Raw genomic sequence first — 104,767 nt, forward strand, 5'->3', positions numbered from 1 at the left:
GTGTGGCTTTAAACAATTTCTTTGGAGGAAAGATAGTGTGGCACCACTGCATGGATTATTGCTTTGTTTTCGGTTCGAGGTGCGAAACTGATTTTTCATGACTTGTGACGAAGTTCGACAAAACACTTTCACGATCAGCCTTGTAACAAGCAAGTAACTATGTGCAGACGGTCCTTCGTTGCTCTTTGTGGTCTGCTTTACGGTCAGTTACAGAAACAGAAAGTTCGTCAGTAGCTCCCACCAGGATTGGACGCCTTCGTCTTCCACGCTACATTTTTAAACAACAATGTACACATTTTCCGTAAATACAAACTGCGACCCCTTGCAGTACTAGTGGCCGTTCAGTGCCACGGAAGCTGTTCATCCGGTGGACAAAAGTACAGAATGCTTTAGTCTACTTTACAGTATTGCCCATACAAGACCCAGAATGCGCAGCAACGTTTTGAATTTGTTCTTCGGTTTCTAACACGGATCGGAGTTGATGACGTGTGCCTGGGCATCATTCCATGGAGTGACGAGTCAGTACACAGAACTACCGAATGTGGGGCACTGTTAAATCACGTGTTGTGCACGAAGAAATAAAATGCTGTTCCATGCTATGCTGTGAATATGTGTGGGAGTAGTTTCTTTCGCGTGGTCAGTTTTAACTAAGATAACAATTACACAAATTGTTTCCTCCATATATACTCATCCTCCTCACATGTGAATAATTTTAAACAAAAGTCGTGTAGACGGTTATGTCCCTTTTCGTCTTCTTCATCACTGTTTCAACATAAAACACAAAAGCTATATGTATGGCGTATTACGTTATCATTAGAATGCAAATACCTCTTGCATGAAGGGCCACTGCACTCGCCATATGTGACTGTTTCTTGCGGATTCACAAACATCTTTCTTCTCGGTCCATTCCTTGAAGATAATGTACCCAGAAGGCCGGTCAGGTTTACCGTGACGTCTGCATGTCGTACATATCTTCTTGCACAGCATGTGATTCCTGCTTTGGAGGAGCGCAACTGTGACTCACGTCACTCGCCCAGTGGAACTATGGACGTGTTACGTCCGGAGGTTGTCTAGGTGCATGGTCTGCAAGACCGCCTGATCCGAATCCTTGAAACCTTTGGCTTTGCAGATATCCAAAAACCGCGTTTTTCAGGGACACCTTTGGTCTCTACTCGTCCGAAGACCAGTGTACACGAATACTTTGATCCAATTCCACCGTAACTGCTGCAAGCAACTGTTTGTTCATCACATCGCTTCATGGATGCAGCACATCGTCGACATTTCCAAAGCTCATACTGAGCAAATTGTGTAAGTGATTCTTAATAATAAAATCAACATCATGCCTTTGTCTCCTATTAACGGTTTCTTCGCATTTACAGCTCCAGGTTTACACCACAGGGCAAAAATTGAAAATGAATTTATTTCAGATTAAACAGATTCTGCATTAACATAATAGCATGTATACCAAGTTTCGCTGCCAAACAGTAATTGCAGCCCACACTGGTTCCCTATAAGCAGCTGCACCGAAATTATAGCCACCCAGTGTAACGGCATGCAGACTAATACATACACACAACCTGACTAACCTTAAACTGTAGAACGTATTTCAGCTCTGAATATAAATTGAAATGTTCATACTGACAATACTGCATGCCATACAGGCAGTTCAAAACTACGACTTTCCATCAAACAAGAGTATCACCAGAGCAGCATGCTCTCTCAAATATGATTCTGGAACCAAACACATCTTAAGTTTCAAAGCGGTCTACAGTGAATGTTATGGTTGACTTGCTGAACAATAAAGCACATGGAATTCTCAACCACCAACGCATTCAGTTTCCTGATGACTAAATCTGTTCACCAAAAAGTAATTGCCATGTAGTAGTTCAGCAGTGAGATGGCGAAAATATCTGAGTAGATATTTATGAAGCTGGTTAAGTCTGAATCTCTGAAGGTATTGGATGATAAGCGTTACATATCTTGAAACACGTGAAATAGGTGCTGAAGAAATGTAGAAGCCAAGTAGGATGCACCTTAATCATCTCCCCCTAGATAAATTGGAATGTGCTCTGCAGAAGATCACCAAGGTCACTCCAAACTGCACCATCTGGTAAGATACTGCTAACATAATAATATTATTAAGAAAAAGGCTCTAAGCAATATTGGACTTACATCTGAGGTCATCAGCCCTCTAGACTTAGAGCTATGTAAACCTAACTAACCTAAGGACATCACAATCATCCATGCCCGAGGCAGGATTCGAATCTGCGACCGTAGCAGCCACGTGGTTCTGGACTGAAGTGCTTAGAACCGTTTGGCCACAGTGGCCGGCTATTAAGAAAGACAAGTAAAAGTTAGTTGTAAGAGAAATCACTCTGAGTACACCACATTAATGCCTTAATGCATAGATACTTATTTCTCTTGATTGCCAACTTGTGCTTAAAAGCGACATCATCAGTACAATATCAATAAGTTAAATAAAATTACCATTTATAATCTGTGCTTGAAGAGCATACGAACATCTTAATATCAATAAGCAAATTATTTTACCTCCTCAGATCTAAAAGCTGTATAACCATAGTTAATATTCTAGTTAATATTTAACCACTGACATTATCAGCACATAAGACTACAGGGAATCTGTAAGGTGATGAGAGACCATAGTTGTAAATTGATATTAAAAGACTAAAATTTAGTGTTAAAATAGCATTAATTAAATTCCAGAAAAATAAAAAAATGATAGAATGTAGTGAAAATAGTAGTAGTGAAGTACACAGTAAAAAAAGCAAAAAAAAGGTGGGTGACTCAAAGCAATCGTTAAGGAAGGTGAACTTTAATACCACCAATAAATCGAGTAGTATTAATGGACAGTTTAATCATTACCAAAAATGCTATAGTCTATTTTCTTATTTTAGGACAGAGGAAGAACCGAATAACCTCAAACCATCCAAGTTTAGGTAGAACCACTATGAGCCACGGCAGTTGTTACTCATACTGCACGTGATTATGCTCTTCAGCTGCTCCCCATAAGTGAATTCATGTTCGGTGATTGCGAGGGCGTGCATGACATCTTCCGAACCATGTTGCAGGTGTGCCATAGTCATGGTCCATAGACCTGTTTTGGTGGTAAAGATGGAATATATCGGTGAAGTCCAGGAAAGCAGCATGTGCCAGAGTGCACAACGCCGGCGTGGCGACCATGGGTGTGTGTGGACAGAAGAGAAAGTGAGTGGTTGTACGCAGCAAAGAGCAGTGGGTCATAGCGTGCGACTAAAGGAAGACTGATGTACCAGTTACCACTTTGAACAGCTTCTGTTCAGATAAAAAGAACTGAAGTTATTGAATACATTTCAGAAAGTTAGATGTTTCTGTACATTTGCGATATGGAGCCAGTTTTAATGTACAGTCCAGAATGGTTTAATGTTGCCGTTATTTGCTGGAAAATTAGTACCTATTGGTTTACAGTCCATGTCATATTTTGTGCTTGCTTTGGAGCCGACAGACTTCAAATGAGTTGATTATTTGTTGTTTGTTGGTATATTGTTTCCACCAACTAATCTGTCCTCCTTTCTTGGGCTAAAAGTAAGTGTTATTGGCGTAGGCTTAAATTAGCCAGTCATTCATTTGAGTACCATGGTGTACGGGTAGAAACAGGTTTAGTGGTACAGTAGGCCTGAATTTGCTCTGTGAGTGCATCCAATTTTAAGATTTTTATAAAAAAAGTAGTAGGTGAATATGAACTGGGGAGAAGGAATGAAAGAGGAAGCCGCCTGGTATAATTTTGCACAGAGAATAATTTAATCATAGCTAACACTTGGTTTAAAAACCATTTAGGAAAGTTGTACCTTTATAAGAGACCCAGAGACACCAAAAGGTTTCAGATAATTCTATAATGGTTAGGCAGAGATATAGGAACCACATTTTTAATTGCAAGACATGTCCTGGGGCAGATGTGGACTCTGACCACAACCTATTGGTTATGAACTGCAGATTAAAACTGAAGAAACTTCAAAAAGACAGAAAGGAGATGGAAACTGGATTAACTGAAAGAACGATGGCTGTAGAGGGTTTCAGAGGGAGCATTAAGGAGCGATTGGGAAGAACAGCGGAAAGGAATACAGTAGAAGGAGAATGGGTAGCTTTGAGAGACGAAATAATGAAGGCAGCAGAGGATCAAGTAGGTAAAAGACGGGGGCTAGTAGAAATTCTTGGGTAACATAAGAGATATTGGATTTAACTGATGAAAGCAGAAAATGTATAAATGCAATAAATGAAGCAAGCGAAAGGGATTCAAACGCCTAAAAATGAGGTCGATAGGAAATACAGAATGGCTAAGCAGAATGGATAGTGTACAAATGTGGATGTGGAAGCATATATCACTTGGTACGAGTACAAATGTGGATGTGGAAGCATATATTACTTGGTACAGTATAAATACTGCCAACAGGAAAATTAAAGAAAATTCAGATATGTGGAAGGAATATATAGAGGGTCTATACAAGGGAGAAGTGCTTGAGGGCAATATTGTGGATAAGGAAGAGGACGTAGATGAAGATGAGAAGGAGATATGATACTCCGTGAATAACTTGACAAAGCACTGAGAGACTTCAGTCGAAAGAAGTCCCCCCCCCCCCCCCCCCCCACCCTCCATGGGAGTAGACAACATTCCAATAGAGCTACTGATGGCCTTGGGAGGGCCGTCCATGACAAAACTCTTCCTTCTAGTGAGCAATATGCATGAGACAGGTGAAATACCGTCAGAAATCAAGAAGAATACAATTACCCCGATTCCAAAGCAAGGAGGTGCCTTAGATGCAAAATTTACCACACTATCAGATTCATAAGACACGGCTGCAAGAGATAACACGAATACTTTACAGAAAAATGGAAAAACTTGTAGAAGTCTACCTCAGAGGAGATCAGTTTGGATTCCAGAGAGATCTAGGAACATACGAGGCAATAGTGACCTTACGGGTTGTCACAGGAAATTGGTTAAGGAAAAGAAAATCTACGTTTCTAGCATTTGTAGACTTTGAGAAAGCTTTTGAAAATGTTGATTGGAATACTCTCTTTCAAATTGTAGAGGTGGCAGGGGTAGAATACAGGGATTAAAAGGCTATTTACAATATGTACAGATACGAGATGGGTGTTATGATTCGAGGGCATGAAATGGAAGCAATGGTTGAAAGGTTGTAGCCAATCCCTGATGCTTTTGAATCTGTGTATTGAGCAAGCAGTAAAGGAAATAAAAGAAAAATTTGGAGTAGTAATTCTAGCCCAGGGAGAAGAAATAAAAATTTTGACTTTGTAAGTCAGTGGGGGACAGCTTAGGACTTGGAAAAGCAGTTGAACGGAATAGACAGTATCTTGAAAGTAGGATATAGGACAAACTTCAACAGAAGTAAAACGATAATTAACTATAGTTGGATTAAATAAGGTGATACTGAGGAAATTAGGTTTACGAAATGAGACAAAGTAGTAAATGAGTTTTGGTATTTGAGAAACAAAGTAACTGATGATGGTCTAAGTAGGGATGATGTAAAATGTAGATTGTCCATGACAGGAGAAGCGTTTCTGAAGAAGAGTAATTTGTTTACATCGAGTACACATTTAAGTGTAAGAAAGTCCTTTCTGAAAGTATTTGTATGGATTGTGGCCATGAAAGCAAATGAAACATGGGCGATAAATAGTTTAGACAAGAAGAGAATAGTAGGTTTGGCAATGTGGTGCTACAGAAGAATGCTGAAAATTAGATAGGTGTATTATGTAAGTAATGAGGAGGTGCTGAATAGAAATGGTGTAAATATAAATTTGTGGTACAGCCCGACTAAAAGAAGGGATCGGTTGGCAGGACACATTCTGAGGCACCTACGGATAATCAGTTTAGTACTGGAGGGAAGCGTTGGGGTAAAAAATGGTAGAGGGAGCCCAGAGATGAATTACGTGAGCAGATAAAGAGGGATAGCGGTTGCAGTAGTTACTTGGAGATGCAGAGGTTTTCACAGGATACATTAGAATGGAGGGCTGCATCAAACCAGTTTTTAGACTGAAGTCCACAATAGCAACTTGTTCTAGCCACTGCTGTACCTTTTGCTTCATTCTAATTAATTGGGGTTCTGTCAATCTATCTTTACTTGTAACTTTCAACCTAGCTGTATTAGGCTTGTACTAGATTTTCCAGGAATTGTAGTTCTTGTTCTATTGTTCCAGTGGTGGGAGTGTTGGCGATAGACGCAAACACTTGCTCAAACTTATTTCTGAGGTGTAAATCGTTTACTAGTATTGCAAAGGTTTACTTTAAAAATATTTCTGGGCAAAGGCAATTCAGTGTGTAATCTTGTAAAATGCTTCAGAGATGCCCACTTTGGTGAACTGGTCATTGTGTGTATGTTAAATGTATTCTATTTATTTGTTTTAGAAGTACCAGTGAGTGCATTATTTGGCCAGTGCCCTAAAGAACAGCATGTCGAATACCATGAACTGGCATAAGGATTGATCCTGTCCATATTGAGTTGATTATAAAAGGAAGCTAATTGGACATCTGGTGACATTTATAATTGTATTGTGAACGTTTAGGCAATTGTTTGTACCCTTTTATTTAATGAGCACGTTGCTTGTTCGTTTTAATAAAATTGCTGTTGGGCGAATGGTGTTTATTTGATGGTCTAGTGTAACCACTCCTCAAGCATCTATCTCACTAGCCATTTCTAAGGTAGTAGAGTGTAGTTCTTTGGGAGCTGAGCGAGTTAACTACCTCAAGTAAGTATCATTTGTTACAATGTCATTTTGAACAAAGCACAAAATATTTTTAAAAATCTGCAGGCAGAGTCTGGTTGTTATTTTGTAGCTTTCAGGTGTATCCTTGTGCCCTATGGAAGCAAAAGATGTCTTAGGGATAATGTATGTGAAGAGGGAGGAGTTGAAGTAGGAGCTTCAGATTTTGTGGTAAGTGGGGAGAGGGAGGCATCGCTGACCTGAACATGTGTGATGGTGTGGGATGTCCACTGCAGGTGACTGTGGGCAGTATTGGTAAGGTGAGTGCCACACTGTGAGTGTACCACATCTCTCCCGTGTGTAGGTGTAAATATTCATTTCCTGGAATGTATTTATCCATCCTGTACACAGATATATAGAATACAAGTGCAAATTACCCATTATTACAACCATATTCAGACCTGAAAGTATTTGATGTTCAGATTAATAAACTGCAAAATAGAGTTATGAAATTAAAGATGACGACAAATGTGTTAGTGGGGCACTACTTCATTTGCGATAAGGAAGAGATCGGATTGTCTCATGCGATAAAGATGAGATTAACAGTGGGATGAGATAAGTGTTAGTGAGTGTATAGGGCTGTGGTAAGATAACCAAACCGATTTAGCCAATGTAAGATGGTAATGATTATCTCTCAGTCGATAATGTACAAGATGTAATCAGATTTTTATGGTTTTATGTTATCTTGGAAAAAGAAAATATTCTGAAAATTGGGCATTCAAAATTTTTGTAACGTTATGCACGTTTTCTGATTTGTGCTATCTTGTGTGATTGTAGCACATCGGGGGAATTACAAGAAACGACTGTGAGGGAGAGACTGTCAGTTATGGTTAGAACTGACGTAATTAGTCAGCAATTCTTTCGTGTGCGAGAGCATAGTTAGACTTCGGCAGAGGAAAACCAAAATTGGAATGCACAGTGGGGCTCTGAATGTTCAGGACACGGTAGTCTACGATGTAAACAATTTCTTTGGGAGAGATGCGACTGGATGATTACTCTCGAATATGGTTTCATCAGGAACGTGTAACTTTTGTTGATTTAGATGAGGCAGTCACCAACATGGAAATCATCGGATTTACTGATCAGAAACATGTTGATAGGGATCTCTTGGGTACGGGTCAGAATGTAATGCAATATATGCTTAAACCTAATGAGAATGCTATGTTGGTCAGACGAGAATTTTACCACGGTGGTGGTTCATGGCACTTTGGACGCAGATGACCTTCAATACGCAACAAATTGGAAGGTAGCTGACGTCAGGGGAAAACGTTACCGAAGGATTGTAATAAGGCGAAGGCAGTGAGGAGGTGCAGACATCCCTTCGACTTTCCTGTTTCCCAATGCTAACCACATATGATATACACCAATGTCCATAACTGTTTTACTTGGTTCCCTCAGCACCGATTCTTTACCATTCTTGACCATAACCAAGCTCATCAGTTAATTCCCTTGCCCGTAGATTTAAAGCTGTTACCGTTCTTTACACTAACTGGGACATATATGAGATTAATCGGGTTCACTTTGGTTTATATACAGGAATGGCTGTACTTTCAAAGATATTTGATTATTTTTCATGTAATTTCAAATTTAAATTTATTCAGAACTATCTGGACGACGTTAGATAAGTAATGGCACATTTTCGGAGATTGGCAGGCTTGTCCCAAAAGTACTGGCGTGTTTGTGTAGTGCTTGTATGACAGTAAAACGATCTGGACACTGACGAAATCTCCTTCCTTTGACATTTAGCGTTGGCCAGTAGAATAAAAGAAGCAACATGAAACCATTTCGAAGCTTCGAACGCCTACAGATAAGAACTTTGTAGGAGTGGTGAAGTTTTTTAGGAAGCTCGTACGTAAGTTTGTCCTGATGGCTCCCCTTACAACCAATCACGTAGGAAAGGAGAAGATTTTTCACTGTACTGAAGGCCACCAGACAGCATTTGATATACTGAAGTCCGCCTTAAATAACGCCGCTTCAGATCGTTCCGGTTTTAATCGACCACTCATAGGCCTGATCGATGGTCTGTTTCGGCCGTCACAGCTGATTTGCTGCAGTAACAAAACCGTGAGAGACATGTTACGTATGGCTTCAGGTCCTCCTACTGGGGAAAAATATTCGCTATCTGAATAAAAAGGATCGGTGGTCCTTTATGCACGAGAACAATTCAAATTCTATCTTGAATATCGAGAGGGTTCCGTAAAAGAGGTCGGATTGCCCACTGGATCGTCCGTATTCCAGATTTCCGCTCCTCCGTGATGCATCTGCCTGCAGTCACCAGTTCGTTAGCTCTCTGCACATTGTCTGGAGTGTGTGCAGTACGAGGCCTGCCGCTCCAAGGACAATCCTCAATATTGCGTACCCGTTTTCATCACGTAACCTGCTTGCCCACCGACTAACTGTAATGCGATCGACCTTTTTCAACGTCTAGTGGATGTTTCCCACTGTCTGGCTTTCACAATACAGGAATTATAATACCGCACATTGCTCCTGACGAACGGTAAGTGTATCAGATATCTTGAAGACACGCTGTGACGGCGCTACTCACGGGAACAGGTTGAACTCAGTTTGAAAACAAGCGAGAAGGATGTATCTACACACTGTAAAACTTTTGTCTGGTTATCATAATTCTGTGATTAACATTTCAAGTAAGCGTAAGATAAGCGACCGCAAATGTAACATGATGGTACAATCATAACCGGCGTAACAGCCAGAATATTGAATGCAAGCATTAAAATGTGCCAAGTCAACTTCTCGACACACTGTAGATAGCGGTCTGCTAAAGCAGAGGTATGTGGCGAGCGATATCTTGTTGAAAAACATTCCCTGGAATCCTGTTCGTGAATTGGAGCACAACAGGTCGAATCACCCGACTGACGTACAACTTTGCTGTCAGGGTGTGTAGGATAACGACGAGAACGCTCATGCTGTGACACGAAATGGCACCCCTGACCCAGAACTCCGAGTGTAAGTCGTTTGCGTCTAGGTTGGAGACAGGTTCGTAGCAGGCGCTCAAGTGACCTTCCAATCAACACATGGCCATCACAAGCATCGAGGCAGAACCAGCTTCACCTGAAAATACAACAGATCTCCATGCTAACTATACTCCAGTGAGCACTCGCTTGACACCTGTGAAATCACAAATGATGGTGGTTTGGAGTCAGGGAAACGCACACTACAGATAATCTAGCTTGGAGCTGTCCTTGAAGTGAGCGATTAGTAACAGTTCGTTGTAACACTGTTGAGCCAACTGCTGCCCAAATGTTCTAGAGTCACACGCCGAACACAATGATCTTCTCTCTCTCTGTGGTGTCGCATGGCCGTCCGGAGCACGGTCTTCTCACGACTGTACATTCTCGTGACCACCATTGCCAGCAATCATGGACAGCGGATACATCTCTGCCAAGTCTTTCCTCACTGTCGCAGAAGGAACATCCAGCTTCTCATACCCCTATTACACGATATCATTCAAACTCAATTAGGTGCTGATAATGGCGTCGTCGTCACCTTAAAGGCATTTTGACCAACATAAGTCACCATGTGCAATCTCAAAGGAAGCTAACGGTCAGGTTATAGTGTGTATTTATAACCAACCAAATTTGTATATTTATTCTGGAGCTACTATGCGGCTGGCGAGGAATTTTAATGAATATCGTCTTTCAGAGGCATAACGACTCTCGTTTATGTCACACAACTCCTTCTTGGTGTCGCGATTTTTTTCTGTCAGTGTCTATTTCTCTCCACAGGCAATGTAATGAGTAGTCTGGTGAAATACTGAAGAACCACGCACTTTGCCGAACTGGTTACTGTGCATTCGTTCAAAATATTCTGTTTTAATGTTTTAAGGATATCAGCGACGGCAGTATTTGTCCAGAAACCTGCAGAGCGGGGTGTCCGTCGCTGTGAACTGATGCCGGGTTTGAGTTCTGCTTACATTGAGTTAATTGTAAATCGGAGCTTATCAAACATCAGCTGGCATTTATAACAAACATCGTAAATTTTGGGGTAATAATTTGTATCTCCTTACTTCATGAGCCCAATGCTGGTTAATTTTAATAAAATTGTTATTGAGTGTATGGTGTTTATATGGCCTAGCCTTACCATTACCCGAGCGTCTAGCTCACTGGCCATTTCACTCTCAATTAATAGAAGTCCAAGAAACTTCAATTGATATTTACCTGATACCTATAAACTAACAGTGTCCTCACACTCTTTGAAAACAGCTTGTCCAAAATCTCATTAGCCTTTTTCTCTACTCTCCTCAGCAATGTGGGGCACTTATCTCTTCCTGAAATCTACTGGAATGCTGCTGTCAAAACCTCTAATACACAGAGCATACAGCAAGAATGCTACCTTTCGAAATCGACAACTACTGCCATAATATAAGAATTCCCTGTACTTTCGAAATGAAGGAAGCGGCTCAACCTGTCAGCCACTTTCCCGTGTCTCAATACAAGATAGGACTCTAATACCACAAAGTCGTGGCTACAGCTCATTCATTATTACTGTTCCATTAGTTTCTCATGTAATAATTGTATTAATTTATCTGAAAAACAACACGAACTGAATGTCGTTTCTGTTCTTTAGCAAAACTAACAATGGGTTACTGTAAGAATTCACAGAAGATTCAGTGACCCCTTGCTGCAACAGTTTCTCAATCTTAACCTCAACTCTTCATCCATAAATCAATGGAAGAGGAAATGGCATGGCAACGAGAATCTTTCACATTGATATGATTGTGAAAACCTTTTATTGTACCATCATGTCCGAACAGACTGAGGAATATCGTCACACCACATCAGTTAAATTCACTTATACACCCTCAACAGCAGTCTCAACACATTCAACCCTCATTTCACACCTTTTAAGGTGCGAATAGTAATGGAACTTCATTAACACCATTTTTTAATTCAAAAAAAAGCCTCCACTCAAAGAAAAACGTAAATCTTGTTTGTACACTCCTCCTCATCTGTGTATTCGTCAAAATGTATCTTCAAGATTGTTTGATTACGCTTCAAGAGCACTTTACCACATCCAAAGTCCATCACTGATTGGTGCTTTGACAAAAATGCATTCCTAAAAATCTCATTATTGGATAACTTTGGCACAATGACAATATTCAAAGAAACCGTATGACCTTATCACAGCAATTCAACTCCCTTTTTTTCTTTTGATCTCTACTATTTTTGGCAGCAATTACTACATTCACTTTCGTCCACTGCAAAGGAAGAATAGGACATGTAGCTGCACTATCACGCTACTCAAATGCAACCTCATTCAGCACTCACAAGGCTACCTGAGAAGAAAAGACAAAATTACCTCGTTTCCCTTTGATGCACTGACACATGAAAGAATATGCTCTTTCCTCCCACTAAGCTAAAGTTCACTTGAATTTTCAAAATTTAGCATATTCAGTTCATCATGGCTAGTGGTTGTCATAATGGCAACAGCTGATTCAGCTGCAGTTTGCTTTTGTCAGTCAAATGGTGGTGGGTTTTGCACATGCATATTATGTATTGATGACCTGATTGTACGTCCACAATTATTTACCTTGTATCATTTTGACCTAGTATTGCTCCAGTGACAATCTCTGTCATTTACGCTGCTACTTCTGTAACAGCAAAATCACCTACCATTACAGCCATATATCCACTGTGATCTGGTCTTTCAATCTGACACCTCCACCTACTATTACCACACCTGTCACACTGCATATTGCTCATGATCATAGTTCATACTTCTTGCGGTATCTGATCAGGTTAATCAACCCGATTAGCATTCCTATCATTACATTCTCCTCAGTACTATCATACTCCAATCCTTGCAACAGAGTTTGGAAACCTACCTCACCTTTCACATGATCAAAAAGAACAGGTTGATGTAAACTTACAGTTTCAGGAGACAAATGTGAATCATGTTAGCAGCACCTTAAAGAGTGTGTAAAAATTATGTTTTAACGAATGTAATAAAAACATACAGGACTGCTGACACCAGGGTTGTTCATAAAAATGTATCTCCATTAGATTTTGCCCTGTTCGACTTCTGATCAATCTACCGACAAGAAGGAGTTGCCAAATTCCTCATAAAACTCTCAACATCCAATGAAATTATGCATGTGTACGACATCTCACCTTCCAAGAACGCACACACCAATTCAGTCATCTGGCCAGCAGGTCAAGTTGGTGGAAGTGAAAAATCATTGTTGTATGCAAGCAAGAGAATGTATACTATTTGTTGTGTTTCTAAAGAAATGAACTTTGACAAACAGTAATGATAATGAGAAACAGTCATCATTTCATGACATACATTCTCATGACTGAATTCTCTATGCCACTAATGGGTTTTTGTTTTTTCATAATGACAAACTGGGTCTCATTCATCTTGAGGACCTGAATCAACCTCATCATCTGATACAATTCCACTAGAACATCATTGAACTTTAGCAACACCTTCACCTAATCTGTCCTCATGTTTTTAAAATCTCTTATTTAATTTCCAGTGCTAATTACCTTCTACTCCTTTTAATCACCACAAGACCCTATTTAAATCTTAACAATGATCTCACTTCCTGTGTGTCACCAACATTAGCAGGTACCCTACTACTATAACCATTTTTAGCATTACAATTAGCTCTCCAATAGAGGGACCCAATACATCAACTAATTTAACGGTCTGCTTAATTATTTCTCTACTTTCCAATGTTTTCCTTCCAGAACTTTCATCACCTTAAAAAAATTTCTAACCTTCTATCAATGTAGCCTAACTTGATATCTGTTCACATATCTGAATAACAATTTCTCAATTATGTATTCCCTCAAGCCTCTCTGACAGTTCTCTTAGATCCTGAAATTCAGTCTTCAATTGTATAGCTTTTTCGTTAACTAAGACGTGAAAATGAGTTTGACTCTCCACAACAGTAGCAAATTTACAATGAATATTAGAAATCTTACCATCAGTCTTTGAATGAACATAATCTCTCAGTTGTTTATCCAATTCAGTGAATCTCTATTTAAACTCTTCATATTATTGTTCTAAGCCTTCTATTGTCCTTGAAGTAGAAACTAGCACAAAATCAGTTAAGTTCCTTTCACTGGCGTATGTACTTTCACCCAGTTTCTTATCAAGTACCTTCACTCTAGTTTCTATTTTCTCATTGAGACTTATCTCATCAGTTTCACCATTTTCAACATGGTCATGTATACAAAAAGTGATCCTATACTTTCAAATGTTTTTTATTTCAGTCTTTGATCATAACATGAATTTCTTAGATGATGACCAGTTTCAGTCTTTAATGACCATCCTCAGATCTTTTTTACATGATGTCCTAAGGTGATACAGCCATTAGGGTAAATACAGAAAATGAATGTGTTCTCTGCTGTTCAACCTAAACAGTACTTGCTGTGGAAGAAGTAGAAGGATTTGCTAGTACACCACAACTACTCTGAGAATCATGTGGGTGAATTACATCAGAACCAAGCTATCTCTCTGTCATGAGAACACCACTGGTTTGCTAAATTTCAGGATTGGATTGCTGAATGCTGTTCTCCATTTGTAGACATAATTAATAACTGCATCACTATTAAGTGCACTATTGCCTCTTGGTTACAAGACATATAAATCCGAATGTTTCCTAAATGTACATTCTTTTTCCCTCCACTTACGTTTTCTGAATCAGTCTCCTCTGATTTGTCTCCGAATAACTCTAGAGTTATCCATCAGGCACTGAATAGTAAAACCAACAAAAACCAATCAACAACATTCAAATGACCTCACAAGGCACCAAATTAACTAAGATATTTCAGAAGTCCATAACTGCTTAAAAATGAAAAATTATCCATGAAACTCTGCAATAATCATTCACAAAGCACTTACCTGTCAAGACCATGAAGACTACAGCTCAGAACTTTCTCTCACTAACATATTGAAGCAAAAGAATGCGGAAACCAACAGAAATATATATTCGAACATTTAAGAATTAACATTAACCCATGCCGCAACGTTCTTAAATATCTAAATAAAACTTGTATACAGAAGTCTTGTCTGGTGGAATAAATAACTGAAATAAACCTATGTATATTTCGCAATTACGATGAAATATATTTAAAAGGGAGAAATTTAATTATTACTATGAGTATGTAACAGAACATACAAACTTTAGTTCTAGCACAATTATTATTTCAGTGTCGTTTCTTAGAAAGTGAAATGTGCCTGATCTTGTACACACCGCAAAAGTGTACTTTATGCCCCTTGTCGGCTACTAATCTTATATTAACATCACTCCTCTTTCCGCCTTATCAGCTGTCTCCGTACCATTTTTCGTATCCTCTTCTGCACGAAGGTAGGAAGTGTTTGAATCCCGAAAAAAAAAAGAACGTTACTTAAGACTTCTTAATCTACGCTTAACTTCAACATGTCCAACATCGTGAGTGAAATCTTCACTCCACTGCATAGTAAAAATTTCGTTCTGGAAACATCCCTCAGACGGTGGCTACGCCATCTCTCCGCAATAACATTTCTTCTGGTAGTTCTTCTCACGTCATCACCCCCCCCCCCCCCCCCTTACCCCGATTCCAAGTCTCGGTCCGGTACATACTTTTAATCTGCCAGGAAGTTTCACTGACAGTGTTACATACTTAGAAATACCACCACCGTGAAACTCATTCGAATGTTTAACGATTTAATTACCAAAGCGATGAAACTTCACTTTAAAGAAATTTATAGTTTATCAGAATTGTTAGTCAATGTTGTTATAAGTTCTATATGACACTAGGCAACCAAATTCGCCTGAGGGGAATCGAATGGAACGAACGCATTTGGGTTTGTTGGGCTCTAGTTCTGTGTCCACAAACCACTGCAAATAATGATTCGAGCTAACTGCGTGACTTGTGCCAAAACTTAATTTGACACTTACCGCCTGAAACCTAACGAAGACTTTAGAATGCATGACAAGCAGAACCGTTTCTGTATTAGGTTACGAAGGTGGTCCAGCATGGTATTACAGGTAAGCATCTTAGAAAGTAGTTCGCCTTTGGAAAGGTTCGAACAGCGTTTGGCTATTCGGAATTAGGTATTCCGAAGTTTCCCAGATCCGCTTAAGCGAAATGGCAGGATGGGTTCTTTAGAAAGGAAATTGGTTTCTTCCACCATTCGAGCTTCCCTCTCAAAAGGACTAGTTCTGAGCGGGATGATACACCTCAAGCTACCTTCGTGAATTCCGTACATGCAGACAGTCGCACTTAAACCCCGTATATAAATTACATAGCCGAAGTGCGGTATCACTGATATGACTACAGTTCATAAACTTCCCGAGGCAGGGATGTATCGAGTTGAATACTAAGAACCTTAAGTGGTGGTGTATACCAACGTCAGAAGTCTATTTTCCACACCTAACCAACAACTAGATACCCACGCAGAAATAGAAACCGGACGTGCACTGGAGCTAGATACGTGTGCTGTCGTTTTCATATTTGTAAGACGGAGCTACTTCTTGACACACAGCCACCACCTTAGAGAAGAGATGCAGCTAGCTGCCTAGTAGGGTTAACAGCGTTTCCGCATGTTGAGAACTTAGGAGTCATCTACGTTTCACTTGAGAAATAACTTTCACTTCTCAAGTGAGCTGTACCGTATACTTTACCAAAGAAATCCACGGTGTATGTAACACGTAACGCAAACTAATGTTCATTGTATTGCATAGCTTTTTAAGAATTAAAAAGCCTGAGCTATACGTATGTTGACACACCGAAGTGCAGATGGTGCTTTTTGAACTGTAAATTGTTTTCTTGTCGATGACCCAACTGTAGTGTGTTGTATTCTATCTGCCACTACGTGAGGTACAAAGTCACAAGGGAACATTTTGTAATCTAAACCTTTCGAAGACTCCTGGCTAATAGAACTATCGAAATCAGTTGTAAACAAAACTAGGATTGTATATGTTTCCTCGAAATAGGATACATACGCCTACAAGATTTTCTACGAAAACGTTTGTGTGCTGGAAGGTGCCTCCGGCTTGTAGACTGCAACCTCAGATATCTTATGTACTTTTCTACCATTTGAACTGTGTTACTCGTCTGATATTTTGGCCTGCAGTGAATTCGGAGCTTTGCTATCTGACATCTAACCTTTTGACACTCTAAACATTCATGGTGATGTCTGTCTGTTCTATATCGTGTCTCCCTACCACTTTTGCGCAACGATGCTCTGAGCGTGTTTTTTAGGGAACTGACTAGTTTGAACCTGGGACCTGTTGCTGGTAAGGAGACGCCAGACCACACATGATATGTAGAATTCAGAAGAGTTCAGTGAGACTAGCGATGATAGAACCAAATACTTAATGATCTCATCGTCAGCTCCACTGCACTCCCTGTAAAAGATTCTTAATACTAACTAAATTTAGTGGAAAGGGTTCAAGGCTTCCCTATTTTTAGTTAGCTAGTAAAATAAGGTCGAAAAAGCAGTTAAATTTACCATTGGAAGTTTTATTCTACTCACAAAACATTGATTATAAATTGCACTATTGATAAAAGGGTATTAATACAGGATGGTAAAAACCAACTGCAATCAACAAAAATGTCAACGAATATTCCCTGAATGGGTTTTCAAGTTCTACAATGGATCGAAGGATGACCTATGCCATATCACATCTATAAACTAGGTTTAAATTAAGTTTCACAAAAGAGAAAAACTATCAAAATAGTCTACAGTAACCCTCAATTATCTTTAATAACTTATCTAACTTGTAAATTACAGTGGCTGATGTGGCTTTTCAATAACTATATAACAGAAAAATCATCGCGCTTCAGATTTTTACTTCAAGTGGCAAATGTAAATACCATGAGCTATAATTGACGATCGACACTAGTATTAAGCAAAAAAGGGGATGTAACAGATGTGACTTCTGCAGTTCTGAGTGAAGCTTTATGCGCTGTTGTGCGGCATCGCGTGCGTCCATTACCTTGTTGGTGTTCGTCAGGGGGTGGCGCACAGCACAGCTCCGCTCACCTCGCCGTCTCCGAAGTAACTCTTCTCTAACTTCTCCTTACTACATTTACCGAAGTTGGTTTAAAAAAAACTATCTGGCTGTGCTTTCATCTGACCAATCAGGGTCTCAATGTTAACCTTAAGCTCCGCCAACAAAAATTCTTTCTATCCAATGAGAAACATACTTTTCGTGGTGGGGCAATGTTTTTAAAGTTTGCAACGTAACAGAGACGCGAAACAGTCTCACGCTAAATCCTGCAGCTGGTATGGTCCTTTTAGCGTTATCGTAAGATCTATACTGTTTTTCTGGAGGGCTCTATCTTTTCACATAGGCTGGGGGGGTGGTCCTTGATGTAACAGAGACGCGAAAAAGTCTCACGCTAAAACGTGCGGTTGGTAGTCTTAGAGATAGGTTGGCAACGTGGGTGTCCAGTCTGTCCCATATCGTGGGGCCTCCTAGCTTAACACGGGTCTGCTCTCGGCTTCTGTTCTCGTTTCTCCCCTCAGAACTGCGTCGGTCTCACGGTGGGAATGTACGACATGCATTTCGGCATTCTTGTGTTAGTATGTGGTATTCCATTTTCTCACTCGTTATTCGTATTACTTTGGTTAATTTAATGTCACGATTTATTGGGAGCTATGTGACGTACTACTAGATTTGCTTATGTCAGGGTTTTCATGGAAGGTGTTGGATTTGCCTGACACCTTGCAAAACATCTTACACTATTATTTACCTCCACAAACGACAAGGCCTACAAAATGATGCGTTTCTAAATTTGGTCAGATGCCTGTCAATATTAAACCACTTCGAAGTCAGTATCTGGCTTCTGTCAACTACGCAGTACTACCACCTGTGACTACCTCGTGAGACCCCGAGAACGTATGAACCGCTTTTGGCGTCTGAACGTATCAGGTTCGAACTCTTTCTGAATGGGACTAAAGGTGACCTAAGAATGGCCAGCTCAATTCACAGCGAACAGCGTACTTTTAATGTTAGACACCCACACAGGGCACACGAAATTTACCTCTTTAGAGCCGTCACTAAGCGTCAGCAGTAAAGTTTTACACAATGCGATACACATAGTGCATATAGAAGGCAACCAACAGATTATGCGTCTGGGAATATTTCTCTGATGCTCTTGAAAATAAAATGCCGTGTCATATTACAGAAGCGAAAATATCAGCATGATTTATCATTTGAATCAGGAAGTATTAGAATGTAGTTATTTGTCGTGTGGATTTTCGTTATATGTTGGGAATGATGTAATGGTTAATAACGAGCGTTAGTTTTTGGAGGTGGAATTATTAGTTTCTACGCCTTAGGAAATATTTTTGTTGTGACAAGTTTCGATTATCATATTGGTTTCCTTTTGTCATAGCCTTGCGATTACTTGTTTACCTGTCTCTTCGATGTTGACTTGCACAGCGTCTGAAATATGCTTTAACATCTAGATAAGATGTTTGGAGCATGAGTAAAACCATCTTCAGTGTTTTGTTTGAGAAACGCTAAATAAGTAAACGTTACACATATTTAACACTATTTGTTTGACCAGGTCCTTTGCTTCTACTATAATTGGGATAGTGTTGTACGGAATAAGGCTGTAAAGATGTATCTAAGGCCCGAAAGGGTTTAGGAAACATTGTCAATTAACGCATTTGTTAACATTAAGTACATCGTGGTTTTCCCTTGATCGCCGGCAACCAAGCGAGCCAGCAATGGACTTTCCATGCAGTATCTGCTGACCGTTGCGTGCTCTTTTGTCGGCGCCGGATTTCAGCTGCTCATGCAGCAGCAGCAGCTGCTACGCAAGTGATGTATCCTATTGTGAAGTTCTTACATTAAGAGTACATTTATTCTCGCATCTGAAGAAGAGGTCAGCATGTCACTATTTTGTTTAGAATTATGCTGTTTTGTTAAGAATCTGCAGCGAATCTCATTTCCATCCCTGCCTGCAAAATAATTTTTGTAGGTATACATAATCATGGCTTACATCTGAAATACTGAGCCCCAAACTTGGGGGTCACGCCCAGTCCCACATTATTGTGCGATCCAGTTGTGTGTAGCAGTAAAAGGCGAGGAGGAGGAAAAGAAGGAGATGATGATGAGGAGGAGGAGGAGGAGGAAAAGAAGGAGATGATGATGAGGAGGAGGAGGAGGAAAAGAAGGAGATGATGATGAGGAGGAGGAGGAGGAGGAAAAGAAGGAGATGATGATGAGGAGGAGGAGGAGGAAAAGAAGGAGATGATGATGATGATGATGATGATGAGGAGGAGGAGGAGGAGGAGGAAAAGAAGGAGATGAGGAGGAGGAGGAGGTGGAAAAGAAGGAGATGAGGAGGAGGAGGAGAGGAGGAAAATAGGAGGAGAGTAGCTGTACAGTACGATTTGATATGTTATCAATTCAAAAAAAAAAAGGCTGGCACCAACATATCACCGAATTTGTTTTATGGACGTAAGCGATGTCATCTACTCGTGTGACTCGGCACTTGTAATGGTCTCGATGGTTATTTACTTCGTAAGAGATTACCTACCTTTCTAGAACAGTCCACTAGTTTACTGTGTTACGTATATGCAACCAATATGTAGCTATCTACAGCCAATATTGCTAATGTTGCTCTTGAAAATGGACTCGATAAGCAACCTGAGCTATCAGTAAATGGAATACAACCTGCGTAACACTGTGCATGTTGTATGAGTTTCACTGCCATTTAAGCACCAAACAAGATTACATGAAAAACTTAAAACTACCGTTTGGATAAACTATCTGAGTGCCTATTTGAATAACAACTTTTAAGTGGAGATAAATCTGACTTGTGCAACGAAATTTTTTGGGTTACAGTACACGACATGTTTTTCTGTGTGTCTGCTATGACCTTATGTATTGCGTTCACCTCTTTAGATGGCTGCCTTTTTTCCATGTGGTTTACAGCATTTCGCAGCAGCATGCACACATGGCTGCTTCAGTAGCGGCTGCTGCTGCAGCTCCTAAAGATTGTTACTAAGAATGAATGTAAGGAAAAAGAGTTTGCTTGGGTCCTGTTTACTGGAAGTATTTAAAACTTCAGAATCATCATGACCAAGTATTAATAACGGCGAAATTACTGAAGTTACATTAACATTTCATGACCACAGCAGTTATATATATTAGGTAGGTGTGGCAATAATAATGAAGCTTATTGATCTGACAAGCAGAACATGGGATTATTTCAAGACCATGACTAAATCACGAGCCTATCCCTGGAACTGCTTTTGCACTATGCTTGCGAATTTTACCTTGAATTCCATCTTCAAGAGGTGTTAGGCCATCTACACCTCTCCTGGATATATATAAATGAAATGTGGCCTTGCGTGTAGTAATATCTACCGTCACCAGCATGAGGGCAGCATGACACGTCTGTCTCCAAGCTCTCTACCAACACTACTTCCACTCTCGCAGACAGACCTAGACTCAACAATGCTTAGGATCACGTTCCCATGTTTTGCCCTCAGATCGTTACTATCGATATCTGAGTGCTGAACAATTCAAAGAACAGTGTAAAGTTGGATATATTGTTTTCAATGTAATGGTGAGTTCCCACACTCACTACATAGCCTCTCTGTCGCTTCTTTAAGACTTCGCATGGGACTTAAGTACAAACAGAACAAAAGGAGCAAAAACATCGTAATTATGAAGCGTCCGTGTATATATACACATATAGGTTAAAGTAAAGATTGTTTTCACAAAGGATGTAGTGAAGCATTTCTTGCTTACTAGAACTGTTCAAATATTTAAACAAAATGAATAAAGATGTAGTTTTATTAATTTTAGTTTTATTATTTGTTGAGTTATCTTGTGATCGTTTTGGCAGCCTTTTAAAATAAGTAACTAGGCACATTTTAAAATATAAAAATTTTCCGTGAACTGTCAAAAGTCTATTATAACTGACAATTATTTTAAAACAATGTTACAGTGTCAGATGTTATAGCAGTACAGGTAACTTATCAATAACGGATCTTATTTTGTGGGTGACAGGAGGATGGGTAATTTTTTTAATTTTTGTAATTTTTATTGCTTGAAAATAATCACAGCTTCACATTATTATGACAGAAATTATTGAATCACTAAAATGTACTGGTTAGCAACCTGAAATTATGAATTGTAAATGTTGAAGCCTTGATGTGTTAAAGACACTTAAGAATTTGCCATGTGCACTGCCCCAAAATGAGTTAGGAACCCTTTTTGAAGTTTCCAATTCACTTAAGATTTATCGTTACAACATTGAATATGAAGTAGATGACGGCATGTTAAAATATTAATAGAACAAATCGTTCTAATATACCGGGTATCGACCTGTACTGGAGTGCACATGTACACAGTGCAGCCTTCATGGACAGCGCTCCCGTGGGTCCTATAGATGATTAATACTGTCTTAGGATAGTTTTTGCCAATACTTCTCGACAGTTTTTGCGTAGTTCTGTAACAGGTTTCTGCTGTTATCTACAACGCGTCACTTTTCGTCCCGTCATATCCCTCACGTTCTCGGTTGGAGGCAAGTGCGTAGATTATGCTGGGTATGAAGTTGGTGCACATCTTGCAGAACACGCTGAGTTTCACGGGCATTTTGTGAGCCAATGTTATTCTGTTGGAACAACTCTTCACTTTTCTGCTTCAAGAACGGCAGAACAACGGATCTAACAACATTCTTCAAGTGTTGAGCGCTTTTCAGCGTCCTATCCAGAAACACTTAAGTTGCTTGGTTGGTTTTGGGGTTTGATGGGGGCTAAACATCAAGGTCATCAGTCCCCTGTTCGAAACAGACATACTTGTAAAAGGCCTATACAGTACAAGCGTACCCTCTGCACCCAGAGGGAGGGAACGCCAAGAGGTAAAGAGCTAAAATGAACACCGCAATAACACAAAATGGAGGACACTTAAAAGGAGCATAAATAATTGACCAGAGTACAACAGACTACAGTGGTTGAGCGATCAAGTAAAATGTCAACCACTCGACTACAAACGAAGAACCTCCAGCTGGAAAGCGTTGATAGAGATACCAACAACTTGTTACCGAAAGAGACACTAATTTGGTATCCACGTCACAATTGAAGGTCACTGGAGTGGGAAAAACCCAAGTAGAACGAGAAATGTAGCTTATCGCAACCCAAACCATAAGGCCTTTGGTGGGTCTAGTATGTTTTGGAATGATACGCTCTACGAGACAACGTTCACCAGGTCTACGTCGTTAAGAGCGAAGGGACGTAATTTGCGTTCAGAGTGAATCACCTTTCATAGCTGTCGACCGTGGCGCGCCATTTCCTCTTGCAGGTGAACCGGTGACGGTACCGATAGAGCTGTGCACGTCAGTGTGGCGTGGAAGACGAGCTAAAAGCGTGTGTACATGTAGTCCCACCGGTTCAAATCCGTTTTGACCCAACTGGGCTCACGAGTCCTTATCAGTGCTGTCGTAGCTGTAAGATCTGCCGCTGCTGCCCCTACTGTACAAAGACTCGTACTTGCGTCCGTGCTGCACGGATATCCACAGCATCTACAGGTGCGAAAATTTGACCCCTCTCAAATTAGTTGAGTTGGTTGCAGGAAGCTCAAGTGTGCCTCTGTGGCATAGCTGCCTGCGTGCTTGCTTCACTCTTCCACCACATACCTTCTGACTGCGAGCGTTCCGTATTAAAGGGTAGACACTGATGGCGCCCTGGTTGCTTTACCACTACGCTATTGCTGGCGGATGACTTTGAAACTATTATCAGTACATTATCTATAGCCCAAGTGGCCTATGTCGTCATCGGATCAAAATCGATGCCATCTCCCCATGTTACTAACATTTTCCCAGCAGTGTGTGATACGGAGAAAACACAGAAAGCCCCATCAGGTTGGTCGGATGAAATACACCCGCAGTGTGCCTTAGAAGAACAAGGTCTAAGAAGCCATTCTGGGATTACAAAAACTACGCTGACTGTCAGGTAAATTAATCTCTTATTCCCGTACTCAGAGCTGATGAAGTAGCTTTAGATAAGAGCAGTTTGTCAGCTGTCGCCTTCAGTTCTCGTGGAGCCCAAGATAAAAAAATGATGCCGACCGATACGCTCTATTCTAATGAAAGCCAGTGTTCTCATGCACAACGTTTTCCCATGCTTTTTTCTACTCTGTGCAAATCTCAAAGGTACGCAGTCGACGAAACCACAGCATTCGAAATCTTCATTTGTGTTAACAGTCATTTAATAAGTGCACTGCACGAGGTTCGTGAATTAACGCTACAAACTGCACGAGACTTATGGGGTAGGACTGTCATTTGTGGGTCAGCTGAGTTGCTACAGCCTATTACCCTACAGTCTTATGTCGTCGCACTGCAAAGAAAACTCACATTTGTTTTGTTTTAAATACGTTACTGATGTGAATATAGTAACAAAAATGCAAGACAAAAGTTTTGTATAATTTTTTGCTTTACAATTACGTCTGAATCTTAATAGATGCGTACGTGAAATTTATTTCCGTTGTCCTGTAATTGGACTTGTCAACTGAAGGCACATCCTTGTTTCCTGAATGAATCAATTTTATGGGGGTAAATGGTGTTGCAATTTTTCTCCCTACGCACCTGCTTGTTTGCCGGATGACAGTTGGTACCCAGTCCTTATTTCTTATTCACCGTTATCTGTATCTTCGTGTTCAGCAACGTACATCACGTCCAGAGGCATCATCGCTGCTTCCACAGCCTCTACAGCCGAGCGACTAGCTAACAGAATAGATTCGAAACCATCCGACGGTGTCTCGAGGGGACTTGCTCCATTCTCTGCAGCAGCGCCCTCATCTTGGGACGTCGACGCAACAGCACTTGCAGATCCAGTAGCAGCATCTTCGGTCTTTAGCCACTCCAAATTAATAATGGCGGAATTCCGTTCCAGGAGAGTCAACAAACTTTCGATAAGGGTAGGCCTGTCTGCGATCTCATCGGCGGACGGATACTCCTGTTGAAGAATGGTGAGCAACCTGTCCATTTCCTTAAGGGCCAACGAGAAATTGAAGTGACAACGCAGTGCTCTCTCAGCGTCACACAATGCATTGTGCAGGAGCTCTGACGTCGCAGTAGCAGCGTCGGTGACCAAACCGACGACACCGTTTATGGCAGCGTACTGAGAATGGATCACACGCCCGATGAGTTGATGTACCGCTCTGTAGGCCTCCAGCGCCAGGCTGATTATGTTCAACAGAGACGCGAGGCCGTTTAACAACAGTCTGCAGGTAGCCCTCATTTTATACAGGCGAATAGATGCTAGAGCTATGATATCTGATTCAAATCTACGGAGTAGTAGTCTTTGAGGGGACGTCTCTTCGATTTCACTCTCAGTGGAACACGGCTGCTTAGAGGTCTGTACAACCTCCTCCCCTTGGGTGGTTTTACTGCTACTGGCGTCTGCTTCAAACGACGCAGTGTGTTGCTGCTCCAGTGGCAAATTCCATAGTGAGTATCCTTGGTAAGTTGGATCCTCCACGGCCCCCTCTTGTGCACTCTGAATCGCCGGTTCAGACTGTTCGTCCGAGACTGCCGAAGCAAACAACTGTTCAGCAAGCTCTTCGACTGCTGCTGGTGCCTGCTGTCCTTCGACCACCATCTCCGCAAATGTCTCTTGCGCGGAAAAGTCTGAACAGGTCTCGTACAAATAGATTCTTAAGCTTTGCAACCGACGCTCATGGGTAAAGTTATACGGAGGAACTTGGATTTCTCCAGGCCCCAAATGCGGAATTCCATTAGGCGGTCCTGCTCCATCAGGAACAACTGCAGGACCGAAAATGCCATTAGGCGGTCCTGCTCCATCAGGAACAACTGCAGGACCGAAAATGCCATTAGGCGGTCCTGCTCCATCAGGAACAACTGCAGGACCGAAAATGCCATTAGGCGGTCCTGCTCCTTGATCAGGCGCTATCGGATGACCGAAAATGCCATTCGGCTGTCCTGCTCCATCAGGAGCTACCAGATGACCTAAAATGTCATTAGGTTGTCCTAATTCAACTATTGGGCCACCGAAAATTCCATTAAAAGGTTCTGCTCCATTAACTACGTCATTACCGAAAATTCCATTAGGCAGCCCGGCTCCGTCATCGATTACGAGATCAACGAATATTCCATCAGGCGGTCCATCTCCTTGATCATCTACCTGATCGCCGAAAATTTCTCTGATCGATTGAGTTAGTTGGCCGATCAGGGCAGATGCCATTAACGAAAGGTTGCGAACCACAGTCAAGATGTAGTCTTCCCTGTCCCTCTCCAGTTTAATATCTCGTAAATTGTCCTCGAACACGTCATTTAGGTCGACAGAAGACCTGAAAGATCCTGTGGCGGGTGAATCTGATTCATCGCTACCGTTACCACTAGCCTCATCTTTACTGCGTGAACCTATCAATTCTGTTGAATTGGAGCACTCGCTAGGATTGACTTCTACACTCTGCGTATCTTCCCGGACTCCTGGAAGTTCTTTCTGCTGTACATCATCAGGTGAAGAGTTAATATCCTTCTGGCGTCTGCCCTGATACTTTGACTGAGAGGTAGTACGGGGACTTGTCCCGAAGCGGATACGTTTGCTTGTTTCCTGTATACTGGGAAAGGTCGACAGGTAGCTTGTGCTTGGGCTCAGTGCGCTCAGAAGAGGGGAGACATCGTGACGCCCGTGCCAAACACCCAGCTGAGACCTATGTGGCAGGCCTGTACGCGTTTCTCCTCCTCCGCTAACTGCAGGCTGCTCTGTGGAAACGCTGCCACTAGGCCCTTCTGTATGTGTTTCACTTTCGTCGCCCTTCAGAGCCTGCAGTTCCGACGAGATGCTGCCACTTTGTGCTGCTGTACGTGGTTGACCATCGGCCTCAAGAGGCTGCTGTGTCGGTGACGTGCTACCACCAGGGCCTTTATCTGTTTCTCCTTCGTCGCCCCTCACAGGCTTTCCATTAAGCCCTTCGGTATTAGTTTTGCCTGCGTCACCTGTCTCAGGGTTCGAACAACCCTTGTTCAGTTCCGTGGTCAGTCCACGAAGTGAGTTTTTCCGTGCCTGTCGCTTGCGACGCTTCTTTGCTGAACGGCTGAGTTGCTGCGCGGCACCTGCGTCTCGGGACTGAGATGGTGGTGGAATGTCCTGCGAGCTTTCCAACTGCGACGTACTTCGCCCAAGGTCGATTTGCCGCAGCGCCTGGTTATTCACGTCAGAGGTAGATATGCTGAAGCCAGGTTGGTACGAGTTTGGTGCATGCACGACACTCTGGATGTTCTCACCATGAGTGGTGAACTCGGCATATCCAGCAGAAGGAGAAGACAGTCTTACGCTGGAAGCAGGCGCTTCTGCATACGTAGTCTGTCCTTCCGGCTGCGAGGCCCTCCTCCGTTGCCGACGTCTGCGGCGTCTCTTTTGGCTCTGCACTTCCCCTCCAGAGACCCCAGCGATATGCTCTTCTGCCGCGGGTTGCGGCGCCCGAGCTGCTGCTGCTTCTTCTGCGTCGGACTCCATAGGCAGAACGACGGTGGATGTTCACACCGCCACTGGACACTGGCAGCTATTTGCTCCTGCAATTAAATTTACTGCTTGTAATAACCGTTTTGTATAGCACGTTGTTCAGCACATTTCCTTCAGAATAGTATGTAAGATATGAAGGAAGTTATACTACGCTATTCAAGGAAACTGAAGTGTGAAGTGGAAGCTAGGTAATAAACAAGAGAAATTATAGGGGCTTTACTAAGAATTACTTAACCTCCTTCACAACATCCGTATCCGTAAGGTGTTTTGATAAAACGAGTGTTTAGGATTGGAATTATTATTTAGGTGAAACGATATCAATGATTACATTGTTGGGACATTATTGTCCTCGGCGACTAGGGATGTTTCTTCACTTTTGGGTCTACAGCCTTAACGTAACTTCTAAATGATGGAACCAATTGTTAGTTAAGCAGAAGTCCTTTACTGCACCATATTACGCACTCCATCCATCCATCCCCATCCATCCATTACTTTAATGACATTTTCAGATCTCTATGTACAGCAGTGACGGCTATTTTTGCGTGTGCACGCACGCGCTCCAGTATGCCACAGAGCGACACAGGTTTTCGACGTTCGGTGTGACATCACCAGCGCTAGAAATTTGTAAGTAGTCGAAGGCCGGGAGAGGCCAGTAATGTGAAATATATCGTGCTATAATGGCACTTTGCATAATAAAACCTACAGCCACGGTAGTTTACAAATTTTTTCATCACTCAAAAATGGGGAAGAATTACGGTAACTTGTCCAATGAAGAGAGAATAAACCAAATAAATACCTGTCAGTAACAGAACATATGAGATACCGGTAATCATCAAATTTGGGGACTACATATTGAACTAGGAAGTTATCTGCTCTTTGAAGAAACTGGATGAAGCAAGCATAATAGAAGACTAACAAAGGGAAAGACTTTGCGCGCTGGAGAACTTCCACTAATGTAAAAGAATCAACTGGCAAGAAAAAGAATCGAAAATATACGTCTGGAGCACAGCATTGAACGGGAGCGAATGTAGGACTGCTGTAAAAACGCAAAAAGAATCGAATCGTTTGACATAAGGTTGTACACAAGAGTGCTGATAATTAGATGAGCTGCTAAACGAACGAAGAAATGAGTACATGGTAAACACTGACAAAGGACAATGCTAGAAAGTGTGTTGTAAAATCACGTCTTCAAACCAAGTAACACTCACGGTACTATAGGGAACCGTGTATGCAAAGAAACGAAATTGAGAGAGATGAGTATATGACGAAAATAACCGAGCATGTGGGGTGTACACAGTGCATAGGAATTTCGTTACGACCGCTTGAGTGAAATTTCGACCTTAAATGATACCTCGTCAATAGTTGTAGCCTTACGATCCATGTTTCAGCAACAGCCACGCAGAAGATCTGAGAACTAGCACAGGCGCCTGTCCTCGAATCTGAAGTTGAGTGACTAAGAAATGGTGGAGCAGCGAGGCAATATCAGGTTATATGTAACTTTGTGAGAGAATTGGAAGAATACAACGCAACTAGCGAGAGGTAGGCTCTTGCACGATGCTTAAACCCACCCAGAGACTATCGCGCATTAAGGACGCTCACGTAAATATTACTGAAGTACTACATGCAGTTGAAAAGTACAGTGTTTCTAATCACTTGGAAGTATTTCAGCTGTATACCGAATCCGGGAAGGCTATTTTGAATAAATACAGTTATTTTATGAACATAGCCCATGGCAGTTTTCACAGCCACAGTCCTAACGGAAACGGGTGCAGCAGTGAGGTGGAAAGTTCAGTACAGCAAATTAAGTGTGTGTGGTCCGCATCAGCCACACAATCTTTAGAAAAGGGAGTAACAGCCTTGTGATAATGACGCTGAAAAGTCTTTGACTAATACTCAGTGCCACCCAGACACTGACTCAGCGGCAAGTTAGGTGCAGGACACTGATTTCATTACTGAGAGATCGGATGCTAATCCATCACCAAATTCTTGCAACTACACCTTTGACTTATTTTTCCTAGATAAAAGCATGTATCACAAATGTTGAGTGGTTCACTGTAAGTAAGATTCAGCTGTATTCATTAGAAATTCTTACATTTGTTAGAGTGTGTCCGAGAACTTTTCAAACTACTATTTTGCTAGTCTAGACCGTTCGCCAGTCTTAATGGTTCTTGTGAGTTCTCCGCGCCTTAGCGAGCAAAATTTTTTTCAACGTTCCATAAATGTTACGTTCCATAACTATAAATTTGTGAAGTTCATTAAAAAAATTTGCCCTTACGTTTCTGGCTAACAGTTTGTCGTGCAACTTTTGCTCTCTTGAGCGAGGTGTTATCACTTTACAAACGACGTTTTGCCTCCGCTTTATTATAGGAGCCTCGCGCCTTCAGCGTCCACCATTCCATTCACCAGGACTTCATCCTTAGTGACCAGAAACGTCCAACGTCTAAGTCCGCGGTTCTCAGAAATGAGCATCGAAACCCATCGAAAACGTTGTGGTACCGTAATGAAAGTGTTCGACAGTAAATATTGAACTCAGTTTTCATGTCGCCAAACGTCAGTTACCTGTTCGTTCCTGACTATGGACGAACGACCACTACTCGCACGATGAAAATGCGTTCTTAGTTTCGAAAGACAGCACCGAAGCACAGCGGCTTTATCCATCACGTTCGTCTGCTTCATAGTAAACACTCTGTAATAATTCCACGAAAGAGCTCATATGGTTTTTGTTACTCTAACCCTACAGCACATTCTGTCTCATTTGTTAGGATGTTAAGTTGCTATTATTATTTCTCTTAGTTGTCTTTCCACTGAGTCTGAAGACTGAATTAATGGTAGCCCCCTGCAAGCGCTTCTACCAGGCATAGAGCGGGAGCTTTAGGGACAAAACAGACGTGACTCGGGCGTTTTGTTCGTTTTACTTTAGGGGCAAAATACAATTGCGGTCATACGCGCGTAAGAACTATATAACACGCAAACGGAATTACACAACTATACGTCAGTCCCAACTGACAAAACAGCTGAAAACAGGAACATGGAAAAAGGGCTGAAAAAAGACCATAAAGAAACCCAAGTCCCAATCTAAAAATTAAATGGCCTTCACCATATTTGGTGGATAAATAGCAAAACGCGGTCGACAGACCTCGCGTCATTTGCTAAAACGGCTGATAACTCATACGGTAAACTGAAGCAGGAACGTAAATGGTTAAAAAATTGGCAATCCGTCAGGAAGTGGCGGACAGTTAAAACTCTGGCACAGTGTGTACGAAGTGGTCGGGCCGCGCCACTTATCAAATGACGATGGCTAAAAAGGCAAGGCCCAATAAGCAGCGTAGTTAAGATGACTGCCTTCCGACGGCAGGTTCAATGAAAAAGGGACACCACTACCACCTCCCGAGTGTCGGCAACACAGATCAGAGGGAATATGTATGTACTCGCGGCCAGAGGTACGAGGACTGCAGCCTGGCAGCAGCGTCAACAGCTATCTTTCCTGGCCGATGACATGACCAAGAACCCACAGAAACATGATAGTGGTTCCAGCAAGAGTGAGCTATTCCCAGACCCGTTGTACTAACGGATGGAGGTGTACAGCGCACATGAACTTCGAAGGACACTGAGTGACCGGACGACACAAAAAGCGAGTGTCGCCGAATGTACTCTGTGGCCAGTGGCCTGATAAAGGGCGAAGAGCTCGGCTGCAAATACTGAAGAGAGTGCCGGAAGCCAATTTCTAAGGACAATAGCGCCAATGAGAAAGACACACCCGCCCCCAAACGGTCAGACCGAGAGCCATCAACGTATACAAAGTTATTACAGCGATGTTATGTGCGAAGGTCGTGAAATTGAAGGTGATGATAGAGGCTGTAATAGTGTCCTTAGGAAGCAAATGAAGGCCAAGGTTTCATGTGCCGCTTCACGAAGCCAAGGTGTTGAAGGGTTCACACCCACCGGGAAAGTCGCAGGTAGTGTGAAGTTAAGCCGTGGGATCAAGTGCTGAAGGACGACTCCAGGAGGTAATAGATAAGAGGGACGCTCCCAATACTAGCGATTAAGGTGATCATTGAAAAAGGAGCCGTATGACGGGTTGCCACGCATAGTAGACGAACGTCATGCATACCTGCTGAGGAGAAAGTCACGGTGGTAGGAGAGTGGTAATACAGCAGCTTCAGCATACACACACTAAACTGGGATAGTGTAAAATGCACTAGTAGCGAAACGGATGTCACGACGGTGGATATTGAGACGACATAAGAAGGATGGACATGCAGACATAAAGAAAGCAACCATAGTCGAATTTGAACGGACAAGGATTGAGGACATACAGGACATTAAGGAAGCGCGTACAGTGGGCTGCCATGTTAAGACACGTGAGAAGACAGTTTCCTATCGAGCGTGAGCCATAGGAATTTTGTAGTTGCAAGGAACAGAAGGGCAACAGGCCCAAGATAGAGAGATGGTGGGAGAAACTATTTACACCGCCAGAAATTCATATAGACGGTTTTGTCAGTGGAAAAGCCAAGTCGTTGTCGGGGCTGCAGGAGTAACGAAGATAAAGACAGCGCTGAAGAAGCCGCTCAGTGGGAAATGTCCGTGGAGGACTGCAATTAATGGCGAAATCGTCAACTAAAATTTAGTCTGTGATGGCCAGCGGGAGACAAGCCATTATAGGGTTAATGGCGATTGCAAAGACTACGACATTCAGGACGGAACCCTGACGCACACAATTTTCCTGGATAAAGGTGTCCGACATGGCAGGAGAAACATGCACCTTGGAAACTCCATCTTTTAAAAATGCCCGAAGAAAACAGGGCAGGCGGCCACGGAAGTCACGTGTATAAAGAGTAAGGAGGATACTCTTTCTCCAACAGGTATCATGGGCCTCCTCCAAATCGAAAAACACTGCCACAGTTTTGGATTTCGACAGAAAACCGTTCATGATATGGGTTTACAAATTAACGAGATGGTCAACTCCAGAATGCCGGGCTCGAAGTGCACACTGTGCATTCGTTACTAAATGGGGAGACTAACCACCACACCAGCTGGGCATTAATAGTTTTCCATCACCTTGCAAACGCAGCTGATAAGAGATGGGCCGGTAGCTAGACGGTTTTGACCTTACCGAGCTTTGGTATGGGTATGACTGTGGCTTCACGCCAGCGTCCAAGAAATGTGGCCCGTGCCCAGATGCAATTGTATGTGATAAGCAAAAAGTGCTTGTCTGCAAGAGATAGGTGCTGCGACATCTGAATGTAGATGGCGTCCGGCCCATGCGCGGAGAATCGGGATGAACTGAGAGCATGGTCGAGCTCCATGGTAGTGAAGGCGGCCTTGTGGCAAGATTCAAGGAAGGGAATGGTATCGTCCGAGCCTCCTGCACTTGATTCCGATGAAGGAAAGCAGGGTGGTAGTGGCAAAAGCTCGAAACTTCCACTAGATGTTGGACCAAGGTGTTTGAGATAGTAATATGGTCCACAATGACAGTTAGCTACTGTCAGCCCGGAAATTGGTAAATGAATGTTTGTTCCACAGAGCCGTTGGAGGTTTGCCCACGACACAGGAAGGTGTGAAATTGTTAAAAGAGCTAGTGAATGAAATCCAGTTCTTTTGCTATACCAAAAAACGCGACGACACTTTGCACGCATCTGCTTATAATGAATGCAGTTTGCCTGCGTAGGATGGCGATTAAAAACCAATTTTATTGCAGTATGCCTCAGTCCATCAAGGGACGCAGACATGGCGTGGTAATGAAATGCGAGGAATGGAACGTTTTGCAGCTGTAAGGATAACTGTTTGTGGTATATTCTACTTGGTCATCCCAACTAGGGAAATCTCGTTCTTCGGAAGTCGACAGAGGGGAGTAAAGCTGCCAATGAGCCTTAGGAAGCCACCATTTAGGCGTGCGAACGGATGGGGTTCGAGTCAGCAAGTGGATAGCAAACGAAAAATGGTCGCTCGAGTACGTGCCAAAAAGAACGGCCCTCTCAATTCGAGGACAAGCTGGGTAGTGCACAAGGATACCTTAATGTAAATGATCTGTACACAGCATCCAAGCTCTGACTCCATGCCCAATGGTACCAAGGCCGTTATTACGGCCAGAGGTGGTGGTTCTGGGTGCTGATCTCACGATCTATGAACCCAAATTTCGTGAAAATATAACATGTCAGTTATAGTATAATATATTTACCCAATGAATACCCGTTTATCATCTGTATTTCTTCTAAAGTCAATAGCATGTCAGGAGTGATACTATAATAATAATAATAATTGATAATAATAATAATAATAATAATAATGTGCCACAAGACAAATTGCCTATTGTGACAACCCATGGGAAGATCTTACAAGTACCACATTTTAAGTACCTGGGAGAAATCCAGCCATCAGGGATCAACCTAAAGGCCAATGAGGAAAGAATAAAGAAACTACAGAAAGCATATAAACTCACGTGGAACTATAACAAAAAGTCCATATCCATTAACTCAAAATTGAAACACTACATCACTGTCGTACTTCCGGAGGCACTGTATGCATCTGAACCAACACAAATAGGTGGGCAAACTAAAATCAAAGAAATAAAGAAAGAAGAAAGGAGAAAGGAGAAGGAAAATTCGCAGGAAAATTTTTTGCCCGGTACAAGAGGAAGGAATCTGGAAGAAGAGACCAACATCAGAATTATATAGATACACAGACAAGATTACGGATACAATAAGGAAAAGAATGCAGTTCTACGGACATATCCACAAGGTGAATGAAAACAGACTTTCAAAGCGAATTCTTAAAGTCATCAACTCAGGCAGGGGAAAAACAAAATGGGTAAAAGAAGTTGAAGAGGACCTCAGACAAGCACACAACAGCAAACGATGCAGAAAATAGAACTGAATTCAGGAACACCAACAAAAAAATTGGACACCACAACACAGAAGATACCAGGATGCAAATGGACAGCGGAGCTAAAGAAACAACACAGTGAACACATGAAAATTTGGGATCAGAAAAAACAAACAATAATCATAAAGGAATTCAAGTTCAAACGCTCTCTTAAATGGGAATAATCTAAAATACTACTACTACTACTACTACTACTACTACTACTACTACTACTAATAATAATAATAATAATAATAATTTAAGTTTCAGTTTGGTAACTAAGAATTTTGGAATTTGGACACTTTACGTTAAAATCGGTGCAACAGGAAGGAACTAGAAACTTCGAAATATATATTCGGATTCCTTTTTCCACTTTAATGGAAACAGCATGCTGGATCTCACGAAGTAATATTTTGGTTGAAATTCATGATCTGTTTTAGTGTCCTAAAAGTACGGAAGCGAGAAAGGTTAAGTTAGTGATTAGATAATAGCATAATGTTTAGATTTAGGTGGAATGGAGATACGCTACAACAAAGATTTGAGAAGTCTCCAAAACGTAGCTGTAAAACTATAGCTGTAGCGTCTCTCCAATGGGCAAGTTCAGAACTCACCGATTGCATGCAGTGGAACTACAATAATTCTCTCACCAAAAGTATTTAACCTAGCCGCATCAGAATTTTATTACAGATACTTAAGTGTGTGCTGACAGCACAGTTAAACAGAGCTTCAGTGGACATCAGCGAATGCAGCAATTAATTATTTTGTAACTAAGTGTTCTAACCCCAGCGGCTAGTCAGGAAGGCAAATGATGGCTACGCTTTCGGCAGTCTGCACCGTGGCTGTATAAGGGAGCTGCGAGCAAGCGTCACGTCCCAGTTCCCTTCTACATTCGTATCAGCGCACACACTGTGTTGGAAGCAGCATCGCGTCTGTGCACTTGCAAGGAAGAGCCTCGGATGCCGTATTACTAACTCGGTACGCACGTAACAGTGAGTTTGCATTGGAGTAAAGTGTTAATTGCAGAACGATCTCAGTGATTTATTCTCAGTTTGCGTATGTCGTATTTTCATGTGTCGCCATAGGACAGACCTACCATTACTAGCGTGGTATATGATGAGTGTTAACATCAAATTTTGGCGAACATTCACTTCGAACATTTACATCGATAACGATTATTGAACAGTTTCGTTATCCAAGGATAACAGGATCTGGGCAATAGACTGAACAGCTTTGGTAATACAATAGCTGATAGTAGCATTGCCTGGTTAAATAACTGTCTGGAACTTTACGCTTTATCGTTTTCAGAATATACTGAAGATTGTTGTAGTATACTGCATTTACTATAAATCCGAGACATAAAACTAAATCCTAATCGTAATGAATTTCAATGATCAATAACTATTTCTCCCTCAGAGTAGGCACAGTGAACTTTAATTACAGACCAGTTTTGCTTATCACTATCTGGTTGCAAGCAGTGTAGTTAAAGAGCCTGTGTTGAGAATGGCAATAATGGACAAAATTTTCTACCCGGCGCCCCACAACAGGCTACATCAAGGTGCAGAAGAAAATGTTCAGGGATATCATCTGGGTCGATGTACGCAACACCGTTCAAGAAACATTAGGTGCATCTGTGAAGGACTGGTGTTCAGTACTTCTCGTTTCGAGACAAAATTTCAATTAACTATTAAGGGAGACGAAAATTTGATAGTCTTGGGTGACTGGAATTCGAGTGTAGGAAAAGGGAGAGAAGGAAATATAGTAGGTGAATATGTATTGGGGGTAAGAAATTGAAGAGGAAGCCGTCTGATAGAATTTTGCACAGAGCGTAACAATCATCGCTAACACCTGGTTCAAGAATCACAAAAGAAGGTTGCATACATGGAAGAATCCTGGAGATTCTACAAGGTATTAGATTATATAACGGTAAGACAGATTTAGGAACCAGGTTTTAAGTTTTAAGACATTTCCAGGGGCAGATGTGGACTGACCACGATCTATTAGTTATGAACTTTAGATAATCCTGAAGAAACTGCAAAAAGGTGGGATTTAAGGAGATGGGACCTGGATAAAGTGACAGCACCACAGGTTGTTGATTCTCAGGGAGAGCATAACGGAACAATTGACAGGAATGGGGGAAAGAAATACAGTAAGAGAGGAATGGGTAGCTCTAAGGGATGAAGAAGTGAATTAAGCAGAGGCTGAAGTAGGTAAAAAGACGAGGGCTAGTAGAAATCCTTGGGTAACAGAAAAAAAGATTTAATTTAATTGATGAAATGAGAAAATATAAAAATGCAGTAAAAGACGCAGGTAAAAGGAATACCAATGTCTAAAAAAATTAGATGGACAGGAAATGCAAAATGGCTAAGCAGGCATAGCTTGCACAAATTTAACGATGTACAGGCTTATCACACTACTGTTAAGATAGATACTGCCTACAGGAACACTGAAGAGACCTTTGGAGAAAAGAGCCGTTTGTATGAATATCAAGAGCTCAGATGGAAACGCTGTTCTAAGCAGAGAAGGGAAAGCAGGAAGGTGGAAAGAGTAGATAGAGGGTCTGTACAAGGACGATGCACTTGAGGACAATATTATGGAAATGGAAGAACGTAGATGAAGATCAAATGGGAGATATGACACTGCGTGAAAAGTTTCAGAGCACTGAAAGACCTGAGTCTAAGCAAGGCCCCAGGAGTAGACAACATTTTATTAGAACTATTGACGGCCTTGGGAGAGCCAGTTCTGACAAAACTCTACCACCTAGTGAGCAAAATGTATGAGACAGATGAAACACTCAGACTTCAAGAAGAATATATTAATTCCAATCCCAAAGAAAGCAGGTGTTGACGGATGTGAAAATTACCGAACTACCAGTTTAATAAGTCACAGCTGCAAAATACACTCCTGGAAATTGAAATAAGAACACCGTGAATTCATTGTCCCAGGAAGGGGAAACTTTATTGACACATTCCTGGGGTCAGATACATCACATGATCACACTGACAGAACCACAGGCACATACACACAGGCAACAGAGCATGCACAATGTCGGCACTAGTACAGTGTATATCCACCTTTCGCAGCAATGCAGGCTGCTGTTCTCCCATGGAGACGATCGTAGAGATGCTCGATGTAGTCCTATGGAACGACTTGCCATGCCATTTCCACCTGGCGCCTCAGTTGGACCAGCGTTCGTGCTGGATGTGCAGACCGCGTGAGACGACGCTTCATCCACTCCCAAACATGCTCAATGGGGGACAGATCCGGAGATCTTGCTGGCCAGGGTAGTTGACTTACACCTTCTAGAGCACGTTGGGTGGCACGGGATACATGCGGATGTGCGTTGTCCTGTTGGAACAGCAAGTTCCCTTGCCGGTCTAGGAATGGTAGAACGATGGGTTCGATGTTGGTTTGGATGTACCGTGCACTATTCAGTGTCCCCTCGACGATCACCAGAGGTGTACGGCCAGTGTAGGAGATCGCTCCCCACACCATGATGCCGGGTGTTGGCCCTGTGTGCCTCGGTTGTATGCAGTCCTAATTGTGGTGAGCACCTGCACGGCGCCAAACACGCATACGACCATCATTGGCACCAAGGCAGAAGAGACTCATCGCTGAAGACGACACGTCTCCATTCGTCCCGCCTGTCGCGACAACACTGGAGGCGGGCTGCACGATGTTGGGGCGTGAGAGGAAGACGGCCTAACGGTGTGCGGGACCGTAGCCCAGCTTCATGGAGGGGGTTGCGAATGGTCCTCGCCGATACCCCAGGAGCAACAGTGTCCCTAATTTGCTGGGAAGTGGCGGCGCGGTCCCCTACGGCACTGCGTAGGATCCTAAGGTCTTGGCGTGCATCCGTGCGTCGCTGCGGTCCGGTCCCAGGTCGACGGGCACGTGCACCTTCCGCCGACCACTGGCGACAACATCGATGTACTGTGGAGACCTCACGCCCCACGTGTTGAGCAATTCGGCGGTACGTCCACCCGGCCTCCCGCATGCCCACTATACGCCCTCGCTCAAAGTCCGTCAGCTGCACATACGGTTCACGTCCACGCTGTCGCGGCATGCTACCAGTGTTAAAAGACTGCGATGGAGCTCCGTATGCCAAGGCAAACTGGCTGACACTGACGGCGGCGGTGCACAAATGCTGCGCAGCTAGAGCCATTCGACGGCCAACACCGCGGTTCCTGGTGTGTCCGCTGTGCCGTGCGTGTGATCATTGCTTGTACAGCCCTCTCGCAGTGTCCGGAGCAAGTATGGTGGGTCTGACACACGGCTGTCAATGTGTTCTTTTTTCCATTTCCAGGAGTGTACCAACACCAATTCTTTACAGACCAATAGAAAAACTGGTAGAAGCCGACCTCGGGGAAGATCAGTTTGGATTCCGTAGAAATATTGGAATACCTGAGTCAATACTTACCTTACGACTTATCTTAGAAGAATGATTAAGAACGAGGAAACCTACGTTTCTAGCATTTGTAGACTTAGAGGAAGCTTGACAATGGTGACTGGAATATTCTTTCAAATTCTGAAGATGGCAGGGGTAAAATACAGCGAGCGAAAGGCTATTTACAATTTGTGCACAAACCAGATGGCAGTTACAGGAGTCAAGGGGCATGAAAAGGATGCAATTGGTTGGCTTGGGTTGAATGGACCAAACAGCAAGAATGGGATGCAATGGTTGGGAATGGAGTGAGACAGGATTGTAGCCTCCCTCCAATATTATTCAATCTGTATATTGAGCAAGCAGTAAAGGAAACTAAAGAAAAATTCGTACTTATTAAAGTCCATTGAGAAGAAATAAAACTGAGTTTTACCGATGACATTGTAATTCTGTCAGAGACAGCAAAGGACTTGGAAGAGCAGTTGAGCAGAATGGATGATCAAGAAAAGCAAAGCGAGGATAATGGAATGTAGTCTCATTAAGTCGGGTGATGCTGAGGGAATTAGATTGGGAAATGCGACGAAGTGCACTAGTAACTCCTTCCAAGGTGAGAAATTAGTGACGCAATTATGCAACACGTTTTTCGTACTAAAGCTCATAGAAAGTAACGAACTGATTGTCTTGCCCCTGGAGAAAGTAGCAGCTCACATCGATAGCCGCGAGGAAAAACACTGCACCAACTTGCCCTTCTGCAGTGGTTTGTAGCCATTCACTGCTCAACGCGGTCTCATGGAACTGTAGTTTCAAAGAATGCTTTTAAAGGGGCATATTCACCTTAAACTGCCACTCGTGATGTACAGAATTAGGCAGTTGTGAAAATACTGCAGAAAATGCAACGTGAGTGTAGCCCGACTAACTACGAAATCCTTCGCGTTCAATGCGGACGTTATGAAAGTTTTGCTGTCGTGAAAATATCAAGTATGCCATGCCGACTATCACGCATTTATCATACAGCGTCCCTAACAAAAGGTAACCTATTCATTGGCAAAATCTACATTTGGGGAATTGTCTTTGTAGAGGAAATTGTGTGTTTGTAATTACATTGGCAATTATTTTTCTTCATTGTTGTCTACTTTGTCAGCCTACTGCTTTAAGGGTTAGTAGCTGAACGAGTGAGCTGGTAAGTTTTGTAGAGTTAAGAGTAAACCATTTTCAAAGCAGAGTAATTTTTGTAAGCCTCCCAGCACCTGTATACTGACACGTTCTGTAGTGGTTTCAGCAAATTTTTATCCTATATCTCTAAGGATTACTAATTTTCCCATGACAGTGCTCTGCATTTCGATTCCCATCTGGGGCTTGCACCCTATTCCACCTAAAAACTTTTCTTGTTCTTTTGTCCTCAGGCAAAATGAGTCTCTTAAGCACTTCCTGTAGGGGAAATTAAAATAATAGTGAATGACTACTTTAATGATTGCTTTTAATGCAGGTGAATTGAATGAGACCATAGATATTGTCGACTCCCTCCAGATAAAGTGGATGAGATGTTTGATTATATCGACGAGAATGTGTTTGAAGAGACCCTTCTAGCTAATGTGCCAGGTGTCATGGAAATTCATACCGAAGTAGAGTGAAAAAGGAAGTTCAGGCACTAGCAAGAAGAAAATTATGGCTAACATCACTTCACTAAGAAGCAATTTACAGTGAAATCTACCCCGATTTAAAAAAAAAAATTTGCAGTGCAAATGTCTGAAGTCTGATATTAAAATTTTTGATTAGCGAGTACTCAATCTTATTGTCAGTGAAAGTGTCCGATGTGCTTCACAAAAATGATACAGAGAATAATCACAGATTTCAGTTATCCAATTAATTATTAAGAATCGTCTGCACTGGATACCACGCTCTCCCACACTATCAGTTACACTCAAACGAGTATGAGTACTTCGACAGAACGAACGTGCGACAGAGTATGAGGGGCAACAGATACCATAAAATCAAGCGCCGAATTTCAGTGGTAACATGTGAACTGATTTCCAATCAACGAAAGAGAAACTTCCCTTAACTCAAGCCTTTAAAGGCTTGCTGAATAAGAATTTAGTGAAATTTCAAGTTTTTACTGATGGCTTGAGTGTTGAGCTAATGTTTCGATGTTACAGACATTTCTTCCGAGGGAGACCAGCGAAATTCTGATTCAGTGGGCTATGTCCTATTCCCAAAGCGGTTGCTGTTACACGATTTCAGTATTTACAGGACAATCTAAGAACTCAAGTTATGCTTCATCTTATACTTGGCGAATCAGTTTCACTGAACATTATTTCTTCTGCCATCTCATGCAATTCACAAAATGTCTTGACCACTTTCCCGAGGTCCCGTTTGATAGAGCTCCCAGAAATGTGAGGAAAGGTGATTGTAATCATTCGAATAAACCAACTGGTTAGTTCTTGCTTAGAAAGTGACAAAACTGTGAAAAAGGAACTAAGAGGAACGAGTGACATATTTGACAACCGTGAGTTAACGGTAGTAATGTGGAAGGAAAAAAGTGGTTCAAAATTCTTGTCAAATAACTAAACAATGCCTTCAGTAAGTCCAGTGAAGACAGGAAAGCTAAAACTGAAGTAAAAGTGAATCGAATAATAATGATGGCGCTATTTAAACAGCGTATCAGGGTCGTGAGAAAATGGGACCGCAATGTTGCTATCCATTGTTGGTCAACGCGACAGATAGTAGTAGTATTGGTCTACACTCACGTCATCTAGCGCCTCGAATGAAAATACTGCACTGCACCGCTACAATCCAGAATGATAATGGCAAGAGAATATCTTGCTCAAACATTCATTCACTGCTTTTTGTCGGTAAAGGAGTTCCACCATCCTTTCACATGTTCCACTTGCACTCACGATGTTTAGCAATGAGCATGTGAATGAAAAAATGCCATCGGGGAAACCAAATGTGGAATTTTAAATTAAAAAAAGAGAGCAGTGATGTGTAGTCCATGCTGAATGCGTTGTCTGGCACAAAAGGAAAAAAAACCGTCATGCGCCATGCTCACCATTTGGGGAACTACTAGAAGCGTTTATTTCAGGTTTCCTTTTATTATTTTACATGCTTGGTGCTCGTTTGTGGGGGTTGAAGGGACCAGACTACAAAACCTATTGGTCCCTTTGCTTACGATCATTTAACACCTACAAGTAACGAAAATGAGCAATGAAGATGAAGAGGGATGACGCAGAATAAGGACATAGGCAAAGACCAAAAAAAAGAGGAATTAAAAACAGTGATACAGGATTGGCTGACCATTGAAACAACGAAAGGGAAAAGCCAACCATCAACAGCCACACTAAAATGCCCAATCTAAAGCCGTAGGCCAGACTCGACACCAAAGAAAGAAACCCTCAGATCGAGCGATAAAAGCCCCCTGCTCGAATAAAACTCAAAATTAAGCCTGCCATGGTGGCGTCATACGTTGAAAGTGAAGGGAGCGTATAAGGTAGCGCAAACGTCTGCCTACGTGCAGTTAAAAGTGGACAGTGAAACAAAATGGACCACTGTCAATGATGAACCACAGCGATAGATGGGTCCTCACAGAGCAATAAATAACTGTATCATCCAGGTGTTTTTTTTGGGTGGGGGGGGGGTTAAGGGCGCTCAACTACTGAGGTCATTAGCACCCAGTCACAATTGTAAGAGCACATAGAATCTAGTAAAACTCAAGGGGCGGGGGGAAGGGGGAACACCAGAAAGTTCTTACAAAGCTGGAGATAAAATAAGTGAAAGAGTCAGATGTCTAGGGACACGCCAGTCAAAGTAATAAAACGAAGAACACGAGCAGCAGCTCGAACGTCATCAACTAAAATATCCTGTAAAGTAGATGGCAGAAACAGAACAGGAGATTGACTAAAACGGGGACACGACCATAAAACATGGCGCACTGTCAATGCATGACCACAAGGGCACTGCGGGGCTGGGTCACCGGAGAGCAGGTAGCGGTGGCTAAACCGGCAATGCCCAATCCGCAACCTGGTCGGAAGGACCTCTTCTCGCCGTAATGGTTGGAAGGAGGTTGTCCAAGCAGTTGGGAACGGTTTTACGGCCAGGAGCTTGTTTCCTTGAAGTGATGACCAAGTATCCCACCACAATGACACAAGCCTCTTACAAACAACCCCACTAATGTCAGATGACAGGACACAATGGGAGGTTGGCCGAGGCTGGAGGACTGCAGCCTTGGCTACAGCATCAGTAGCTTCATTCCCAGGCACTCCTACACGGCCAGGAACCCACAGAAAGCTAACATCATCAACAAAACTATGGAGTGACTGCTGGATTTGTTGCACCAAGGGATGGACCGGATATGTAGCTCCAAGGCTCTGAAGAGCACTGAGTGACTCAGAGCAGAGTGCATATGATGAATGGCGATGGTGGCGGGCATACTGAACAGCCTGATCGAGAGCAAAGAGCTCGGCCGTAAAGCTGGAACAATGGTCAAGGAGCCAGTATCTGAAGGTGACGGCCCCGACAACAAAGGCACAGCCGACCCAATCGTCAGTTTTGGAGCCATCAGTTTAAATAAGGGTGTGACTGGCAAGTCACGCACGAAGTTCGACAAACCGTGAGCAATACACTGCAGCCAGAGTACCCTCCTTTGGGAGCGAGCAGAGGTCGATATGAATATGAACTGGAGCCTGGAGCCAAGGTGATGTCGGGCTCTCACCCTCTCTGAAGGTGGTTGGGAGGGTAAAATCCAATATTCGAAGCATGTGAAGAAAGCGGACTCCAGGGGGCAGCAGGGCAGACACGTACAACCCATACTGACGGTCGAGAGAATCGGCGAAGGACTGATAAGAGGGGTGGTCGGGCATTAACAACAGCCGGCAGGCATACCAACAAATCAGTGCGCCGCGCCGATAGGTCAATGGTAATTCGGCAGCTTCAGCATAAAGACTCAATTGGACTGATATAGAATGCTCCGGTTGCAAGACGTACCCTCGATGATGTATGGAGTTGAGAAGGCTTAAGAGGGATGGCCGAGCAGACGAGGCTCCCATAATTCAGCTTTGATCAGACTATGGACTGATATAAGCGAAGCAGGACAGTGCGATCCGCTCCCCAAGATTAATCACTAAGAACACGGAGGACATTAAGGGAACGTCTACAACGGGCAGCCAACTAAGAGACGTGCAGAGACCAACAAAGTTACCTGTCCAGTGTGAGCCATAGAAACTTAGTTGTTTCCACGAATGGGAGAACAATGGGACCGAGATGTAACGATGGCGGAATAAACGCTTTATATCGCCTAAAGTTGATGAGAACCGGAAGCCATTAGCCACACTCCATGAGTATAGGCTGTAAAGCAGCGCTCCAGGTGGCATGTTCTCTGGGCACTGCAGTTGATCGCGAAGTCATCGACAGAAAGACAGCCTGAGACATTAGGTGGAATGCAATCCATAATTGGATTGATCGCTATGGCAAGAAGGGCTACGCTCAAGACGGAGCCCTGAGGCACTCTGTTCTCCTGGAGGAAGACGTCTGACAATACGGAACCCACACGTACCCTAAACTTTCGATCTGTTAAAAAGTAATCAATAAAAAAGGGTAGACGACCGCGTAGACCCCACCTGTGCATAGTGCTGAGGATACCTCCTCTCCAACAGGTATCATAAGCCTTCTCCAAACCGAAGAACACGGCTACCGTTTGGCACTTTCGTAAAAAGTTGGTCATGATGAATGTCGACATGGTCACAAGGTGGTCAACAGTGGAGCGGCGGCGACGATAGCCGCATTGAACATTGGATTCTTTAGTCTCGATGGCTACTTACCAAATTAACCGAGTGTTAACCATGAGCTCCATCACCTTAGACACAGCTTGTAAGGGAAATGGGGCAGTAACTAGAAGGAAGGTGTCTATCCTTAACGGGTTTGGGTACAGGAACAACGACGGCGTCACGCCAACGCATGGGGACTTTACCTCCGGTCCAGAGGCGATTGTAGGTATGAAGAAAGCTTTTGCCTGCCGGAGAAAGGTGTGTCAGCATCTGAACATGAATGGCATCTGGCCCCGGAGCTAAGGACCGGGACAGTGAAAGTGCACGTTCGAGTTCCCGCATAGTAAAGGGGGCATTATAATTTTCTAGATTCAGCGAGTGGAAGGAAGGTCGCTGAGCCTCTTCTTCCTCTTTCCTGGGAAGGAAAGGCAGGGTGGTAATGGGCGGAGCTTGAAACCTCCACGAAAAAGCGGCTGAAGGCATTAGAGACATCCACAGGATCAACATGTACCACATTACATGAAGTCAGGCCAGGTACCGAGGAATGGGCCTTAACGCCCAACAGCCGGCGCAGGCCACCCCAGACGACAGAAGAGGGAGGAAAACTGTTAAAGGAGCTGGTGAAAGAGGCCCAACAAGCTTTCTTGCTGTCTTTGATTACTATGGTATTGCGCTCAGAGTCGTTTGTATCCAACACAATTCGCCAACGGCGTCGAGCACGGATAGCGTCTCTACAAGCCTCATTCCACTAGGGGACGGAAACGCGACTTTAAGAAGAAGTAGTATGAGGAATGGAACGTTCGGCAGCATTGATGATAACAGCCGTGAGGTATTCGACCTGACTGTCCCAACTGAGAAAATCGTGGTTCGGAAAGGTCGCCAGGGAGGAGTAATCCCCAGTCAGCTTTCGGTATGTTCCAGCTCTAAGGACGTGGGGATTGGGTGTGGTGCAGGAGACTAACGACACAGGGGAAATGGTCGCTCGAATAGGTGTCAGAAAGGACATACCACTGGAACCGACAGGCAAGAGTGGTAGAGCAGATCGAGAGGTCCATGTGGGAGTAGGTGTGAATAGAGTCCGAGAGGAAAGTCGGGGCGCCAGTATTGAGGCAGACAAGATTGAGATGGTTGAAGACATCCTCCACGAGGGAGTCTCTCTGACAGGATGCAGGAGAGCCCCAAAGGGGATGATGGGCATTGAAGTCGCAAAACAATAAAAACGGCGGAGGAAGCTGAACAATCAGGTGCATCATGTCAGCCCAACAAACGGCGAATGACGATGGAGTGTAGACAGTACAAGCAAACAGTAAAGGCAGAAAGAGTTATATGGACAGCTATTGCTTGGAGTGGGGTGTTCAATGGGATGGGATGGTAACAGACATCGTCCCAAACGAGTAACGTGACCCACAATGAGCTGGAATACCATCCACAGTGGTGAGGTCAGACCGCTCTGAGGTATAGTGGGTAAAAGCAATACGTTCAGTTGGGCGCAACTAGGTTTCCTGGAGACCAAGGACGAGTGGGCAGTGCAGGCGGAGCAGCAGTTTTAATTCCTCCATATTAGATCGAATACCTCTTATGTTCTAATGTAACAAGGCCATTGCTAGTCAGAAAAAAGTGAGAACGGAATGGGTGAGGAGCTGGTCACCTCGACGGCCACAGATGGCCAGGTTTCGAGGGAACCAAGCTACAACCTGCGGGAGGCAGATCCTGTTCCATCGAGTCGCATTCCTGGGTGGCATAGGAGAAGGCAGCATAATTCACCGACGTCAGGCCAGCTGAGCGCCTGGCAGCAGAGCGTCCGGCGAAACTGAGGACGGCCAGAAGCAGCAACTCACGGATGGAGCGTCAGACGAAACACGCCAGGGTGGAGAGGCGGATGAAGACTACTTCTTGGAAGCCTTGTTGGAAGTCTGATGAGGCACGGGGATGGTGGGCGGGACCCCAAGATGGTCCTCACGAGCGGGGTCCGTTTTGGAACGCCGGACCTCGGAAGCCGGGGTCCGGAACGTTTCCCCGATGGACGCCTGAGAAGAGGATCGCTTCTCAGGCGGCGGAGGAGGAGGAGTGGCCCCTGGGGCAGAGGGGGCAGGGGACACGAGGGAGGAGGATTTGGAAGGGAGGGATTTGGGAAGCAGAGGCATAGACCCCGGATGGGGTGAGGAGGTGGAGGGGACAGGACAGGGGTGAGGATACTATGGAAGGAGTGGACATGACTGAGGCAAACGAAGTTGTCAACGTCACGGAATGGAGGCAGTCATACTTCTTCGTGGCCTCAGAATAAGAGGGACGGTCCAAAGTTTTTACTTCTTTAATCTTCTTCTCCTTCTGATACACAGGGCAGTCAAGATCTAGGCGAGTGTAGGCCAGGATAATTGATGCATCGAGGTGGTGGGGTGCATGTATGTTCCTGACGTAGAGGACGTCCACAATCTCAACAAAGTGGCTCAGCCTCACACCGTGACAACTTGTGCCCAAAGTGCAAACACCGAAAGCAGCGCATAGGAGTCGGGACGGAAGGTCACACATCGCACCAGTAGCACATCACCTATACCTTCTCTGGGTGAATATCCCTCTCAAAGGCGAGGGTAAAGGCCCCAGTGTCGATGCGACGGTATTTGGGGCCGCACTGGACTCGCCGGACGAAATTCACTTCTCGGTGCTCCAGGCTGGCAATGAGCTCATCAGATTGCAGCACGAGGTCTCGATGAGAGATAACCCCCTGCGTCCTATTAAGTGCCACATGTTGGACAATGGACACTGGGATGTCCCCTAGTCGGTTGCACTCCTCGAGCGCCGCCGACTGTGTGGCGGAGGTGGTCATGATAAGAACGCAGCCCGAACGCATTTTACTGAGAACCTCGATTTCCCCGAAGATGTCCTCGATGTGCTCGACAAAGAACATGGGCTTGTAGGTGGCGAACGTCCCCCCATCGGTCCGAGAACAGACTAAATATCGGGGGAAGTATTTCGCCCCAAGCCGGCGGGCTTGTCCTTCCTCCCAGGCAGTGGCCAAGGTGGAAAGGTCAGGAGAACCAGAACCAGAGACAGTACATTTATTTTTAAAAGACTCGGCCGCTGATCGACCTGATACATGTTGACATTTCATCTGCCAAATGTCTGCCCCGATACCACCCACTCCGACCAGGGGCTCTCCCCATGGGCGCCACCCAGCCTCAGCAAGGGCCACCTGTCATGATGACCGTTACTGGGAGTCCTGATGCCCCAAGGAGACGGCCATATACTCCTTGGCCGACGTGAGGAGGGTGCAGCTTAGGTATCGGCAGTACGATCCCTGTGTTGTCAGGGGGCTACAACCTGGAGGGTACATGACGACCCTACCAGAATGGGCTGGCTACCATGCTGGATTTCAGGTGCCATGGAAAGTCCATCATCGTAGGTGCAGATGGGGACGCACAATGGGTGTAACTTGGGCAACACTTCAGGCGTTTAGGCCCAATTTGAGGAATAGTGGGTGTGGTTACAACGCCCTTACAATGCTGAGTGCCAAGGTCTTAGTGCACTGAGGACCAGTGATACACCACTTAAGGCGTCCTTCCCAAAAGGCTCGTACTTCTGTAGAATTTTGAAAGATGGTAGTCAAACCCCCAGGCAGGAATACCTCGGGCCTATTCTTACCCCGGACCCACAGGGGGGGGGGGGGGAAGAATCATCCAGGTGTAGCCGATGTGCAGCCAACAGTACAACAGAGCCCTTGCGAGAGACCCACAAGGAGCGCCACACACTCCACGTCTCCTTGACAATCCGAAGTTTGTTGGGTGAATGCAAGGTACGCCATTCTCCACCCCAGATACCAAGGACCTTCTGCCGCAAACCTGAACGGAGAACACACTCCGAAGGGCTAATTTCCAAAGCCAGTTTACCAGCAGCCTATTTGGCCAGCATGTCAACACATTCATTACCCAGGATACCGACATGACCAGGGTTCCACGTAAATACCATGGAGCGACAACTATGGGCAAGGGTATGGAGGGACTCCTGGATATCAATCACCAGATCACTCAGGGAGTCACTACAGATAACGAAGGACTCACCTGAGCAGGAGTGGATACACTTTAAGGCGTGAGAGATGGCGACCAGATCAGCAGTGAAAACACTGCAGCTAGTTGGCCATTAGCGTCATTCAGAATGATCCTCAAGAGTAAGAGCGTAACCAACAAGACCAGCAACCATCGAACCGCCAGTACAAACCACATCAGAGACGTGAAACGCACCAAGAGTGGAAAAGAAGTGGCCGCAGAGGGCCTCAGGAGGGACAGAGTCCTTTGGGCTCTGTGCCAAATCTTGCCGAAGGCATGGGCGTGTACCCACCATGGGAGTATACGTATATGGGCCAGGAAAAGAGGTGGGAGAGGGAAAACTCAAGCCCAGAGAGAAAAGTCCGGATGCGAACCGCGATCGTACACACTGACGGGGCTGCCATTCTTCAAGATGGACAACCGAATTGGGGATTAGGAGATGGTAATGCCTGGGCAGCTGCAAACATGTGCAGCATAAGCAACCAGCAGTTGTTTGCGGCAGATCCACAATGGAGGGACACCGGCCTCCACAAGTTGGCTGTTTACAGGGCTCGTGTGGAAAGCTTCAGTTGTGAATCTCACTCTGCAGTGAAGTATGCGGTCAAGCAATCACAATGCAAAAGGCGATGTCGAACCGTAAGCCAGGCTCCCATAATCGAGATGGGACTGAATCAACACCTGATACAGTCATAGAAGGGTAGACCGATTGGCACCCCAGATGGTGTAACTCAAGCAACGAAGAGCATTAAGAGGGCGCCACAACATTTAATCAGCCAAATATGACGAAGGCAAGTCAAATGGGCATTAAGAAGTAAGCCCAATAACCGACAAGTCGCCATCACGGCAAGAGGTTCGCTGTCAATATAAAGCCAGGGCTCAGGGTGAAGATGCAGGTCCTGGCAGTTGAGAAATGGAAACCGTGCACGACAGCCCAAGGTTGTACCCGGCAGGTAGCGTTCTGTAGCCGCCATTCAGCTACTGCTATGCCATTGGAGGTATAGTACAGGCGAAAATCAGCAGCGTACAAAGTCAACATGAACGTTCTCACAGCTGCAGGTAGCCCATTGATAGCAACGAAAGATTCAGACACTCAAGACAGCTTTGTAGGACCCCATTCTCCTGGACTCTGGAGGAACTGGGGGGAACCAACTCTCACATGGATGGAATGTAGCGAGAGGAAATTTTGAATAAAAAAGTGGACGTGGGCCCGTATGAAGCTTGATGAGGATGTCATGTCGCCACATCGTAACATACACCTCCCAAATGTCAATGAAGATTGCAACCAGATGCTGACGGCGGGAAAATGCCATGCAGATGGCAGACCAGATTATCAGTGGCAAAGGGGCCCTTACAGAACACATCCTGGGATGGAGCCAGAAGGGCCCGAGGCTGAAGTAGCCAACTCAAGCTCCAGCTCACGATGTGTTCAAGAAACTTCCCCATAAGGTTGGTGAGGCTAATAAGGCAGTAGCTGTCCACCTCAATAGAGCTCTTGCCAGGCTTCAACACTGCGATAATACATAATGAAATTTTCACTGTGTAGTGGAGAGTGTGCCGATATTTAACTTCCTGGCGCATTAGAACTGTATGCTGGGCAGAGACTAACATAGGGCCTTTGCCTTCCGTGACCATGTTGTCTACCAACTGAGCTACCCAAGCACGACTCACGTCCCGTCCTCATGGTAGGCAAACTTAACAAGTTTGAGCCTCGGCCAAGCACAGTTTTAATATGTCTAAGTTTCTGGGATGATAATGCTTCCACACAATTGAGAGGGGACCTCACCCTCAACCCAGATACGGTTGTAAAGGTCGAGGTGGTGTCGCTGGCAGCCCACCGAGAGGCGTCTGAGCATCTGATAGTGGATGCAATCTGGTACAGGAGCTGTAGCAGGGCAAGCGGCTAGGGCACTGGAATTCCCACTCACTGAATAGAGCACTGTACAATTCGAGGTGGCGCATATGGAATGAAATGCTCTGACTTCAAACTGCTCTTTCAGGAAATTGAAGGCCAGTGGATATTTCACAGAAGCTGAACTCTGAGCATAATGCTCTGCTATGAGGTTTGCAATCATGGTATTCAGTAGACTCAGGGAGAAGGCCAGGTACACTGATGGGTGTCATAACCATGAAGTCGCCTTATCTTGCACCAAACCTGTTATGGACAGGCATGGGTGCTAAAGGTGGGGAAATACCATTTCCGGCACTCCTGCGTCTGACTCGGACACAGAGCTGTTTAAAGGTAACGAGGCTTCCAATGATGGATGCCACTATGGCGCTGTAGGGTTGGTTGGTTTGTGGGATTAAAGTGACCAGACTACTATGGTCATCGGTCCCTTGTTCCATAAAAACTAAAACCACCCGAAGAGAATAAAAAACGAACAACAGGAAAGACAGCAGACGAATCAGGACATGAAATACTCTGACAGAGACCAGACAAAACAAATTATAACAGTGTGACGGTGGTTGGCCGACCGTAGAGTAAAAGAGGAAAAGCCAACCACCAAGAACACTAACAACTCAGTTTAAAATCAGATGCTAAAAGCCAGAATCAACACTAAAAACCCAGATTAAAGGATAAAAACCCCCTGCCCGAATAAAACACAAAACCAAGTCCACCATGGCAGAGTCATCTGCTAAAAGAGCAGAGAGCGTGTCAGGCATTGCAAAAGTGTGCCTGAGCATGGTTAAAAGGGCGCACTCCGACAGAATATGGACCACCATCAAGGACGCCCCACAACGACAAAGAGCGGGATCCTCACGAGACAAGAAATAACTGCGTGAGTCGGGTGTGGCCAATGCGGAGCCGACAAAGGACGACTGAGTCCCTGCAGTTGACTCGCATGGATGACCGCCACACAGTCGTCGTGGCCTTGACGGCAGGGAGTTTGTTAGGGGTGGTCAGACCGCGCCATTCAGCATCCCAAAACTAGAGAACTTTGCGGCGTAAGACTGCCCGCACATCAGCCGCCAGGAGACCAATCTCCAGAGATGGCGCGCTGGTGGCCTCTCGCCAGGCGGTCAACAGTTTCATTGCAGGGTATACCAACACTGCCTGGGGTCCAAACAAAGACCACAGACCTGCCGCTACGGGCGAGAGTATGCAAGGACTCCTGGATAGCCATTACCAGACGTGAACGAGGGAAACACTGGTCGAGAGCTCGTAAACAGCTCAGGGAATCGCTACAGATAACCAAGGACTCACCTGAGCAGGAGCGGATATACTCTAGGGCACGAAAGATGGCGACCAGCTCAGCAGTGTAAACACTGCAGCCAGCCGGCAACGAACGTTGTTCGGAATGGTCCCCTAGAGTTAGTGCATAACCGACTAGACCAGCAACCATCGAACCGTCGGTGTAGACAACGCCAGAGCCCTGATACGTGGCCAGGATGGTATAAAAGCGGCGTCGGAAGGACTCCGGAGGGACCGAGTCCTTCGGGCCATGTGCCAAGTAGAGCCGAAGGCAAGGGCGAGGCACACACCACGGGGTGTACTCAGTGGGGCCTGGAGAGACGGTGGAACAGGGAAACACCCAAGCCAGGAAAGAAGCTGTTTGACACGTACGGCGATCAGATAACCCAACTGGGGCCGACCTTCTGGCAGATGAACGACTGACTGCAGGAAGAGGACACGATAATTTGGATGCCCGGGCAAGCTAAAAACATGGGCAGCATAAGCAGCCAGTAATTGTTGGCGTCGTAACTGCAGTGGAGGGACACCTGCCTCCACAAGTATGCTGTCCACAGGGCTGGTGCGGAAGGCACCAGTGGCAAGGCGTATCCCGCTGAGGAGGATTGGGTCCAGCAGCCGCAACGCATATGGGGATGCTGAGCCATAAGCCAGACTCCCATAGTCCAGACGGGACTGGATTAACACCTGGTAAAGCCGTAGGAGGGTCGATCGGTCGGCGCCCCACCTGGTGTGGCTCGGGCATCGCATAGCATTTAGATGCCGCCAACACGCCTGTTCAAGCATGATGAATGAGGCAGCAAAGTCAACCGGGCATCAAAAACCAGCCCCAAAAACCCATGTGACTCCACCACTGAAAGAAGCTCGCCGTCAAGAAAGCCGCCGCTCTGGGTGAACAATGCGTCGCCGACAAATGCATAATGCAGGTCTTGGCTGCCGAAAACTGAAAACCATGCGCTACAGCCAAAGACTGAGCCTTGCGGATTGCGCCCTGTAGCTGACGTTCAGCAGCTGCAATGCCAATAGAGCTGTAGTAAAGGCAGAATTCGTCAGCATACAGGGAAGCGGAGACAGAATTTCCCACGGCCGCAGCGAGCCCGTTAATGGCTATTAAAAACAGACACACACTTAGAACAGAACCCTGTGGCACACCGTTCTCCTGGACTTGGGAGGAACTATATGAGGCCGCGACGTGCACGCGGAAGGTACGATACGACAGAAAATTTCGGATATAGATCGGCAGAGGGCTGACGCCATGTCGTATCATACGCCTTCCGCATGTCGAAAAAGACGGCAACCAGATGCTGACGGCGGGCAAAGGCAGTACAGATGGCCGACTCCAGGCTCACCAGATTGTCGGTAGCTGAGCGGCCTTTACGGAACCCACCCTGAGACGGAGCCAGAAGGCCCCGAGACTCCAGTACCCAATTCAAGCGCCGGCTCACCATCCTTCAAGCAACTTGCAATGAACGTTGGTGAGGCTAATGGGACGGTAGCTGTCCACCTCCAAAGGGTTTTTCCCCGGTTTCAGAATGGGGACAACAAGACTTCCCCGCAATTCTGACGGAAACTCACCCTCGACCCAAATGCGGTTGTAAAGATCGAGGAGGCGTCGCTGGCAGTCCACTGAAAGGAGTTTCAGCATCTGATAATAGATACTATCTGGCCCAGGAGCGGTATCAGGACAAGCGGTGAGGGCACTTCGAAATTCCCACTCACTGAATGGAACATTGTACAATTCAGGATGGTGAGTGCGAAAAGACTCCTACGTTCTATCCGCTCCTTAATGGAGCGGAAGCTCAAAGGGTAGTTGGCAGAAGCGGAATTCAGAGCAAAGTGCTCTGCCAAGCGGTTTGCCATGACGTCGGAGTCAGTACAAACTGCTCCATCCAGTGAGAGCGCAGGGACACTGACAGGGGTCCGATAGCCATAGAGGCGGCGATTCTTGGCCCAGACCTCCGATGGAGTGACATGGAGGCCAATGGCGGACACATACCGCTAACAGCACTCCTGCTTGCGTTGGCGGATAATGCAGCGGGCTCGCGCACGCAGTCGTTTGAAGCCGGTAAGGTATTCGATTGAGCGATGTCGCTTGTGACGCTGCAGCGCCCGCCGGCGAGCTTTAATCGCTTCAGCGAACTCAGGCGACCACCAAGGCACAGTCCGCCGCCGAGGGGACCCAGTAGAACGGGCAATGGAAGATCCGGCGGCAGTAACAATGCCGGTGGTGACTGATTGAACCACTGCATCAATGGCATCGTTAGAGAGAGGCTCAATAGTGGCAGTGGAGGAGAACAAGTCCCAGTCAGCCTTATTCAGAGCCCATCTGCTAGGGCGCCCAGAAGACACGCTGTGGCAGTGACAGAAAGATCGGAAAGTGGTCACTACCACACAGGTCGTCATGCACTCTCCATTGGACAGACGGTAAGAGGCTAGGGCTACAGATGGAAAGGTCAATGGCGGAGTATGTGCCATGCGCCACACTGAAGTGTGTGAAGGCACCATCATTTAACATCGAGAGATCGAGCTGCGCCAAAAAATGCTCAACGATGGCGCCTCGACCTGTTGCCACTGACCCACCCCACAGATGGTTATGGGCGTTAAAGTCGCCCAGTAACAGGTAAGGTGGAGGCAATTGAGCTATCAGAGCAGCCAAGACATGCTGAGCGATATCACCATCTGGTGGAAGGTAAAGACGGCAGATGGTAACAGCCTGTAGCGCCCACACCCGAACAGCGACAGCCTCTAAAGGTGTGTGGGGAGGTACAGACTCGCTGTGAAGAGAGTTCAGGACATACATGCAGACGCCACCAGACACCCTTTCATAAGCTGCCCGGTTCTTATAATAACCCCGATAGCCACGGAGGGCGGGGGTTCGCATTGCCGGAAACCAAGTTTCCTGCAGAGCAATGCAGAGGAAAGGGTGAAGGCTGATAAGTTGGCGGAGCTCAGCTAGATGGTGGAACAAACCGCCGCATTCCACTGGAGGATGGTGTTGTCCATGGCTGAGAAAGGCTTGACGGGACTGGGAAGGGAGATTACGCCGCTGGGTCACCTGCTGCCTCCGATTTAGCACATGTGATAGTGCTTTCCATGGCGTCTGATAGACTGGCGAGGTCGAGGTCCTCAGCGGACACCAGAATCTCCACCGCATCCTCAGACGCAGAGCTGGAAGTTTTGGTGGGATGGCTGCCACCGCGAGTTCCTTGGGCTGAGAGCTCTTCTTGGGTTTCTCACGCCGTTCCTTGGGTCGCACCGACTGGGAGGGCTTCACCGATTCAGTCTGCAGGACGGAGGAGGATCGTGAAGCCCTACGACCAGCTGATTGCGGGCACTTGCGCCATTATCGGTCGTCCGCATTCTCGCTGGCGGAAACCTGGGAAGGGAGGAACCCAAGGGACCCCTTGCGTGCGTGAGAAGCCGAAGACATTGGACACTTCTCCGGCTTAGAAGTGGGGACGGACGTCCCCGAAGGGTGGAATGGTGTTGCTCCTGAGGTAGGTGGCGCAGGAGCAACCCGGTGGGTAGAGCCCCCCACTGACGAGGGGGCAGGAGAAATTTTACTACTCGTCGATCCCGCCACAATTGGAGAAACAGACGGGGCTAGCACAGGTGTTGTAGCAGCAGCGTAGGAAGATGTCATTCTCACAGGATGGAGTCGGTCGTATTTCCTCTTGGCCTCAGTATAGGTTAGTCGGTCTAGGGTCTTTTATTCTATGATTTTACCCTCTTTCTGGAAAATTCGACCGTCTGGCAAGCAAGGTGAATGGTGCTCCCCGCAGTTGACACAGATGGGTGGCGGGGCACATGGAGTATTGGGATGTGATGGGCGTCCGCAATCTCGACATGTGAGGCTGGAAGTGCAGCGAGAAGACATATGGCCGAACTTCCAGCACTTAAGGCACCGCATTGGGGGAGGGATATAGGGCGTAACGTCACATCGGTAGACCATCACCTTGACCTTTTCCGGTAATGTCTCCCCTTCGAAGGCCAAGATGAAGGCACCGGTAGCAATCTGATTTTCGTTCGGACCCCGATGAACGCGCCGGACTAAATGTACACCCCGGCGCTGTAAATTGGCGCGCCGCTCTTCAGACTGCGGAAAAAGATCCCTATGGTAAATAAGTCCCTGGAACATATTAAAACTCTTATGGGGTGTGATCGTAACGGCAACATCCCTCAACTTGTCACAAGCGAGTAACCGTCGTGACTGGGCAGAGGATGCCGTTTGTATCAGGACTGACCCAGAGCGCATTTTTGACAAGCCCTCCACCTGCCCAAACTTGTCCTCTAAATGCTCGACGAAGAACTGAGGCTTCGTGGAGAGAAAAGACTCCCCATCAACCCTCGTACAAACTAAGAAGCGGGGCGAATAACTGCTACTGCCATCCTGAGACTTACGTTCCTCCCGCTGTGTGGCCAGGGAGGGGAACGTTTTCGTATCATACTTCTGAGCGTTAAACTGAGCCCGAGAACGCTTAGAGACTGCTGGCGACTGGCCACAAGTGAGAGATGATGTACCACGCTTCATTGCGGGTCATCCGCCCTGATGCCACCTACTCCGACCAAGGGCCCTCCCCACAGGCACCACCCAGCCACAGCAAGAGCCACCTGCCAGGGTGGCCATTGCCGGTAGTCCCGATACCCCAGGAGGATAGGCATCTACTCCTTGGCATACGTGGGGAGGTAATGGCGCCGGCATCAGTAGAGTGTTCCCTGTGTTGTCAGGGGCTACGACCAATAGGGTACATGGCGGCCCCACCACAATGGACTGGCTACTGTGCTGGATGTTAGGTAACATGTGGTCCATGGTAGCCGTTGGTGCAGTAAGAGGCATTGCACAGTGCAAGGTGTTAACTGCACACAGAAAAAGAGTCATGCCCAAGAGATGGAGAGCGGACAGGACTGCAGTTCAACGGTGTATAAGCTGGCGATAGGTCTGATCGCAAGATGGACACAATGCACCAAGTAAGGCGCCCTTCCCCAATCGGCTCGCTCTTCGGAAAATTTTGAGATGGAGGTCATACCCAACAGGGGACCATCATGTAAGGCCGAAAAATTTGAGACTCCTTTTAGTCGCCTCTTACGACAGGCAGGAATACCGCGGGCCTATTCTAATCCCCGAACCCGCAGGGGAGTGTCGCTGTAGGGCCTGCCTGCAATCCTTAATCGCATCAGCGATCTCCGGTGACCACACTCACCTGCCGAGGGGACCCAGAAGAACCGGAAATTGCAGTTTCCACAGCAGAAACCGTGCTGGTGGTGATAGTGTGAACCACCACATCAATGACACCGTAAGGAAGAGGCTTGGAAGCGGCAATAGAGGCACACGAGTCCCAGTCAGCGTTATTCGAAGCCCATATAGGGAGGCGCCCAGGTGAGTGACGCTGTGGCAGTGACCGAAAGATCTGGAACTGGTCACTACCACACAAGTCGTTATGCACACTTCACTGAACAAATGGTAGAAGGCTGGGGCTACAGACCGAAAGGTCGAGGGTTGAGTACATGCCATGTGCACACTGAAATGTGTAGTGGCACCATTACTTACTTGCTGAACGACAGTGCCTTGGCCTGCTGCCACCAACCCACCCCACAAGAGTTATAGGCGTTAAAGTCGCCCAATTACAAGAAAGGTGGTGGCAGTTGGGCTATCAGCGCAACCAATACTAGCTGCTGGACATCATTCGGTGGGAGATTTAGACTGCAGACACTAATAGCCTGAGGCGTCTACACCTGAACTGTGATAGCTTCTGAAGGTATTTCCAAGAGGGACACACTTGCTGTAAAGAGAGTTGAATACGTAGACACAGACTCCACCAGATACCCTTTCATAAGCTGACTAATTCTTATAGTAACCTCAGTAGCCATGGAGGGCGCAGATTCACATCGCCAGAAACCAAGTTTGCTGGAGAGAAATGAAGAAGAAAGGGTGGAGGCCGAGAATTGTCGGAGCTCAGCAAGGTGGTGGAAACAACCGCTGCAATTCCACAGGAGGATGGCACTGTCTGCAGATTACTCCGCTGGATCACCTGCTGCCACCGATTAAGTAACCTTATTATCAACGTCCATGGTGTCTGAGGGTCCAGTGAGATCTAGGTTCTCAGCTGACACCAGAATCTCTACCCAATCCTCAGAAGCAGAGCTTCTAGGTTATGGTGGGGTGGGCACCACGGCAAGTTCCTTCGTCTTCGAGGTCTTTTCTCGGACTTTTTCCACAGCTCCTTGTGTTTAACCAGCTAGGAGGTCATCATCGATTCTGTCTCAGGGACTGAGGAGGATCGTGAATTCCTATAACGAGCTGCTTGTGGACACTTATGCCACTTGTGGGCGTCATCCTGCCCACTGGTGGAAACATGGAAAGGATGGGACACAAGGGACCCTTTCCAAGCGAAAGGAGCCGAAATAGGACGGTCCTCCAGCTTAGAAGTGGGGACACATCCACCCATAGGTGGGGGAGAGTTTCTCCTGAAGCAGGTGGCGTAGGAACAACAGGGAGGTTAGTGGCCCCACAGTCAAAGGGCTCAGGGAGCAGACTGGGATGCGCCAAACTGATGGGGCTACCACTGTTGTTGTGGCGGCACAGGAGAAAGTCATTCGCAAGGTAGGAGACTTTCATATTTCCTCTCAGCCTCAGTGTAGGTCAGTCGGTCCAGGGTCTTATATTCCACGATTTTCCGCTCTTTCTGTTAAATTCTACAAGGTAAATGAAGCTCTCCGCAGTTGACATGGATGGGAGGTGGGGCACAGTGAGTATTGAGAGGTGATGGGCGTCCTCAATATCAACATGTGGTGGTGGAAGTACAGCAGGGAGACATGGCCTAACTCCAAGCACAAAGCACCGTATTTCGAATAAAAGGCCCTGATTACTCCTCGGACCCTAATCAATGCGCCAGATAAAATGAACACCTCGCCACTATGAATTTGCGCGCAGCTCGTCATCAGACTGCAAAAGAAGGCCCCTGTGGAATATAATAACCTGGACCATATTTGAACTCTTACGGTGTGTGATGGTAACAAACAGCCACAAATTGTCAATGGAGTAATACCTGTGACTGGGAAGATTATGCTGTTTTTATCGTAACTGTCCCAGAGCGCATTTTGGACAAGCCATCCACCTCCCCAGATTTGTCCTTTAAACGCTCTACGAAGAACAGTCTTCATGGACAAACGATTCCCCATCAGCTCTTGCACACACTAGGAAGCTGGGCGAATCAGCTACACTGCTATTCTTAGCCTTTCGTTCCTCCCATTGTGTGGCCAGAGAGGGAAACAATTTGGGATCATACGTGTTTGCTTTAAATTGAACCCTGGAACGCTTTGAGACTGCTGGCGGCTGGCGACCAGCAAGAGAAGATTTGCCCCACTTCATTTGCATGTCATCCGCCCTGATGCCGCCCACTCCTACCAAGGACACTACACACAGGCGCCACCCAGCTGCAGCAAGGGCTTCCTGGCAGGATGTCCATTGCCTAGTCTCAATGTCCCAGAGAGATAGGCATCTACTCCTTGAAATACATGGGGAGCTAAGGCCGCAGGCATCAGCAAAGTGATCCTCGTGTTAAGTGGCTGTAAACAGGGTACATGGCAATCCAACCACATGGAACTGGCTATAGCGCTCGGTATCAGGGTCAAAGAACTCCATGGTCGTCGTCTGTGCAGAAATCGGCAAAGCACAGTGGATGGCAGAAACTGCATCCAGCAGTGTATATTCGCCCATGAGACAGAGTGAGCGGGACTGCAATGCGACGCCAAGAAAGGAGAAAAATCTGAATGCATGGTGGACACGATGCACCATATAAGGCGCCCTTACCCATTTCTCTCGCTCTTTGGAAAAATTTGAAGTATTGATGTTAAACCCTATAGGGGACCATCACAAAAATGCCGAAACGTTTGAGACTTTTTGTACCCATAGAAACACGTTCATGTTCAAGCGATCACATTTTACTTCTAGAAAAACAGACTTGACACGCAGACGTGGGACTACGAAGTGCTTTTTATCTTTTTGCCACGAAATGATCATTTTGTGAAGACATCTTGCTGAAAACAGTACTTTAGCTGATACTAATGCCACCCTTGGTCTTGTGGTAGTGTGTTTAGTAATTGAAACCTTCTAGGTCCCCATTTCAATGACTCTGCCCACTAGCATTTTGAATAAAATGCATCAGCAATGGCAGCCGATTATTTATTTATTTATTTATTATTTATTTATTTATTATTTATTTATTTATTTATTTATTTAACCTGATCAGATTAGGACCATCAGACCCTCTCTTACATCGGACCAGTGTTCCACACATGCAGCATTTCACACATCAGAGTTACATCATGACCATAGTTTAAAGGAGAATATTAGCTTACTCTGGTGACAATATGAATAAAGATTAGTGACTAAGACCTAATAAAGTAAATGCGGCAGCATTTTTACAATAGGTGCTATACATACAGATGATAAAAGCAATAATAAGCAATAATAATAACAGTAAAAAATCAAATAATGACAAACATGAGAAGGATTTGCAATAGTAATGAAGGTTTGTGCAGATGTACATAATATCTTGGTGTGTAAAGTAGATGTTTACTAGTTTAGCGTGTTTTGGGGAATGGAGATTTAAGGAGGGGGAAAGAGGGAAGCAATGAGGTGAAGTGCATTCATGTACAGAGGAAGGCATTACTGTTGCTTAAGTAGATACGTCATTAACTGTTTTTTGAAGCGGACATGTTTTTAAGTTCTCTAACGTAACGAGGGAGGTTATTCCAGAGTCGGGTTCCCGCTACTGTAAATGACTTTGAGAAGGTGACTGAGCGATGCAGTGGAACGGAGATGATTTTATTGTAATGGGCACTTGTGTTTCTGTCATGTTGTTCCGACATGTTTCCGGTTTAAGAAATTATCCTTAATCAGCCAACGTATTTGACAGAGGGTGGCGAAGTGGGAGAGGTTCAGTATACTCTTGACCTTGTGGGAGACTGCCAGTAAGGGCGGAAGGGCCAGCACTGCTCAGGAGCATGAGGATGCAGAAGGCATTAGAACCCTCCGCATTACAGACAATATGTATCACAGAACACCTGGAACGTAACTGAGAAAGTGTCTATTATCTCTCTACTGGCAACAGATTTACGTCTAGGCCTCGTTCTGTTTTGCAGGAATGGGGCTACAAAGCGGGAAGTCACCATGATAAAAGCATTGAACAACAAACTAAAGGAAAATGTTCTGAGTCGAGGCACGTAAAGTCTTCAGTTCGAATGTGGTACGGAAGCTAGATAATTTTAACAAGGAAATTAGAAGGCTGAATCTAAATATAGTTGGAGTAAATGAACTGAAAGAACAAAGTTGAGTAACTGAGGGGAGAAGTAGGGGGGTGGGCGACTAAACGGCGAGGCCATCAGTTCCACAATACCAAAATTACACATGGAAAAGAGAGGGTTTGCTGAAAGTGGATGCATCCATTCAAAGGAGAAAAATTATAAAAACTGTAAAGTTCAATACACCAGGAAAACGTATAAAACGGTAGGTTAAAGCAAAAAAACTGGAAAAACAGTAAAAGATCGGTCTTTGCAAGGTAGTGGCCATTGGTCCCAGACCGAGAAAACATGAAGGAAGGCCCCAACCACATCCATCCTACCCCTGTTACAGGAGTAAAGCAAAACTTTTTGTCTGACAATAAAACCAATTTCACTAAGAAAACTGAAGACCGCTTCAACCATCTGTGAACCGTGTAATAGGAATCTCTAGGACTATACTTAGTATGAAGGGCACAAAAAAGGTAACACGTTACTAATATGGAATACCGTCTGTTACCAGAACTACATAATGGGATGGTTCGCTACTCAAGAGGAAACAATGTGTGACCATGGAATAACCAATGCATAGACAGCATACGACAGGACTCAGGAGCAGAAGGAAGAGCACCTAATCAGAGCTGACTCCTTAATTGTGTCGAGTTTATTACTGAAAGAAAATTCACGCCTCATGTCATTCCACTTTTGGGCAAAGACAGACCTGATGGAGATCTACATATATACAACTGAAATCATGAAAATGGGTAAGTATCCACTTCTCTAAGCGAACAATCAGTCACTTCATTCCCTGTGGTGCCCATATGGCTTGGGTCCCAGAGAAAGACAACTGAGCAGCAGCAAAGCCAAAGGAAGAGGGAAGGTGGAAAATATATAGCAAAGGGTGACGAGAGTATTATCAGTCGATAGCCAGCAGGCTGCTCATTTCGTCAGAGTATATTAAAAACTCTGGAGGGAGCTCTGACAAAATGGAGGGTTCTGCCAGTGGCTAGTATCTGTTGTGAACTTATTACATGATCCCAGCAATAAATGGTGTTCTAAACCAGGAGGAGTTGAAAACATATGCCACTATCATATTAGAACCATCAGTGTTGAAGACAGTGGAAACCTGGAACTCCAAGGATGAGACGCACTATACGTTGAAATGCCAAATGTGACACAGACCTTAGGACCATAAGATAGTCATTTCTAATCCATGGTCTGGAAATCTTCGAAAGAGGATTGTGAGAGGAAACACATGGAGCACATTCCATTGAGTGGCGATGGAAATCCTGACAGGGAAGTGAGATGCATCCAACCAGTAATCCCACCAATGTACAGCTATCAGGAGGAAGACATCCCTCGTTTGAAAGATTACAGGATGCATGGGATGATCACTGAATCGGCTAATGACGATTACATAAGAAACGAGGAATAGGCTCTTATTTGTAGAGGGGGAATTTCCACTTCTACGAGGAGACGGTCAGTGGGAGAGGTGCGAAAGACACGAACAGCCAGATGCACCCCAGAATGATGAACAGGGTCAAGTATTTTCAGAGTGAGTCTAAAGAACAAACTTATAATTTAGTCTGTACAAGATGAGAACACTAAAGTTTAGGAAGTATAGTACAGTCTGTATTACAAGATGTGTGGGCCAGCAGAAGAGGAGCATTAAGCTTTCACATGCATGTTCTCTTCAAGTGGAGAATGAGGGGCAGCCACATCAGCTTATTATCAAAAATAATAAGCAAGGAGGAGGACTGTGGTACAACATTGAGGAGCTGATGGCCTAAATATAGTTTTTGGTTAGGGTGTACTGTAGGTCGACGACAAAAACGCATTACTCGTGTTTTGGAGTGAGCTAATTATAAGCCATCGGAGACTGTCCATGCAAAGGCCTCTAGTGGCACCTGGGAGCTGGTGCTCGGCCGATGCTACCGAGTAGGATCTGTACCAGATGCAAAATCAATCTATATACAATGCTGGGTTAACCACAGGCCCAACAGATGTTAAGCCCATTGATGGCTTTGAGGAAGGGTGTGACAATCATGTAGATATCGTTCGCCTGAATCTGGGGGTTGATGAGCGAGGTGCCAGCTGGAACCTGGAAAGCTGGTGTGGTAAAAGCTTGCGGATAAAAAAGTTAACCAAGTATTTCCTTAGGAAAATTGGCCATTAGCTGTCCAGAGACGTTGTGTTCTTTAAGACTTAGGGATGGGGACGACTATACTGTTTCGTCATAGCAGTGGGAAAGCACCCCTGAACCAAATGTGGTTTAACAGCCTGATTAGACGTCCCTGGGTAATGTCCAAGTGTAGGATCATTTATTGTGGATGGAATCTGGGCGTTGTGCCATGTCATGTGCAGAGATAAAAGTTTGCAAAAATTCTGATTTAGTGAAATGTTCGTTTAAGGTTCAGCATGGTGGGGGTTGAAACAGAGGGTTCTGTTGAACTGTTTCTGCTGGGGAAAAGTAGCAGAAGAGGACGCCACAGACCTCTCACATTGCGTCGCGAGTTATTCTGCCAGGACAAATGGATCAGTGCACAGAGCACCTTGGAGGGTAAGACCCTGGACAGTTTGCTGTTGCTGATGGCTCAGAAGGCCTAGAGTTTGGACCAGTCTCTTGAGGAGGAGTCATACATCCCTGGCGAGGAAACATAGCGCTACCAGCATTGCTTTGAACTCTGCTTAGTAATGTGCTTTAGCACAATGGTGCTTAAAAATAGAGGTTGGTCTCTAAAGGATGTCGTTTAAACCGGTGCTGCACCCAACGACATCCTGGACGACTGCTTCATCCTTGGTCCACCATGGTACTGGCCGCTGACGAGGCGGCCTGTGGACATGGTGACAGCAGTGCTAGCAGCATGTCTAGTGGCAGGTGCCCAGCATCATTGTATCAATGCAATTCGAGAGAGGTGCCTAGCTGAACAGCTGTCGTACATGAGGACCAATTGGCCCTGCAAATGCCCAAAGGGGGCCTGTCTGCCTGGCAGCAAAACAATTGAATCACTGGTAAGTGATGACAAAGATCAAACGCTGACCAACATAGGGAAACCATGAAAGCAGGGGAGGAGGGGAGGAGGTCGTGAATTCAAAAGCAGTAAATATGCCGTGGGTAGCACTGAAGTGGGTAGAGGAACTATCAAGAACGAGAAAAATCAGTCTGTAATAAGTTGGACAGTTCCCCATCTGTTGTAGTGGCACACCTCACCGGGAGTGGTGTGTATGGAAATCCAAAGGAGGAGAAATGGGTGCAGGAGTTGCTGTACTAATGCAGACAGTTTAAAGTAAGGAAGTGTCCTACCTGAAGGAAGGTAGAAATTACAGTTATTGCCAAGGTCATCTACAGTAAACACTTGCTTCTAAGCTGATGTGGGGGCGATTCCAGTCACTGATACCATCTGCATGAACTGAGGTACTGACCCCTCCAGATTCTACCCCAGGTTTAGCACGGTTCCGACAGACTCTCGGATAACCCTGAAACGTTGGAAAACGTTTATCAGAAAAGTGCATTTCTTGCAGAGCAGAATGGAACACAATAGGAGGTGACAGGATGTACTTCCCATCGGTGAGAATACCATCTATTGCAATTCTAATGGATCATGTAGCTAGACCCTAGGTTGGACTTAAACTGAGGTCATATCAGTCTGGTTGTCGCTGACAAGAATATGGTGACATCTATGAATGTCAGATTCAGGTTATGAGGATGGAGATGGCACCTCTGGGGCCACCAGGAGGGCTTGTCTTGGCACTTAAGTTTCATCTTTTTCTTCTCCTCTATGAGGTGGAGGAGAGAAGGGCACAGATGGAGTATGGGCATCTGCAAGATCTGGAACCATGGGGGAGGACCGTGGAGAACACAGCAGGGTGAGGGTTCCTAGGAGTGGGAAAGAGGGAATCCCATCACAAGCAGGTGCCAAAAATTTGGGCTTTTCTTCTGCCAGGAACTGGGAGTGGCTCCCAAAAGAGAGGTCATGGGAACTACAGGTGATTGGGGGAGGGGAGGATACAAGTTCAAGAAAGTGACACCAGGTGAAGTCATTTTGGTGAGCCTCAACGTAAGACAAACAATCAAGGGACTTTTGGATCTTATTCTCTCCCTTGTAAACTGGAGCATCTGGCAAGTGAGGGGAGTGGCGGTCATGACGACTGACATACAGGTGGCGGAACACAGGGGCTTCGTTGATGGAGTGGTTGTTCAGAACAGCGACCGTTTCCACGAGTACTGATGCTCCAGGAAGACAAGCAACGACTCCTTGGCATACTTTGGGAGGCAACAGTTGAGATATCGGTAGTGTGATACCTTTGTTGTCAGGGGGCTCAGACAGATTTGTACTTAAAAGTGTCACCCAACTTCCTGCAGTTCGTTATTTACCAGAGTGGAAAGGAGCTGTGACGAGGGAAGAGAGGAGAGGAAAGGAAAGGAAAGGAATCATCAATGTAGACGCCAAGGAGGGAGTTTTCCCCAAATGGGTCACAAAAACAGAAAATTTAGTAGTGGAGATCAGGCCTCCATTGGGGATCAGAACGCCAGGAATAATGATAGTGAACAGGCGGGAGGAACGAAATTTCAGGCAATACAGGAAACCAAGTGGATAGCCAGGTAGACATATATCCAACACCGAAGTAGGGGAAGGAGGCGACAGCGGGGAAGGAGCGCGGATAGGGAGGGAGGGCAGGGTGAAGGGAATGCAGCCATGAAATGGAAGAATGGGCTGCAATAGCTCGGGGGGGGGGGGGGGGGGGGGGCGTTGGCACCACACACCAACTCACGAGAGAGAAGTTAACACCTAGGTGACGTAGGAGGAATAGCCGAAGGATTTCTGGTCAAACGAACAGAGGGAAATAACATGGATAGAAAATGATGTAACTGTATTTACATTCTTTATGAAAAGGATTGTAGGAGAGAGAGAGTTACTGTCAACAGTTGAGTGATAAATCTAACAGCCATGGGAAATGGAATGAGGTGGTGGGGAAGGAATACCAGAAGGGTTGCTGAAGAATGAGCTTGGTACCAGGAATGAGAGAGAAGATTAAGTTCTGCAATAAATATCAGACGGTAAAAGCTAATACTCTGTTCATGAATGACAAGAGGGTAGCTCAGATGGTAGAGCACTTGCCCGCGAAAGGCAAAGCTCCCGAGTTCGAGTCTCGGTCGGGCAGACAGTTTTAATCTGCCAGGAAGTTTAATATGAGCGTACACTTTGAAGCAGAGTGAAAATCTCATTCTTCACGGAGATCCGAATTGTGAAATGATTTGGGTAAAGGTCACGGTTAAAGCAGGCTCGGACATGGTAATTTGATGTCTCTATAAGCCCCCGGGTTCAGTAGCTGTTGTGGCTGAGCACCTGAAGAATAATTTGGAAAATATTTCGAGTAGGTTTCCCATACCATGTTATAGTTCTGGGTGGAAATTTTAGTTTGCCGGATATAGATTGGGGACTCAAACGTTCATAACGGGCGGCAGGGAAAAAGCTTCCAGTGAAATTTTTTAAAGTGCTTTATATGAAAACTATCTTGAGCAGTTAAAAAGAGAACCGACTCGTGGCGATAACATATTAGACCTTCTGGTGACGAACCGACCCGAACTATTTGAATCAGTTAATGCACAACAGGGAATCAGACATCACAAAGCGGTTACTGCATCGATGATTTCAGCCTTAAATAGAAATAGAACAATCTTCCTACCTTTTTTAATGTTTAGCAAAAGTGACAAAAAGCAGATTACAGAGTACCTCACGGCTCAACACAAAAGTTTTGTCTTAAGTACAGATAGTGTTGAGGATCAGTGGACAAAGTTCAAAACCATCGTACAATGTGTGTTAGATGATTATGTGCCAAGCAAGATCGTAAGAGAGGAAAAAGAGCTACCGTCGTGCAACAACTGAGTTAGAAAACTGCTGCGGAACCAAAGGGAACTTCACAGTAAACAAACATAGCCAAAGCCTTGCAGACAAAAATTACGCGAAGCGAAATGTAGTGTGAGGAGGGCTATGCGAGAGGCGTTCAATGAATTCGAAAGTAAAGTTCTATGTACTGACTTTGCAGAAATACCTAAGAAATTTTGGTCTTATGTCAAAGCGGTAGGTGGATCAAAACAAAATGTCCAGACACACTGTGAGCAAAATGGTACTGAAACAGAGGATGACAGACTAAAAGCCAAAATACTAAATGTCTTCTTCCAAAGCTCTTTCACAGAGGAAGACTGCACTGTAGTTCCTTCTCTAGATTGTCGCACAGACAACAGAATGGTAGATATCGAAATAGACGACAGAGGGATAGAGAAACCATTAAAATCGCTCAAAAGAGGAAAGGCCGCTTGACATGATGGGATACCAGCTCGATTTTACACAGAGCATGCGAAGGAACTTGCCTCCCCTCTTGCAGCGGTGTACCGTAGGTCTCTAGAAGAGCGTAGCGTTCCAAAGGATTGGAAAAGGGCACAGGTCATTCCCGTTTTCAAGAAGGGACGAACAGATGTGCAGAACTATACACCTATATCTCTAACGTCTATCAGTTGTAGAATTTTGGAAACGTATTATGTTTGAGTATAATGACTTTTCTGGAGAAATCTACTCTGCAGGAATCAGCATGGGTTTCGAAAAAGACTGTCGTATGAAACCCAGCTCGCGCTATTCGTCCACGAGACTCAAGGGGCCATAGACACGAGTTCACAGGTAGATGTCTTGTTTCTCGACTTCCGCAAGGCGTTCGATACAGTTCCCCACAGTCGTTTAATGAACAAAGTAAGAGCATACGGACTATCAGACCAATTGTGTGATTGGATTGAGGAGTTCCTAGATAACAGAAGGCAGCATGTCATTCTCAATGGACATAAGTCTTCTGAAGTAGGAGTCATTTCAGGTGTGCCGCAGGGGAGTGTCATAGGACCGTTGCTATTCACAATATGAATAAATGACCTGGTGGATGACATCGGAAGTTCCCTGAGGGTTTTTGCAGATCATGCTGTGGTGTATCGAGAGGTCGCAACAATGAAAAATTGTACTGAAATGGAGGAGGATCTGCAGCGAATTGACACATGGTGCAGAGAATGGCAATTGAATATCAATGTAGACAAGTGTAATATGATGCGAATTCATAGAAAGATAGATCCCTTATTTAGCTACAATATAGCAGGTCAGTATCTGGAAGCAGTTAATTCCATAAATTCTCGGAGTACGCATTAGGAGTGATTGAAAATGGAATGATCATATAAAGTTGATCGCCGGTAAAGCAGATGCCATACTGAGATTCATTGGAAGAATCCTAAGGAAATGCAATCCGAAAACAAAGGAAGTAGGTTACAGTACGCTTGTTCGCCCACTGCTTGAATACGGCTCAGCAGTGTGGGCTCCGTACCAGATAGCGTTGATAGAAGGGATAGAGAAGATCCAACGGAGAGCACCGCGCTTCGTTACAGTATCATTAATAATCGCGAAAGCGTTACGGAGATGATAGATAAACTCCAGTGGAAGACACTGCTGGAGAGACGCTCAGTAGCTCGGTACGGGCTTTTGTTGAAGTTCTGAGAACATGCCTTCACCGAAGGGTCAAGCAGTATATTGCTCCCTCCTACGTATATCTCGCGAAGAGACCATGAGGATAAAATCAGAGATTAGAGCCCCCACAGAAGCATACCGACAATCCTCCTTTCCAAGAACAATACGAGACTGGAATAGAAGGGAGAACCGATAGAGATACTCAGGGTACCCTCCGCCACACACCACCAGGTGGCTTGCGGAGTATGGATGTAGATGTAGAGGTGAGGTATTTCTGGCTGACACCGGGAGATACGGGAAGATTTGAATAGCACATATTATGGTAAGGCACAGATTCCACCATCACGCACTGGATTGTAAGGCCCAACCAAGAGATGATTCACCGAGTAATTTACTAGTGATTAAGAGTAGGCTGAAGTTTAAGGGACTGTTCAGAAAGAATCAATGATCGAAGTGGGATTGCCGACGACTGAAGACTCAAACACGACTGAAGTTCTCTAAGGCTATAGACACTGCGATAAGGAATAGCCGAGTAGGTACAGATATATCTAAGAAGAGCGATCACAGAAATTAGAAAATCTGTATGTACAAATCAGTTGAAATGCGAAGAAACCATGGGTAACAGAACGAACACTTAAGTTGATCGATGGAACAATTAAGTACAGAATTATGACAGGAAATACAGAAATACAAGTCACTTAGTAATGTATGTAAGTGTAGGGCAGCTAAGGCGAAATGGCTATATATGAAGTGTGTAGAAAAAGTTATCTGAACGACTGGCGGAGCTTATAGGAAAGTGAAAACAAAGTATGAAATTATAAGCAGTTGTGGTACCATTAAGAATGTAATGCGAATTCCGCTGTTAAGTGCAGGAGAAGAAGAGCAGGTAGGTAGAGAGGAATAGATGAGAGGCAGACTTGTCTGACTACGTGAGAACAGGAAATTTGAATCAATATTGATAAGGGAGCCATTATTAGAAACAATTTGGAACCGTTCTGGGAAAGAGAAAGCAAGGCAGAAGGAATTGACAGTATACAATTATAATTTCTAAAATCACTGTGGGAAGTGGCAACAAAACCATTTTCTCGTCGATGTGTAGAATGTTTAAGACTGGCTACATACCATCGAACTTTCGGAAAAACATTATGGACGCGATTCCGAACATTGCAAGTGCTAGAACGTGCGATAATTATCGCACCATCAGATTAACAGTCCATGCAAAGAAGTTGGTCACAGGGGGAGACAGAATGGAAAAGAAACTTAAGATGTGTTAGATGATCAGTTTGGCTTTAGGAAAAGTAAAGGCACCAGAGAGAATTCTGACATTGCTGTTGATAATTGAAGAAAGAAAAATTCAAGACACGTTCATAGGATTTGTCTACCGGGGAAAGCCGTTCGACGGCATAAAATTTTGCATGATTTTCGAAATACTGAGAATGATAGGAGTGAGTCACTGGGAGAGAGACGTAATATACAACGTATAATGGAGCCCAGACGGAGTAGTAAGAGTGGACGACACGCAAGAAGTGTTCGGATAAACATGGGTGTCAGACACGAATGTAGTCCTCCGTCTACTGTTCCGTCTGTGCATCGATGAAGCAACGATGGAAATATAAGATTCAGGAGTGGCATTAAAATTCTACTTGAAAGGGTAGCAATGATAAGATTTGCTGATGACATTGCTATCCTGAGTGAATGCGAAGAATTGCAGGCTCTGATAAATGGAATTCACTGTCTAATGAGCACAGAATAAGTATTGGGAGTAAATCGACGAAGGACTAAAATAATGAGGTATCAGAAATGAGAACAGCAAGAAACTTACCAGAATGGCTCACGAAGTAGACGAATTTAAGGTATTCTGTTACCTAGGCAGTAAAATAGCCCACGACGCAAGAATAACAAGCAGCAGACTAGCAGTGGTAATAAAGGAATTCCTGGCCGAGAGCTGTCTTAGTATCAGAAACAGGGCATAATTTGATAAAATTTCTCAGGATGTACGTTTGGAGCAAAGATCTGCACGGCGAAAAGTGGCATCTGGGAAAAGAAGCGAACCTTAACATCTGAGATGTGCTGCTACAGAATACATAAAATTTGACGGACTGATAGGGTAGGGAATGAGGAGGCTCTCCGAAGGATCAAAGGAAAGAAACAAAAGAATGCTGAGGATGGTTTGATATTTTTTAACATATCATCGAGTAACTCCCTTGGTTTTAGAGGCAGCTGTAAAGGTTAAGAATTATGGAGGAGAAGAGAGACTGGAATAAGCTGCATCCTGAAAATAACTGGTGAGGGAGACAATTGCAACTTTATATGAAGTCTGAACAGGAAGAATCTATGATGGGCCGCTTGAAACGAGTCTGAAGGCTATTGACTCCTACTTAATCTGCTGTGATAATATCCGAAATTAACCATTCCACCGGGAACTTATAATATTACATCGGTTGCATTCGAGTTCTCTGATGGAGTAAATGGTTTTCAACAGATTTTTACAATTACGGAACAATTTAATTGAATGAATCTGAAAATAGAAACATTTCAGATCAATAAAAAATTACGCTCAAAGATTTTCACCCTGGTTTACCGCCTGGGAATTTGTGATCAATCTAGAAGACGTTGAGTAATAACTTGACCGCGTCCATTTTTCCATTTTAATCTTATACTAATTCTTCGGTAGGAGTTAATGAAAACTAGAACTTTAAATACGTATGAACACGTAACTAAATACCTATCGACCATCTGCATTTCAGACATCGAGTGAAGTGATGATCCCGGTTGGAAGTGAACTTCCAGGCTCCGACCTCACATCCATAAAGTGCGGATTTAAGCATCCCTTAATGCCATCTTTGGAAAGAGCATCGCCTATTTCATTTAGGAGTCTTAAGCTTCCGTATCTTGTGCTTCGCCGAAATAATGGCGTCAACGGGACGGTGAAGTTTGACATCCACATCCTTGAAATGGAGGCATAATCCCACAGCTCCATAAAGAATGTAAATTCATGGAAAAAGATGGTCTCACTTCACGATCGGCCATCAGTTGCTGTAATCAATCTCAGACGTTTAATACCTCAGCATATCTCAAGAGCTATCCGAATGAGACTCACAGATACGAATGTATTTAACGTCCCACTGTTGGAAACATTCGAGCACAAATCCTTATTAGGCAAAACTGAAACAATCGATCACGTTTATCTCAAAGAAAATTTTACACTATTTGCCTTAAGTGATTTTGGAACTCCATGGAAAATCAACAGATTGTCCGCTGACGATTCGAACCACCTTCCACGCGATGCGGAGCATTGTTACCTCACCGCACTTCTGACGGTCGGTACAAGAAGGGTGGCGTGCATTGCGGACAGTTCACCCATTTCATCTTTCACAGTTTATTTACGACTTTAAAGGTCTAAATGATATGCCTCAAAATACTCAATTACTTTTTCATAATGTAAAACGAGTTTTCTTCATGTCGCTTTATTGTTTCACGAGCAGAAAGGTCTTTAACATGGTGCGAACATAATTAGGCTATGCTTGAAGTCATTGTTCCACAACGTTCCTCCGGCATTCACAATCGCTGACTTTACTTCAACTCAGCACCCAATTATCACCTCCAACATTTAACCTATACCTCGTGCTTTTCGGCAGGTTGTGATATCACAACTATGTGCTAAACGCAATCTTTGAAAATTATTTCTAGCAGCTACTTCATGAGCCCACGGGAATGGTAAACGGTTGTGAAAACACACTACCTCTTAGCAACAAATAACCCTGATTTAATAACCAACATCAAAACCGACGTAAGGATTAGTGAACACAGGATTGTCGAAGTGAGATTGAATACTGTTATCCCCAAATAATCGAAAAATAAGCTAAAACATTCCTATCCAAAAAGCAGATAAAAATTCACTTGACGCCTTCCCGAGAGACGATCTCCACTCATTCCAGATTAATGATAGTGTAGACCAGATGTGGCTTAAATACAAAGAAATAGTATCGGCAGCAATTGAGAGGTTTATACCAAATAAACTAAAACGACGGAGCATATCCTCCTCGGTACACAAAACGGATAAGAACACTGTTGCAGAAACAACGACGCATATGTGCGAAATTGAAAAATCCATAGTACCCTAGATTGGCGATCCTTTGCCTAAGCTCGAAATTTAGCGCGGAGTTCCATGTGAGACACCATTAACAGTTTCCACAACGATACTGTCTCGAAATATGGCAGAAAATCCAAATAGATTCTGGTCGTATGTGAAGTATATTAGCGGCAAGAAACAATGCCTTCTCTGCGCGATAACGATGGAGATACTGTCGAAGACAGTGCAGCCAAAGCAGATTTACTAAACATGGCCTTCCGAAATGCCTTCACAAAAGAAGTAAATATTCCAGAACTCAAATTTATAACAGCTGCCAACATGAGAAACGTTTAAGTAAATATCCTTTGAGTAGTGAAGCAACTCAAATCAATAAAACCAAGTCCTCTGTTCCACAGTGTATACCAATTAGGTTCCTTTCCGAGTATGCTGATGCATTAGCTCCATACTTTACAATTAGACACAACCGCTCGCTCACCGAAAGATCCGTACTCAAAGACTGGAAATTTGCACGGGTCACATCAATATTCAAGAAAGGTAGGAGTAATCCACTGAATTACAGGCCCATATCGTTAACGTCGATATGCAGCAGGATTTTAGAACATATATTGTGTTCGAACATCATGAATTACCTCTAAGGAAAACTGTCTATTGACACATTTAACATGGGTCTACAAAACAACGTTCCTGTTAAACAACTAGCTCTATTCACATAAATTCTGGATTTGAGGAAGGCTTTTGACACTGTACCACACAAGCGGCTCGTAGTGAAATTGCGTGCTTATGGAATATCGTCTCAGTTATGTGACTAGATTTGCGATTTTCTACCAGAGATGTCACAGTTGAAGTAATTCACGGAAAGTCGTCGAGTAAAATAGAAGTGATTTCTGGCGTTCCCAAGATAGTGCTATAGGCCCTTTGCTGTTTTTTACCTAAATAAACGATTTTGGAGACAACCTGAGGAGACTTATGGGGTTGTTTGCAGATGATGTCGTTTCTCGACTAATATAGTCATCAGAAGAGCAAAACAAACGGCAAAACTATTTAGAATAAACATGAATGGAGCGAAAAGTGGCAGTTTACCCTAAATAGCGAAAAGTGTGAGGTCATCCACTTCAGTGCCAAAAGGAACTCAAACTTCGGTTACACGATAAATCAGTCTAATATAGAAGTCTTGAATTCCATTAACTACCTAGGTATTACAATTACGAACAACTTAAATTGGAAAGAACACACAGAAAATGTTGTGGGGAAGGCTAACCAAAGACTGCGTTTTATTGGCAGGGTACTTAGAAAATGTAAAGGACCTACTTAGTAGACTGCCAACACTACGCTTGTCCGTCTTTTAGAAGACTGCTGCGCGGTGTGGGATCCTTACCAGATAGGACTGACGGAGTACGTCGAAAAAGTTCAAAGAAAGACCGCACGTTTTGTATTATGGCGAAATATGGGGAAGAGTCAGAAATACAGGATTAGGGCTGGAAATCATTAAAAGAAAGGATTTTTCGTTGCGACGGAATCTCAGGAAATTTCAATCAACTTTCTCCTTCGAATGAGAAGGTGTTTTGTTGACACAGACCTAAATAGGGCGGAAGCTTCACCACGATAAAGTAAGGGAAATCAGATCTCGTACGGGAAGATATAGGTGTTCATTCTTTCCGCGCCCTATGCGAGATTGGAATAATAGAGAATTGTGAAGGTGGTTCGATGAACACACTGCCAGGCACTTTAATGTGATTTGCACAGTATCCATGTACATGTAGATGATTTAAGGGGAAGGAAGGGACGGGGGGGGGGGGGGGGGGTAGGTGTACCGCATAAAAAGCACAGACTAGCCTACAAATTGGGGCATTCGAGTTGAGTACTGATCACGACGGCAACATTGGACAACGTGTATTTAACTGACAATGATTACTGTATGGAAGTGGAAATACTTCTAGAATCCTGTGAACCCTGTTCCACCAGCAGTACACTTGTTAACGTGACACTAATTGGATGACTACATTAAATTGCTGAATTACTCATGTTACAGTAGGTTTAAAATAATGCAAGAGCTCAGAATCCCACAATATGTAGGAAATTATTTCTCAGTGAGAGACGGGTGGGAGGATAACTGAAATACTAGAAGCGATTAAGAGACAAAGAATGCGCTCTGCACATGAATAGCTAGGCAGTTTCATCATCTATAAAGAGTCCCATCTTCACTAATATTTTACACGGAGAATGACTATCTGCTTAAGTACGCGCAAGACACACATTCATACCGAAACGCTCAAATTGTAGCTATGTACCAATAGTGAACAAGGTGAACGATATTGGACATCCAACGACGTTGGTGGTGATGAAGTTTTGTTGTTGGTAAACTTTGCATGACATGTCACATTGCAGAGTTGGAATTTTTATGTCAAGTTTTAAATGTTTTACTTTATTTACTTTGAATGAGAAACACAGCGACTTGCAAGAAATTTGAGGCGAGATAACAAAATACGAGCGGTTGTAGTCTAGAATATAGCCAATGGCGTACTTACGACTCTCACAAATGAATGTCAGTGCTTGGCGTGTGATGTGCGAACAAAAGGTGAATAGCTATTCGTGTTATGCAGCCAATGAGAGAGCAGTGGGCAGATGTGTTTCGAAGGAAAAAACATTCCTGCAAGAAACAACGCTTATAAATTTAAATGCTGCTTGTTTGAGTCGCAGCTATTTGAACAGTGCTAGTATATGCAAATTAAGGACAACTTCGGAATTCAAGACATCCGAAAAAGCAATGAAATATTTGTCACCACTGTCTTTCTACGCAATCGATCTGCGCGAGCATACTAAGTGGATCAGTTTTCTGAATAAAATCATGGGAGGAGGAAGGAAAATCTATGTGTTTTAGTATGTCAGACGTGCCACTATTATAAGTAAAAATTCATCCACCTGCCTCCCTTATGATTTAATAAGACATTTGTCACTTGATGTGCTCGCGCACAACGGTAGCATAGTCATTTCACCACAACATTTGATAAATTTTCATGTCTCTGCAATTAATCCGTAAGACATGCACCAATGTCAGTCTAGTTTATAGCACTCGCTCCCACAGAATATTGCTCAAACTTACTAACACACCGAAAAATAGTTAATGAAACAATGGTTTCAATTTAGCGGTTAGAAATATATTGAGTCTTCTCGCGTCCCATTTGCAAAGGTTGATCCCACTGGCTACTCGGAACTGACGCGTTGCCGACCTATTGTGCGGAAGGTAACTTCCACCATGACTGCCGCTGGCCCTGACCTAGACTTTAGCCACAATGAGCAAGATTAGTAATTTAGTGCGCTCCATCGTCTAGCATTTGAAGTACTATATGTAGGTTGAAGACATGGCATTCGTCAGATTTCTATAATAAAGCTCATCGGAAATTACTTTACAACTTCTCCCTATTGCAAAACGTTGGTTAAACTAAGATAACGTTAACATCCAACTACGCTACAAAACGGACAACCATTTCCAGTATTCCGAAAGGGATCAAGAACACATTTAACAAACATAGTGGCACCAACCTTCCAGAAACACGTAGGTGACTGAATTGTCACAAGAGAAATTTTATCTAAAAGATGACTACGTAAATCATGTACACTTTAAGTCTACAATTTGGCTCTTCGATAAAGCTCCACCTTGCTGTCTTGTGGAGACGAGTGAATGTAAATGACAAATATTTGCCATCAGCTAAAATACCTATAGCAGTAACAGTCAATTACCTTAAATCAATGTTGAAAACGCATTTATGTCATTCTTTTCTCACTTACCACGACAACACTCCGTCACTACGATGATTACCACAGATACTGTGACTCCGGTTTCAGAGTCAGTAAACATTTTAGATCATGAAGACAAATTGAGATTGTCATAGCACGCCTACAAAAATTTTACCTCAATACCGTTTCGAGATAGCCGAGCGTAAAAAAGACTAGGAGGGTAACCTGCATGTTACCTTCGATCCTGCAAAGATTGACTTTGCTGGAATTTAAGGTTGAGGAGTAACGTCATTCCTCAATCACTTTTCCATCTAGCTTTAAGTTGCTTTACTTTTAGTAGGGATTAGTGGCACCATCTTGTGAAATGCTGTCAGTCTGTAGTAGTATCTTAGGTAACACGTCTGACATTCAGTTCTCAGGTAAGGGACTCTTTTCTGGGGACCAGAGATACAAAATATACACAACTAAATTAACTAGAATTAGTAGTCGGGCTTAGTGTGGGACTGGAAAACCTTACTGCCCAAAGTGATCACATACTTGTATGTTATAGATATCACGGAAAACATTACTAATTATTTCATTGTTAGTTGTATACCTAATCATAGAACAATGGACTGGACTTTCATATGCAGAGGGAAAGCTAAACAATTTATCAGAACAAAATGGCGTAAGAAATTTTCTAAGAGGACCAAGGTTACTAAACTACACCTGGCAACTAAACCGTTCTTAAGCACACAAGTATTAAAGAAATCCACAAAGGTCTGTAATTGATGTCGCGAATGTACAACAAGCTGCCACATTAAATATATGACTATAAAGCAAGTCTCTTATAGAGAAACGTGTCATGGTCTAGAGGTTGATAATGTCTTACTGTGCTGACTTCAGTATCTCAATCATGAGGAACGATAACTCACTTTCAGTAGGACTGAAGAAAGGACATCAAGAAGTGAATGGGGCGTTGCTGCCTGTTCATGGTTTGGGAAACGAGTGTCAGTGTGTACAATGGCTAAGAAAAGAAAAACTTTTCATTATAAGTAACCGGAACGAACCGTAAATAGAACACTGACCACTGTGGGCTGCGCAGTTGTTAAGACCCTGACATTCGTAATCGAGTTTGCTCTGTCCTGGAATCCTTTTTCTATGTTTTTTTTATTTACAAAATCATTACCGTCCAATGTCAGCCATTTCTTCTTCTGTCCAATTCTCATGAAAGCATACTCGTACGTTGTACGTACATTTTAACCATTTATTCTTAGTATTACAAATACTGAATCATATGAAGCTCATCCCTGCTTCAATAAATAAATTACTGTACTAAGTATCTTAAAATTTCACTTTTGCGTAACATTTTCCACCTTTGTCTCGCTCAAACTCCGACATGACGCTTCAGCTTTCTCACAGAATTAGAGAGCCAAAATTGAACATTTTAAGCTCTGAATAGCTTATTTACAGATATGAACCTGGAAGTTTGTAAACAAGATCGCAAGATAGTTACGAAGGAATTACAGACTGTGCCCACATAAACACAAGTAATGTTTCAAACGTTCACAATAGCAAATGGTTGTCGCATTTTTATGCTGCCTGACAAACTTGTGTTTGACCAACAGTAAGTCGAAATAAAATGGTTATCTGAGCAGATGTAAGCAAACTGTACGTTTTGTCCTTATTCCATTATGGGAGGTGGGGGGGGGAGGAAGAGTTTTCAACAGCATTCTGCATTTTTTCCTCTAGCAACAAAGAAAGAGAGACAGCATACACTTTTGTAAAGGACCTGCCTTACGTTGAGACGAAAACCGTATAGCAAATTTTCAAATATGCCAATTGAAAAAGTAATTCCTCGTATAAAACAGGATGTACTTCAATTTGTCATGGAGAACCAACATTTAATTAGTGACGAATCGGCATTAATTGTTACACAACTGCTGAAGCAGGTGTTTCAGTTGACATATACGCTAAACGCTGTCGGTTACTACAGAGAAAAGTGAATCACCTGCTGAGACACGGAGGATCGAGCTGAGGCAGCGCGCAGCTGGGCAAGCCCACAGGACACAACTGTCCTCTCCTCTTCCCTGCGCCTAACAGTAAACAAGAGAAGCGCGGCGCCTCTGACGGCTGTTGTTCGAACTACAGGACGAAGATTGCCGGAATCTTGGTTTTAAATTAAAGGAATATATTGCGCTACAACATATACCACTCTTAATGTCTTCTTTCTGTGCAAAAAAGTTGCCATAGCTTTTTTCCACGTTTACACAGATCATTCCCAAATATCGGTGGAACAAAACGTGCGGGTACAAGAATACCGGCTTCCGAAATTTTCAGTTCTGATAGAGATGTTGACTTCACTGCATGAAAATACTGAAATACTTAATATTTCCTTCGCTAACAAGGTTCTCACTATATAATGCACATTAACAGGTGCATGAAAACTTATGTGATCAAACATGTAACCTCAACTCATTTCCCGTCTGGAATTGCACCCAAATAAAAATCAAATGATATAATTGCCGGTATTCAAGCACGTCGACACCTCAGTTTCAACCCTGTCTACCCTTCAGCCATACAAGCCACTCCCTAACGCGTCATCATTGCGTGACAACAATGCATTCTGTTCTACAACATAGTTCTCTTCTAACAAACAAGTCTTTGTTCGTGCGTACTCTGTCCCTGTACAACATCCACACCTCCATCTTTAATAAACGTTCTTTTAACCCTATTACACCACCCGAACCTCTCCCTATATCTTCCATGGTAAAGATAATGTCACTTTCATTGCCGGGGAAGCAGCTGCTATTAGTCACCAGAACAATATCTGCATTGGGGAAAATCCGGGTTCAACATTCCCACCGAACATCTCATTCTCACCCTTGTTTTTAAGTCGCAGCTGTTACCTGTGCTCCAATATGCAGGGTGTCCATAATGAAAGCTCCCGTTTCAAAACGCTGTAGAAAAAGAACGACTGCTGAGAATGACGCCAAATTTGAAACGCAAATGATTGACGCAAGGGGGAACTTCCTGTATGGAACAAAATTTTTAATTGCCCTGGTGCCCAAAACCACACAAAAAGCAAAATGACATCGATTTATGTCCTGATAGTGGTGCAAGACATGATCAATACGCTGTCCACTGTTTTCTGTCACAAGTTGCAATCGAGAGACAGCATGTTCCACAATAGGTCAGTGTGTGTCGGGGGTCTTGCTAAGGACGCGTTGCGCAGTTCGTGCCTTCAGTTCAGCTACGTTTGCAGTTGGAGCACTGAATACAATATTTTTCTGATAACCCCACAACCCCGCATATACTAAGATTAGGTGATCTGGAGGGCCAGGCTGTTTGGAAATGACGGCTAACAATTATAGCACTTCCGAAATCCCTTTGCAGCAGTCGTTTCACTGGCTGTGCAATATGCGGAGGACTGCCTACCCACACATCAAAGCTGTTGAAGGATTGGAACGACGTTGGTGTGCAAAAGACTCACAAAGCGTTTACCTGTGACTACAAGTAAAAGGACTTGCAAGACTCATGTTATCAAAAAAAAAAAAAAAAAAAAAAAAAAAAAACTCCAGCCCTACGATTACCAATGCGGTCCACCCCCACGACACACTCGTCGCCTTTGCAGAATGAAGTGTTACTGGTTGACGTGCGTAAGGATTTTCCGTTGCCCATAGTCTGCTATTTCGAGTATTCACACGTACTTGGAGATGAAAGTGGGCTTCGTCCGTCCACATAATGTTCAATGGCCATTCACTGTCAACTTCCATGCGAGACATTTCAGAACGAACGTTTGTCTTGCTGGAAGACTGCACGAAGAATGTCCACAACACGGATAATTTTGTGTGGATAGCTATCAAGAAAGTTTCATAGGATTTAAAGCACCGAGCTCCTAGGGACCTCCAACGTTTGGACAATTCCCCATGCAGTGCTAATTTGCAGTGCCATCTATTGGACAATTTTTGGTTTATGTTTTGTGTTCTATGATATTTCCCCTTTCATCAATAATATGTTATTTAAATTTGACGTCATTTTGAGCGGTGGTCATCTTTCTACAGTATTTTGATGATGGAACTTTAATTATGGACACCTTCTATATCGAACCCCAAAATCCCACCCTCTATGATCTACCGCATAGACCTTACCTTTCCACCTAGGATATATTATTTCCCTTAATCTTAACAGCCGCAGTGGATCCTCTGCGTATCTCCAGCGGTAGCGTCAGCTTACCGACTCCCTCCAAGATGACATGATCACTGTCCCACAGTACACCTGTCGTGAAATTAACGAAACTTCAGATGTCGTCTGAGGATCTCCCAAATTCCTTGGATGCATCACTGTAGCAATCCTCAATTTATGTGGAAGTGATCACATACCTTTTCTTAACAATCCCCTACACACTATCTCAACCCCTCTGATCCCATCTCAGAACTTGTCAGAAATTATCTTAGACTACTGTGCCGGATATCCGTAGCTACACAGATTGGAAGTCACTCACCAGGCTTCACAGTCTGCCGGTATCCCTCATACCACGTCGTTCTGCAGCTGATCTTCTCAGATGATATATGCGTCCACAATTCTGCAGTAGCCAAATATCCTCAGCGGCCCATCCTCCCCAAAACGAGATATGTCCGTCCACAATCCTACCAAGACAACACACCCTTATCACCCGACCCTAACCTCACGAGCCCAATCCTCCTCCTCTGAGAGTCTTGTCGCTTATACTGCTCCTTTCGATGAAGTCATGACCTCAGTACACTCACACGTCACCAGAAAAACAGAGACACCCCAGAAACGTACGAATTGCTGGAAAACACCGGAAACGCAAGACTTCCACTAGACTCAGTGCTAAACTTCCCATGAACTCTTTCAATTTTTGAAAAACACTGCATCAACTCACCAGCACTGATTCCATATCAGTCTCTCAGTACACGCTCCTACGGAACAACCGTCTACTATCAGATAACTTGAACAGAGCTCACTACTTTGCACCCTATCTAAATCACATCTTCGCAATTCATTACAACTTTCATTTTTGTTACTCCTCATGTCATGCAAGTAAAAAAACCGCTGTCGCATCTCTGCCTCCCAGCTTCCATCCCAGACAGAATGGAACATACCACTCATATCAAAAAATGTATAATAAGTACGATCACATTACCTGTCGACACATGAAAGAAGTTCTCTCCACCTTTTACACTTACTTGAAAGCTTTATAACTTGATCCTGTTCATAGGATATTATACTGAAATGTGGAAAACCTCCAAAATCCTACTTTTTCTCAAGCCACACAAACCTCTACTGATGTGTCAGCCTCACCTCAGTGGTCAGTAATATATTTAAATCTATCCTCCTTAGACACATACGTCAGCAACTGAGCCAACACCATAACACCATATGATTTCTCTTTTACTTAAGTAGTAAACAACATGGAAACCTCACCTACTCACCATCCAGCAGAAAGCAGGCAATAGACTATAACTGCTAAACTACCAACAGGCCGAGCATAGACATTACACATCTCCATTACCCTCCACATCTACAAAACTTTGATCCAATGTACCATTTCTTACGTAAACGTTGTATGGATATCCGTTGCAACCTGTTTTGGGGTTTCTCAAAATTCTTGAAGACCACGTACTCGGATTCTCTTTTCTCTACTGTTTACCTTATCCCACAGGGATCCTTTACCATTTCGTCGAATTTCGCCTTTCATGGACTCCAACAATCCTGTCGTCTCCAAATTTTCCTTCCTGGTACTCTGTCTGGCATATATCAACACATTTCATCACATCGTCTCGACATTTATTCCTCTTGCCAACTCTGTAATGCCACCTCCCCCCCCCCCCCCACCCTTCAAAACCACGTCATAAGGCCTCCTCTTTCATTTCCTCCAGATCTTTCCCTATTCCGTTTCCCCTTCGTATTATGGCTACGCACACACTCCACCATTCCCCCCAAAGTCCAATCCATGTATATCGATACCACATATCAGTCATCAGTACTTACATCCACGGCCTCATTCCCTACTAAACACCTACATTTTTTGCCTCCAACAGCAGACCATTTTATTTCCAAGACAGGTTCTGAATGAAGGTACATTTTTAAGATTGTGTCTGTTATATATCATCATCATCATCATCATCATCATAATTTAAGACTGATTATGCCTTTCAGCGTTCAGTCTGTAGCATAGCCCCCTTATAAAATTCCTCCATGTTCCCCCATTCAGTGCTGACATTGGTGCCTCTTCTGATGTTGAACCTATTACTTCAAAATCATTATTAACCGAATCCAGGTACCTTCTCCTTGGTCTGCCCCGACTCATCCTACCCTCTACTGCTTAACCCAGAGTCTCTTGCGTAACATTGCTTCTCCCATGCGTATAACATGACCCCACCATCTAAGCCTGTGGTTCGTGGTGTGGGTTCCTGTAGTCATGTCCTAGTTCATGAACCACGGGCAACGTATCAGTGGCCAAGTAAGTGGTCCTGACAGTCGGGATACCAGTTACTTTCGAAGAAGGCTGGGCATCTCGGACATATTCTGAGTCGTGGTCACCTTTGTGTTCATACGGCAAAGACTACCACATCCACCGGTTAGTCCCTCAACCGTTAGGGGTAAAACCCAATAGGACTCGGGGCAAGTAACGCTAGCAACCTGCTTCCTGGTACTTTAAATATGACGCTGGCAACAATTACAGTAAAATGCTGTCTCTGTTATAATGTGTTTAAAATGTATCCTTAATTTCTTTTAATTTACCGTTTAGTATTCCTCTTGTCGCTTGTTGTAAAACGAAGAAAGTCAGGTTTTTTTCATAGAAAAACTATTCACAGATTTTAAAGTAATTTGTAAATATCCCACTACGTACTTATTTGTTTTCCGTCTTTGTGTGTGTTACATATCCTTTGGATTTACACGTCCTCTGGCTGAAGAGCGGATTGTTTAGGTCACTGACAGGCCAACTCTCTGAACCTACCCTCCCCCTCACCCCCCGCGACCACTCCCCTCACCCCCCCCCCCCTCACCCGCCAACACCCATATGGAACGGGTCAAGAGGAATGGAACTGACATAAAAATATTATTCCTAAACATTAGGTATCAGTGCTGAATTGTGTACAAATGATGAATTTGATCCTCCCGCCGAAAAGCCACATAAATGTGTTCGCAGCTGAAGTCAGATTTTCTGCTTGTAACGTAAGCTGATACAAAGGGTTTCGAAAGATGAAAAGGCAACTAGAATATACGTTCAGTTTTCATGTATAGGCTTACAGATTACTGATAGTGACAAGACGACGTCCATTGTTTAACGAAAGAGGTTTTTGGAATTCCTTACCCATATTCGAATTCTTACGACTCAATAGTGTAACTGCACGAATTTCTCAGAATGCATCATTAACCAAATATTGTTCGCCTCAAAGCAGGAAACAAGAAACGATTGGGTTTCCATATAGATACTTGCTAGAAATCGATTCATTCCAGTTCACTGTCTTTAAGAAATACAGATATTAACAACAATTAAAATAGTTACAAGCATGCAAGATACATCTATTGTTATAGAATAGTTCTGGTTTCGACATCAACAATCGTTACAAGTATGTGTGCACTTCGAATGTAAGCTCACTTTAAATGTAGTATCGTAGCTTTCATACTACGCTTATGTGTAATTCTCTTTTTTACACATTAAATTAATTAATTTATCACTTCATATTATGTGGGTCACCATATATGCTTTTAGTTGGAAAAGTAGCCTTTAACTCAACTTGATATTTTATATTATTTCATGCTCTATTAGTTTCATTTTTTCTGTAGTATTTTAGTCTTTGTACATAATTTTTGTATAAATTACCTCCTTCTAAACTGGCAGCTTTTTATACACCGTATTGTCTATCTCTTTGTCGGTGTGATAATTATTGAAAAAGGTCAAATACACACAGAAACATTCCTTTTTTATTTACCGAAGTCAGTCCGTCCCTCCTTTACGAAAATACAATCGATGTAGACGACTAACAGTGTTAGCACTATTTTTGTAATATCTTTGGTTGGAATTCCTGCGACTATCGTTAAGAAAATAGTCAACTTAATACAAAATGGTGTAACATTCTCAAGCACTGGGAATTCAGATGATAGGTACGTCGCAGGTGGGCCACTAGATTGAAAAATCGTTCAGAATCAAAGCAAGACCAACAGATGATTAAAGGTAGCTCATGAATGGAAGTTTGTCCCAGCAACACGACCACTCCCTAACGAGACCAATATTCTGTCACGAAATTAATTTGGAGTAGTGCTGTTGACATTTTTATCAGTTTCCGTAAGCTGCTGAGGGTTCTGACGTGTGCGCGCGGAAAGATGCTATCATTTCGGGTTTAGTGTTAAAAACGTGCTGCAGTCATTGAATGACGTCACTAGCTTGATTTCTCTTCGGCTACAACGACGGTACTGGTTTCAGCGCTGGTATGAATTCCATCGAGCAGTCTGGCTTGTCTAGATATTTGCAGGTATTTTTCAAAGCAGTTTTTTAAGCAGACTTTTTTTGGGTCATTTGGATCATCAGTTTTCTGACTGGATTGGCCTGGCAGCCCGCCAGGGATTTCTCTCCTGCACAAACCTCTTCACCTCAGAATAGCACTTGAAACATAGGGTCTCATTTATTTGTTGGCTGTACTCCCGTACGGTTTCAATCGCCCAAACAAATCCATCTTGTATCATGGAGGCTATTCCTTGATGTCTTAATCCATGTCCTATCAACTTGATTTCTTTCCTGTGTTTTCCATATGTTTCTCGACATTTCTGCGGAGAACTTCTTCATTCCCTACCTCATCAGTCCACATAATTTTCAGTATTCTTCTGGAGCACCACATCAAAAGTCTTCGACTGCCCTCTGTTCTGGTTTACCCACTGCCTACGCTTGACGGTCATACCAAGATGTGCTCCAAACGCACCTTCTCAGAAACGTCTTCCATAAATTTAGACCTATAGTTGATACTAGTAAATTTTTATTGCCACAAATGCCGTCTTGTCTGTGATAGTCTGCTTTTTAGGTCTTCCTTGCATTTGGTTGTTTGTCTTTAGCTTCTCGTCTATTTCTTGATAATTAAATTTAATGAAAAGCTTCTCTATATTATCATGTCTACTGTCGTGATCACCTTTGTTTTTTCTGTTTGCTATAAGCCCTTGTTATGTGATTAGTAGACTGTTTATTCGACTCATCCTGTAGATCATCTTCACATTCACTGATGAGAGAAACGCCATGAACGAATCTTATCACTGATATCCGTTCACCCCGAATTTTAATCATACTTCTGAACTTTTATTTCGGTCATTGCTTCTTTCATGTATAGCTTGAACAGAAGAAGCAAAAAACTGAATAACTGTCTAACACCTTTTTCAATACAAGTATTTCGTTCTGGTTCATCCCTTCTTATTTTCCGTCCTCGTTCTTGTACATTTTGCATGTCACCGGACTTTCCAAAGTGCTGATTCTGCTTTATCTTAGGAATTATTACCTCTTGCAGCATTTTACAATGTAAGACGAAGTGGTAACTAAATCGAAACCCTCATTTGCCGATAGGTCTTGTTAATATACATCAATGTGGACAGCTGAAAAGGCGTTCCCTGACTGGCACTTGAACCCGGGATCTCCTGCTTACATGGCAGCCGCACTATCCATCTGAGCCTCCGAGGGCACAAAGGATAGTAAGGATACAGGGAATTATACCTTGAACGCTTCCCGTGAGACCCACATTCCCAACAGTCCACTACCTACATTAGTAGGATTCCCAATAGATATTTGCACATTCACTCATTACACGCGTCAGACTAAACTGACGAGGAATACTACCAATGTAGGTTGTGGAGATTTAGGAACGTGGGTCTCACAGAAAGCGTGCATGGGAAAAGTCCCTGCAGCCGTATTATCCTGTGTGCCCTCGGTGTCTCAGATTTACAGAGCGTCTGGCATGTAAGCAGCAGATACCGGATTCGAGTCCTGGGCAGGGCACACATTTTCAGCTGTCCCCATTGATAAATACCAACAACACCTGCCGGCAGCAAAGAGTTTAGATTTAATTATCATTTTATTCTATAGAAACTACACTGTCATCAATGGTATCTGTTCTTTTTTTTTCAGTCTAGCTTCCATCATCAAGCACATCAGAATTGCCTCTTAGATGCCTTTATCTTTCGTAAAGCCAAACCGATCGTCATCTAACTGATCTGAAATTTTTTGTTCCATTCTTCCGTACATCATTTCTGTCCTCAGCTTGAAAGCATAAGCTGTTAAGCTGTTTGTGTGATAATGCTCGCAATGACCTATCCTTGCTATCTTCTGAATTTTGTGGTTACTGTTTTTCCTAAAATCTGATGGTACAGTGCGAGTCTCATAGATTCTACACATCAGCTTGAATGACGGTTTGGTTTCCCTTTTCCTCAACAATTTTAGAGATTCGAATGAAATGTTACTGATCTCCACTACCTTACAACACCTCATGTCTTTCAGACCTCTTATAAATTAGGACTATAATACTACGTCTTCAGTATCGGCTCCACTTTCTTGTTCTATCACGAGACAAGTTTCTGCTCTCATAAAGACCTTAAATGTACTGGTTCAAATGGCTCTGAGCACTATGCGACTTAAATTCTGAGGTCATCAGTCGCCTAGAACATGGAACAGACTAACTAACTAACCTAAGGACATCACACACATCCATGCCCGAGGCAGGATTCGAACCTGCGACCGTAGCGGTCTCTCGGTTCCAGACTGTAGCGCCTAGAACCGCACGGCCATTAAATGTACTATTTCCACCTATCTGCTCTCTCCTTTGTGTTTAACATTGTAATTCTCATGCCGCTCTTAACGTTATCACCCCCTGCTTGTAATTTCGTTTAAGGTTTTTTTTTCGTTTCTATATACCAAGTCAGTGCTCCCGACGATCATTTCTTTTTAGATTTGTTTATAGTTTTACATTTTGACTTGGTTGTCAAGTACCTCCTGTTTATTTCATTCCTACAGGATTTATATTGCTGTGTTCTTCTCTTTTTCAAAACAATTTGTAACTTCTCCCTCCGTCGATCAGTTGAGCTGCTCCTTTCGTTTGTCAGTCGAAATCTCTATACTTGCCACTTTTACCTATATCCACTCTTCTTTACTTGAACTTCCTACGCTGGTATACTTTATCTCAGTATCCTTACCCTTGCGACACTGATTCTTACGGAATATCCTCCTAAATTTAAGACTATTCTTTATCATTGCTTAATTTTAATCTGGGTCCTTTAGTCTTTGTCCTCTCTCATTTTCACTGCCAAGTCCATATTATCCTGTAACCCTGTCTCCTATTCCTTCCAGTACAACGGCTTTCCACTCCCTATGACTGTTAGATTTTCAACAGCATTTTCATACTGAATTAATCATTCACTATTCCCAAATGCTTCCATTATCTCTTCGTCTTCAGTTTGCGACGTTGGCCTGTGTACCTGAGCACACATAATGTGTATCCCCAGGACGTGTGGCCTGTAATTGAAAAAAAAAAATGTCATGATGATCTCTGCATTTGAAAAAAGATTCCGAGTTAGTCTCACATTCAGACCTGAAGGAGGGTGCAGCTAGTGGGAGGTGACATGAAAGGCCGATGGAATAACCAACAAGGGATATCATGCCACAAGTTGGAGTATGGAATGTCAGAAATTTGAATGTAGTAAGAAAGCTAGATAATCTGAAAATTACTGGGAGAGAAGACCATCATTTTTGGCTACGACTCTGGTGCATCGTACTTCACCTGCAAGTGCAATCTGAGCAGCAGTTGGTGTTACATTTATGCGAATAATTTGTTATTTCAACAGCATGTCCAAGACAGGCACCCTGTAGCGCGCATTCCGCTCACCCAAAATCTCCACCAACCGTGACTTCAGCGCTGTCAAGCAAGAAGTATTGAAAGGCAGCGTGGTGTTGTGTTGTGTTCTGCCTCTGTGCCTGTACGGCCGTTGTTGGTAAGAAGACTCCAGGTGAGATCCTGCAACCAGCTGTCTGAGTGCTGGTCACGCTGGACCAACACCTGGAGCTACTGCTTGAGGTGCTATTTCGTATGACTGCAGGACCACTCCCGTGGTTGTTGGACGCATTCCAAGTGCAAACTGGTTCGTCAGTTTGGTGATTTTATCTACTGAAACTTCCTGACCGATTAAAACTATTTGCCGGGCCGGGACTCGAACTCAGGACCTTTCCTTTTTGCGGGCAAGTGTTCTACCAACTGAGCTACCCAAGGATGACTCACGCCCCGTCCTCACAGCTTTAATTCCGCCAGTACCGAGTTGGAGTCTCGGCCCGACACACAGTTTTAATCAGCCAGGAATTTTCATATCAGCGCACTCTCCGCTGCAGAGTGAAAAATATCATTCTGGATTCTATCTACTCATGAACAGCATTTCAGTGGATGTTTTCCTACAGGATAACGCTCACTCACATATCGTTGTTTTAACTAATCTTGCTCTACAGTGTGTCGACATGTTGCCTTGTTTTTCTCGACCACCAGATGTGTCCCCAACTGAACACATGTGAGGCACCACCGAACGACAACTCCAGTGTCAACCCCAAACAGCACTGAGTCCCTGTATTGACCAAACGAGTGCAGCAGGCATGGAATTCCATCACACAAATTGGCATCCGGCACTTGTACAACACAATGCATGGGCGTTTACAAGCTTGCATTCAACATTCTGAGGATTACACCCCGTTTATTAACGCACCAACATTTCACATTTGCAATGGCTTATCTCGCACTTAGATCAACCTGTGGCCTTGCAATGTTAATCACTTAAATATGTTACTTAGAGAAATGTATTCTTAAAATTTCATTACTCTACATTAATTATTTTTTGGTGTTTCTAATTTTTCCGTCAGTGTAAACGGCAAAACAGAAAGAAATATCCTCCACTAATCGAGGTGCAATTTTTTAAAAGCTATTTTTTATTGATTTTACAATGTCGGCTCACGTCTGGAAAAGAGCAGTAATGATGATGTGGTTTAAAAACTCAAAGGAAACAGTGATTTCAGAATCCAGTTGTATGAAGCTTCAGGCAAACAGTAAATTATATGATGGTCTTATTTCCTGCAAGAAAATAGATTTGGGAACGAAGGGAACAGACCACTTTGAAATTCTGCATTTTTTTAAAGAAAGAAAACAATATTTATTTCGAAAACAGTATATACCTGTGCACGAGCAGAGGTCGTTGTGTAGCTGGCAACTGCTAGCTCTGATGCGTAAAAGAATACCCATGACGTATAAACACACAGCTTTACTCACCGAGAAGCACTCGCGTAAAACGTATGAGTAATCTCCTTCATGAGGTTCTTCAGTTAGTGATAGATGTTAATAACATAATTACAACTCGGAGACAGAAGCAGAGAGGTCTTCAACGAATGTGCGTTGATATGGAGCCTAAATACATTTCCCTAATTTAATACAGTAACCACTCCCTGTCTTGCATGGGAATGCCTTGAAAAGAGCGTATGAATTCTGGAATGGACTTTCCTCCTGTCTTGTTCAAGAAACAGTTGAGTTCCGAGAAGATCGTGAAATCTTTGAAAAACTCGGTTCACTGACTGTATACGTTCAAGGTAACGGACCAACATTCTGCAACTGTTATGTCAAATTTCCTTTTTCTGAAAGACACTACCATTGTGATGAAGATATACATTACGTTTTCCCCGTTCTTCACAAGATTTTAGAATGCAATGGCTTCCGGTTAAGTGACAAGTTGAAGTGTGTGTTTGTTCATCATTTAACTGAACTCGCTGATTACTTACCGAAGTATTATACAGAAGAAGTTGATCAATACAGCGGCAGCAAACAATACTTCAGGAGACAACTACCATCAGTACTATTTCTTAATAATTTCAGACATTACAATGAAATCTAAGTCAGTACTTCTCAGTATTGCCAGTCATTAACACAAAATGTAGGTCCCGAATGAATGAATAATTTCCAGTCTTGTATTGGGATTTGAAAAACCGATGTGGAAACTGAAGGTTCATTCTTCCCATTCATTTTGTTACACAAAATTAAAAGTTGATTAAACCGAATTATGTCTTAAGTTCTTTTTTCAGAACCTAAGTGAAACTGACCTTTGAATAAAGACTCGAACTCGACAACCAATATTAATCACAGAGCCACTACAACGAGGCAAGAAATGCTGACGTGTTCGATAAACCAAGCAAATTCTATTATCCACTTGGAGACGTAAAGTTATAGGTGCGGGCTATTTTGCTTGAGTAACCGGGCTTTCACGCTCACTTTCACGTTTAGTCGTGTCACTATTCCGTATTTTTCACCAGTAGCAGAGAGAATGAAGACGGTCTATTTGGTTTCGGTGAAATTATAGGCAGATCGATGCTGGTTTCCTTCTTGACTTCGACGCCGAGACACAGTCACCTCTATGCTAGACACAGCTGTGGTCTGCCGTTGTAGCCTACTTAGGCACTGCGGATTAGGGGGTAGACTGGTGAGCCGCCAGCCCTCGCCCTACTGAGAATCGCTCGTGGATGATCTGCAAGCTTTAACTCTGTCGGGGTATGACTCGGCTCACTAACCATCTCTTGAGCATCTGCTGCAGTCTTCGTCGCCCATCAAGTGCTGTTTTTGTCATCTCATAAAGGGAGACCATGGACTGTCCTACACTACACTGTTACCCTGCATCACGTGGCTGACTAGACTCACCTGAGAGCATGATGGGTCCACAAAGGTACTAAGGTGTAAAGTCATTCTGGCAACGCACAGCGCCTGTTCGTTTTCCCCACCGTGGCGCGCACAGTTGCACGCCAGTCGCCGCCCACTGACCTGCAACCAAGGCAGGACTCACTGACGAGGAGTGTCAGAATTTTTCCCCAGTGCACAGTGAGACCCACAGGCAGTCCAGCGATAAAACGCAGTTACATAAATCTGTGAATTTACCCTGACCGTAAAATTTATCTCAGATCTCACAGCGTTACAGCCACCTCCGGGAATAGCACCCGACTACTCACGCACCACTGCTCAGTTCTCAGATCAGCAGCCTTGATGAGCCTGGGCCGCTACATTTGGTTTCAGGTAGTGGTCGTTAGATGCTCTGACTCCGGTTGAAATTGTGCAAGCTATTCAGCAACAGTTGCAGTTGGGAACAGTGGAAGCTAAGTCTGAGTTTAGTGTGCATTCCTTTTCTCTCAAACCATCGGCAGCTAGCTTAATAGCACCTTTCACTAGCGAATCGACCGAAAGTGTAACTGTGTCCATTAACAATGCAACAAGTGGCTGGCTAAACGAAAGGTTTTTCCGTAGCTAATTTACGATTGGCAGGCTAAGCTGAAGTGTACGTTTTGCAACACTAATTTATAGAATTAAAATTCCGCTTCAGCTGCAAGTCATTTTTTATTTATTTTACGACCTGTTTCGAAGCCTATAGCTTCATCGTGAGGTGCTACTAACTACTAATACGAGGAGGACTAACTACCATTCGGTACCTAGCTGACGAATCTAAGTGGATGGTAGAGCCAGGAAAAGTGATTTACTCTGACAATTATGGAGGCACAAATGTCTGGCGTATGTGGTGTATGCAACAGGAATTTGTTTCATAGTTTAATTCTTAATTTCTTTGTGTGTTTTAGGGTACTTGCGAAGCTTAATTCATAAATTTTGGGTTATTATAGTATTTGAGAGTTGCAGCATCGCGTTTTAGTACTAGTATTGCGTAAATTCCCGTAGTCGTCAGTCATCTGTTTTGAACAGCTTGTGAAATATAAGAGAGGATAAAAATTGTAAGGGATGGATAGGGACTGCACCTGTTGTGTACGGGTTCAGGGGGAACTGGCCACCGTTCGGAAACAGCTGGAAGCTGTGTTGGCCGTGGTCGACAGGCTCCAGGCTGTTGCCCTGGGCCACGGTGACATTGGGACACCCGAGGCGAGCGCTTTGGCGCCTATAGAATCTGTAGCATCGCCTGGGATCTCTGATGCCACTGCGCCCTCAGATTCGGACGTCCCTGCGGGTCAACACTTGGCTGACGGGGGTTGGCAAACCGTGGCGGGGTCGCGAATCCTTGGGCGGAAGGCGATAGTTGGTACTGGCCGCAACGCTGTACCCTTACTCCTCCGTAGCAGGTTTGACGTACTGCCCACTGTTGAAACTACTTCTGAGCCAGCAAGGGCGGCCTCGCCTGTTGCGACAGTGGCCGGTCTTCCCGAGAGGTCTGGACAAGCGCAAAGGGTGGGATTGCTTGTCATTGGGAACTCCAGTGTTAGGCGGGTGATGGAGCCCCTTGGGGGTATGGCAGCTAAGGACGGGAAGAAAGACAATGTGCACTCAGTGTACATACCGAGGTGAGTCAAGATGTGGAAAGGGTCCTTCAGGGTGCCATGAAAGGTACAGGGTGCAGCCAGCTGCAGGTGGTGCCTCATGTCGGCACTAATGACGTGTGTCGCTGGTCTCTGGTCTCCGGCGGCTGTCTTAGTTGGTGAAGACTGCCAGTCTTGCTAGCGAGATGAGAGCAGAGCGCACCATATGCAGCATCGTCGACAGGACCAATTGCGGACTTTTGGTACAGAGCCGAGTGGAGGGTCTGAATCAGAGGCTCAGACGGTTCTGCGACCGTGTAGGCTGCAGATCCCTCGACTTGCGCCATAGGGTGGTGGGGTTTCGGGTTCCGATAAATAGATCAGGTGTCCACTACGCACAGGAGGCGGCTACAAGGGTAGCAGGTGCTGTGTGGCGTGGATTTGGCGTTTTTTTCTTTTTTTTTTTTTTTAGGTTAGACAGTCTCGGATAAGTTCAATAAGGGCTCCAGTCTCAAAGGGTATAGGGCAAAGAAACGACAAGAACCGACTAAGCAACAGTCGGTATTGTAGTTGTAAATTGTCGTAGCTGTGTTGGAAAAGTACCAGAGATTAAAGCGCTGATAGCAAGCACTGAAGTTTAAATCGTTATAGGAACAGAAAGCTGGCTAAAGTCGGAGATAAACTGTGCCAAATTTTTTACAGAGGCACAAACCGTGTTCAGAAAGGCTAGATTAAATAAAATAGGTGGTGGTTTGTTTGTGTCTGTTGGTAGTAGTTTATCTTGTAGTGAAGTTGAAGTATAGGTAGAGGTTATACACAACAGCTCCCTCTACCGACCCCCGACTCAGATGATATAATAGCTGAACTGTTCAAAAACACTTGAATCTCATTACAAATAAGTACCCCACTCATACAGTTATAGTTTGTGGAGACTTCAATCTACCCTCGATTTGTTGGCGAAAATACGTGTTCTGAGCCGGATGTAGACGGAAAATATGTTCCTAAATTGTAGTAAATGCTTTCTCTGAGCATTACTTTGAACAATTAGTTCCTGAGCCCATACGAATTGTAAATGGTTGCGAAAACACACCTGACCTCTTAGCCACAAATAGGGCTAGTCTAATTGAGAGCGTCATGACGGATACAGGAATTAGTGAACACAAGGTCATTAGAGCGAGCCTGAAAACCATATCAGCCAAAACCACTAAAAATAATCGCAAAATATATCTATTTAAAACAGCAGATAAAAATTCGCTTGATACCTTCCTAACAAAGAGTTTCCATTCCTTCCAAGCTAATTATGTAAGTGTAGACCAGATATGGCTCAATTTCAAAGATACAGTATAGACAGCAATAGATAGATTCATACCGCATAAGTTAATAAGAGACGGTACTGATCTACCATGGTACACAAGACACGTCAGAGCACTGTTGCAGAAGCAACCAAAAAAAGCATGCCAAATTTAGAAGAACGCAAAATCCCCAAGACTGGCAAAGTTCCACGGAGGCTCGAAATTTAGTGCAGACCTCAATGCGAGATGAAACTTCCTGGCAGATTAAAACTGTGTGCCCGACCGAGACTCGAACTCGGGAACTTTGCCTTTCGGGGGCAAGTGCTCTACAAAGTGAGCTACCGAAGCACGACTCACGTCCGGTACTCACAGCCTTGCTTCTGCCAGTATCCGTCTCCTACCTTCCAAACTTTACAGAAGCTCTTCTGCGAACCTTGCAGAACTAGCACTCCTGAAAGAAAGGATACTGCGGAGACATGGCTTAGCCACAGCCTGGGGGATGTTTCCAGAATGAGATTTTCACTCTGCAGCGGAGTGTGCGCTGATATGAAACTTCCTGGCAGATTAAAACTGTGTGCCCGACCGAGACTCGAACTCGGGACCTTTGCCTTTCGCGGGCAAGTGCTCTACCATCTGACCTACCGAAGCGCGACTCACACCCGGTACTCACAGCTTTACTTCTGCCAGTAGCTCAGATGGTAGAGCACTTACCCGCGAAAGGCAAAGGTCCCGAGTTCGAGTCTCGGTCGGGCACACAGTTTTAATCTGCCAGGAAGTTTCATATCAGCGCACACTCCGCTGCAGAGTGAAAATCTCATTCTGGAAACATACCCCAGGCTGTGGCTAAGCCATGTCTCCGCAGTATCCTTTCTTTCAGGAGTGCTAGTTCTGCAAGGTTCGCAGAAGAGCTTCTGTAAAGTTTGGAAGGTAGGAGACGGATACTGGCAGAAGTAAGGCTGTGAGTACCGGACGTGAGTCGTGCTTCGGTAGCTCAGTTTGTAGAGCACTTGCCCGCGAAAGGCAATTTCCCGAGTTCGAGTCTCGGTCGGGCACACAGTTTTAATCTGCCAGGAAGTTTCATATCAGCGCACACTCCGCTGCAGAGTGAAAATCTCATTCTGGAAACATCCCTCAGGCTGTGGCTAAGCCATGTCTCTGCAGTATCCTTTCTTTCAGGAGTGCTAGTTCTGCAAGGTTCGCAGAAGAGCTTCTGTAAAGTTTGGAAGGTAGGAGACGGATACTGGCAGAAGTAAGGCTGTGAGTACCGGACGTGAGTCTGCTTCGGTAGCTCATTTTGTAGAGCACTTGCCCGCGAAAGGCAAAGTTCCCGAGTTCGAGTCTCGGTCGGGCACAGAGTTTTAATCTGCCAGGAAGTTTTATATCAGCGCACACTCCGCTGCAGAGTGAAAATCTCATTCTCAATGCGAGATGCTTTTAACATTTTCCACAATGAAACAAAATATGGTAGAAAACCCAAAAGAGGTTCTGGTTGTATGTAAAGTACACATGGCAAAAAAAAAAAACAGTCAATACCGTCACTGTGCGATAGCGATGGATATGTTACCAATGATCGTGCCACTAAAGCGGTGTTACTAAATACAGTTTTCTGTCAATCTTTCACGAAAGAAGATGAAGTACATATTCCAGAATTCTAAGCCAGAATAGCTGTTAGCATGAGTGACATAAAAGTGGATATCTTACGTATGGCGAAACAACTCAGATCACTTAAAAAAGGCAAGTCTTCCGGTCCAGATGCTTTACCAATGAAGTTCCTTTCAGAGTATGCAGACACAATAGCACCTTTCTTACAACCGCTCTCCTGACGAAACGTCTGTTCCTAAAGACTGGAATGTAGCACAGGTCACACCATTATTCAAGAAAGGAAATAGAAGTAACCCATTGAATTATAGGCCCATATCACTGACCTTAATTTGCAGTACGCTTTCGGAGCATACACCGTACTCAAACATTATGAATAACCTTGAAGAAAATGACTTATTGATACATAACCAACACGGATTCAGTAAATATCGTTCTTGTGCAACACAGCTAGCTCTTTATTCCCATGAAGTAACGAGTGCTGTCGACAAGGGATCTCAGATCGAGTCCATATTCCTAGATTTCGAGAAGGATTTTGATATCGTTCCTCACAAGCGACTATTGATCAAATGGCATGCATATGGAGTATCGTCTTACTTGTATGACTGGATTCGTGCTTTCCTCTCAGAGAGGTCACAGTTCGTTGTGATAGACGGTAAATCATCGAATAGGACAGAAGTGAAACCTGGTGTTCCGCAACGCAGTGTCATAGGCCCTCTGCTGTTCCCGATTTACATAAATGACCTAGGTGATAATCTGAGCAGCCCCCTTAGATTGTTTGCAGATGATGCTGTAATTTGCCGTCTAGTAAAATCATCGGACGATCAATTACAATTATAAAATGATCTAGAGAGAATTTCTGAATGGTGCGGAAAGTGGAAATTTGCACTAAACAAAGAAAAGTGCGAGGTCATCCACATGGGTACTAATAGAAATGCGATAAATTTTGGGTAGACGATAAATGGCACAAATCTAAGGGCTGTTAATTCGACTAAATACCTAGGAATTACGATTACGAGAGACTTGAATTGGAAGGACCACATAGATAATATTCTGGGAGGACGAAACAAAGACTTTGCTTTGTCGACAGATCACTTAGAAGATGCGACAAACCCTCTAAAGAAACAGACTACATTACACTTGTCCGTCCTCTGTTGGAATATTGCCGCTCGGTGTGGGATCCTAACCAGATTGGATTGACGGAGGACATCGAAAAAGTGCAAAGAAGGGCAGCTCGTTTCGTGTTATCGCGAAATAGTGGTGAGAGTGTCACTGATATGATATGCGAATTGGGGTGGCAGTCATTGAAACAAAGGCGGTTTTCTTTGCGGCGAGAGCTATTTACGAAATTCCAATCACCAGGTTCCTCTTCAGAATGCGAAAATATTTTGTTGGCACCCTCACATGTGGGGAGAAATGATCTTCATAATAAAATAATAGAAATCAGAGCTCGAATGAGAAGATTTAGGTGTTCCTTTGTCTCACGCGGGAAAAGAGGAATGGTAGAGAAGTAGAATGAAAATGGTTCGATGAACCTTCTGCCAAGCACTTAAGTTTTAATTGTAGAGTAGCCATGAAGATGTAGATGTAGACCTTCAGATGTGGTGGTCCAAAATGCTGTAAAAACCGGTATCTCCAACACCCAGTAACACCCCCCTCTTCAATTGATGCATGCTTCTATTTGTCGTGGCATGTTGTCCAGAAGTACATCAAGGTACTGTTGGTCCAAATTGCCCACTCCTCAACGGCTATTCGGAGTAGATCCCTCAGAGTGGTTGATGGGTCACATCGTCCATAAATAGCCCATTTGAATCTATCCCAGGCATGTTCGATATGGTTCATGTCTGGAGAACATGCTGGCCACTCTAGTCGAGCAATGTCGTAATCCTGAAGGAAGTCATTCACAAGATGTGCAGGACAGATGCGCGAATTGTCGTCCATGAAGACGAATACCTCACCAATATGCTGCCAACAGGGCTGCAATATCGGCCGGAGGAAGGCATTCACGTATCGCACAGCCGTTACTGCGTTTTTCATGCCATCAGCGGCTTATGTCGGCCCCACGTAATGCCACCCAAAAACATAAGCGAACCTCCACCCTGCTGCACTCACTGGACAGAGTGTCTAAGGGGTTCAGCCTGACCGGGCTGCCTTGAACACGTCCCTGACTGTTGTCTGGTTGAAGGCATATGCGACACTCATTGGTGAAGAGAACGTGATGCCAATCCTAAACGGTCCATTCGGCATGTTGTTGGGCCCATCTGTACCACCCCACATGATGTCGGGGTTGCAAAGATGGACCTCACCATGGACGTCGGGAGTGAAGTTCCGCATCATGCAGCCTACTGCGCACAGTTTGAGCCACAACACTACGTCCTGTGGCTGCACGAAAAGCATTATTCAACATCGTGGTCTTGCTGTCCGAGTTCTTCCGCGCCATAATCCGTAGGTAGCGGTCATCTATCTCTTGTAGTAGCCCTTGGGCGGCCTGAGCGAGGTATATCATCGACAGTTCCTGTCTCTCTGTATTTTCTCCATGCCTGAACAACATCGCCTTGGTTCATTCCGAGACTCCTGGGCACTTCCCTTGTTGAGAGCCCTTCCTGACACAAAGTAACAATGCAGACACGATCAAACCACGGTACTGACCTTCTAGGCAAGAGACAACACGAGCTATGTACCTCCTTCCTGGTGGAATGACTGAAACTGATCGTCTGTCGGATCCCTTCAGTCTAATAGGCGCTGCTCGTGCATTGTTGTTTACGTCTTTGGGCGGGTATATTGACATCTCTGAATGGTCAAAGGGACAGTGTCTGTGATACAATATCCACAGTCAACAACCAGTGTGATGCAAAACTTCTTTTTGATATGTGTGTATTAAATACATGGGAGTACAACCGTAAACCCACTAAATATGTCATACAACGTAAGTGTTCAGCAAAATTGCCTACGAGTCAACGTGAAGGAACGCATAATAATAAAGAGATAAATGATAAAAATTCAGCTAAAACAAAGGGTACACTCAGTATAGAAAAATATATCAAAAAATAAGCAGTAAGACGATGATAGGTAAATGGTGGGAAGAGAGTATATTATATAAAGTTTATAACCCGTTTTACTTCTCGCTTAGTTTCATTATGTTTGGCGCTGTGTGCACGCACCGTGCTGTTTTATGTGATTACGTTGCTGCTCCTGTTGCGTATATCATTCTAATCCTGTCTAGGCGTTTTATACTTATTGTCAGACTATACTTCAGCTCTTTAAGACTAGTCTACACATGATTATTAATCTAAACGGTTGGTATCATCATCCTATCACACTTCGCCTGTCGTTGTCTTATTGCTCAGTTATTTTATATATGTTTGTGCACTATCAGTATCCCCTGTTTTTGACGTATTTTTATCTTTTAGCTTTTGATTATCATGCATCATGTCACATTGAGTTTAAGGAAATTTCGCCCCTCATGCAGGTGTTGGCAGCTAAACTGTGAACACGTACGCTGAATACTGGTTGTCATGGCACTGCATCATCAGATGCAGAGAAGTTAGTGCGGGTTTCTGTTGAAACCAACTTACCAAATGAAGCATTATGATTGTTATCTCCACTGGTGGATAATGAAAAAGTAGATGAAATGTATTTCTGTGTGCAGGAACGTAGCATGCATAAATAATATTAATGGTGAATTTATGGTGGCTATAAGTTTGGATAACTTCAGCAAGGACAGGGTTAGTCTGCCTAAGAGCGTAATGATTGTCACTTGTTGGTGTTAGACGAAGAGGTCAGTGATAGGTCATCTGATAACCAAAACTTCAAACGAACCTTGTTGCATTAATATCACTTAGGAAATTGTATCACTTTGAAAACAGTGATCAGCAGGCAACACGAGGCTAATCTTAACCTCACGATCCCTATATGGTTGATACGTAGGACGTTGTGATATATCCCTAGAGTAATAATTAAAGGCCGGATTTTGAAGCTTTGTTAACAGACTACTGTTCTTGGATTTATTTACAACAGATGCTCCTTTATTAACTGCACCAGTTATCCAGCATTGTATACCTAAAGGCAGTATGCGCCACTCTAGAGAAAGCCTTACCAAATGTCAAAGCATCCCCAGCACTTAATGGAGGAGTTCATCTACATCTACATGTACATCTATACTCTGGGAGCCACCGTGAGGTGCATGGCAGAGGCTACGTCCCGTTGTACCGGTTATTAGGGTAACTTCCTGTTCCTTTCACGTATGGAGCGCGGGAAGAACGATTGAATGCGTCTGTGCGTGCAGTAATTGTTCTAATCTTATCCTCATGATCGCTCTATAACGGTATACGTAGGGGGCTGCAATACATCCCTAGAGCAATCATTAAAAGCCGGTTCTTGAAGCTTTGTTAACAGACTTCCTTGGGATAGTTTACGTCTGTCTTCAAGAGTCTGCCAGTTCAGTTCCTTCAGTATCTCTGTGACTCTCTCCCACAGATTAAACAAACCTGTGACCGTTTGTGCTACCCTTCTCTTTATACGTTCAGTATCGCCTGTTAGTCCTATCTGGTACGGGTCTCACACACTTGAACAATACTCTAGGATGGGTCGCACGAGTGATTTGTATGTAGTCTCTTTTGTGGACTGATTGCATTTCCCCGGTATTCTGCCAACAAACAGAAATCTACCACCCGCTTTGTTTACTACTGAACCAATGAGATTACTTCATTTCATATCCCTAGAAAGTGTTACACTAAGGTATTTGTGTGAGGTGGAAGCTGCCAACGGTGACTCACTGACGTTATTGTCATGGATAATATGTTTTTTTTTTCGTTTTATGAAGTGCAAATGTTTACGTTTTTGAATATTTAAACCAAATTGCCAATCTCAGCACCAAGTTGAAATCTTATCATGATCTGACTGAATATTAATGCAGCCTCTCTCAGACATTCTTCATTACAGGCGACTGCATCCTCTGCGAAAAGCCTGATTTTACAATTAATATTGTCTGCAAGGTCATTAATATACAATATGAACAACAAGGGTACCAAAACTCTTCCATGGAGCACACCCAAAGTTACTTATGAGGCTGATGATGACTCTCCAGCTAAGATAACATGCTGTGTCCTCCCTACCAAAAAGTCCTCAATCCAGTCACAAATTCACTTGATACCACATTTGGCCATACTTTTGACAATTATCGTAGGTGTGGTATTGAGTCGAATGATTTTTGTAAATCAGGAAGCACTGCATCTACCGATTTTTTTTCATTCAAAGCTTTCGGTATGTCATGTGAGAAATGTGCGAGTTGGGTTTCGCATAATCAATGATTTCGAAATCCATGCTGGTTGGCACAGATGCGGCCAGTCTGTTCAAGATACCACACTATGTTTAAGTTCAGAATATATTCTACGATTGTACTACAGAGCAGTGACAAGGATACTGGACAGTAGTTTTGTGAACCACTTCCTCTACCCATTTTGTAGACGGGTGTGACGTGTGACTTTTTACTACAACTGGGCACAATTTTTTGTTCGAAGGATCTGCGATAGATTATAGTTAGAAGAAGGATAACAAAGCAGCAAATTCAGTATAGAATCTCATTGGAGCCTGGGACTTCGTTCAGTTTTAACGATTTCAGCTGTTTCTCAACAGGACTGACACTAATAATTTCACTCATCTTTTCATAGGTATGAGCATTAAATTGGGAAAATTCTCCTAGGTTTTCCTGTGTAAAGGATCATTTGAAAGCGGAGTTAAGCATTTCAGATTTTCCTTTGCTACCCTCAGTTTCATTTTCTATTTCATTCGCTAGGGACTGTGCGGCGTTGCTGGGTTAAAATTCGCGTAACTGCTTATTACTTCTTTTGTCGTACTGTCAACCACAAAAGCTCCACCTACCTCAGTACGGCGTCTGGTAACCAACCCGCTTTTCTGCAACGTAAATACTGATCTAACTATGTTAAAAGCAGCAATGAAGAAAAACATCGTCAATACTTATATTAGCATAGTCCTCATAAACTCTGTAGCTAAATGTCACGTAATATCTTGTAACAATTCTCGGGTGGAGGGCGATTGTTTTATCTCTTAGAAAAATGTCAAAATTCAGCAAAGAGTTCCTTATTTAGCTTTAGATGCCAAATCAAATAGGTGCAATCAGCCCACATGTAAAACTAACAGCTAATATCACTGTCCTCATCTCAAAGCTCATACTATCTAGTACACACGCAAGACAGCCAGAAATGTAAAAAAGTTCAGCCTGAATTGTTACGCAATTTTCACAGTTTGCACTCAACTACAACATAAGTTTTACATTCTGCCATTCACAGCGGATTTCTTTAAAAGAAGTTGCTCGCCAACTATTCCGTGAACGATTACGAAATATGCCATGCGGAATTCTTCATAAAGGCAGAGAGTTCACTCGCATTTATCCCTCCAACTAATTCCTTCACAAAGCTCAAATTTTCAAAATGTGACCGTAAATGCATCTGCTTTCACGGAGATATACACCGAATGCGAATTAAGAGTACCTTCTTCATTTTAAATATAAGTTTTTCGGACACATTCAACATGACCTGCGCGTCTGACAGCGAGACTACGACAGCCTCAGTGCCGTTGCTCACAGCGCATATATAATTTGATAGAGCACGGGAAAGACGTCACTCTGACTGGTTGATCAAATGAACATCCAATCAGATCAATCTTTCAATATCGTATTCGTGCCTAAACTGTTTTACTCGTGTTAATAATCACAGAGGCATTTAGGTCATCTTATGCTGCAAATATTAACAAAATGTTCCACAAAACCAAACCAAACGAAAACTAATCTTGAAATAACTTTAGAAAAACATTACAAATAACTATTCTGGCTGCCTTTTTACAAAAACAAGCGCACTTTGGCATACGTCATCAGCAAGTAAGGGGAATTACCACTTTCGTTGCAAAAGCGTTTCCTAGTTTCCCATGATCAGGTTACATAATGTTTAACGGGAGATAATACTGAATCTTTACGTATGTCCCGGATACACACTCTCATTTACTCTCATTTATTTACACAACAAAACAATTATTAAATCAATATTAATTCTTGCTGAATTCTCTATTACTAAAACGAAAAATAGTGAACGTTGCTTAAGCATAAAAATTCAAATATATTTACGTAACATTTTTTAAACTTCGATAATGATTCCAACTGACAGTAAAGGACAAACTGTTATGAATCCGAACTGACTTTAATCTTACTAGTGTCGATTTTTTGTATTTTTGGTAATTTTCTCTAACTTTGAATGTATTACAGTCAGGAAGCTGAGATTTTACAACGACCTTCTTTCTAATAACAAAAGGCTAAATATAAAGTTCTTTCGAAATTGAATAAGATTTAGTATAGTTTATTTAAATTCTTAAGGGTTGAACATTCTGTCGCTGGAACTGACACAAGCAGCACTTCCCATGGTCGTGCTAGTGACAGGTGCGAGTGAATCACGCAGAGATACAAGTGGCTGTCACTATCACCGACTCCAAAGCTACAAGCCCGTACTGCAAGGTATCTTACTGCAATAAAATCTTATTGCTGTATGATTCGCGACGTGACAACTGGACACTAACAGCCTTTACATACGACCAGAGTTTCTTTGGATTTTGTGAAATTGTCATTTGATATTATTCCACTACGGTTGTTATTGAAAGCATCATCCATTGCTCTCTTGACAGCCAAACGCGATTTCATTAAACATCCCCTCTTTATGTAGCTGTAGACTCTCTTTTGCACCTACTACGCAGTAGTCTCTGTATCTTAAAAAGTTTCTTTACAGTGGCTGTATACCATGGAGGTTCCTTCCATTAAGAACTATTTTACTGGATACATATCTATCCATAAGATAATCAACTATTCATTTAAACTTGAGCCAGAGTTCCTCTACATGCTACTGATCTGTGCTGAAAGCTTCATATTCCTCACTGAGATATGACACTACATTTATTGTCTAGTTTATTGAACATATATATCTTTCTACTTGATTTAGTTATCATTGTTAGTTTGGTTACAATTGTTGCCACTACTGGGTCGTGGTCACTGATATCAGTTTCGATGTGAACATTCTGAAAGACGTCAGGTCTATTTATGGTCATTAGATTCAATATATTTCCATCATGAAAGGAGTTCCTAGGTATCTGTTCTAGGTAGTTTTCAAAGAAGGCATTTAGTAAAGTTTTAGTGGATGTTTTATCATGTTAACTACTAACAAAACTAGTTTTCCCTAATTATAATTGGATGATCAAGTCTTCATCGATGATTAGAGTATGACTGAGAATCTTATGCACAAGTGAACTGATGTTTCCTCTAAAATTTCTTGTTATATCAGGATATGAGTCTGGTGGTCGATAGAATAATCCAATAATTATTCTATGCCCTCTCCTGACTCTGAGTATATCCCAAACAATCTCACGTGCAGCTTCAGTTTCTCTCTCAGTATATTTGAGTTTTTTTTTTTTGTCTACAGCGATAAACACACAACCTCCATTTCCCATCGTTTGCCTATCCTTTCGATATAAACTTAAATTTCTCCCACAAATCTCACAGTAATCTTTTCAAGATTTCAACCAACTTTCTGTACCTAGTATTATGTCAGCTTTGCTGCTTATCATGAGCGCCACAAACTCTGGCACTTTGTTGCGAATGCTTCTGCAGTTTACCATTAGGATTTTAATACGCTCACGAGTGGAAAGCATTTCTTTCGATCTTACACTGATACTTATGGTTTCCTACAACCATCGTTATCTGAATTGGATGGACTGTCTCCTAATCTAAGAAACCTTGTGTGCACCCCACACGCTGTCACCTACATGAGTAGCTACCTCCAATGTATAGTGAACACCTGACCTATTGAGAGGGACCTTAAAGGTGCAGCCTAGCTCGCCACATAACCTCCGAAGTCTGTGGTTCAGTTCTGCAATAGGCTCAGAACCAAAGGGTCAGGATCAGGTCTAGGGACCATCCATCAAATTATTAGCTTCATTGAAACTCCACGCGCAAGGCTGGTCTTCTCAACCTTCTCTGTCTGTCGCTCGAAAGACCCAAGAATGACGTCAGGAACCTGAATGACAGGTATCGTGTGCCACAATCAGCAGTTTGTTACACCCTGTTCCCTCAGTGACTGCAGGATTAGCCTCCTCAAAATGTTGAAGAACCCCCCAGGCATACACACTGATTTCAGGTGGTGTCCTTTCCTGTCCCTTGCCGCCATTTCCCTAAGAGGTAACATAATTTCCCATACCTTTCAACTTCCGACGATTAATAAACTCCTAAGATTTTGTTTTTGCCTCTTTCTGCACCTTACGTGTTCATAAGTCAACAACTGGCAGAAAGGATAGGAGAGTGTAGTAATAGCCCATAAAACAAAGCAGTAGTCATTGTACCTAAGAAATCATCAGGTGGTGCTAAAATAAATAAACAAAGCCATGATGGTTTGAAATTACTATTATTTTAAGATGAAAACTGTCACTGATGCATATTTCATCCCCAATATTACGGAAACAATAGAAA

At 43.8% G+C, this 104,767-nt stretch overlaps 1 protein-coding gene across 2 annotated transcripts; it reads right to left on the bottom strand.

Annotated features, from left to right (window-relative positions):
- Positions 1-22,889: 22,889 nt before the first annotated feature.
- LOC126327459 (uncharacterized) lies at positions 22,890-78,211 on the bottom strand. 2 transcript variants are annotated; one of them, XM_049995889.1, is made up of 2 exons: positions 78,062-78,211; positions 22,890-27,290 (listed from the first exon to the last, which is right to left on the bottom strand). In XM_049995889.1, the coding sequence occupies exon 2, from the start codon at positions 27,232-27,234 to the stop codon at positions 24,382-24,384; it is 2,853 nt and encodes a 950-aa protein (XP_049851846.1). In that variant the 5' UTR covers positions 27,235-27,290; positions 78,062-78,211; the 3' UTR covers positions 22,890-24,381. The 2 variants fall into 2 exon arrangements, with proteins under 2 accessions (XP_049851846.1, XP_049851847.1); XM_049995890.1 differs by lacking the exon at positions 78,062-78,211 and adding an exon at positions 70,969-71,000.
- Positions 78,212-104,767: the final 26,556 nt, after the last annotated feature.

The sequence above is a fragment of the Schistocerca gregaria genome, chromosome 2 (genome assembly GCF_023897955.1).
Source record: "Schistocerca gregaria isolate iqSchGreg1 chromosome 2, iqSchGreg1.2, whole genome shotgun sequence".
Taxonomy (NCBI): Eukaryota; Metazoa; Arthropoda; class Insecta; order Orthoptera; family Acrididae; genus Schistocerca; species Schistocerca gregaria.

Excerpts from the sequence above, each read along its gene's own strand:
- LOC126327459 (XM_049995889.1), bottom strand. The coding sequence starts at position 27,234 with ATGGAGTCCGACGCAGAAGAAGCAGCAGCAGCTCGGGCGCCGCAACCC.